The sequence below is a fragment of the Procambarus clarkii genome, chromosome 14 (genome assembly GCF_040958095.1).
Source record: "Procambarus clarkii isolate CNS0578487 chromosome 14, FALCON_Pclarkii_2.0, whole genome shotgun sequence".
Lineage (NCBI taxonomy): Eukaryota > Metazoa > Arthropoda > Malacostraca > Decapoda > Cambaridae > Procambarus > Procambarus clarkii.
The window spans coordinates 4020383-4164561 of record NC_091163.1 but is presented as its reverse complement, the minus strand read 5'-3'; the positions used below and the strand labels follow the sequence as shown (position 1 = coordinate 4164561).

At 41.0% G+C, this 144179-nt stretch overlaps 2 protein-coding genes across 9 annotated transcripts; one reads left to right on the top strand and one right to left on the bottom strand.

Moving 5' to 3' along the window:
• Positions 1-50285: 50285 nt before the first annotated feature.
• On the bottom strand, positions 50286-66891 carry LOC123772558 (kelch domain-containing protein 10). Its single transcript, XM_045765801.2, has 8 exons — positions 66730-66891; positions 61221-61366; positions 60628-60786; positions 59476-59556; positions 58229-58380; positions 57494-57696; positions 54781-54920; positions 50286-51396 (listed from the first exon to the last, which is right to left on the bottom strand). Exons 1-8 carry the CDS (start codon positions 66806-66808, stop codon positions 51166-51168), a joined length of 1191 nt encoding a protein of 396 aa, XP_045621757.2. The 5' UTR covers positions 66809-66891; the 3' UTR covers positions 50286-51165.
• Positions 66892-75141: 8250 nt separating this feature from the next.
• LOC123772569 (centrosomal protein of 192 kDa) lies at positions 75142-138251 on the top strand. 8 transcript variants are annotated; one of them, XM_069324252.1, is made up of 32 exons: positions 75172-75310; positions 75733-75782; positions 76998-77165; positions 77586-77727; positions 80544-80676; positions 80782-80892; positions 81187-81315; positions 84305-84409; positions 86993-87189; positions 90110-90264; positions 91037-91252; positions 92164-92290; positions 95072-95180; positions 95946-97364; positions 97608-97741; positions 99902-100141; positions 102793-102924; positions 106973-107144; positions 108394-108491; positions 110560-110816; positions 111182-111404; positions 111681-111845; positions 113270-113437; positions 115887-116055; positions 117885-118080; positions 118780-118948; positions 122317-122432; positions 124144-124354; positions 131296-131436; positions 132060-132268; positions 135315-135528; positions 136610-138251. In XM_069324252.1, the coding sequence occupies exons 3-32, from the start codon at positions 77017-77019 to the stop codon at positions 136799-136801; spliced, it is 6198 nt and encodes a 2065-aa protein (XP_069180353.1). In that variant the 5' UTR covers positions 75172-75310; positions 75733-75782; positions 76998-77016; the 3' UTR covers positions 136802-138251. The 8 variants fall into 8 exon arrangements, with proteins under 8 accessions (XP_045621787.2, XP_045621779.2, XP_069180356.1 ...); XM_045765823.2 differs by lacking the exon at positions 75733-75782 and having other exon boundaries at positions 75145-75310; positions 84305-84397; XM_069324255.1 differs by lacking the exon at positions 81187-81315 and having other exon boundaries at positions 75145-75310.
• Positions 138252-144179: the final 5928 nt, after the last annotated feature.

The following is a 144179-nucleotide window of genomic DNA, read 5'->3' as shown; positions in this document are numbered from 1 at the left end:
ATCCTTAACTGTACGCCTCTGTTCACCCTGCAGTGATTTTGAACCTGGTTGTTAAACGATTGGCGGGTCGTATTCCAGGGGGGAAACTCGTGGGTAAGGCTTACCATGAGCAAAGGAAAGCTGTCAGCCTGCGCACAGGAGTCAGCAGTCGTCTGCTCCTGTACGCACCTGTGGAAAGGAACCTTTGGACACAGTACCTCACCTGAGACTAGTGTCCAAGACGAAACAGGCAGATGTGATAGAAAGGGTGTCAGTCTCAGATGACAGTGAGTTTCAGAGTATATGGCACCTGAATACCGGGTGGCAGTGATAAGAGCCAGATGCGTCCCCTGATGGCTCCACCACCACTCAGACTCCCAGTCTCCACCACTCAGAATCAAACTCCCCAGCTCCACCACTCAGAATCAAACTCCCCAGCTCCACCACTCAGAATCAAACTCCCCAGCTCCGCCACTCAGAATCAAACTCCCCAGCTCCGCCACTCAGAATCAAACTCCCCAGCTCCGCCACTCAGAATCAAACTCCCCAGCTCCACCACTCAGAATCAAACTCCCCAGCTCCACCACTCAGAATCAAACTCCCCAGCTCCACCACTCAGAATCAAACTCCCCAGCTCCACCACTCAGAATCAAACTCCCCAGCTCCACCACTCAGAATCAAACTCCCCAGCTCCACCACTCAGAATCAAACTCCCCAGCTCCACCACTCAGAATCAAACTCCCCAGCTCCACCACTCAGAATCAAACTCCGTGTCTCAATGACACGCCACTCAGAGCGTGTCACTTCAGGCACCGTTCAGATTCTTCAGGGCCCAAAGTTCTTCCACCATCACGCAGCGCGCTAATTCTTCTCTCCAAATACCCTGTAGGCCCACTGATATTGGTGTCTTTGTGTTGGCTTTAATATGACAAAACACGACAATATTAAAACTGTCATTTGACGCTTAAACCAGCAATAGAGAAAGAACAGGCCGGATCTGCCCTTCTATCCGAGAGGCGAAGACTCTCACCAGAGGGCCTTGCGTGGGCGCGAACCGCGAGAGGGTCAATGAGTCCGTGCTATCCAACTGCGTCAGAATGTATATATATACACCCGGGGAGTAATGTATCCCCGGCTTCTCGGTGTATATACTGAGTATGTGTGGCTGACTATACGTGGTGGTTGGTCAGTAAGCCAAGTGGTGGTGGTTGGTCAGTAAGCCAAGTGGTGGTGGTTGGTCAGTAAGCCAAGTGGTGGTGGTGAGCCCTTCCCGCTGGTGACAGGGGCCTCAACACCAGAACAAACTGGGTCACACCGCCCGGGGAAGCAGCTTCGGGACCTGCTACCTTTAAACGACACACTTTCCCGTTTTCTGCTGCTCTTCTGCCGGCCGGGAGGGTGGGGGTGGGGGTGTGGGGGTTGGGGGGGGGGGGGTAGGGGAACACGACAGGCAGGCAGATGTACTCACCTACATGTCCTCGCCTAGATGTGCTTGTAGGGTCTAGGCCCCCCCCCCCCACCCCCAGCCCAGCCTTCCGCACGTTCTTAAGATACATGGAATGACTCGTTTTATAAGATCTTGTTATATTTACATCTACAATTCTGTATTGAGTTGGCAGCAATGACTTATATGTCGTCAACCTTACTGACGCTGGAAAAAAGGTTCTTCCTGGCATATCTGTGATTCGTTTGTATGTGTGGCTTCCATCTCTGAGTCCCTCGTTCTGCTCTCCCTAGCTGTACACAATGCTGCATTATCTACTTTGTTAATTTCACTTATAATATTTATAAATGACAAATATATCGTTATCATGTCCCCCCTATCACTGCTACCCTACAGTGTGGCGCGGTCCACACCCTCCGTCATTAATATCCTCGATTTTACCTCCCTGAGGTTGGAAAGTAACCTGGCGAGGAGTGTTCTAGGGCAGGGTGGAAAGGAGGAGGAGACGAACAAAGACCCAAGTGGGAGGGTAACAAACACAAGACATGTACCACGTGTACACAAGCACGTGTATACACAACCACGTGTGTACACAAGCACGTGTATACACAAGCACGTGTATACACAAGCACGTGTATACACAACCACGTGTATACACAACCACGTGTATACACAACCACGTGTACAGACACGCGCGCGTCCGCGATTCACACTCCAGGGCCCCCGGGTTCTATCCCAGCCGAGAATGAAACGAGTAGGCAGAGTTTCTTTCATGCCTCTGTTCACCCAGGCAGTATCATAGGTAAGTGGTAGTTATACAGCTGTTTTGAGCTGCCTCTTAGATGTGTGTGTGTGTGTGTGTGTGTGTGTGTGTGTGTGTGTGTGTGTGTGTGTGTGTGTGTGTGTGTGTGTGTGTGTGTTTAAAGAGCTAAATCCTTTATTCGACAGTTGAGAGGCAGGGATCAAAAGAGCCAGAGCTCAACCCCCGCAAGGTGAACACACACACGAGATTATAACTGCCACAAAGAAGAAACAGGTGAAAACGAACCTATTACAGGCAAAGCGTCATTAACTAATAGAAAATAAGCCTAATGCAAAAAATTAAAAAAAAAAGATTACATTACAGGAACCTCGAGTCGCTACACTCATTAACTCCCGGCTAGTCAGGCGGGGCTCAGGAGCTGCACCTTGCACAGTAAAGGACACAAAAAGCGTCTCTCCTCCCCCTACCGCTACAGGAATACCTACAACGTCCTCCCGCCAAACACACACCGAAACTACGACGTTGGTACAACGTTCGAACAAGTTTTAACACTTCCTAACCAGTTATAACAACCAATATATCAAGTTGTAACAACGTTCTAATACGTCATAAACACGTTAAGCCAAGATGTAACAACTTTATTACAAGTTGTAACAAGCGGAAAATAGAGACAGTTTCGGTTTGTGTTTCTAGGGCTCCACTAGGAACAGCAGCAGCAGCGCCTCTGGGCAATACCATACCTGTACTTGCTGCAGGAGAAGCACTTGACGGGTTCGTCGAAGTCGAACTCGAAGTCGAAGAGGAAGGTGTCGGAGATCGCGTACTTGAGAACCTTCCCGGCACCCAACATGGCGGACAAGCGGCCCTCAGCGATGCCAAATGACAACCTGTGGCACTCTGAATGATGGGGGAGGGGGAAGAGGGAGGGGGAAGAGGGAGGGGGAAGAGGGAGGGGGAAGAGGGGGAGAGAAGAGGGGGAGAGAAGAGGGGGGGGGGAAGAGGGGGGAGAAGAGGAGGGGGGCAAAATATACAAGTGATGTCAGTCGTAGACAGCGTTGACAGACGTAACTAATCGCCCTCACACCACCCGTGGGCTCGTACACCACCCGTGGGCTCGTACACCACCCCTGGGCTCGTACACCACCCGTGGGCTCGTACACCACCCCTGGGCTCGTACACCACCCCTGGGCTCGTACACCACCCCTGGGCTCGTACACCACCCCTGGGCTCGTACACCACCCCTGGGCTCGTACACCACCCGTGGGCTCGTACACCACCCGTGGGCTCGTACACCACCCCTGGGCTCGTACACCACCCCTGGGCTCGTACACCACCCCTGGGCTCGTACACCACCCCTGGGCTCGTACACCACCCCTGGGCTCGTACACCACCCCTGGGCTCGTACACCACCCCTGGGCTCGTACACCACCCCTGGGCTCGTACACCACCCGTGGGCTCGTACACCACCCCTGGGCTCGTACACCACCCCTGGGCTCGTACACCACCCCTGGGCTCGTACACCACCCCTGGGCTCGTACACCACCCCTGGGCTCGTACACCACCCCTGGGCTCGTACACCACCCCTGGGCTCGTGCACCACCCCTGGGCTCGTGCACCACCCCTGGGCTCGTGCACCACCCCTGGGCTCGTGCACCACCCCTGGGCTCGTGCACCACCCCTGGGCTCGTGCACCACCCCTGGGCTCGTGCACCACCCCTGGGCTCGTGCACCACCCCTGGGCTCGTGCACCACCCCTGGGCTCGTACACTACGCTCGTACACAACATTGTATCCCTTGGTTAAATGTCTGACACAACAGTACGATTGTTCACAACTCGTCTCTATTGTTTGTTTACGCAACATTTTATCCACTTCAGTGTTTTTTTTTCCTATCGATACCACTTAGTACCAGGAGTAACAGCAGCAATATGTCTCCGTGCTGCTGCTGTTCTTGGCACTGTCTCCGTACTGTTGCTGCTGTTCTGGCTGTTCTTGGTACTGTTTCCGTACTGTTGCTGCTGTTCTTGGTACTGTCTCCGTACTGTTGCTGCTGTTCTGGCTGTTCTTGGTACTGTCTCCGTACTGTTGCTGCTGTTCTTGGTACTGTCTCCGTACTGTTGCTGCTGTTCTGGCTGTTCTTGGTACTGTCTCCGTACTGTTGCTGCTGTTCTTGGTACTGTCTCCGTACTGTTGCTGCTGTTCTGGCTGTTCTTGGTACTGTCTCCGTACTGTTGCTGCTGTTCTTGGTACTGTCTCCGTACTGTTGCTGCTGTTCTTGGTACTGTCTCCGTACTGTTGCTGCTGTTCTTGGTACTGTCTCCGTACTGTTGCTGCTGCACAATTGTATTCCTGCTGTTATACTTTATGAACACCTGAAGGATTCCCCTCAATCCTCCAAGTGGCCATCCTCACCCCCTGAAGGATCCGAAGGTCAGTGCGGCCTAGCGGTTAAAGGATTACTAGGCACGCCAAGGTGCATTGGAGCCCTGGCTGTCTGGGTTCGAATCCTTTAGGGGCGAGGAACTTTCTGTCATATATATATTTCCTGGAGCATCGACCTCTTCCACCCCTAGCATACACACCCCAGAGTGTGTGTGTGTGTGTGTGTGTGTGTGTGTGTGTGTGTGTGTGTGTGTGTGTGTGTGTGTGTGTGTGTGTGTGTTTTCGTTTTGTGCCAAACCTGAAAATCGTGTTTGGCTGCTTCTCCTCCCAACGTTCTTAAGTTCTTGACACAACACCTCGCTATGCCAGACTCTCTTCCAAGGCGACAGTTCCCAAGACCGTTATTCTTTCTCATTCTTTCTCACTCTCACTTTCTTCTTTCTCAGAAAGTCTCACGAAGGAGACCTCTCCTTCCTCAGACCATTATTCTGAATGTAGGTCATGTGGGAAATTCCACCCACTATATCAATATTATCTAACAAATGTATTAGCCACTAAATCATAACATAATCTATATCATACATCTTCTACATCATTTCAGAATCTATCAAATCCTATAGCTATTGTTCTACGAGATCATACATCAACTGTATCATACATCAACTAGATCCATAATGACCACTTGGTTATATACGCCAGTGGGCTCAATGCCTACGTGATTTTGTCCATGAACTCTCAAAGATCTAAACTGTTCGAGAAGAACCTGTTGATTAATATAATGTTGCGATATCAATCGATTTTCGGTGAGGATTAATTCAAATCCTTAGTATGAAGCAATTGTACTATTAAGTACCATCTATAATCATAGAATCATATATCTATTTATCTTATCATCCAACTTTATCACTATAATCTATCTAGACAATAAAAATAATTAGCATTTTAAAAACACTACAATCACCTTCTGTGGTTGATTGTTCAATAAATCCCTGAACTATATGTTTAAAACATCTCTCACCCTGTCCATAGAGGACAGAAAAAATGTATATATATATATATATATATATATATATATATATATATATATATATATATATATATATATATATATATATATATGCTGGTTAACATTGTAAATGTCTGGCCACGTCTGTGGTAGAGAATAATAATAATAATAAAAATCAATAGATTCACTGCCGGCAACCTCACTGTGTAGGAGGGAGCCGCGGCCAGGGACCACAAGCGACCCAGAGCCTCAGATCCTAGTGTTTACAAACAATGTACACGTGTATGGTGCTAGAGACTCTCAAAACGTTGGTTCTCAATTGTTTTTGGGATACGTTAACAGTGTTGTAGAGTGTAAATTGGGTAATTGTATGATTTATAAACATAACCTCAATTAGGTCTATATAAATTGTTATCGTTAAGACACGGGGCAACGCCCTAGTTCTGTACGTTTGATTTAATCTTTCAGTGATGATGGAACCCTTTACTTAACTGAACCTTTTACTTCATGCCTGAATCTTTTCACGCCTGAATCTTTTCACGCCTGAATCCTTTCATGCCTGAATCTCTTTCATATATATGTGAAATATATCTCAATATATAAACATCATGTTTATATAATTCTCCAGTTTAATTCATCAATTAATTGTTATAACAATTAACATTGATTTATCATATTAGTTTATCTTATTGTAAATAATATTTTTTTGCATATTTGCATATATATATCATACAATCTTATTATTGGTTGCTGCAATAATTTTAGAGCTAGAGTAGAATGTGTATATGATTCAGATCTTTGATCTGGAACAGAACCAGTGTTTCAATCATAGAACTGTATTTTATAAATCTAATCCTTGTATAAAATACAAGCTGATGTGTTGAAATGCCTGCAGGTAGATTGTGGGTCTCCAATCAACAAATCTATTCACCCCTTCAGGTATGCTCCCTACAGACCATTTTCCTGCTCCCTGCTCCCTACAGACCATTTTCCTGCTCCCTGCTCCCTACAGACCATTTTCCTGCTCCCTACAGACCATTTTCCTGCTCCCTGCTCCCTACAGACCATTTTCCTGCTCCCTACAGACCATTTTCCTGCTCCCTGCAGACCATTTTCCTTCCTAGGAAAAGGAGGAGTAGGATTTACAACCCTAGCTAAGGACCTTAACTGCTTGATTTCTTGCATTTTTAATGTAGTATATACAGTACTGACTTGCAAGTCTTAGGTAATTAATTCTCAGTCATAATATCATGGTATTTCCCCCTACAGGTTAACAAGTCATGCAATACTGTCTTCCAGAGCCCATCACTGGTATATTTTACAGAGCCCATCACAGGTATATTTTACAGAGCCCATCACAGGTATATTTTACAGAGCCCATCACTGGTATATCTTCCAGAGCTCATCACTGGTATATCATCTTACAGAGCCCATCACTGGTATATTTTACAGACTCCATCACTGGTATATTTTACAGAGCCCATCACTGGTACATTTTACAGAGCCCATCACTGGTATAACATCTTACAGAGTCCATCACTGGTATAACATCTTCCAGAGCCCATCACTGGTATATCATCTTACAGAGCCCATCACTGATATATTTTACAGAGCCCAGCGGTGCTGTGATCACAGGGACCCGTAGCGGCGCTGTGATCACAGGGGGGCCCGTAGCGGCGCTGTGATCACAGGGGGGCCCGTAGCGGCGCTGTGATTGTCAGGGGGGCCCGTAGCGGCGCTGTGATCACAGGGACCCGTAGCGGCGCTGTGATCACAGGGACCCGTAGCGGCGCTGTGATCACAGGGACCCGTAGCGGCGCTGTGATCACAGGGACCCGTAGCGGCGCTGTGATCACAGGGACCCGTAGCGGTGCTGTGATCACAGGGACCCGTAGCGGTGCTGTGATCACAGGGACCCGTAGCGGCGCTGTGATCACAGGGGGGCCCGTAGCGGTGCTGTGATCACAGGGGGACCCGTAGCGGTGCTGTGATCACAGGGGGACCCGTAGCGGCGCTGTGATCACCGGGGGGCCCGTAGAGGCGCTGTGATCACAGGGGGCCCGTAGCGGCGCTGTGATCACAGGGGGCCCGTAGCGGTGCTGTGATCACAGGGGGACCCGTAGCGGTGCTGTGATCACAGGGGGCCCGTAGCGGCGCTGTGATCACAGGGGGCCCGTAGCGGCGCTGTGATCACCGGGGGGCCCGTAGAGGCGCTGTGATCATAGGGGGCCCGTAGCGGCGCTGTGATCACAGGGGGCCCGTAGCGGCGCTGTGATCACAGGGGGCCCGTAGCGGTGCTGTGATCACAGGGGGACCCGTAGCGGTGCTGTGATCACAGGGGGCCCGTAGCGGCGCTGTGATCACAGGGGGCCCGTAGCGGTGCTGTGATCACAGGGGGACCCGTAGCGGTGCTGTGATCACAGGGGGCCCGTAGCGGCGCTGTGATCACAGGGGGCCCGTAGCGGCGCTGTGATCACCGGGGGGCCCGTAGCGGCGCTGTGATCACAGGGGGCCCGTAGCGGCGCTGTGATCACAGGGGGCCCGTAGCGGTGCTGTGATCACAGGGGGACCCGTAGCGGTGCTGTGATCACAGGGGGCCCGTAGCGGCGCTGTGATCACAGGGGGGCCCGAAGCGGCGCTGTGATCACAGCAACTATTAACACCCCGTTCTCTCGACTTCCCACTCCGTAAAAAATACAACTGTTTTGCCCTAACCCACAATACACGACTCCAAGCAACCTAACCTAACCTATCGAGGCCGATATATCGATAACGAAAATATTCCGCCGCGTTAAAAAATGTACAAATACCCTTCGCATTTGGAATGGATTTAGTAGATAACAAATGCGACGTATTAGGCTAGAGGACAGGTTTAACACTTTTGTAAACACAGGCAGCAGTGACCACGAGGCACGGTGGTGAGGGCCACCGGCAGTGCCAACCTGCAGGAGTGCCCCAGTGCCAGGTGAGGGACGGCAGGTGTACACTCAACGCTACTCGCACTAACACACCACCCACACTCACTCACTCACTCAAGCCAACATGCGGAATCCCAACAAGAGGTAACCCCCCTACCACCCCCCCCCCTCACACACCACACAAACACCCCCACACACAGCCTTCCTCCCCCCCCCACCCCACTAGCACGGCTTACAAACACCCCCCCCCCCCTTTCTCTCTCTCCCACTAACGCGTAATGCTAGCCCATCACACTGGTATAGTGAAAGGTGTGTACATCACACTGAATCACATTGTGACCCCATCCCCCCACGCCGCGATGATGTGAGCAACCTCCCCCTCCCCCCCCCCCCTTGCCAAGGGAGGGGGGGCATTGATAAGCCTACACTCCCCCCCCCCCCTCACACACACACATCATCAGTTAACACAGACACATTAGTTAACATGAGCACAGTAACCAAACACACACACACATTTGGTGCAATTAGACACAGCTCTCGACCAACACCCGGCTCCCAAAGGCTTGCACTCTTTATTAAAGGTTTGGAATATTCTGCCGGTACGCCACGCACCTCTTAGTCAAAATGAAAGGGGACAAATCCACAGGGGCCGTGACGAGGATTCGAACCTGCGTCCGGGAGCACCCCAGACACTGCCTTAATCGACTGAGCTACGACTAAAATGAGAGGGGGGGGCCTCTAATACTTCAAAAATATGTGTCTAATTCTAATTTCCAACCAAGTGAGCTTTAACGAAGCTGAGGGATGGGAGCTATCAGGAGAAAGCGCTAAGCCATTACGACTATCGAGCATTTGGAAGGGGTCAGGATAAGGACTTGGGACAGGACGGAGGGAAGGAATGGTGAAAGAAAAAAAACTTTTTTTTTTTTTTTAAATCGACCTGACCCTTGTGAAGATGCCACAGGAAGCTTGTGAGGCAGCTCCGTGGTCCGGGCTCTGACCAAGCCTACTGGTTGGTGGTCTGGTCAACCAGGTTGTTATAGACGCCTCTGCTCTCACACTCACGTCGAAATTGCAGCCCGATATATTTATGAACAAATTCAGGAAATTTTATACAATACCTAATGAGAAATTCTGAAAAAAAAAAAAAAAAAAAAAAAAAAAAAAAAAAAAAAGAGTACGGCAAATTATTCAGTCGATAAGTGCCAAGATCTATTTAGTACGTATGTTATATACAAATGTTTATTTTATTTATTATTTATCTCATACTCATCATATATCATCTCATACATGTGAGCGGTAATGGGTCACACACACACACACACACACACACACACACACACACACACACACACACACACACACACACACACACACACACACACACACACACACACTCAGGAACTGAACCCCAAAATTCATTTAGCTAAGCAAGTGACAATCTTGACAAGCTAATTACGTCGTTTAATGTCACGGTTTAATTGTCAGGGTTTTAGAGCACAATGGGTTCAAGAACTGGAGCCCAACACTTCTTTTACATCATGTACTCTGCTCAAAATATCACAAGTGGACATTGCATAGTTGCTAACGCTAAAAAACACGAATCCAATCCTATGTGAGCCGGAAACTCGGTGCCCCAACGCTGACACATGCTGTCTTCACCAACTTGTGGAGTAAGACCCCAGGTCCCCAACACCATCTATAATATGCCCTGTAGGTATATTATCTATACCTACAAGGCAGAATATCTGACTGTCTACCTGTCTGTCCCAAGTTCGAGCCCAGAGGCTGACGACGTGGTCCATGGACTGAGAAGGGTGGGTTAGGTCAGGATTTAGTATTTATGATTAAAACAACTCCTCAAATTGCAACTTTATGATGCATACAGACCACAGGGTCTGTATGGCCATGCACAGACTTAGACTGTGAGTCTGCATGGTGTTGAAACTGTGAACTATGCAATGAAGAAATATTGTGGAAACGCTCTGCAGAACACCTACAACACTCCGGCACTCAACACCCGCGCACACGTGTACACACACACTCAACACCCGCGCACACGTGTACACACACACTCAACACCCGCGCACACGTGTACACACACACTCAACACCCGCGCACACGTGTACACACACACTCAACACCCGCGCACACGTGTACACACACACTCAACACCCGCGCACACGTGTACACACACACTCAACACCCGCGCACACGTGTACACACACACTCAACACCCGCGCACACGTGTACACACACACTCAACACCCGCGCACACGTGTACACACACACTCAACACCCGCGCACACGTGTACACACACACTCAACACCCGCGCACACGTGTACACAAATATAACAAAAAACAACTGGGATCGAAGCAGCACAGGTTCAAACCCCGCTGATGGGTTGAAGCAAATATATAACCGAAACAAGTGAATCAAATCAAAACACACAGACGTGAAGCATCAGGCAAGCAAAAAAGGGGGAGATGTTGGCATAGCAACGACCTACCACCACCTTACCGGGATCTGTGGAGGGCGCAGGACAGCCACCGGAGGACCAGCTTCCCCTGTGCGGCGCCCATCGGAGCCAGGGCCTTGGCTCATTCCTCCCACCACGCCCACCGCCGACCACGCCCTCACGCCGCCCATGCACGCCCCCTCTCACGCCCACGGAGCAGAGCAGGAGGGAGGTTTGGGAGGGGGGAAAGGCACCGGACGACGAGGAGAGACGCAAGGTTTATCACTGACCAAACGCACTTTCCCCCGTCCTTGGCTGCCTCTGGAGGGAGTGACACAGTTCTGCTGGCATGGTGGTGTGTGTCAGGCCAGAGTCCCCGTGGGTGATCTGCCACCACCTCTCAACTACACTCCTATTACTTCCCACAGTATTATTAGGCTGCACATCTCACATCCGCACCGCTGTTTGTCGGCCATGGTGTGTCCCAGACCACCACACACTACCTCGTGTGGCCCCGTCACCTTCTTTATCTCTCTGACTCACGACGTTTTCAGATCACACGCTCACAGAGGTGACACAGGCGTGACACAGAGGTGTAGTGCCATACACAAGGTCGGAGACACTGCTGGAGAAGGGGACGGTGTGTGGGGGGGGGGGGGGAGTGGAGGGATGGGGCCTGCGGGCCTTGCAACATAAGGTCAATCCGTCATCAAGCGCTCAAAAAGATACGGAAGTTGATCTTCGTCGTCATACCTTATTGTCATTCAGTATTTTACATGCTCAAAAAAGTGGTGATGATCATCAATATATATTAATCAGATTCTGACTTTTAATCAGATTCTGACTTTGCACTTAAGAGACATATACATCACAACAAACCGCTTGTCAATTTGCTAAAACAAAATTAACTTTTTTTAGCATATAGGGGACTTGAGGATTAATATTTCTGGCAGGTTGCACACATCCTCCGCTTTCATGGCACTGAGACCGTCACTCACTGTGGCACTGGCACTGCAACCATTCCCTCCATTCCCGCGTTATCTAAGACTCTTGGCACGCTATGCCACCCATCACCCATTATCATACCCACACCCATGTAAACCTCCCCCCTCCCCTCCCCACCACAACACGCACATATATTGGGGGCCTCGCGGCTGACCTTGGCGGTCGTAGTCCTAAAGGTCCGGGTTCGATTCCCGGCGGAGGCGGAAACAAATGGGCAGAGTTTCTTTCACAGTGATGCCCCCTGTTAACCTAACAGTAAATAGGTACCTGAGAGTTAGACAGCTGTTACGGGCTGCTTCCTGGAGATGTATTTGTGCATGTGTGTGTGTGTGTGTGTGTGTGTGTGTGTGTGTGTGTGTGTGTGTGTGTGTGTGTGTGTGTGTGTGTGTGTGTGTGTGTGTGTTTTAGAGAGAAATATATGAATTATATAAAATAGAGGAAAAATAGATTGGTTAGAAAGGCGGGGTCCAAGAGCTAATAGCTCGATTCTGCAGAAACAAATAGTAAATAAACACACACAAGCACAGGAAACAAACGAAGTTAGATAAGATTGAGAGGTATGCCACCAGGCTAGTCCCCGAACTGAGAGAAATGAGCTATGAGGAAAGATTACTGGAACTGAACCTCACGACTCTTGAAGACAGAAGAGTTAAGGGAGACATGATCACTACCTGCAAAATTTTCAGAGGAAGTGACAGGGTAGATAAGGATAAACTGTTTAAACACGGGTGGTACGCGAACAAGGGAACACAGGTGGAAACTGAGTGCCCAAATGAGCCACAGGGACGTTAGAAATAACTTTTTCAGTGTCAGAGCAGTTAACAGACGGAATGCATTAGGCAGTGATGTGGTGGAGGCTGACTCCATACACAGCTTCAAGTGTAGATATGATAGAGCCCAGTAGGCTCAGGAACCTGTACACCAGTTGACTGACAGTTGAGAGGCGGGACCAAAGAGACAAAGCTCAACCCCCGCAAACACAAATAGGTGAGCGCACACACCCACAGCCGGTTGTCCCCAGAAGGTCAGCTTTATCTCGAGACAATCATCTCTCACTTTTACGGGCTCACCATAGCCCGTGCTACTTAAAACATTTTGTTCCAAGTAGCGAATCTTAAACAACAACAAATCTCTCACTGGGAGATATGTGAGGTGAGACACGGCCCCGCACTTCTCTCAACTTCCATTCATAATTAAAGACTGAAAAAGGCTGAGCTAAACCCAAGACATCTAAGAGAGAGAGAAGAACCATATCTAAAGTATTACTAATAGCTTTAGTAAAGCGAATGCTAATTTTATCCTAAGGTTTAACATTGCTCCTGATTTAAATGAAAACTCACTTGGATTCGGCAATATTTATCAGTTTACGTAAACTATCCGCAAAAGTTTATGGAAAAGAAAGGCAGGGCTAGTTTCTGGCATTAGTAAACTCTCCTTATATTGAGAGCCTGAGGCTACATTTTCCTGAGAGGCTTAAACACGGGGTGCCTTGGGTGGTGGTGGTGGACCTGACTGGTGCTGCTAATGGTGGTGGTGGTGGACCTGGCTGGTGCTGCTAATGGTGGTGGTGGTGGTGGTGGTGGTGGACCTGACTGGTGCTGCTAATGGTGGTGGTGGTGGTGGTGGTGGTGGTGGACCTGACTGGTGCTGCTAATGGTGGTGGTGGTGGTGGACCTGACTGGTGCTGCTAATGGTGGTGGTGGTGGTGGACCTGACTGGTGCTGCTAATGGTGGTGGTGGTGGTGGACCTGACTGGTGCTGCTAATGGTGGTGGTGGTGGTGGACCTGACTGGTGCTGCTAATGGTGGTGGTGGACCTGACTGGTGCTGCTAATGGTGGTGGTGGTGGTGGACCTGACTGGTGCTGCTAATGGTGGTGGTGGTGGTGGACCTGACTGGTGCTGCTAATGGTGGTGGTGGTGGTGGTGGTGGTGGACCTAGCTGGAAATGCTAATGGTGGTGGTGGTGGTGGTGGACCTGACTGGTTCTGCTGATGGTGGTGGTGGACCTGACTGGTGCTGCTAATGGTGGTGGTGGTGGTGGTGGTGGACCTGACTGGTGCTGCTAATGGTGGTGGTGGTGGAGAACCTGGTTCCTGTTTGTGGTGGTGGAGGACCTGACTCACGAGACCTATTAACACCACACAATAAACAGATCAGGTCTTTTGGGAGGTTCCAATTACAAGAGTTGAGCTGAGCTTCCTAGTTTTTGGTCCAAAGGTGAAGATGTGACCTACAGAGGACACTTCAGCTCAACAAGCTCACGATATTTAAATGGCACTCCCCTTAAGGTGACTCCAAATGTCACCTTGATGTCGCTCTCACACTATCATCCTTCAGTCATGTCCTTTGGTGTTTATTTGCGTCTGTTTTGTTTTTTTATTGAACTGGTACAGACGATGAATCTGAAAACTTTGGCTAAGTGCCTCTTGACAGACTTGTACAAGTGCCGTAGTCCTTAATGAGAGATCACATTGGTCCCCGCGGCCCTGTCTTTATCCAGGTCTCCTGAGGGCCAAATTCACGAAAGCACTTACGAAAGCACTTACGAACGTGTCCATCTTTCCTCAATCTTTGACGGCTTTGGTTACATTTATTAAACAGTTTACAAGCATGAAAACTTCCCATTCAACTGTTATTGTTGTTATAAACGGCCTCCTGGTGCTTCGGAGCTTATTAACTGTTTAATAATTGTAAACAAAGCCGCCAAAGATTGAGAAAAGATGTACAGGTTCGTAAGTGTTTGCGTAAGTGCTTTCGTGAATCTGGCCCCCTGGTTGATGGCCTACTCAACCAGGCTGTTAGATGCCGGTGCTCGCAGTCTAACCCTCAACGCATCTCTATTAAAGATAACATAGTTGAACTATTTCCAAACCTCGTAAGGACTAACAGTATCCCTCTGAAGAATTTGTTCTCCCCCCCCCCTTCCCATCGCCCCAAGAGGCAGTCTCGACATTATCAGGGCTCGTGTTGGAGCGGCCAAGTGGTCACTTAAGAGTCCTAACAGGGACGAGGCCCTGGAGAAGATGGGGCCGAGGAGGTCATTGTGAGTATGGTCACGCGTGTGTCAAGGGAGCCTCTGCCAGCATATATATGAGGCGCGAGCTCAGTAACAACTATTACGGGCTCACCATAGCCCGTGCTACATGGACAACAAACAACAACTCGGTAACACATTATCCGGATCCGGTAGAGCGACGGTCTCACTTTATGCAGGTCGGCGTTCAATCCCCGACCGTCCAAATGGTTGGGCACCACTCATTTTACCCCGTCCCATCATAAGTCCTTATCCCTTCCAAGTGGTATATAGTTGGAAAATGGCTTGGTGCTTTCCTCTGATAATTCCCTCCCTCCCTCTCTGATTCAGTCACCTCACGAGTCAAAAACCTTCATTGTCCACGAACCTTCATGGTCTGGAAACTCTCATGGTTTGGCAACAACCATGCTCCATAAACCTCTATGGTCAGAAAACTTCCAGGAAAACTCCATGGACCGGAAATCTCGGTAGACCGAAAACCTCGGTGGACCGAAAACCTCGGTGGACCGAAAACCTCGGTGGACCGAAAACCTCGGTGGACCGAAAGCCTCGGTGGACCGGAAACCTCGGTGGACCGGAAACCTCGGTGGACCGGAAACCTCGGTGGACCGGAAACCTCGGTGGACCGGAAACCCTCACAGCTCTCCCGGGTTTCAACGATGCATTTTAAACGAACCAACAGATACATTAGCAACCTCTCCCACTCTGCTGAGGCTGCGGGCAACATTGAGGAATTCTTTAAATTATATTTAAAAAAAAATCAGACGAGTTACTGTATAATGAAATCTAACAATAAATGTCTATGTTACACGGATATAAAATATGTCTATAATTAATATTGGAATATTATTATGACTTTTAATATATTCAAATTATTTTATTTTTCATTAAAGTAAACGCTTATTCACGAAGCACCACGGAACATGTGAATGAAGCACCACGAACAAAAAACATTATGGAACACTGGAACATACAGTGGAACACACACTAGTGGAACACACTAGTGGATCACCCATGTACATTACCCAACTTCGCCACCTTCCAAAGGTCCCAGCAAAATTACAAGAGTTAATTTATGGGCAATATATTTCACGGCCTTACCCAAAAAAATGTCCGTGACTGATTGTGTTAGCGGGGAGCTTGCAGGTGTTGCATATATGCAGTACTATATTGCATTGCAGGGGCTGCATATACAATAATACATTATGTTGCATATACAATACGACATTGCGTTGCATATTTATTGCAATGCATCTACAGTACTCTATTATTGCAGACACTATTACAGTATGTTACACATAGAATACTACAATTGCAAGTGTTGCATATAAATTACTTCGCTGTGTTGCATGGGGGGATGGCTATATATTCTTAGTGAGATAAGAGTTCAAAGTTGCAATATTTCAATGGCTAAAACAAGAACTTGAATCTTATTGCAGTGTTGAGAGTACGTTAGGGATGTGCAGGCTTGCTGCACGTGTTGAAAGCATGAGGGGGGGGGGCAAGATTGCTGCATATGTTGAAGGCAGCTTCATCCTTTTTTCCCCCATAAACGTTTAATAATTACCAACTTTATTTGCGTCACTGAAAATCAGTTTAGTTTCCCTCATTTTGCTTAAGATCTTAGCGGCGATATGATCGTTCCTTGTTGTTCTGACGTAGAACATAACACTAAAAACTTAAGCAAATTGGGGAAAGACTAAACTGATTTTCAGTGGCCCAAATAAAGTTGGTAATTATTAAACGTTAGCAAACGTTAATAATTAGTAAATTAGTAATTGGCATTAGTAAACGTCTATCAGATAAACAATGCAGCTGAGGATGCCTCAGCTCTATCTATGTGATTCTTTCTGTGATTCTTCGAGTCTATGGGATTCTTTGCAATGATTTGAATAAAGTTTGTTATAGCCATATAAGCAAGGATCTAAGAACCCATACTACCTAATACAAGAGATCTCTTAGATATAGGCAACAAAGCTCAGCATTATATAAACCCTTAAGAGAGACCAATCACAAAATCAGAGACGTCATGGGTTCGAATCCTGGTCGGGTCATTTAGAGTGCTTAGTGATCTATGGCTTGCGTGTTCCTGAATATGTCTGCAGAGTGAGATATATACAGTCTACGCGTAGTAGATGTGTACTCCTTTTTGTAAACTTGAAAATGGTCGGCGTAATATATACTGTCAACGTATGAACAACTTGTGCGACGACTGTTGTAGAAAGCACTACATGAACCCACCGTCAACCAGTCCACCTTCCATACCCAACCACCCTCCAACAATTCCATTCCGGACCACCAAAGAAGTGTTTCCCACTAGCCTGGATGACCTTGCATCCTAACATCAAATGTCCCCACAACACAGTGTACCAACTGTGTAACACAACACCAGTAACACTAATGGTAGTGTTACTAGTAGTTAATAAACAGTTGATTGACAGTTGAGAGGCGGGCCGAAAGAGCAAAGCTCAACCCCCGCAAACACAGCTAGGTGAGTACTAAACGTCTCCCTCCCGTTACCTGATCAACCAGGCTGTGACTCATACGTCAGGCTGCGAGCAGCCTCGTCTAACAGCCTGGTTGATCAGTCCAGCAACCAGGAGGCCTGGTCGACGACCGGGCCGCGGGGACGCCAAGCCCCGGAAGCACCTCAAGGTAACCTCCCCCTCTTCTCTTCTTAATCAACGTCAACTGTCTACTGTATATACTTGTCTGAAGCATCATTCGTTATTAAGTCCACAACCGCCATCCTCTCTCAAACTTCATGGCTGTGTTCTCCATAAACACCCCATTCTTATGTGGCCACCACCCCCATTTTCCAGGATTCACTGAGCCCCTTTCTCCGGCCGTTAGAGCGAGTGGGAGAGAGAAAGAGAGGATAGGGGGGGGGACGAGGATAGGGGGGGGAGAGAGGGAGGGAAGGAGAGAGTAGATTCGTTAAGAGTACGCCGGTCGGTGGTACTAAGTAGGTCAACACGCTCGCGCAGTGTTATGGTGCGGAACAGCTGATTATGGCGGCCATCAGCTGACCGCGGCGCACATGTGCTTCCTTTCTTCCTTCCGTAAACACACACGGGGTATGAGGCATCAACACACGGATAGCGGACATAATGCATTACGTCAATACACATACACCTCTTGCCACGAATGTATCTTGGGGCCGCCTCCACCCGTGCAACACAACACACCACCCACGATACACTAAATCAACACTTCGCGGGTTCTGATTTACCGCCACCACCGTACAAGGTCTCTACTGCCTACATCACTTGAGCAGCACCTCAAGGGTCACTACACGGCACAACCGCTTGAGTGGCGATGACTGTTCCACTCCCCCTCCCCCCCCCCCCTACCACCAGATAGAGCAGTTGTAGTGAGCACGGAGGCAGCAGCACCTGGTAGGGTGGTGGCGATAACGGAGAAGGCAGAGTTTAGGACACGGCTTGGCACTGACTCCAGCCTCGACTGCTGCACCGTCAGCCCCCGCCGCTCAATACCTGCCATTTGGCTCCCACTGTCCGCCCGGCCCTGCCCTCCTCCTACTCATCCTGCCGCAGGGACACCCACACTACCCATACCAGGAACCCCTAACCCCATCCCCCTCCCTCCAGGATCCGCGCCACATCCCACATCCCTGCCACCCCCAACTCCTAGGATCCGCCCCCACACCCCCACTCCCAGCAGACTCCCGCCCACTCCACCTCCTAGCATACCACTCCTAGCATAACCACACCTAGCATCCGTCTATGGTGGAAGCCTACCAACCTCTATGCCACGGATCATCCCTCCGGAATAGAAGAACTCCCAGAACCCTGGTGTGCCCCATCCCTATATTATTTATATATATATATATATATATATATATATATATATATATATATATATATATATATATATATATATATATATATATATAATATATATATATATATATATATATATATATATATATATATATATAATATATATATATATATATATATATATATATATATATATATATATATATATATATATATATTATATATATATATATATATATATATATATATATATATATATATATATATATATATATATATATATATATATATATATAACTGAAAACTCACACCCCAGAAGTGACTCGAACCCATACTCCCAGAAGCAACGCATCTGGTATGTACAAGACGCCTTAATCCACTTGACCATCACGACCGGACAAAATGAGGTGATAGCCGAGGCTATTTGAACCACCCCACCGCCGGCACTCGGATAGTTATCTTGGGCATAGCATTTTACCAAATCACCTCATTCTTTGGGGCAACACGTGAGGAACACAAATGCGAACAAGCCTGAATGGTCCCCAGGACATATGCAACTGAAAACTCACACCCCAGAAGTGACTCGAACCCATACTCCCAGAAGCAACGCATCTGGTATGTACAAGACGCCTTAATCCACTTGACCATCACGACCGGACAAAATGAGGTGATAGCCGAGGCTATTTGAACCACCCCACCGCCGGCACTCGGATAGTTATCTTGGGCATAGCATTTTACCAAATCACCTCATTCTTTGGGGCAACACGTGAGGAACACAAATGCGAACAAGCCTGAATGGTCCCCAGGACATATGCAACTGAAAACTCACACCCCAGAAGTGACTCGAACCCATACTCCCAGAAGCAACGCATCTGGTATGTACAAGACGCCTTAATCCACTTGACCATCACGACCGGACAAAATGAGGTGATAGCCGAGGCTATTTGAACCACCCCACCGCCGGCACTCGGATAATTATCTTGGGCATAGCATTTTACCAAATCACCTCATTCTTTGGGGCAACACGTGAGGAACACAAATGCGAACAAGCCTGAATGGTCCCCAGGACATATGCAACTGAAAACTCACACCCCAGAAGTGACTCGAACCCATACTCCCAGAAGCAACGCATCTGGTATGTACAAGACGCCTTAATCCACTTGACCATCACGACCGGACAAAATGAGGTGATAGCCGAGGCTATTTGAACCACCCCACCGCCGGCACTCGGATAGTTATCTTGGGCATAGCATTTTACCAAATCACCTCATTCTTTGGGGCAACACGTGAGGAACACAAATGCGAACAAGCCTGAATGGTCCCCAGGACATATGCAACTGAAAACTCACACCCCAGAAGTGACTCGAACCCATACTCCCAGAAGCAACGCATCTGGTATGTACAAGACGCCTTAATCCACTTGACCATCACGACCGGACAAAATGAGGTGATAGCCGAGGCTATTTGAACCACCCCACCGCCGGCACTCGGATAGTTATCTTGGGCATAGCATTTTACCAAATCACCTCATTCTTTGGGGCAACACGTGAGGAACACAAATGCGAACAAGCCTGAATGGTCCCCAGGACATATGCAACTGAAAACTCACACCCCAGAAGTGACTCGAACCCATACTCCCAGAAGCAACGCATCTGGTATGTACAAGACGCCTTAATCCACTTGACCATCACGACCGGACAAAATGAGGTGATAGCCGAGGCTATTTGAACCACCCCACCGCCGGCACTCGGATAGTTATCTTGGGCATAGCATTTTACCAAATCACCTCATTCTTTGGGGCAACACGTGAGGAACACAAATGCGAACAAGCCTGAATGGTCCCCAGGACATATGCAACTGAAAACTCACACCCCAGAAGTGACTCGAACCCATACTCCCAGAAGCAACGCATCTGGTATGTACAAGACGCCTTAATCCACTTGACCATCACGACCGGACAAAATGAGGTGATAGCCGAGGCTATTTGAACCACCCCACCGCCGGCACTCGGATAGTTATCTTGGGCATAGCATTTTACCAAATCACCTCATTCTTTGGGGCAACACGTGAGGAACACAAATGCGAACAAGCCTGAATGGTCCCCAGGACATATGCAACTGAAAACTCACACCCCAGAAGTGACTCGAACCCATACTCCCAGAAGCAACGCATCTGGTATGTACAAGACGCCTTAATCCACTTGACCATCACGACCGGACAAAATGAGGTGATAGCCGATCCACTTTGGTCAAGTGGATTAAGGCGTCTTGTACATACCAGATGCGTTGCTTCTGGGAGTATGGGTTCGAGTCACTTCTGGGGTGTGAGTTTTCAGTTGCATATGTCCTGGGGACCATTCAGGCTTGTTCGCATTTGTGTTCCTCACGTGTTGCCCCAAAGAATGAGGTGATTTGGTAAAATGCTATGCCCAAGATAACTATCCGAGTGCCGGCGGTGGGGTGGTTCAAATAGCCTCGGCTATCACCTCATTTTGTCCGGTCGTGATGGTCAAGTGGATTAAGGCGTCTTGTACATACCAGATGCGTTGCTTCTGGGAGTATGGGTTCGAGTCACTTCTGGGGTGTGAGTTTTCAGTTGCATATGTCCTGGGGACCATTCAGGCTTGTTCGCATTTGTGTTCCTCACGTGTTGCCCCAAAGAATGAGGTGATTTGGTAAAATGCTATGCCCAAGATAACTATCCGAGTGCCGGCGGTGGGGTGGTTCAAATAGCCTCGGCTATCACCTCATTTTGTCCGGTCTTGATGGTCAAGTGGATTAAGGCGTCTTGTACATACCAGATGCGTTGCTTCTGGGAGTATGGGTTCGAGTCACTTCTGGGGTGTGAGTTTTCAGTTGCATATGTCCTGGGGACCATTCAGGCTTGTTCGCATATATATATATATATATATATATATATATATATATATATATATATATATATATATATATATATAATGTGTGTGATAAAACCCCTTAGCTACAAGTCTGGTAAAGACGATCTCCAAGGGCCAAGGGGACAAACCCCCCCCTGCCCCCTTGTTTAATGCAACACTGAGGTCAGCCTCAACACTTACCTTTCTATGACAACGGGGAAGTGAGCTCTAGCTCTTGAGGCCCCGCCTACTACCCTTATTGTTGTACCTTTTGGCGTTACCATTCTAACAACTCTGGCGTTCGAATTCGTGTAATCTGGCGTTACATGTTGTAGATGGAGTTCAGATGTGTCGGGGATGTTGGGGGAGGAGGGGGGGGGGGGGAAGTAACGCGAGCACGGGTACTCAGGGAAAGTAACACAAGGTACTCTCGGGTTAACTCTAGGACAGTACCGTTTTCTCAACTCTGTAACACGGGTAGGGTTTCTCTCTACTTCTCTTTCCTTCTTCTCCCCCTCTACCCGTATTCTTACTTTTTAATCTCTACAAGGGACTCCAAAACTTTTACCAAAGCCAACTCCACGCCACGTGGTCCTAAGACGATTGACCGACTTAGGATTCTACACCCAGTATGACGTGACCTAGGCTTTGAGCAAAACCCTAGAGTCGCCTCCGCCGCCACCACCAGACCAGTAACACAGCAATGATTGAGGTCTGGATCGATCATGCGAATTAATCAACCTTGGGGCTTGATCCCCACTATAACCGATGACCTTGAGTGTGGAATAAATTACACGGTAATGATGAATTCCGATTCGATGTTAGAATCGGCGCCCAATTCAACTCTGCCTCGTGTGGACCACGTGACCAGGACAAGTATACACAAACACATGGAAATAATAAAAATGCAAATTATTAACTAATTAATTTATTAAAAGAAAAACTAAAACAAAATCTAAATATGTGCACTCCCTGTCACTTTAACACTCCCTACTTGACCTGAATGGCAAATGAGAAGACTATCTCTATAATTAACAATAGCAACTATACCTCTATGTTTTACCAGCTAAAGATGTTGGGCTGGTCTTGGGGAGAGGTAAGATGGTTGACCTCTCCCAGTTGATCTTCTGTCCACACTGATCTGTCCTCGTCTGGTCTAGCCCAGACTAGAGCATTGTATTGTTCCGCATCGCTTACCCGGTTACTTAGTCAGGTTTAAGTTATAACAATTAACCTCTGTTGTACTTAATTGATCCAGACTGGTTGAATTATTTTACTGAAATTAAATTACACAAGCATCTAACGGCAGAGCTGTTCCCGATCACAAAAATGGTTAATTGAACTTTAAGAAATAGTAGACATGTCAACCCTGATGACCTATGACCGCCGGTCACTCCGCCTTACAACTTAGATCTGATTCGTGACGTCACTGATGGTGACTTAAACTCAATAATTAGAATACTCTTGATATTGTACCCAGTACTATTATACAATACCATTTTAATACAAAATGAATAAAGGCTAATTTCTCTAAATTACTGAATACTATAGGATGGTTCATTATACAAAACTATGAACAAAGATGCCCGCCATTTGTGACTCAGACCTGCTAATCCCCAGGGGAATGTGCGTTGAGAGGTCAGGTCTCTACCCGAAACTTCTGGAACCTTCTGGAATAATTCTTACAACAGCCTAGTTTGTTACAACTCCATAATTCCATAAGGCATTATGCCGCCAACCATTTCATTATCAAACACTATCCCTGTGACAGTCACCTCACCTCGGTGTGAAGTCTGGTAATGGTCAGCATTTTTGTCCTCGCAAACTTGTTTGAAAGGACGCTCTGATTTGACATTGATTTTGATGCTGTTTATTTGATAACCGAATTCAAAATTGCCTACTAATGTAGGCAGGTGAACTAGTGCTGCAATTATTTTGTTTGGGGGGGGGGGGGGGTTTGGTGGTGGGGGGTTTGGTGGTGGGGGGTTTGGTGGTGGGGGGTTTGGGGTGGGGGGTTTGGGGTGGGGGGGGGTGGGGAGAGTAGCGAGAGGAGCCAAAAATCGGTACACCCACAAAGGACAAGAGTTGAAATTGAAATAAGTTTATTGAGGAATAAATACACACAAAAGGATGAGGTAGCTCAAGCTATTCTCACCCCGTTCAGTACATCGTGTTAATACACGGGCCCAAAGAGCCAAAGCTCAACCCCCGCAAGCATAATTAGGCGAGTACACACACACACATTATTTATATATATATATATATTATATATATATATATATATATATATATATATATATATATATATATATATATATATATATATATATATATATATATATATATATATATTAGTTGCCTGCGAAGGCTCCTTTTAAGGTAAGTGAGATTATTGCTCATGCTCTCTGTGTAGCACTCTAGTCCATGGCCTGCCTGGGTCCGCCAATTTGAGAACTGGCTAACTATCATTTTGGGGCCAAATGACCTTCTTTTCTAAATTGTCGCGACAATATTTAGCAAAACTCGTTTCAGCAATTACAAAGTACGTTAGTTGTTCGTTCAGTGAATATTGGAGAAAACGGTCGTACATGCACCCCATAATCTTCAAATTGCCCTCTAAAATCTTCAAATTCCCTCCTAAAATCTTCAAAATGCCTAGGGCCACTTGTGTGCTACCCTTAGGCCTAGGGGGGAGCACACAATTTGAATATTTTAGGCCTAGGGGGGGGGAGGGGGGGACCTCGACAAGCCTACCAGACCTCCTGGCCGGCCTCTGGAAACCGCGAGGTGAGTCACAGTTAACAATAAGGAGGCCGTCTCCCTCCGCGGGGAAATTCCCCGAAGCCGGTTCAACAGCCTGGGAAACTGAACCAGGTAATCCAACCCGTTCTGTCAATTTGCCACTCCATCAAAAAAAAAGGGGGGGAAACTGTTTTGCCTTATAAGACGCGTACGACCCAAAGCAATCCACCTAACTTATTAAGCCCTATGCATAGAAAACGTCAAATATTATGATACTTTAACAAATGGACGTCTTAGTAAAACAAATAAAGGATTGTTGTATTCCATAAAACAAAAGGAGGGAGGGAAAGACGTATTAGATAACGAAAGGGTTGTATAATGCAGACGAGGAGTCACAATAACGTTGCTGAAATATGTTGACCAGACCACACACTAGAAAGAGAAGGGACGACGACCTTTCGGTCCGTCCTGGACCATTCTCAAGTCGATTGTGAATGACTTGAGAGACACAATTGACTTTAAGAATGGTCCAGGACGGACCGAAACGTCGTCGTCCCTTCAGTTTCTAGTGTGTGTGGTCTGGTCAACGGGTTGCATAATGTTTCCAGACTCGAAACTGACACAAACAAATTTGACTGTCCGGGGGTTCGTGTAATTCGGCAGCAATTCAAGAAAATATCCGTAATATCTCTCTACAACTTCTTTTAATAAAAGTACTTCATATATTTCATTTGTATCAGATTTTGGCCAACAACTACGTCAATAACCTTTCAGTTGTAACAACCATTACCTCTCAGTAATTATACTCGATACCTGCTTCATGGGGTTCTAGGAGTTGTTCTACTCGCCATGCCCGGCCCGAGACCAGGCTTGACTTGTGAGAGCCACTGTACCGTACAGAGATGTGAGCCACTGTACCGTACAGAGATGTGAGCCACTGTACCGTACAGCGAATGTGAGCCACTGTACCGTACAGAGATGTGAGCCACTGTACCGTACAGAGATGTGAGCCACTGTACCCTACAGAGATGTGAGCCACTGTACCCTACAGAGATGTGAGCCACTGTACCCTACAGAGATGTGAGCCACTGTACCCTACAGAGATGTGAGCCACTGTACCGTACAGAGATGTGAGCCACTGTACCGTACAGAGATGTGAGCCACTGTACCCTACAGAGATGTGAGCCACTGTACCCTACAGAGATGTGAGCCACTGTACCGTACAGAGATGTGAGCCACTGTACCGTACAGAGATGTGAGCCTCTGTACCCTACAGAGATGTGAGCCACTGTACCCTACAGAGATGTGAGCCACTGTACCGTACAGAGATGTGAGCCACTGTACCCTACAGAGATGTGAGCCACTGTACCCTACAGAGATGTGAGCCACTGTACCGTACAGAGATGTGAGCCACTGTACCCTACAGAGATGTGAGCCACTGTACCCTACAGAGATGTGAGCCACTGTACCCTACAGAGATGTGAGCCACTGTACCGTACAGAGATGTGAGCCACTGTACCCTACAGAGATGTGAGCCACTGTACCCTACAGAGATGTGAGAAATACTGTACAATTATACAAACATAACAAAGTTAAGGAAGTAGAGTGCTTACCTTCTACTACATTCCCGCCTCTCTCAAACACCCTTATTAAAGCTGACGCTTTCTAAATATTTGTACACACTTTGTTTACGAAAAGATGAGAATGTTGAGAGAGAGAGAGAGTGAGAGTGAGAGAGCCGCTCGAGCGACAAGACGCTCACAAACACAATAAATCACTGAAGGTTATATCTCCCCCTGCACGGTTATCCTTCCCTGCACGGTTATCCTTCCCTGCACGGTTATCCTTCCCTGCACGGTTATCCTTCCCTGCACGTATCACAGCTATTGCTCAGTTATCGCCGGGATTGTTTGTGTTCCAGCCCGGCATACTCTGCTGGTGAGTTGGAGCGTGGGGGGCGTGTTGGCGGGTTCCGTGGCGGGGGGCGTGCTGGCGGGTTCCGTCGTAGGGGGCGTGCTGGCCGGTTCCGTCGCGGGGGGCGTGTTGGCGGGTTCCGTGGCGGGGGGCGTGCTGGTGGGTTCCGTCGCGGGGGGCGTGCTGGTGGGTTCCGTCGCGGGGGGCGTGCTGGTGGGTTCCGTCGCGGGGGGCGTGCTGGTGGGTTCCGTCGCGGGGGGCGTGCTGGTGGGTTCCGTCGCGGGGGGCGTGCTGGCGGGTTCCGTCGCGGGGGGGGGGTGTTGGCGGGTTCCGTCGCGGGGGGGGGGGGGGCGTGTTGGCGGGTTTCGTCGCGGGGGGGGGGGCGTGTTGGCGGGTTCCGTCGCGGGGGGCGTGCTGGTGGGTTCCGTCGCGGGGGGGGGGGGCGTGTTGGCGGGTTCCGTCGCGGGGGGGGGGCGTGTTGGCGGGTTCCGTCGTAGGGGGCGTACTGGCCGGGTTCCGTCGCAGGGGGCGTGCTGGCGGGTTCCGTCGCGGGGGGCGTGCTGGCGGGTTCCGTCGCGGGGGGCGTGCTGGCGGGTTCCGTCGCGGGGGGCGACCTGGTGGGTTCCGTCGCAGGGGGCGTGCTGGCGGGTTCCGTCGCAGGGGGCGTGCTGGCGGGTTCCGTCGCGGGGGGCGTGCTGGCGGGTTCCGTCGCGGGGGGCGTGCTGGCGGGTTCCGTCGCGGGGGGCGTGCTGGCGGGTTCCGTCGCGGGGGGCGTGCTGGCGGGTTCCGTCGCGGGGGGCGTGCTGGCCGGTTCCGTCGCGGGGGGCGACCTGGTGGGTTCCGTCGCAGGGGGCGTGCTGGCGGGTTCCGTCGCGGGGGGCGTGCTGGCGGGTTCCGTCGCGGGGGGCGTGCTGGCGGGTTCCGTCGCGGGGGGCGTGCTGGCCGGTTCCGTCGCGGGGGGCGACCTGGTGGGTTCCGTCGCAGGGGGCGTGCTGGTGGGTTCCGTCGCGGGGGGCGACCTGGTGGGTTCCGTCGCAGGGGGCGTGCTGGCGGACAAGCAGCACCAACGTTGTCTGTGACTTTGTGATGGAGATCTATGTTGTTTCCCTTTATCTAGAGGTCTAGTCTATCCATCAGTTGTGGTTCCTGGGAGTGAAGGCTAAGGGGAGCCAACACGCTTCTTTACTAGAGGGGATAGGGGAAATATGAGTTCAGAGTGACCCGACTGAATCCAGTGACTAGCCTGGTTAGACTCTGGTCAAACAGGCACGTGGAGGGGGTCAATATTTCTATAGGTCCCTGGCTAGCTAGCCATTTAGACTCTCCATATTTGACCTCTGTTACCCATAGGGGTCACTTGGGTGCTTATTCGTCCCCCCTTGTTAGTACACGAGTGCCAGGTCCGCGAGTGCCAGGTCCACGAGTGCCAGGTCCACGAGTGCCAGGTCCGCGAGTAACAGGTCCACGAGTGCCAGGTCCACGAGTGCCAGGTCCACGAGTGCCAGGTCCACGAGTACCAGGTCCACGAGTACCAGGTCCACGAGTACCAGGTCCACGAGTACCAGGTCCACGAGTGCCAGGTCCACGAGTACCAGGTCCACGAGTGCCAGGTCCACGAGTACCAGGTCCACGAGTACCAGGTCCACGAGTACCAGGTCCACGAGTACCAGGTCCACGAGTGCCAGGTTCCACGAGTGCCAGGTCCGCGAGTAGGGCCTCTCTGGAGGATGTTTTACCCTTACCCGGGATAGAGGAAGGGTGGGGATGGGGGGGGGGAAGGAGGGGACTCCTCCTGCTGGCTCCATAGTTCTTGTGTGTTGGGGTCTGACTCAGCCCCTGCCCCCCAAACCACCCACCTCATCCTCCCCCCCCCCCTTTCACAATCCAAGGGGGGGGGGCGGGGTGGTGCTCCCACCCCCACTCATGGCTTGCTGGCTCCTATAATCACTAATATTTGGAATCAATTATACATTTGTTATCTTGATTATAAATGAAGAAGATGCAGGTTGCTGTCAACCCCTAGGTGTATAACCTGTCCTCTCATAACGCATCATATTTTGACGTAAAAAGCCTCAACGTTAAAGATGTATTCAAACTCGTATCGGCTCGTAAAACTTGACGCATTGTGCCGTTTTCTATTCATGGGATCTAGGTTAGGTTAGGTTTAGGGCAACTGCTTACATCATGTTAGTGACGTGAACGCTCCAGAGGACGGGCTGGTATATTCACCTATATATTCATTCATGTGTTCTGCTGCTTGAGATTACGGGCTCACCATAGCCCGTGCTACTTGGAACTTGTTCCGAGTAGCGGAATCTATAACATCTGCTGGTTGGCAGATCTCCACTCTCCTTCCACCTCCTTGGCCAGTGGTGGTGGTGTCTCCGTGTCCTCGGCACTGCCAGCTCCCTGGCCAGTGGTGGTGGTGTTTCCGTGTCCTCGGCACTGCCAGCTCCCTGGCCAGTGGTGGTGGTGTTTCCGTGTCCTCGGCACTGCCAGCTCCCTGGCCAGTGGTGGTGGTGTCTCCGTGTCCTCGGCACTGCCAGCTCCCTGGCCAGTGGTGGTGGTGTCTCCGTGTCCTCACCACTGCCAGCTCCCTGGCCAGTGGTGGTGGTGTCTCCGTGTCCTCACCACTGCCAGCTCCCTGGCCAGTGGTGGTGGTGTCTCCGTGTCCTCACCACTGCCAGCTCCCTGGCCAGTGGTGGTGGTGTCTCCGTGTCCTCGGCACTGCCAGCTCCCTGGCCAGTGGTGGTGGTGTCTCCGTGTCCTCGGCACTGCCAGCTCCACTGACGCATCTGGTTTTCCTACCTCTCTCCCCATCCTGATGATGGGGGGGGGTGTCTTGGGGGGGGGGTGTCTTGGAGGGGGTCTTGGAGGGGGTGTTGGAGGGGGTCTTGGAGGGGGTCTTGGGGTGACTTGGGGGGGGGGGTGTCTTAAGGGGTGACTTGGGGGGGGAGTGTCTTGAGGGGTGATTTGGGGAGGGTCTTGGGGGGTGACTTGAGGGGGGGTGTCATGGGGGGTCTTTGGGGGTGACTTGGGGGGGGTATCCCCACTTCATTACCCTCCCCAGCTGCCATGCCTTAACCGCTCACCAAATCACGGTCCTAGCGTCCCCGGGTCTGTCTTTCGCCACTGTCAGTGCCAATGCAGGTTCTTCCAGGTGCCATCGCCACTCTCGCCCTCCCCTCTGTCTCTCTACCTTCCTACTGCCCTCACGGCACACACAGACTTGGAAGGATGAGGGAGGAACCTGGGAACACGGCCAACACCCACTTCTAAATTTCCATTGTTTATGTTCAATCTCTGTATTGAGAGATTCATTGGCTATCCTTTGCCAAGTCTGTACAATTTACAATTGCTTGTTAGCCTGTTATAATTGTGGATGGACCCTCTTGTGATCCCAGAGAACAAATCCAGGACACAGCCGTAGATAGTTCCCAACGTCCATTACCCTCACTACCTCGTGGTCACTGTAGTCCCTCCCCACCCCCTCCCCCGTCCCCTGCCATACCAACATTCGTTTCTGGCAGACAATGTTGCTGACACCACACACTACACCACTCCACCCCACACTACACCACTCCACCCCACACTACACCACTCCACCACACACTACACCACTCCACCACACACTACACCACTCCACCACACACTACTGCGTCCACCGCCTGGCTCCATGTTCTCCCCCATTAAGGAACTCTGAACAGTGAGAACTTGGCCTACCCCATTGCCCTGACGCGCTGCACCTACAAGCTTTAGACCTGTGAACATATGAATGAACATATAACGCGCACCTCTTTTAGAACATAATCGTTCTCTTTTCCCTCACCATTTGGCTTTCGCGACGCAGAACATCTGACTGATTTCTGGTAGATTTAAAGACTTACGGTGGTAATTCATTTTCTATCGATAACACAGTTGTAGACATCCTTTTTTTACCTGAAGATCCAATACATTAGCTGTTGTTGTTTCAGATTTAGCTACTCAGGACGAAGTGTCCATGTAGCACGGGCTATGGTGAGCCCGTAAATGGTTTGACAATACATTAGCCCAAGTATATTATTTTATCCTCCGAAGCAATTTCCCGCGCTTCCATCGAAGCGTCCTCTTCGGGCCGCACGTTGAAGGTCTGCCTTGGGCCTGTGGTCTCTGTCCACTCCCCACCAACATAAAGACGTTCACCGGGGCTGTGTCTAGTGCACAGCTCTTCCTTGCTTGCCCTTAATGGTCGTCCCTTCTCTCTCTCTCTCTGTCCACGAGGGTTTATTCTCTGCCAGATTCTATGCTGACAACCTCATTATTTCCTCTTGTGGTAACGATTTTTCCCGCTCTTCAGCATCGGTTTCAGCTCGAGATCGCTAGTGTGTCATCCCGGGTTACCCGACACGGCTTTAAGTTTTCTAATACAGAGCAAGACCTTGGGGAAGGGGGGGGGGTTGATATTACCCCAAACCTGTCATCAGAATCCCACCTCAAAAGAATATCAGCTGCATATTGAAGGCTGGACATATTAGAACTGCCTTCAGAGATTTGAACAGAGTTGAGTCGAGAACTGAACAGAACCGAGTTGTTCGGAATCCTGTACACATACGTTGCTCTGCAGGAGTATTCCTGCGTGAGCCCTAAGTCTCTCGCCCACTAAGTCTTACTCATTTCTGTCTTAGGCAGTGGATGAGAAACGATTACATGAATCGTATGTAATCACACATGTACAACCAATTCTGGAATGTGCGGCACCAGCATGAAGTACTTATCTCGTTAAACACAAAACTATGCTGGAAACAGTTCAGAGGTATGCCCCAGACTAGTCTCAGAACTGAGAGGTATGAGCTACGAGGAAAGACTACCGGTGTTAAACCTAAAGTCGCTGGAAGAGAGAGAAAAAACACGGGAGACTGGATTACAACATACAAAATACCGAGGGGAAAGGGACCGGATAGACAAGAACAGACTATTTAGCAGGGGTAGTACAAAGTACCCAAATGAGCCACATAGACAACAGAAAGTATAGTGAACCACTGGAATGCGTTAAGTGGTGGAGGCAGACTCTACGCACAGCTTTAAATATGACAAAAGCCGAACACACTCTTAGAACACACACCAGTCGATCGCGCATTAAGAGGCGGGACCCAAGAGCCAAATAGGCGAGTTCTTATACTTGGCTTCAAGAGTACAGTAACTCTGTGGCACTCTTTCACCAACCGTCCTAAACCCTCTATGAAAGTCACCTTGTACCCAGTGGGCACAATAATGTTGACCAGACCACACACTAGAAGGTGAAGGGACGACGACGTTTCGGTCCGTCCTGGACCATTCTCAAGTCGATTGAGAATGGTCCAGGACGGACCGAAACGTCGTCGTCCCTTCACCTAGTGTGTGGTCTGGTCAACATTCTTCAGCCACGTTATTGTGACTCACCGCCTGAAGTGGGCACAATACCCAAGAGCAAGGTGGAGCTAATCTTCCCCCCCCCCCCCCCCCTGCGGTGAAATTTAAATAAGTTTATTGAGGTAAAATACACACAAAGGGATGAGGTAGCTCAAGCTATTCTCACCCCGTTCAGCACATCGTGTCCCTTCAGCACTAGGTGAAGGGACATACATATACACACATCACAAGCAATAAACATATTACCAAACATTCTGAGAGATAAACATCTACATTTCCTACCCCCTGGGGTGTCCTGGCTCAAGATTAATCAAACATTTACGCCACTGCTTACGAAACCTGTATATCTGTCCTCTTATCATGGCGGCTACATTAACATTTATTCAACAGTTTGAGAGCTCCAAAGCACTACGAGGCTGTTTATAAGCATAATAACCTTGTATCGTGAAGTTTCCCCATCTCGTAAACTAATAAAATGTAAACAAAGCCGCCATGATTGCTTGAAAGAAGTGCAGTTTGTTGTTCAAGATTCGCTACTCGGAACAAAAAGTTCCAAGTAGCACGGGCTATGGTGAGCCCGTACTGAGTAAATGCCTGACGAGGAATCCTGGCGCTGTTTAAACTTGTTGAAGCCCTAGCCTGTACAGTGAAGCCTGACGACTCCACACCCCTTCAAACCCCTTTTTTTTCCTTTAACAAGTTCACAGCCATCCACGACCCACTAATGCTTCTAATCTATGGACGGGTCTTAGTCTGCCAGCTGACTGCGTTGCCTTCACCGTTATTAGTCCTAGGGTCAGATTCACTGAAGCAGTTACGCAAGTACTTACGAACGTGTACATCTTTCCTCAATCTTTGACGGCTTTGGTTACATTTATTAAACAGTTTACAAGCGTGAAAACTTGCCAATCAACTGTTGTTATTGTTATAAACAGCCTCCTGGTGCTTCGGAGCTCATTAACTGTTTAATAATTGTAAACAAAGCCGCCAAAAATTGAGAAAAAGATGTACAGGTTCGCAAGTGCTTGCGTAAGTGGTTTCATGAATGCGACCCCTGGTCATACTTTCATGCGCCGATCAACGGTGAGGGCAACGCTGTCAGCAGACTTCTGGAATGTGTTTTCCTCGCGTGCCGCCTTCCCCCAAGAGACGAGTATTTTATATTTTATTCAATAGCCCCCCTTGAACTGTCCAGCTACTGGACACTACCACATCCAGGTGCAGCTCACTTAATAATAGTTAACACATCAAATTTGAAAAATGCCATGTTGGCGATTGGAGCACAGGAAGAACCCAGTTCGATTATTGGAGCATGGGAAGAACCCAGTTCGATGATTGGAGCACAAGAAGAACCCAGTTCGATGATTGGAGCATGGGAAGAACCCAGTTCGATGATTGGAGCACAAGAAGAACCCAGTTCGATGATTGGAGCACAAGAAGAACCCAGTTCGATGATTGGAGCACAAGAAGAACCCAGTTCGATGATTGGAGCACAAGAAGAACCCAGTTCGATGCTTGGAGCACGGGAGGAAACGTCTATGGCACTTGGAGGAAATCGCTTATTACTCAAGACAAGTTATTTGTTCACGTCTCGGCGTTGGTTTGTTCTTATGGTGGCTGAAACTCGCAGTGCTCACTTGGCCTCCATAAACCTTATGCCCCTCATATCCCATGGTGATCGAAATCCACTACTGGTTGTTGCACAGCTTCAGTAGATACAAGAGCTGATGTTTGCTGGGTTCCCGGCTACATTCATCCCGCCCTCTCTAATACAACATCGCATTTTGACTGTCAAAAGTCCCCAGTGGACAAAATGTGACGCTATAATTCATAGCGGCTCACAAATATTTGTGTTTTCTATGCGTGTCCCTCGGTTAGGTTAGTGCACCATTTTCTGTCCGTTGTGGCAACTCAAGAGGCCAGGCTATATTGGAGTTCCTCCAACGATCTTCTTCCTTCTCCTGCTGCTGCTGCTGCTGCTGCTGCTGCTGCTGTTGCTCCTCCTGCTGCTGCTGCCGCCTCCCCAAACTCCCACAAACGATTTATTTTGTTAAGTACCGAAGCGATAACAGGCTCTCACGCTAGCCGCTAGACCTGCCACACCTACAGTCACTATTAGGTTTGTACTCTTGGGTAACGACTGAAGTGATAACAGGCTCAAGATTAACACCGCCGCTGGAACCATAACAGACTCGCGCACACAATAACAAAAGCGCTTCAATCATAAGAACATGAATTTTTCTGATGAAAACATCAGTTGTGTTGGTTTTAGCGCCAAACACTTATATTTACATTCAAACTTAAGTTAGAAACTTAAGTTAAATACATTTCACTTTTGTCTATGAAACTGGGAATTACAAAATTACAAGTGGATAGGCTAATATTTCTTGACTTGCACTAATTATTATTTGAACCGAATGAGTAAGTAAATACTGTGATATTTAAATAAAGTACATATTACAACTATTCCTGACTACCTATACATAGCCTACCATGCACAACTACCTAATTCAACACTTGATTAATCAGCCCGGCCTCTCGAGCGCTCACAACCCCACTAAACTGGTGACCTAAACTGCTCGAACCTAACCTAACCTAACCTAACCGAGGACCCACAAATAGAAAACAGGACATCACGTCCATGTTGCGAGCCACTCTGATTTTCAGTACAATCAGTGTTTGGCCTTAGAGGATTTATGCATTAAAATGCGATGTACTATTCAAGAGGCCAAGTTAAAACCTGCTTGATGGAGTTCTGGGAGTTCTTCCCCAAGCCCGGCCCGAGGCCAGACTTGACTTGTGAGAGTTTGGTCCACCAGGCTGTTGCTTGGAGCGGCCCGTAGGCCCACATATCCACCACAGCCCGGTTGGTCCGGCACTCCTTGAAGAAAACTATCTAATTTTCTCTTGAAGATTCCACGGTTGTTCCGGCAATATTTCTTATGCTCGCTGGGAGGGTGTTGAACAACCGCGGACCTCTGATGTTCATACAGTGTTCTCTGATTGTGCCTATGGCACCTCTGCTCTTCACTGGTTCTATTCTGCATTTTCTTCCATATCGTTCACTCCAGTACGTTGTTAATTTACTGTAGTTGGATTAATGACAATGAGCGCAGGAGTTATGACTACCTTGGTGTAGCTTCTGTGGATCAATGGCCCTGTGGCCCGGTCTCCAATCAAGCCTCCTGGTTGCTGGACTGGTCAACCAGGCTGTTGAACGCAGCTGCTCACAGCCTGATCTATGAATCACAGTCTGGTTGGTCAGGTATTCTTCAGAGGTGTTTGTCGAGTTGTTTCTTGAACGCTGCAAGAGGCAGGCCAGTTATGCCCCCCCCCCCCCCCTATGACTAGGTGGCTGCTGTTATTTTTTTATGTTTCAGTCAAGCAGCTCTCAATATAGTTGAGCTTCCTAGTAATGACATTATTCAGTATATAATATAAATAGCTGTGTTTGTGACAATAATTTGCTTTCCTGTTGCCAAGTAGCTTACTATATACTTTACCGGTAACGGAAACTTTGTTACATATACAGTAAATTATTCGATGTAAATTAATTTTACGTTTTGTTACATTTAACGAGAAGCAATCATGGGCAAAACGACTCTGATAGTGCCAACAGCCTTGCTACTGGTGACTGTCAACCCGTGTTAACCATCCCTCTGTTGTTTGGTATCAAATGCTTTGCCTTGATACCAAACATCATCAAGTATCAAGTGAAGCACACCAAGTGCTTCGCCTTAAAACCTCACAGTATTTTCTTACCCGACACGTCTTAATTTTTTTTTCTAAAGTAAGGTATCCCTGGGATATACATGAAAATTGTCTTCATGGTCTTTCGTCTCCTAGACATCACTTGTATCATCACAAAATATGTAATCTCTGTCTTTGTGATTATGTGCTTCTGTAACCCTTTCCATCACCGCCCATGGGATGGGTATGGGGTGCACAATAAAGAAAGAAATTGATTTGCTATCATCCGATTGGGAGCCGGTCGGCCGAGCGGACATCACACTGGACTTGTGATCCTGTGGTCCTGGGTTCGATCCCAGGTGCCGGCGAGAAACAATGGGCAAAGTTTCTTTCACCCTATGCCCCTGTTACCTAGCAGTAAAATAGGTACCTGGATGTTAGTCAGCTGTCACGGGCTGCTTCTTGGGGGTGGAGGCCTGGTCGAGGACCGGGCCGCGGGGACACTAAAGCCCCGAAATCATCTCAAGATAACCTCTGCCGTACCCAAAATGTGGTGCACAACTACTGTACTGGTTTTATTTAATAAACAACTCCATACTTTACCTACACTGTAACCCCCTTAATTTGCCCAATATATTGTATAAATAAACTGTTACTAGTGATATAGTTATAGCAAAGGACCTCTCATGTTCTGTACCTCATGATGAATGTTTATCATATCGATAAACTTCTTGATGATACGTTGATGCAGTTTGATGAATTTTACTTGTGGCAACATACCAAGTCTTAACCAAGTCCAATCATCTCCCTTGCAAATTTGATTATTACTGTACCGTACTGCTTTATATTTGCACTGAGATAAGATAAGCCATTTTAAAAACTTAAATGATGGAAATATTTCAGCTAGACCCACATAAAAAATAAAACTTAATATCTATATCTATAAAATAGAATGTCTGTGTCTGCCCAAAGTAGGAGACCAGATGATTGAGATGACATACTAAAAACAGCAGAGATAGCACCACTTCATAAAGGAGAAAATAAGGCAGAGGCAAAAAATTACACAGACCGACAGCACTAACATCACACATCATAAAAATATTTGAAAGAATGCTAAGATGATCACAAAATACATGGAATCACAGCATCTCCATAACCTTGGACAACATGGTTTCAGAACAGAGCGCTCTTGCCTGTCACAGTAACTGGACCACTATGACATGGCATTAGATGCTATGGAAGACAAACAAAATGCTGATGTAATTTCCACAGATTTCGCAAAAGCCTTCGACAAATGTGATCATGGTGTTATTGCACACAAAATGCATTCAAAAGGAATTACCGGAAAAATAGGCAGATGGATCTACAATTTCCTGACAAACAGAACCCAAGGTGTAATAGTCAACAAAATAAAATCCGATCCATTAACTGTGATGAGCTCAGTCCCTCGGGGTACTGTGCTTGCTCCAGTAATTTTTCTCATCCTCATATCGGACATAGACAAGGACACAATCTATATATGTACTGTATGTTCCTTTGCAGATAACACTAGGACTTTTATGAGAGTAGACAACATAGAGGACACGGCAAACCTCCAATCAGATGTAAATCAGGTCTTTCTATGGGCTACAGAAAATAATATGGTGTTTAATGAAGATAAGTTCCACCTCATATGCTACGGAAAAAAATAAAATTTAAAAAGAGAAAGCACATACAAAATGCAGTCAAATCATAACATACAATGAAAAGGCAATGTAAAGGATTTGGATGTACTCATGTCAGAAGACCTTACCTTTAAAGAACACAATAAAGTAGACATCACAACTGCAAGAAAAATGACAGGTTGGATAAAAAGAACCTTTCACACTAGAGATGCTATACTGATGATAATACTTTTCAAGACTCTAGTGCTTCTCTAGAGTGGAATACCTGTATTGTTGCACAATGACAGCCCCATTCAAAGCTGGAGAAATTGCTGACCTGGAGAGCATGCAGAGATCTTTTACTACTAGAATCTACTCAGTAAAACATCTAAACTATTGGGACCGACTAAAATGCCTAAATCTGTATTCTCTTGAGTGCAGGTGGGAGAGATGCATAATAATTTACACATTGAAAATAGTAGAGGGGCTGGTCCCAAACCTGCACACAGAAACAACACCACATGAGTCCAGAAGGCATGGCAAAATGTGCAGAATACCCCTGTTGAAAAGCAGAGGTGCAATAGGTACTCTGAGAGAGGACTCTATCAACATCAGAGGCCCGAGACTGTTCAACATGTTTCAACGACACATAAGGGGCATAACTGGCCAACCCCTCACAGTGTTCAAGAGAGAACTTGATAAGCACCTCCAAAGGATACCTGATCAACCAGGCTGTGACTAATACGTCAGGCTGCGAGTAGCTGTGTCCAACAGCCTGGTTGACCAGTCCAGCGACGAGAGGTTTGGTCGAGACCTTGAGATGGTCGAAACCATCTCAAGGTAAGGTAAGCTTCCAAATGAGAACTGGATAGAGCTCCCTGCTGAGTACAGTCTCTAGCTCCCATCGAGTAGAAATGCATCAGCAACACCAGTGAATGGTTGCTTGTTTTTAGGAACCATTAAGTGGTTAGATTTAATATTAATGTCCATGTTAGTGTGGTGTGTCAGTAAGTGTTGCTGCTGTTTTCCCGGTTATTAAGAGATGCCTGGTTTTGATGCCACATACTCTTATGTGGCACCAGTTCTCAGATAAATCTTATTTTCTCCCAAAAAAAGCAAAATTTTACAGCCAACAGATCCAAGATTTAGTGTAAAAGCCAATACAGTGGTATATATAAGCCCCATTTGGTTTTATATGATACTGTAATTAAAATATTTTTCTTATATGTTATTAAATATATTATAAGAAAAAATATTATATATTTCTTAAACATCCATATAAACATCAAAATATAATTATTACATTTCCTTACAAATCTATAATTCAACATATAACAATTACAATGTATATATGAAGAGCTCCTTACATTATTTTCATTTTATTTAACACTATAGATTTCAGGCTGAATTTACCCTAACCTTATCATTCAGTATTGCAAATGTTGTATATAACCTTAATAATAAAGAGTACTCTTAATTTATCACTTAGCCTTTAACTAATTTTTATAGTAGATACAGGTAACTTCGTACCAAAGACTGTTCGCCAGTGGATCCTAAAACCTAATCTAACCCAACCCAAATTAATCCAAACCAACCAAACCTAATCTAACCAAACATAACCTGACTCAGCCTAACCTAATAATATACAGTATACAATTTTAACACTTAGAAAACGAGATTTATCAAAACACGTGTATAATTTAACCTTACCTTACTACTGTGCTGAAGATACTGTATATGGTAAACCATTCACACATCATCTATACTATCAATGCATTTCAATGCTTAATGTAACAATGCTTGTAAATACTGTATAAAAAAAATCATTGTCATCCATCTATTAATTAATAGTTATTTTGTATTACATAAATTATTGGCTTATATTACAAGGCCTTTAAAGTTGAGAATAGCGGTTACTTTCACGAATTCTTCTCTCAGTGTACAATATTCCATATGTTGACTACTCATACAGAGTATGAGTATTTTCTTATTTTTTTTTTTACTTGTACATTTCCAGTGTTTTCACACCCTTCTTCATGGTTTTATATCTTTCAGTAAAATGAGATCATGATCATATTCCCTCTATTTCTTCTCTCCTCTAAGGTTGTGAGATTTCATTCTTTTAACCACTCCTCCTAGTTTAACTGTTTTAGTTCTGGCAATAATCTTGCTGCAAAGCTTTGTTTACCTTTTTTATATCGGCAAATTTATTGCACTGTTTTCCAAGTCTGGTTAAGAACTATATATCATATCCAGATCAACTCAAACTGGGCATCAGAGCCCATATGGTAAGCGTAGAGCATGCATCTGGGAATACCCAGCGCCTAGGTTCGAATCCTCATCACGGCTCCTGAGGATTTACTCATCGATATATCACGATAATGGGATTTCTCTGTGTAATCATCCACTTTTTATACAAATGATGTAAATATAGCAATTTTATATTATATGGATGTAACCCAGACCTATGAACAAATTCTGCTAGCATTTTTAGTTGCTCATTACAGTATCTGAGGTTATCTTGTAAAACAAACAATGAGATTACTGTATCATCAAATCCCAATTTGGTGTTTACCACAGGTGTTTGACTATTTCTGGGTGACATTACCAGAACAGAGTGGCAGAGAAGTTGGTTGCAACACCCTTTGAGCTGAGCCAGGAACAGATTTAGGTGCAATGTAAGTGTACATATTATATTGCAGGCCTATATACATTACTCATTATTTTTGTCAATATTGTAATGCTGAATAAAGCAATATACTGTATTCCATACATTGTGTAAATTAAAGTAAAATGGCAAATTATAATTATTAATTAAATTATTAAACACACAGAAATCACATTAATGTGATATACCTGTATATATCAATGAGAAAATCCACTAGGACTATAGGTGGGCACGAACCTACAACCCCTAATATTAGAGTACTCGACTGGTAATGACAGGGTCGTAGGTTCGCACCCACCTATAGTCCTAGTGGATTTTCTTATTATATTATTACACAGAGAATCACATTAACGTGGTATATCAAAGAACAAATCCACAGGAGCCTAGAGCGCATTTGGGAACACTCACCACATAGGTTCAAACTCTCACCAAGGCTCCTGTGGATTTGTTAATTAAATTATTATTATATGAACCCTTGAACATGATCATCACAGTTCGTTCTTTCACACCATTCCTCCCCCCCCCCCCTGTCTTACCCCAAATCCTTATCCTGACCCTTTCCAAGTGCTATATAGTTGAAGTGGCTTGGTGCTTTCCCCTGATAGTTGCCTCCCTTCCCTCCTTCACTTGGGTTGCCAGCAATACTGGGTTGCCACAGTTCATGAACATGGCAATCTCTAAAAATGCACACAACATAAATAGACTTGGATATTTGAATATTTGTGTATTTTCCTTATTTTTGTATGCAAATGTATCATTTGATAAGAAATTCTATTTTTTATCTTTTTTCACACACACAGGCAATAGTGGTTTTTTTTTTGTTTTTTTGTAACTATTTGATCATAGTTGCACTTCAGGGATTATATACATACTGTACCTATAAAAAATATATATATATATACACACAGTATATATATATATTGCCATTATCTATAACTATCTTATACAGTAGTCTTTACACTGGCCTCTTAAAATAAGAACAAAATTTTTTTATATTCTCTATTATTAGATTTACATTAATCACAAGTAACTGTGTGTACAAATGTCTGGGTGAACTCTGGTGTCAGTTTAAGACTTTGAGTCGAGGTCTGTATAATTTGGTCCTTAGTTAATAATCATGTTACAAAATATTTCCGACTCAATTAGTAAGATTTATAATTCACTGTGCCAGGGGACAGGAAACCAGAGCGTATTCAAATGAAATGTTTATTCAGGAAAAAGTACATACATACATACAAGGTGAGTTACAACCATAATGCATTTCTAGATAGAGCGAGTGCATACAATGCCTAAAGCCACTAATACGCACAGCGATTCGGGCAACGCTGAATTTATACACGTTAGACTTTTATCGAGTAAAATTATAAATGCCACACATAAGCACCTCCAAAGGATACCTGCTCAACCAGGCTGCGAATCATACGTCAGGCTGCGAATCATACGTCAGGCTGCGAGCAGCCTCGTCTAACAGCCTGGTTGATCAGTCCAGCAACCAGGAGGCCTGGTCGACGACCGGGCCGCGGGGACGCTAAGCCCCGGAATCACCTCAAGGTAACCTATGACCGTTGTGTTACCGAGTGAGGTTTGCATACAACAATGTCCGCATGGCGGTGTTCGGGTATGGAAGGGTATACACCACGAATAAAAATTAATTCTGTTTACTACTAAAAGTCTGCCGAACTGCGAATTAAATGTTAAAAAAATATATATTAGTGGTCGCCTTAGTACTAAGACGTCTAATTCACCCAAGATAGAGAGGGGGGAAAAAATCACTTTTACATAAACTAACACTAAAATCCCCGCCATTACCTCAATATGTGTATACATTACATTTACAATGGTAAGAAAGAAAAACCACCTCAAATCTAATAGCAAAATTACTAGTAAAATAAGAGTGGAGCAGAAAATATCTCCATCACTAGACTTGAGGGACGCAACTTACCCCATAAACCAGTCGACGGTGTCCCGTAGGTATTCCGGTAACTTATCCAGCTTGGTGGTGTGTTAAATAAATTCCACAAGCAGAAAACTGATATATAACAATCACTGAGAGGAACAACACAAGCCACTGTCACTGCTGTCACACACATACGACACTCCCTCCCTCTCAGCCTCGACATTTGTTATGCTGGTATTTGCCTCATCAAGTCCCCCTCCACTGCTAATTAAAACTTATAGTATACTTTAGCAGACTAATTTTATCATTTTAAATTTAAAACATCAACATAATTCTCTCAGTATTATTAGTTTTATGTTTCACATGACGTTGCTCATATTTCTGTTAAATGTTAACAGCAAAATTAACAATAAAACTATGCTTCATGTATCTTGGTGTATTAAGTATAAATTATATCAGTTACTTCTCAAAATGAATAAATTAATTTGATGAAATTAAAACACTTGAGGTAATGCAACATATAATTCCTAAATTCTGGCCACGAGGTCGGGAGTATGAGTGTCAAAATCTTGACCCAAGTTCTCCTTCTCACCTCTAGTATTTTCTACCCCGTACACCACATTACAGCAGTATAGAAAAATATTACATACTCTATATTAACGCGATGATCTCTCGGGATCCATATAATGAGCCTTAAGCTCGTGTTGACTCTGGAGATATTCAAATGATGAACAAGTGTCTTTTTCGAAGGAGCTGCATGATCAAAACAATTCTCGAGAGTTCGCGCCAGTCGATTCCAAGATTTTTGACCACGAACAGCTGGCTGTCGTGGGATCAGCTGATGGACCGCGAGTTATTGCGGTGAGGTTCCCACGCAGTCGCCGGGAGGGTAAACCCCCGTCGTGCAAACAGCATCTACCATCAAGAAGAAGAGGTTCCCAGCTGAGTAATGCTTTGGCCTTGGGTGATGTGAGGTTCCCAGCTGAGTAATGCTTTGGCCTTGGGTGATGTGAGGTTCCCAGCTGAGTAATGCTTGGCTCTGGGTGATGTGAGGTTCCCAGCTGAGTAATGCTTTGGCCCTGGGTGATGTGAGGTTCCCAGCTGAGTAATGCTCAGCCCTGGGTGATGTGAGGTTCCCAGCTGAGTAATGCTTGGCTTTGGGTGATGTGAGGTTCCCAGCTGAGTAATGCTTGGCCCTGGGTGATGTGAGGTTCCCAGCTGAGTAATGCTCGGCCCTGGGTGATGTGAGGTTCCCAGCTGAGTAATGCTCGGCCCTGGGTGATGTGAGGTTCCCAGCTGAGTAATGCTCGGCCCTGGGTGATGTGAGGTTCCCAGCTGAGTAATGCTCGGCCCTGGGTGATGTGAGGTTCCCAGTTGAGTAATGCTTGGCCCTGGGTGATGTGAGGTTCCCAGCTGAGTAATGCTTGGCCCTGGGTAATGTGAGGTTCCCAGCTGAGTAATGCTCGGCCCTGGGTGATGTGAGGTTCCCAGCTGAGTAATGCTCAGCCCTGGGTGATGTGAGGTTCCCAGCTGAGGAGTGCTTGGCTCTGGATGATGTGAAGTTCCCAGATGAGGTGTGCTTGACTCTGGGTGATGTGAGGTTCCCAGCTGAGGTGTGCTTAGCTCTGGGTGATGTGAGGTTCCCAGCTGAGGTGTGCTTGGCTCTGGGTGATGTGAGGTTCCCAGCTGAGGTGTGCTTGGCCCTGGGTGAAAGGAGGTTCCAAGACTTTGGCTCACATTAGGCAGAGGAAAGCAGGGGATCAAAGATAAATTATAAAGCTGGGTAAATCTCCACCAGAAAGCATAGACATGACAAAACTAGTGACTGCTTGAAGGATATGTGTGACTCTTAAAGAAGACTTTGGCATCATAACACAGGAAGACCCCAGCAGGTCTCATGTTTGCAGCTGGAGAAGATGCAGGCCACAAGGGGGTATCTATTTCTCTCTGAGGAGGAAAACATGGATTTGCAACCTATACTAATTAGGAACCAAAGGCAAAGATGACACAGCCCTGCAAGGCCAGAATAAATGAGACAGAGAACCCCATAACTCAACTGGCACCGTTGCAGACAGATTACTGAGACTGCATAAACTATACAGCCAAAGGTGCTGGCTGGGCTTCTGGATACCTGGCTGATGAATCTGGAGTACTCAAAACTGAAGAGCCTGTAGATGAACTATATACAGTACCCCCTTCTTGTCCATACATATGAAATGCCCTGGAATTATGAAGACATAGTCTGTTATTCCACATTGAAGGTGCTGTATTCTCTCCACCTACCTGGAACAGTTAATGGGTGGAGATGATAAGAAAGGTGCTAATGTGAACATTAGTAAATTTGGTGTGAGAAGAATGCAAGATCCTATGACAGCAGATACTGCTATGGAAGAGGGAAGTACATCAGAAAAGACATTAAAATGTGGTGCTGTATACAGGTATGCAGAAATGATTAAATATATAAGAGAAAAAGAAATGGAGTGGGTGTTAATTTATCAGAAGGCATTGCATAATGGTAATGTAACAGGGAATTGGAACAGAACAGTAATTGTATCACTGTATAAAAATTAATTACGTGTTGTGATAAAAACTAAAGATGCACAGTATTAATTAAAGTGGAGTGGTGGAAAGTATATGGCACTATAGTGATTAGACTACTGTAGTACATCAGATTACTGTACTTAGAAATTGATTGGTGATGAATAAGGTGGTTTTTGCAGTGGAATTGTTTGTGTAGATTGTAAGATGTACATGACATTGACAGACTTTGTACAAGAATAAGATAAGGAGATGAACTTCAGAGTGATGAACATGTATAAAGTTCAGTGATGAACATGTATAAAGTTCAGAGTGATGAACATGTATAGTATTGTTAAATGTTGAAAAAAGTTATTAGGTAGGTAACAATGCGAGTTTATAAGTAACTTGATTAATATTATTGTGGATGTGCATCAGGGTTGGTTTTTCAATAAGGTAGAGTCATGGTGAGAATATGAAGGTATAAACATAGTGTACAGTATAGACCTAATGTGAGTAGTTTGAACACATTAAATTTTATGTTTGTAGATGATAGTCTATAGCAGTGAAAGAGCTATGTAGCACAGTTATAAAGGATTTGAAGCATTTGAGAATAGACTTTAATGTAAATTTGAACGAGTAAATCAAAATGGTGGAGAGAGAAGGGTATTGTATGATATAAAAGTGAATAGTAAAGTGCTGGTAGTGGTAAATTACTGTACCCAGGCTATGTGGTTGCTAAACAAAAATTATGTTAAATTGAAGTTGAGAGGTAAATCAGGAAAGAAAAGTGGATGGTGCAATGGAAGCGCTGGGTAGGAAAAACAAAAATAGCATTTTCATGGTTACCATTACTGTAATGTATATGCAAACAGTTTTACATGAAGGAATGACGGTGCCGACTTGTACATATATTTGCATGATGGTGGTGTCTTAAGAACAAAAAAATGAAGGCTGGGTCAAAATGGTTGATAAGAAGGAAGTAAATGTATTTTTATGTACAGTAATATATGAAGCAATTCATATGAATGCTGACAAATGGTAGTGCTGGTTTATCCATAATACTGTATATATATACTATACTGTATATTATTGTACATAAATGAGATAATGAATAAATGAGTGACATTTTTAATGTTATATTATTTAATATCTATAATCTTCTTTTAATTAATATAGCAGCATTTTTTCCTCCCTTCCCTCACCCTATAAAGGTAGGGAATGGGCAAATTTCTTTCAACTTCTTAATTATATACCATATTGTCTCTGGATTAATAAGCCACTATTTTAAAAACACGAGAAACAAAGACGGAATATTTTGGTCCCAAACTGATACCTCCTCCTTTACTGTTGAAGTTCAAGTAGAGTTAACACAAATATGGCTATGTACCCAGCAGCATTCAACTGCCTTAAATCTACTGGGGATAAAAAAAACAGCCAATGTTAAGATTTCATCCACCAAAGGATGAGAAGGGTTAAAAGATATCATCATGAGGGCCAATGTTAGATTTCATCCACCAAAGGATGAGAAGGGTTAAAAGATATCAACCATGAGGGCACTACAAAAGTCTGCAACAATAACAAATGAATATTGGCAAGAAGTGGCCTTGACAAATGGTATTACAAAGGAAAAGGATACTACAGTCTCTTGTATTAAGGATAAATTCCACTAGTCAACCAGACTTTATTTTGGATCACATTTTTAATTCAGCTGAAACTTATAAATAATGAGTACAATTTAATTGTTATTACAACAAATTTGTTTAGCATATACAGTAACTGTTTACTATTCAATTAATCATAAAACTGATATACTTCCCAAATGTAGTGTTACAGAATATTTGCTCAAAACTATCCAAATATATAGTAATTATTACATTGTCAGTAAGGCAGAGATGAAACAAACAGGTTGTTACAAAGCTGATAATATATGGAGACCAAGCTGTACAGTATATATTAAAAAAAAAACTTGTTGCCAAGTAAAGCAATTTAAAAAGATGTACTATTTTTAAATTGCTTAGTGATGTAACTGCAGAGCTTCAAAAATCATAACACTCCAATACATACAAAAGAAACACCAAATACAAAAACTCCAATTACTCTAATAGATACAACAGCAGCTATGTCGTGTCTACCTTCTTGCACAATATTTGACATTTTGTGTTCTTTATCTCTGCTTTGCAACATCCAGAGAAGTCATTCTTTACACACAGTTTTATGCCTCGATGCCAGCAAGGGCAACTTGCTTCATTTACCAGAGTTTACCCGTGAGCCACTAACACTAGTGGTCTCAAAGAGGACAGGAAGCCGGCAGCTTGTCGAAGGCCCCCCCATTTGCCTTGATCTTTTCCATCTGTACATTAAAAATTTCTCTAATAACCAACCATTAAAATATGCTGACATATTACAAGTGCTCCTTCAAGTATAATTTCTATATGGGGAAGCTTCTACACATGACTACCCAGTCAAGGATTTTAAGTTCCCAGAGGGCCTATATGCCCTTGAGAAACTGTATTTAGAATGTAGCATTCTATAAAATACTCTGTATTTATTTCATCCACCTTTCAGGAGGATATTTTAAAGGAGCTTTTAAAGCATTTTATCTTAGAATAGTATTTATGCAATGCCATATGTGAAGCATTTAGCTCATGCTTGTACTTCAACAGAAGACAATGTGGCTAGGTTGAAGCTTACCACAGAAAACAAAAAATAGACAAATGAGTAACGAAAGTAGTTAAAAAGAAAAAACAAATAAGAGATATTAGACTAAATAATAATGTAGATCGTGAAAATGATGAGAATGCGGTCACAAATCTACACAAAAAAAAATAATAATAAAAATAAAGACTATTAGTCACATATTGAATATAACACTTCCTGCATTCTGTTGCTCCAGCAAACCTTCAGATATGCATTCAATGTCAGCTAATATACTCTTGTTTCTAGTACCAACCAAAAGCTATAAGCACACTGATGTTGCTTTATCATGTGTCACACTTAATGGGTTACCCTGCAGTGCCCAGGTCAACCCTGTACCCAGGGCTCCTTTCCCCCCCCCCACACCCTCCCCATCTCCCCCTGCAAACACACTCCCCTCCCTGTCAACCCCCCACCACCCACATTCCTTTCCAATCTTGCCAAATCACTGTAACCATTTTTACTACACACATTCTTCATCAAAGTTAAAATCTACACAAACACACTTGTCCCCACTTCCTATCTTCCTCAACTCTTTCCCCCCCCCCGCCTTTCCCCTCATCTTTTCGAACCACATACACACACACATACACTATTTTTCTATACTTTTACTATACACACACACAAAAAAAATTCTAACTGACAGACAGATGAGGGCAGTAATCAGAGACAATATATAGTACTGTATCTAACTGGAGGAGTGTTACTAGCGGAGTACCACAGGATTCAGTTCTTGTACCAGTAATGTTCTTTGTCTACATAAACGGTCTACCAGAAGGAATACACACTTATATGAACATGTTTGCAGGTGATGCTAAAATACTGGGGAAGATAAGAGACCCAGATGATTGTAATGTCCTTCAAATTGATCTAAATAAAATAAGTGCTTGGAGCATCAAGTGGCAAATGGAATTCAATGTGAATAAATGCCATGTTATGGAATGTGGAATCAGAGAAAATAGACTACACACCACTTACAAATTACGTGGAAAGGAATTACAGAACTCTAATAAAGAACGAGACCTATGGGTGGTTTTGGATAGTAAGCTGTCTCCAGAGGAATACAAAGAACATTGTGAGACGAGCGTATGTTTCGCTTTCCAACGTCGGACTTGCTTTTTATTATATGGATGGTGAAATACTAAAGAAACTGTTCATGACTTTTGCGAGACCAAAATTGGAATATGCAGCAGTTGTATGGTGCCCAAATCTCAAAAAGCACATAAAGAAACTGGAAAAGGTGCAACAGCATGCTACAAAATGGCTTCCAGAACTGAAAAACTAAGAGTTATGAGGAGAGACTAGAAGCATTAAACATGCCAAAATTAGAAGATAGAAGAAAAGAGGTGATATGATCACTTACAAAATACTAACAAGAATCAACCAAATTGACGAAGAGGAATTCCTGAAACCAGCAACTTCACAAACACGAGGCCACAGATTCAAGCTAAGGAAACAAAGGTGCAAAAAAGATATTGGAAAGTTTTCTTTTGCAAACAGAGTGGTAAACGGTTGGAACAAACTAAGTGAGAAGTTGGAGGAGACCAAAATTGTCAGCAGTTTCAAAGCATTAAACAACAGAGTACTGGGAAGACAGGACACCATGAGCGTTGCTCTCATCCTGTAACTACACTTAGGTAATTACCCTCCCCCCCCACACACACACACACACCTACCTACCCTTCCCATCTTGGCACATCACTAACCATTTTCAAAATGCACCATCTTCATCACTTTAAACATCTTTACTCCCTCCCCATCTTCACCCACACCTACACTTCCAATATCCCCCATCAGTGTAACCATTTTCATTACACACTATATATGTATATTACAGTATATATCACTATAAGCAAAATATATAGTGATATATATCTCAAAAACAAATGCAAATCTCATATGAACATTCATTTTGCATATCAGTATCTGAATACAGTACACTTAATATTAAAAAAAAAAACTAAATGCCGTGGCTCATTTCATATCCACCGACTTCGTGAAGGGGGTTAAAGGGGTCGACCTCCTTTCAAGGGTAGGCAATGCGGGCCACCCTGACTGCATCCCCCCCACCATAACACTCCCTATACATTCATAAATCATCAGAATGTCCCATAATATGTTGTTTGTGATGGTGTGTGTGTCTCATATAAAATATAAATAAATATATATATATATATATATATATATATATATATATATATATATATATATATATATATATATATTATATATATTATATAAAAAACATGTACTGAACAGGGTGAGAATAGGTAGAGCTATCTCATCCCTTGTGTGTATTTATACCTTAATAAACTTATCTGAATTTGAATCACAAGTCACTATGTAAAGTTGTATGAGGCTAACGGCAAGCATCAGCCCTCCAGCCTTGGATAAAGACATTCTGTTTTATATAGATTTCATTGGAAAGAAAAAGAATGATATGAATAAGAAGAATTAAAAAAGAATACAATGAATATCATGAAAGTGATTATTTAAATGGTTTTGTGTAGATCAAGGGAATGGAGCAGACTATCAAGTGTAAATATAGTACACTAAGTAGACACGTAATTAAAAACAAAGCCACACGTAATTAAAAACAAAGCCAAGTGCCAGGCAAGCCAACTGTCTACCTCTTGGTGTATTCAAAGAATCAAAAGACATGTAGTTAGATAAATGTATCTAGATAATGGTCTTTCTTCCATTAGTCACTGCTGTAGCATCAACGAATGACTTCGACAGACTTTCAGTTATGGGAGCAAGAACAATTACTTTTCTGTACTTCCATATACACATTCCAACCCGTCCTCCTGTTTAGATAGCACCTATTGTGACGGTCGTCAATAATCACGAATTCGTATGTACTTAGCACTTAGATAGTAGTATACCGACTAGTAAGGATTTCTTTTAAAATAAATGAAGCTAAAAAACAAACTTAAATATTCCTAGACTTAATATAGCACACACATGTACTATATTAGGTCTAGGAAAGTTAAGTTAGATTAGTTTAGTTTGTTAAAGCAACACAAGTAAAAAAAAATTTTCTTGTCTGTCTAACTCATAGTTCAGATTTCTACTTTCTAATTTCATTGTACGTCGGTATATATACTATGGTCCTCATCGTTAATATAAGTACAGTACTACCAAAACAGGAGGATAGCTGCACAGTCCCTCTTTCTCCTTACAGTCAGCTGTTGTATCTTTTCTGAGTTACTGGTGTGATTTACATTCTTTTCAAGAGTTTATAACTTTTTTCACTTGTGGAAACTAAAGAAAAGCAGTTTATCCATTAAATAAAGATAAAAGTTATTTATCAAGTGTTACTAATCCTGCTGTTAATTTTGATCAGCATGATCTGTCGGGACATTATACAAGGTTCTAAAGTTAGATCCCGCAGTTATCAGTTAAGGAAACCCTCTTTCTACCCTGAAATATATACAACCATACAAGGTATAGCTATAAGCTTCATATGAAGAATAGGCTGGATCTTGCTATTTATTGTATCTAAGCCTTATACAATGATACAGAAATATGACACACAGGAAAGAAATACTACCATATATGCAGACGAGGAGTCACAATAACGTGGCTGAAATATGTTGACCAAACCACACACTAGAAAGTGAAGGTACGACGACGTTTCGGTCCGTCCTGGACCATTCTCAAGTCGATTGTGAAGGGACGTCGTCATCCCTTCACTTTCTAGTGTGTAGTTTGATCAACTACCGTATATAAAAGGAAATTTTAAAATCTGCTAAATTTTCAGACAATTCAGATAAATTTTCAAATATTACAAATTCTCAAGCATTTTCAAAATAAACAAGTCACAATTTTTATCAATTCAAAAGAAATTTGTTCACTTCTGCCTAGTCCTAGACTGAGGATATGAGTAAAGAATTTCTCAAATGCTGTGATGAGGTTAAGGATAGGAATCGGTATAAAATAAAACGGGAGGCTCGAGTCTTACACAGACCATGGGGCCAATTTGAGACAAGCAAGATAATTTGGTTGAAAAAGCAGCTGATGAGGTTAAAATCATAATATTGCAAATATAAACGCAATGAGAGAATGCCTAAATAAGAGAATACTGTACTTATTTATCATATATACACAGTACTGTATACACATTATGTATTAATGTGCATAGGATGCTTGATGACAACGAAAAAGCTTTAGGATTTGATAAATTAAATATATACACAATATAGATACAATTACATGGTGGTTGGGAAGAAGATCATGCTGACAATAACTGATTACACTTCATAAAATGTTTGCAGTCTCACTTTCTCTTTACCATCAGTGCAACCAATTTTCTTAGCCGATATGTTTTCACAAGCACCCTATCCGTATGCAGGGGTCTGGTGCTGCAAACATTCCACAATATACTGAGGAATACCCATTTGAAGAAGAGATGATGGCGGTAAACATGGCAGGTTGGGAGTGTAGTGACAGAGCGCCTCCCAGCAGATATCACGAAGTTTTCCTACATTTAGCCACACTTTGGTCACTCTCGCTGTGCGCTTGTTCTCCTCGAGATTTTTCACTCCTCCAAACATGTACATGCATCCATCCTGAGGTAAAGCAAATATATCATCACTTATTTTGTTTAACAATGTCTTAGTTTTGTCTCATTATTTTATATATGAATCATGGCTACCAGTTTATATAAATATATATGAAACATTATTAGATTTATTATTGACAACCTTACTATGAAGCCATAGTGCTTAAATGAAGGTGAATGAAAGACCCAATTTATGTTTAAATGTATAACAGATTATTATTATTATTAATAACAACTAGTAATGCATGTACTACTGTATACTGTTTTTGTAATATCTGATATCATTTACCTGTAATTTTGTATAATTTTGTGTGTGTTTATTAGACAAAAACCCTCCTTGAACATGGAGGTTTAAGGTAAGGTAACATTATTTTAATCCAAGTATGAGAGAACAGAAAATTTTCACCAAAGTTTATAGTTTTAGGCACAAAGTCTCTTGACCTCTTTTCGAAGACTGTGTGGCTGGGTTTTCATTTTAAGGAAAGGAAATTTGCTAAGTCAGTCAAGATAGCCAATCCTATCTCCTTAAATAGTGGTTTAATCCATTTTAAAAATCCCAGGAAAAACTTTACTGAAAGAAACAATCAAAGGACTCTGTCAGAAACAGAGCACTGAATGGACTGAAACTTTCCTCTTGAAGTGACATCTCGGTTGCCTCCTTGTCTTACAATTTGATTCCTGTTTTGCCAAGTTCACTTGGGTGAATCAGGCCAAAAGTTGGGGGCTTGCCACCTTAGCTGACCCAGCTACACTAACTAGTTCCATCACATTGTGGTAGTCTGTGTTCTGGGTAGGTGCTAGTTACATAGATTGAAAATGATAACTGGCTACCCTGGAAACACAAATCGTAGCTGTCCCTATTTTCTGCTTGTTACAACTTGCTAATAAAGTTGTTACATCTTGGCTTAACGTGTTTATGACGGATTAGAACGTTGTTACAACTTGCTATATTGGTTGTTATAACTGGTTAGGTGTTAAAACTTGTTCGAACGTTGTAGCAACGTCGTAGTCTCATTGTGTGTTTGGCGGGTATCTAGTGGCCCAAGTGACTGTTTGAAAGAGAGGGAAGGGGTCTTTATAAGTTTAATTTTCCTTCATGTCATGAGCAGCTTCTCTTGGTGGTGGTGGTCAAAGATTGTACTGGCCTGGAGTGCTAGCATGGGTGGACCCATGGATATGGCTAGGGAGAGGTTACCTTGTGGTTACCTTGCAATGATTTCGAGGCTCAATGTCCGCGCGGCCCAGTCCTCGACCAGAGCATAGGTGGTGCTGCATAAACAGGAGCATTTCATTTCACACAACACTACTTTTACATAAAAGATACACTGGCACATTCACATATTATAATCAGCAGGTGAAGTGCAACTTTCTTATGCTTTCTGGTAAATTCTCTACAAACATTTCACTCCCATTTCTCAACTACATTTAATAATTCCTGCATATATATATTTGTAGCTTTCCCACATTTCAGATTCAACACTGGTGAGTGTCTTTCTGCTATCATGTATTCTTCTCACACCAGCAAAATTAATTATATTCTCACTTCCTTTATTAATTCTATTAATCATCCTTCCAAATTCCTTCCATCACCATTGTCCCATTGTTATACTTTCATTAGATGGGAGATATCAGCTAGATAAAAACAAAAGGCATCTATTAACTATATTACATACATTGTATAACCTTATGGACTCCCAAGCACCACAACACTCCAGCAAATAATCCATGGCAGCTCCCCATCACCTTTTAAAGACTGTTTTCATCCATTACAAACCACTTCCACCCAAACTTAATTTCTACCATATACCATGCACTATTTACACTATCTCTGCTTCCTCGTATACTTACCACATCTGTCTACCTTGTACCTTCTTTTGTTTTTCCTACCCTCAAATTTACAAATAAACTACCAATCTACCATCACCCATTCGTTTAACATGTTTAAATCATTTGGGTACACAACACTGTCATGGCATTTTCATTTCTTCCCTATTTATTCTCCTAACAATATACTATTTCCTTCTAAGCTTGTCCCTTTGTAAAATTGTAAGTGTTGATTCTTCATGATCATATTGCACCACAGTCTTGCAAACTTGCATGCATTAATGTAAGCAGCAATGCATTTCCTGCAACTTTCCAGCTGCATCCCTTGCCTTGTGTGTGTCATACCAGGTTCTTCATTGCACCAGACACTTTCCTTCCCCACTTCATTCTACTCTCAACTTTACTTGTACAAATTCCTCTTTGGATATTTACACATCCCAAGTATTTAAACCAATCGGACACTCCTAACACTTCTCCATTCCATAAGTTTCTTTCTGTCTCCTCTACCACAAGGTTTACCTGTGTCAGCATTCTCTTTTAACTGACTTCACTCACAAATTTATAAACCTTTCAACTAAAACATAAATCTTTGTCCACACTGGTAAAAAAAAATCTGCATATATTAAATGGAGTCCTGTCAGTCACTAGAGTGGCACCACAGGCAACCCTGCCAGTCACTAGAGTGGCACCACAGCCAACCCTTTAAAGTTGACATAGGTACTCCAGTTACTAATATCAAACACATACCTCTATCTACTGTACTTCTAATGTCTTTGTCAGTTGCCATTTCCCTGTGTTTATATTTAATAATCATGCTGGTTTTTCATTGTAGTGTGTGTTGCAAACTCTTCCTTTTTTTTCAAAAATAGCTTTCAGTTTTCTGACAAATTTAAGAATTTCTCTTCCTAGTTCTTCAATTGCTGTTCATTCTGAATACCAAATTTTTTTCCATATCTATTATTATAAAAAACTCTTGTTTCTTTCCCCTTTCAGTTTGCATCAACAAAATCCATTTTTTTCTGTCATCAAGTAATCTTGACTCTTCCTTGTCCCACCAAACACACTTCCATTCCTTTACCTGTATGTGTGATGCCACACACACAGGCTTAGTCCTAACTAAACAGTTAGGCTCCAGGATAATCATCAATTCTCCATTTGTACCCATCATCTAATTTTCTCTCTCTCTCAACTTCTAAACTTAATGCTTTGGCCTCATTCATCTAGGTGGTACAGCAACATCCATACAACATTCAATCTCATCATGTATAACACTTATGTAATCAGAAAATCCACCAGAATATTGCTCATGCTGCTCTTATATCACATACCATTCCACAAACATAGTTAATTGTGTGCCATTCTTCCTTTAACAAAATGTAAAGTGGGGAAAAATGTAGAGCACGACCACCACTCAGCACCATTATACTTCCGTAAAATATGAACAACAGTACCCCCACTTGTGGTATGTACTGTGCTTTCCGTGATTTATCATCTATAAAATGTGTTAAGCATTCACTCACTCTTAAGCCAGTTCCACATTACTCCAACTTTAGACAAAAAATCCTACCTCTGTTACAGCTGCTGAATGAAAGTAGAGTGGTACTGGTGATTTACATGGTAGTTTCTGCCACTCAAACGTTGTCAAATTTAGTCTCCAAAGATCTGCAAATGCTTCTACACCATTATAACCGCCATGGATGTAAACATCTGAAATTAAACAATCATGCATTTCATTAAGTGGCTCAAAATCCATTGCTCCATACAGACGTATTATGGCATATAAATTTGTCCATGCTCCTTCATTTATAAATTAAATTAAATAAGAATGCATGTCTGCATTTTATTTTCCTTTTTGAAACATACCAGAAGAGCTCATTAGTTGCAGCTTTACGTAAACAGAACTTACAGTACAGTGCTTGCAATTCTGCTACATGCAGAAAATCCTTTCAACATTACTACTTATTTTTCCCTGGTAATATTGTATCCCATGCTTTGTTCACTTGGGCAGCTTTGTGTGAATGTCTCATTTTTATGTTGACTGTCTCAACATACCCAGTACTAAGATTTTTCATACTAGGATTGCATTATCTGCTCAAGTGAGTATTGTCAAGAATTTTTACTACTCAATTTCTACACTTCCAGCCTTTCCACTTTATTACTGCTTATTCATTTATTATTTTAATGATGCAACTCAGAGAGTAGCTTTACAGAATTATTAAAACAACTTTTTTTTTTACATTTGACTGCTACCCAAGTAAGGATTTTTGAGCATAAGAAAAACAAGCAAAATAGAAGAAAAACTCACCCTGGCTGCAGAATTATACCAGAAACAGGCTAGTGACATTGACCAGCTGGAGGTACTGAAAGGTGGAAGTGTTGTTTGACACAGACACAGCCATCAGCACCAAAAAAGCTCGGTGCGAGCAGTGTACTGCCTTAAGTCTTAGTGTGTGATGTGAATGGACTTTACTCAGCCCAGCTCAAATCTCTCTTATTAGACATTGCAGAGAAGAATGCTACCAATTCAGCATATCTGTAGAGATCATGTGGCCAGGGATTTGCCCAAAGTTGGTTTAATCTGACTAACCACTGCACCAGCTGGGAGATGCAAGCCTTGGTGAAGGTAAGAGTTATTCTTTGATTGAGAAATGGACTAGTACATGACAAGGTTCAGTAAATAACACACAAAAAAAGCATCAAGCAGAGTGTATGATGCATTCAAGGGTGCAAGAGCCAAGCCTGAACAAAAAAGATGATACATTTTTTGGCAAGAAAGCCAGGGTTGGGATGGAGGTGAAAAATGTATCCTTCCAACTAAAGACATCTACAAAAATGTAGATGTCCAATACATCCTGATCCAATACATCAGTCAGGATGGGCATCCATCATACAGAAGGGTCAGCACGTCACCTCTATGGCTATTTCAAAGTTGATGAATGCCAAGGCCGAAAACCTGTAACAGGGGCTGACAACCTTCGGGAACGCCTTTCCTGCACTGTCCACGACAGCTGGGCCCTTACTGCGGGTCAATTGAAGGCTTCACACAGTCATTATGTGAAAACTGTGCACTATGAACGTACTCTCAATATGTCACGTTCATGTAGATTGCTCTATTTGAGGACACCACAATAAGTGTGTCATACTCTCATCTGCAAACCATCTACATACACAATTCTAGCGTGTATATCCTTCCATCTAAAACCCCTGACTCTGAAACAAGCCATAAAGCCTGCTAACCTAATGGAAAGACCCAAAATTAAAGCAATAGTGAGAAACCAGGCAGGCTCTGGCAAAGGAGAAAAGTGTTTAAAAAAGGCTCTACTCAAACTGAATAAAGAGAAGGAATGAATGGTCAAGGTCAAACACCAAACTTCAGGTGTTCTATCAGAAACAAACAATATGAGACAAACATATTCAGATAGCACAAGGCCTCTCCCATTGAATAGCAAAGTATAGAATGACATAATGTTCACAACTGAGAGAAGATAACTAATGACAAGCCTGATAACTTGTACTGGATTTCAGAGGAGATTCAGAAACCCTAACTTTGGACTACTGCCGCCTGTCCCTATTACAGGCACCAATAGGGAAGCTCATAAAACTTAATATGCAAAGATCAGCATATACCCTGCAGCACACGGATGATTATCCAGATATATAGTCTAAGTTCCTAAAGAATCCCCTTTAGATCGTACCATGCTTGAAAAACATAAGAGTTAAGATTGATGTTGACTTCAGGAAGGGTGGGAAATCATGCACTGCAGAGGAAAAGATGAACCAAACTCTAGGCAGAACAGGGCCTGTAACCCAGAGAATAGACATGTTGGGAAAGTGATATTTAATTTGTGCAAGATGAAAAGAAAATATTTTTTTTTATAAAATATTAAATATCTTTAAGAATATAAAGTTGTGTATGACAATTTGTATTACTCTACCTGTAGTAAGATCTGTGCATGATATTTCTGATCAGTAAATGTTATTTTGGGGCATTTGATATACTAAATCAAATTTATTTAAATTTCCCACCATTAGTCAATTGCAACATACCCACACTTATAAAAATATATAATAATAATAAGTGACATTTGTGCACTCTCTCTGCATAATATTTTGGTGTGCTCCTCCAATTCTTGTATGTGATAAGGGCTGTGACAGACCAAAATGTCATCACTTTAATTTCATGTGTAGATTGAGGTTATTTTTAAGCCACATTATTGTGACTTACTCTCTGCTAATTAAATATTAAAGCAATGCAGCCACAGCAAGAAAAACGTACTTACAATTATTTAATCTACTGGCTATGTGGCATCTTCTAGCCTGAGGGTACGTGCCACTACGAACATCAGGTCGCGTCCGAGTGTTCATCCACACCCGCTCTGATAGCATGAAAGTTGGCAGGCAAGTCAGGTCACACGCAGCATCTGACCTTCCACCACCAAACACATATAGTGCTCCTGCATGCTCTACAATTTCATGACGATACCTGCATAAAAGATAAAATAGCCAACCCTAATGCAAAGGTACAAGTACAGTCCTGCCCACGAAGACATTTTCATTCAAAGTAAAAAGCAGTATTTCAAGAGCAATAAAATTATAACCACCTTAAAGTGATAAATGACCAAACAAGTTGATTTTTTTACTTTATGAAGTGCAGCACTTTGATGATAAAGTGACTGTTACACTTGAACCTCAAGCTGATGAATTTAATGCTGGTAGTAAGAGGATGAAGCTAAGATGGAGAGAGAACAATACAGGAAGAAGGGTATGCTGGTAGAGTACTGAAAGAATAATATACTGGTAGAGCACTGAAAGAAGAAGAATATAATCATGTCTTACCTTACATTTTTAACTTTTGTAACTTTTACAATCTATAGAACACTTACTCATTTAACCCAAGAGTTTTCCCAAGCAAAGAATCTGTTTTGATCAACAAAATAAAATAGCAGCCTAACATTGAAAAATTTGTGCCAAATGATTGAAATAAAACTACACCTTATAGTTTGTTAACACCTCACCTCTCCTCTGGACTGGCATTAGGGCTTGCTGCATGTGGAGAGAGGTGCTCCCACATTCTTTGGTTAAGGTCTAAGCAGTGAACATCAATGCTGTACTGAAAGCCAGTGGTCCCACCCACTACATATAACTTATCGTCACTAAGACACACAGCCTGAAAAAGAATAAAAATAAATAATCATGATATGAAAAACTCCTTTCTAAGCATATTATTGATATTTCCTTAGATAAGATCAACAGTCTGCAAGACAGAATCATGCAGTCAGGCAGGATGACATTCTGGCAATGGCACCACTGAAAACTTTTCAAATGGGCCTGCAGAAACACATTGATGTTAGGGAGTACCAGTATCCACCCAATTTAAGGATCTGTGATTTAATATCCCACTGGACTTGAGTCAGTATTGAGACCAGTCTTTGGATCCTCATTTACAGACTCAACATCCAGGTAGCCAGTCATTACTGGATTTATTGTGATATAACTTTGTTCTTGCTAGGCCATTATTTTGTGGAGTGAGTATTGGAATGTACCAATCTTTCTCTGCCATTGTGTGCATAATTACCTGTGTAGTTACAGTAACTCCCCCTAGTAACAACGGATGTACAACACTGCAGGCCTCCTCCTCCACACCATCCAGCACTTGCATAGGGAAGAGAACTAAATTCTCAAATATTTTCTAGCCTTTACTTTTCCAGAAGGTTAAAGATGTTGCCATTATCAATATAACAGAAGGTCAGCCCTATTGCATTAGGGTTAAAATAAAAAATTGAATCAATTATACTTTTTGTTTTAGCATATGATTAGAAGCATCTCTTTTCTTTTAAAAATGTAAACAATTCAACTACTGTATTATGTTAATATTCATAATTTGTTTGCCTATGAATTATATATATAAAGAATAGAATTCCCTTCAAGTGACAAAAATAAATCATCCTAGCACTGGCTGATATCTTGAGGTTATCTTGAGATGATTTCGGGGCTTTAGTGTCCCCACGACCCGGTCCTCGACCAGGCCTCCACCCCCAGGAAGCAGCCCGTGACAGCTGACTAACACCCAGGTACCTATTTTACTGCTAGGTAACAGGGGGCATAGGGTGAAAGAAACTCTGCCCATTGTTTCTCGCCGGCGCCCGGGATCGAACCCGGGACCACAGGATCACAAGTCCAGCGTGCTGTCTGCTTAGCCGACCGGCTCCCTATGTTACACATGGTGCAAAACAATCAACACTGTAGCATGCAGAAAACCTACCTGCCCATACATAGGCTCAGGCTTTTTCCCGTGTGTGACCACTTTCTGCCATTTACCAGTAGGTAGGTGACACATGTACAACTGAAAAGAAATGATAGCTGGTATACTTTATGATTAATCCACACTGAAGAAGTTTAACACAAGTAGGGACATTTTTAATGCAGAATATCCTTATATTTTAAATTATATGTAAAGAAAAATATATTTGCATATACAATAATGCACTGCATGATAATTTACAAGGAGCACAAGGAGTATATCTAAAGCAATAGACTGATGCTGTAAATGACTGCCAGTGTAGTAGTTCTTGCTTATCCTGGATGCTTTATATAGTATTGTGAATGGTATAATAAATTGACTAGTGATGTATTAATGATTTATTATTTAATATCTATACTGAACTGTAAACTTCTTTTTCCCAATTATGACTTTTTTTTTTTACCTGACTGATGCCTCCCCACCCCATGAAAGCTGGGAACAATAATGATAATGTATGTACAGTGTACTGTAAAAGATTACACTAAGGCATAGTGTTGGTGACCCTGACCTACAGTACCCAAAACATTAACATGAAATGCGACAGACAATTTTCGATGTGAAATATTGGTAACCAAATTATTTGATTTAAGAACTGCATGTATTAAATGTAAATAGGCAAGAATAAATAATATGAGATTTACATGGAAGGTATGAGATTGTAAAGGGAAAAATAAAATGTATGAGGTAGTGAAGCAAATTTGGAGAAATGCCTTATGATTTGTACATACAAAGAGAATGGCTGATGGAAAAATTTAAATTCAAGGAGAATATGGTAAGCTTAAACACAGGATTACAATAACTCCTAGGTAAACATCATTCTGGAAAGAATATGCGAGGAATAAATCATTCTTTAACCCTCAAGAGAGACATTCTCATGAGGTTTAAAGGGGTACAGAAAAAATGGAAACGTATCCTTAGATAGGGCTACCTGGAATTATATATGGATTTTATCTGGAGATTTTCCAATTATAGCCACCTTCTCTGAGGGAAGCTGGTGGGAAAATTAAGGTGAAGGGTGAGAGAGAGAATAGAGAAAAGCATTAACCAAGATAGAGAGAAGTATTAGAAAATTATGAAATTTCTTGAAATGCAAATCACAAGTATTCTCCATACCGAATCTGAAGAAGAATCCCCAAATGGCATAGCTGTTCCTCCAAACACGAGCATGTTAGGCCCAAGCTGGACAGCTGAATGAGATGCTAATTCTTCAGGCATTCTGCCTGTACCCTCAATTCTTGTCCATGTGCTACTCACAGTATTGAATTGCCAAAGCTGTAAAAATTAAAAAACATATCAAAATAATTCATACAGCATAGAATACAGTGCAATCACAAAAATTTTGGCTAAATTATTCCCAACTGGTTTTTAGCGCAATTCCCATTAAAAATATCTTTGCACACAATACATTATACACCTGTATTTTAATAGGTAACAATATTTAAAATAAAATAAACATACATTGCTGTACTCTCATTTTGATGCACAGTACCCATACATTTTGAAGCACAGTACCCATACATTTTGAAGCACAGTACCCATACATTTTGAAGCACAGTATCCATACATTTTGAAGCACAGTACCCATACATTTTGAAGCACAGTACCCATACATTTTGAAGTACAGCACCTATACTATAATGAATATATTGAATTCAATCGATACAATACTGTACTAAAAATTACGAATTAATTAAGCCTGTGCTAACCTCTTGGAATAATGGATGAGTTCTTTGCCAGGTGTCATCTAAGTACTCGTTTGTGGATATCTTGGGATTGTAGCCACCAAATGAATAGAAAGACAGCCCATGGCAAACAATGCGGTGGCCACTTCTTGGCATTGGTAATGGCGTCCCTGTCAGGTAGACACAGTGTTAGGCAAATCAAGTCATCATGGTTATCTTCTATACCCTTCCCAAATAATTTTAAAGTTATTAATTAGAAATTCTAAAATAATGTTACGAAGCCTTTGTGCAACTTCCTCACATAAGAGTAGTGATCATATTAACATGTACATACTTATACTGTAACATGCACTGAATTTATACTGTACTATTAATAGTAAATACAGTAGGGAACTATTCCTCATTCAAAGCAGAACATGTAACTGAATTTAAAAAACCAGCATTGAATGTAATGAAATACCATTTTCTGGAGGAGCCTCGTTAGCTTCCTGAAGTTATCTTCCCAAGATTGCTTCACGCTAAAAGGTCACATCACCTGTGGATAGTTCCTTTTGGCCTAATGGGGATAAGAACCAGACCCTAGCCCCCCTCCTCACAGAGGCACAAAGAACTAAACCACCTGTAATAGCAGGTGAACCTGGCTGGAGATTGGATGTCCCTATTCATCCAGGGTTCAGGGGATAGTTTGGTTTTGTCATGGAGCATAGTGTTTACTGCTTCAGGGTTCTTCCTTTTGGTTTGGACCTGACCCCTTGCATGTTTACCAACCTAGTACAGGTCAGTGTGGCCCGGCTGCATTTGTTAGTTCTTGTATTGTCCAACCTTGACGACTGGCTGATGTGGCTTTCCCCAGTCAGTCCGTGTGTCAGATGGACAGGGATCTTGTTCTTTCCCAGCTTGCCAGGTTCATCGCCAACTTCCCCTTCAGGTTTTTCAGGGTTTCTTTCTGTGGCGCCACACTTCTCCGTTATTAGATGTGTTTACGAGTTCCTTGTCTCTGGGGTGGGCCTTTGTGACCAACGTCTGGCTGCCTAGGGTCGGTGGCGGGGTTTATTCCTTCAGGAACACAGCACTGTGCTTGAGTTTGTGGCCAAGTGGCATGCCTTGAGATGGATTCGGTGTCCTCTGGGCTCCACACTCCAGTTTCACTGATTGCTCCTTGGTGGTTCACTACCTGAAGAGTGAGGGGGGTCACTTTGGTCACCCTGTGGATCTGACCACTGTGTGTGGCTTGCTTTCTGGATTCTCGGGGTTTGGTTCTTTACATGTTTCACATATGGAGTGTGTCAAATGTCCTTAAGGATTGGTTGTCTTGCTTTCAGACCGTCTACATGGAGTGGACTGTTGACAATGCATCCTTCCATTGGCCTTGCAGGACTTTTAGACTCCTCTAGGTGGACTTCTTTGCATAGGTGTGGAATTGAACCTTCCTTCCTCCATGCCTCTGTTCCCAGTCGCAAGTCTCTCACTGTGAATGGTTTTTGACTGGTGGTCATGGTGGAGGTGCGTTTTCCTTTTTCTCTCGGTTCAGTGTTGCTTCCTGGTGTTGGCTAGTCTGGAGTCATTCTTAGGGAGGGTGATCTTTCTTGTTCTATGGTGGCTGGCCCAGCCTTGGTTTCTGAGCCTTTTAGCCCAGTGTTTGAACCTGGGCACCTCCACCTCTTTCAGCAGATTGGCCCAGCAGTGTACTTCACTGGTTTGACCTTATCCTTTGCTCTAACCACCTGGAGTTTCTGATGCATCTCTATTGCCATTTGTATGGTGTGCAGGTGGCAGTTTTGTTGGTCTTTCGCCAGAGTTCTTCTTCATGTTGACAGTACGAGCTCTATTCTTTCTTTTTTGTCTTGGTCATTTCTTGATCGAGCTCTTATACCGAATACTGTCTTCTCTTGTCATTTGACTTTGGTGGAGCCACTGTTGCTCGGGTTTACTGTCAACACCTCTGCAGTGCCATTCCCCAAGTTGTCTTGTGCATTCTTCCACCTCTGGCCTGCTAATGCTCCTCCTGAGTCATCCTGGTCCCCTTGACCATGTGTGGGAGTATGTGGTAAAGTAAATTATTTATTTATTTATTTACCGTTTGATAGCGGACTGTGTATTGAATGTTAGTTAATGGACTGTATATTATAGGTGTAATTCCACATAAAACCACAGTTGGGGATTGTAGTGTTAGTATTAATTGGGATAGAACAGAATTGAATATTTATTAAATGTAAATTTATTATCAGTATTTATTTTTCTTAAATTAACTTAATTATTTTCTGCTCTATCCATTGGTTAATTTAAACTACTGTACATCAACAGCTTAATTGTTTAGTAGAACAATGGTCCCGTGTCTAAAGTGGCGTCGTCATCATCTAGCTGGAGTTGCCTTGTGTCTACTGGCTACGCCTAGCCTTGTGACGCCAATTTACTCTCATGACGGCTGGCTACTCCTTGTTGTGATCAGTTAAACCTGCTGGCAAGATGTATCTTAGGAAGAGTAATAAGAGTATGTAATATGTATTCAAAATAAATTATTTAGGTTAAACTGTTCACTTGTTTACTTATTTTTTGTGATGGGTAAGCAGTATAACTGGGATCACATTGTAACTTATAAAATTGGCCAAAATAAGACACTGCCTTAGTCGACTTTTCGAACCCTCATCACGGCCCTTATGGAGTTGTTCATTTGATGCATCACACTATTGTGATTTGTGTGTGTATTGTGTAACTTATGAAAGTTAATTTTTTATAAGATGTACCCAACTTATGAAACCTAACAAAACTGCAAACTCCTCAGGGGTTGATGGGACAAATTCTGGTAACAGAAGATGTAAACCACGTTGTTCATGATCGAAATAGTGAAACAATACGCGGCAGCTACCATCCATGTCTGATGTGCTCTCCTGTCCTCACCAAGTATTATGGCATATCCTTCCCCATTAGCATTCATGCAAGTGTGGATATTTGGTTTAATTTGGGAAAGAGGTGATTTTAAGTTAAATCCACTCAGGATTGTATTATTTAGTTTTTACAAACTACAGTAATGGGGACTAACTAAATATACTAACGGGTATTTTAAACAGTATTTAGCAACAAAACTATAAACTGTACTATAGTTATTTAATTGAGAGCTAAATTTATTAGTTTAGTTGTTAACTTTCATTGATGATGTGGAATGTACCAATGTCCCAAAGATTTCATCAGCTCATTAATTTATCAGAATAAGGTATCAACAGAGGAAATTCTCATAATTATTTGATTATATGTATTAATAAATTACAATTAAGATCTGAACTTAACAGCTCAAGACGAATCTTAATAGCTATAAAGTATTTTTAAACTAATGTACAATAATTTATGTATGTAGGTGGGAAAATTTCCCATACACCATGTTTTGGGGTTTCATTCCTCACCTTGGTTCACAGTTTTCCCTTCTGTCAGCCCAGTTATTGTTCCTAGGGTCAGTCGGTCGTGTGTGGCTGTGGGCCATATCACCTAACCTGGTTTTTCTTCTTCGTCTAAAGTGCCTGCTGTCTTTCCTCCTTCCTGCTCTAAATCCCTTCTTGTTCTCTGTGTTTAGATTAACTTCAGGGAGCTACAAGGAACTCCCACTAGACTCCCAGCATAAAATGAAATTAAATTTCTGGAGGAGCCCCAGTGGCTTCCTGCCTCCCTCCCACCCAACAGGTTCGCCAGTTCCTCGTGGGTTTGTTCATCAGGTCCAGAAGTGACAGAGATGGCCGGGAGTCAGGGCCAGACTACCTGGTGGTGCTAATCGGTCTTTTAATTGGTGTTTTAACTCAAAACAAGTTTTGAGCCTGTTTGAGTGAATCCCTTGTTTCCTATGACTTGTTTGTGGTGGTAGTTTGTTCATTTTTCAAGGTTTCATTTTCTGTAAACCTTCCAGTTGTCTGTAAAGCTGCACTGCCTTTCTGAAGGCTTTTTTCTTCAGGTGATGGACTGTCACCTGTGGTGGATTCCACATGGGCCAAGGTGGCCATGTGGAAGATCGAGCAGGAGATGAAACCATTTAGCCCCCAAAAGATCGAGGATGTACAGTAGGTCTGCCGAATCTAACACTGGGACCAGGAACAGCTGGAACACCCACAGAAGGGACTAAGTCAGCTCAATCATGCCCAATGCTAGCCAATCCACAATCACCAGACACAATGCTGGGGAGAAATTCTGACCCAACAAACCCAACCCAAAATATAAGGCAGGGACCAACCAGCTCCACTGAAGACCTGTGGAAACTACCCATAATGCCCACAAATCCTGGAACCAGGAGCTTGCAAAATGAGTCAGACAACCCCTCCATGATGGCAGCAAAGGAGTAAACAGCAAAAGGGCTGATTCAAGCCATGAGTGAAACCAGACCTCTGTCAGGCATAATTGCAACATTTAACAAAATATGAGGTCTCCTTAGGTAGTGCAACAGCCTGGAAACCTGACCCACCCAAGGACCTACCTCGACCAACAATAGGTGAGGTCCCCACCTGACCACTGTCTCCAAAAGGGGACAGAACCCTTAGCAAACAACACCTAATCAAACAGATGGCACAAGAAATTCACCACTGAAACAACCTAAGCAACCACATCGTTGGGAAAGAGGAGAGGTGAAGAACACTGAGTGAAAAAGCATCTCCTGTTTTGTGTCCTACATTGTGGTTTGTTGAGCTTGGAGCCATTGCCTTTTATATGTTACACATGACCTTTATTATTTGGATTAATATCAAAATTATTCAATACTTTAAAAGATCGCAATGAGATCAGGCCTGTTATGGCTGGTTTGTAATGTTTTAAGCCTTGAGGCCCTCATCTGTTCCTGGTATGAGTGTTGACTTTGTTATGGGATGATTTTTGTCAGTGTTTAACTTCTCCTATGCAAATATGTCCTTCAGAAGGCAAAATCTCCATGCTTTGATACAGTAGTTCAGATTGGGGCACACCAGAGACTAGCACACTCTTTGAATGCAATATAAAGTAGTATTAATAAATCAGCATTGCACAAGCAGAGCAAGTTTCCAGATTATCCTGCATCCCAGAACTCCAGCAGAGCAGTTACAGCCTGTGTCAGGCAAGTCCACTACGGGCTCGCCATAACCCGTGCTACTTGGAACTTTTTGTTCAGAGTAGCTGAATCTAAAAAAAAACTAAACTCCAGCACTTAATTGACATATACAATAGTTTCACAATCCTTAGCTTATATAAAGGTGTATTATTAGGAAGATTCTAAACTATTAAAAAAGCACACCGAACTCTTGGATATGGAACTCTCCAAAGAAGTATGGCACAATACACATTCAGTTGCACTCTTGATGGCTTACATCTTTAATTGGTAAACCTTTATTACTCATTATTAAATTTGAAAACACTGTTCTTTGATAAATTTATTATCTAGTGCCACAATTAACCATATGTATCAGGTGCCGGCCTAAGGCCAGATAGCAGCAAATCAATCCACACCCAGCATGTGGTTTCTAAACTTTCTCCGAGGTTATGTAAAACGTTGCGAGTAGCTTGTGACATCTACTCGTGGCTCACTTACCATCCTTGAGGTTTCCCCGAGGCCTCACTGGATGGAAAACCAGCGGCTTAAACTTGTACGTTCCTTTATTGGTTGACATGGGTGCGAGAATGTCATGAGTACCAGAGACGGGGTCCACCAATCACAAGTGCCGCAACCCTCAACAACCACCCAGCCACCTCGAGTATAAATGTTTACACGTCGCTGGCCAGCCATCCCCAGTATAAAACCCATCACCCACCACACATTCTCTCATTCTTTCAGTGTAAAATAATTGCGATAACATTTTGTTTCTGTATTCTCAGTTAATAGAGACATGAGAGTAAAAAAAGACGGAAGATTCCCAGGTATTTGTATTAATTGTGTAATGGTAAGACACTCGCCTGGCGTTTCGCGAACGCTTTGTCCTGGGTTCGTATCGAGGATTTACTGGGTGTCAGTCCTTATATCTGTAGCTAATCCTAACTCACTCAATCATAACTATAACTATAGCCTCTTTTTACCCAAAGAGGCTGTTTAGCCTCTTGTTTTACCCAACAGTGAAATGGGTACGCGAAGTCGTATTCCGGAGAACATAGGATTAAGGACTTGCCCGAAATGCGAAACGTGTGCTAGTGGCTGTACAAGAATGTAAGAACCCTTGTATATATAAATAAATAAAAACCTAAAAGGGGTACCACCTCTGGTGCAAATGTAGGGACCCATAGCCACGGAGAAGAAAATAAAGAGTACTGAGAGAAGACCTTGTGGATCCTCACTGAACACTTTAATCTTGTCTTCTCGTAGCGGCTTGATGGGGAATCGTGAGTGTTTATGCTCGATGGGGAGCGAGAGCGTTGTAGCTCAATGGGATCGTAGTCTGCTGTCTGCTGTGTCGAAGCTGTAGTGTCTTAGGGTCGATTAGAACTGCATATGCCGAGTGCTACATTCTTAACTGTGGAAATTGTACTGTTGGCTATTCACTTCAAGCTTGCTTATATTTGGTGACTACACCTCAGCTCCCTCCAACAGAATGAAAAGAGTATTACCTGTAATTTGGGGAACAGTCCTCTCAAGGACCTTGCACATGCAAGTTAAAAATAACGGCCTAACTTTTTTTTAATTTGGCTAAGGTACAGGGATAATGAGGCTTTGTGTCCAACGATTTGGTAGAACACCTTGGTGTAGACTTTGTCTGTACGGTTCTAGCAGCGAACTATTAGATATATTGGCAAGAAGCCTCAGGGCACTGTATTATATGCGATTGTCTCCGGGAGAAGTTGCTCTGCCCTCCTCAAATGTAGTTTTAAGCTCAAATAGAGAAATGTCATAAACATCATCTGGACCCATTTCACTACAGGCAATTTCAATATTAAAGTCCATATTAACATTAGTACTAGCAAGATGTTGTTGTATATTTTGGGGCAGATTCGGTATGCTAGGAATGCTTGCATACTGTTCTAGCAGCATGTCTGCATAAGCTGTTGGGGAGTGATGAGCAAGTTGAGGGGTGTTAGGTTTGGAGATCTTTTTAATTTTGGCTCACATTTGAGCTGAAGATGTTGCATGATTGATGCCCTGTAAGAATTATTCCCAGTGTTGACTACGTACGTGCTCTTTCAGTTCCACGAAAGCGCCGCTAGCTTGAAGAAATGCATGGAGCGACTCAGTTGTTTCGTGAGCTCTATAATAATCAGCAACATGTAATAAACAATCATGCATAGACTTAGGCACAGAACCACCCCTGTTCTATACAATACAATACAATACAATACAATACAATACAATACAATACAATACAATACTTAAATCTATACAATACAATACAATACAATACAATACAATACTTAAATCTATTAATAAAAAACATGACCTTGAGAAGAAGTATAGGTTAGGAATTGTCTCCAAAGAATTCTCAAAGAATTACTCATTATTGCTGTCTAAGATAATTAGACGAGCCAAAACTAAGTACTACGAAGATAAATTTACCCAAATAAAGAGCAACATTAAACAAACTTGGAGAACAATTTCACAAATATTGGGATCAAAGAAGTCTTTAAATAACAAACCGACTCTCCTGTCTAATAACGATGGTCAGCTTTCAGCCTCTGACTCTGCTACTGAGTTCAATAGGTTCTTCTCTTCCATTGGTTCATCCCTTGCAAATGATATTCCATCTTCCAGTACAGACATTAATGACTATCTTTCAGGTAACTATCCACAGTCTCTGTACCTAAAGCCTATTAATTCCACTGACGTCAATGAGATAATCCTTTCCCTTAAAACCAAGTCTGGTGCCCTTGAGGAGATACCTACTTTAATTTACAAAAAAGCCCCCAGATCTTTAGCCCCTGCTATTGCTTTGCTCTTCAACAAGTCACTTGAACTCCAAACCTTCCCAGATATTCTAAAAAAAGCGAGAGTAACGCCTGTCCACGAATGTGGTAATCTCACAGATGTTAACAACTACAGACCTATATCTATCCTGCCAAACTTGTCAAAAATTTTTGAAAAACTAATCTATAAGCAGCTTTACTCATATCTAGCCAAACTCAATATACTTAGCCCTTGCCAATATGGCTTCAGACCCAAAAAAAGCACTAACGATGCACTTATTAGTATGCTTAACTCGATTCATACAGCTCTTGATAAAAATGAGTTCTCTGTTGGGTTGTTTGTGGACCTGCGTAAAGCTTTTGACACTGTCAACCACCAAAACCTTCTTCTTAAATTACATCATTATGGAGTCAGAGGACACTCCCTACAATACCTCAAATCCTACCTTACTGACAGGCTCCAATATGTTTCTGTGAATAATACAATTTCTCCCACCCTACCCATCAACATTGGTGTTCCCCAGGGCAGCATACTTGGCCCTCTCCTCTTTCTCATCTACATTAATGACCTTCCAAATGCCTCCCAACACCTCAAACCAATTCTATTTGCTGACGACACAACCTTCATTTACTCCAGTCCTGATCCCCTTGCTCTAAATGCCACAGTAAATACTGAGCTAAATAAAGTCCATCTGTGGCTAACTGCCAACAAACTCACCCTTAACATTGACAAAACCTTTTATATTCTGTTTGGCAATAAATCCTCTAATCAAATAAATCTCAAAATAAACAATACCCAAATTTGTAACAAATTAGATGGCAAATTCCTTGGCATTCTCATTGACCACAAGCTTAATTTCCAGGGACACATTCTAAACATATCAAAAAAAGTTTCAAAAACTGTGGGCATTCTTTCTAAGATCAGATATTATGTACCACGCCCTGCCCTGGTGACTCTCTATTACTCCCTTATCTATCCATATCTCAACTATGGTATTTGTGCTTGGGGCTCTACTACCCAAAATCACTTACGTCCTCTAATTACTCAACACAAAGCTGCTATTAGGACAATATCCAATTCTGGCCCCAGACATCACTCGGTACCCCTACTTAAATCTCTGAATATGTTAGACATTAAGTCACTGCACATTCTCTCATGTGTATTATACATATATAAAACGCTAAACTATAATGCCAATCCTGATCTCAAAAGCTTCATAGAAGGTTGTATCAGAACCCATGAGCATCACACCAGAAATAAATACAGTTTTGATATTCCTAGAGTACGACTTAATCAAACTAGAAATGCTCTACAAATCAAGGGGCCCAGAATGTGGAATGACCTTCCCAACCATGTTAAAGACTGTACCTCTCTCAACCAGTTTAAGTTAAAAGCGAAGCTATACCTAATAAATTCCCTGTAACCTACCTTACCCTTCTATTGTCAACCAATGTCTGTTTTTTTCTTTAAAGAGCGCTGTTTGTCGACATAATTGTATTTGTGCTGCTTTTTCATCTATGTTTTCATTTCTTGTTTTCATTCTACTCATTATGCTCAATTAGTATTAAGCTTGTCATTTAAGTTTATCATGCCCGAAACGCTTTGCGTAATAGTGGCTTTAGGCATTGTATGTACTAGCTATACCTATAAGTCAAACATTCCTTGTAAATATTTATTGTATGTATGTACCTTACCTAAATAAAATTGTATTGTATTGTATTGTATTGTATTGAAATTGTACTGTTGGCTATTCACTTCAAGCTTGCTTATATTTGGTGACTACACCTCAGCTCCCTCCAACAGAATGAAAAGAGTATTACCTGTAATTTGGGGAACAGTCCTCTCAAGGACCTTGCACATGCAAGTTAAAAATAACGGCCTAACTTTTTTTTAATTTGGCTAAGGTACAGGGATAATGAGGCTTTGTGTCCAACGATTTGGTAGAACACCTTGGTGTAGACTTTGTCTGTACGGTTCTAGCAGCGAACTATTAGATATATTGGCAAGAAGCCTCAGGGCACTGTATTATATGCGATTGTCTCCGGGAGAAGTTGCTCTGCCCTCCTCAAATGTAGTTTTAAGCTCAAATAGAGAAATGTCATAAACATCATCTGGACCCATTTCACTACAGGCAATTTCAATATTAAAGTCCATATTAACATTAGTACTAGCAAGATGTTGTTGTATATTTTGGGGCAGATTCGGTATGCTAGGAATGCTTGCATACTGTTCTAGCAGCATGTCTGCATAAGCTGTTGGGGAGTGATGAGCAAGTTGAGGGGTGTTAGGTTTGGAGATCTTTTTAATTTTGGCTCACATTTGAGCTGAAGATGTTGCATGATTGATGCCCTGTAAGAATTATTCCCAGTGTTGACTACGTACGTGCTCTTTCAGTTCCACGAAAGCGCCGCTAGCTTGAAGAAATGCATGGAGCGACTCAGTTGTTTCGTGAGCTCTATAATAATCAGCAACATGTAATAAACAATCATGCATAGACTTAGGCACAGAACCACCCCTGTTCTCTATTCTTAGTTCTTGGCAACTTAGGTTTCACCCATTTGACATAATTGGGAGATATGTATATGGCAGTCATAAATGCATATGATACTGATACCACTCGTATATTTTGTGCTTGAAGTGCATGTGTAGATTGTTGAGGATAGATTAAGTCTTGCACTAATGATCCGTGGACACCATTGTTGTCTAAGAGACCATGACTTATTGCATAATGCAAGATTATGCAAGATGGTACAGTCGACTTATATTGAATTTTGTAACTAGCTCATCAAGATTGTAACTTGCTTAGCTAAATGAATTGTGGGGTTCAGTCCCTGAGCCTATTATGTGCCTCTGTAACCCTTTCCACTACCGCCCACAAGATGGGTATGGGGTGCATAATAAATGAACTAAACTAACTAACTGGTACAGTCGGGTTCGTTCTCGACGTACAACTGAGAATTCCGGGTTCGAATCCCGGGCGGGACAGAAATGGTTAGCACGTTTCCTTTCGTCTAATAGAAATGTAGCAGTAAATATGTACTCAGGCACGGGAGACATCTCCCGTCACGCAGGATGCAGTTGCACCTCCACAGATCTCCAGTATCAGCTCTTGATACTGGTAATGGCTCAAAAGGGCCACCACTTACGGGCTATTCATGCCCGTGCCACCTTTTGGGTGGCTTAATCTTCATTAATTAATTAATTGTACTCAGGATTTAGTCAGTTTGTTGTGGGGTTGCGTCCTGGGTGGGTCAGTAATTCGGCCTTGGGGTTTAAGAGGTGGGGGGGAGGGGGGCTTGATAAAAGCCTAACGTGTGAACACACGCGGGCATCCTGTCCCTTAACACAATGATTTATAATCAAGCCCTTCACTTGAGAGATGGGTGACATTAGATGGGTTTAGATAAAAAAAAATAGTCATATTGTTTTTCCTGAAGTATTTTACAAACACCGAACCATTTCTGTATGTTTTATCATCCCCAGAACTTATTGTGTCTGATCAGTCAGCAGACTGAGGATATTTGGCTAAAATTTCTGGTAGCAGATCATTTTTAATGAAATATTTACAGATCATGTACGGAAGCATGTTGAATGCATCTGGAAAACCGGATTCAAGTATATCATTTATCATAACTTACAGGTAACTATCCACAGTCTCTGTACCTAAAGCTTATTAACTCCACTGACGTCAATGAGATAATCCTTTCCCTTAAAACCAAGTCTGGTGCCCTTGAGGAGATACCAACTTTAATTTACAAAAAAGCCTCCAGATCTTTAGCCCCTGCTATTGCTTTGCTCTTCAACAAGTCACTTGAACTCCAAACCTTTCCAGATATTCTAAAAAAAGCGAGAGTAACGCCTGTCCACAAATGTGGTGACCCCACAGATGTTAACAACTACAGACCTATATCAATCCTGCCAAACTTGTCAAAAATTTTTGAAAAACTTATATACAAGCAGCTTTACTCATATCTAGCCAAACTCAATATACTTAGCCCTTGCCAATATGGCTTCAGACCCAAAAAAAGCACTAACGATGCACTTATTAGTATGCTTAACTCGATTCATACAGCTCTTGATAAAAAGGAGCTCCCTGTTGGGTTGTTTGTGGACCTGCGTAAAGCTTTTGATACTGTCAACCACCATAACCTTCTTCTTAAATTACATCATTATGGAGTCAGAGGACACTCCCTACAATACCTCGAGTCCTACCTTACTGACAGGCTCCAATATGTTTCTGTGAATAATACAATTTCTCCCACCCTACCCATCAACATTGGTGTTCCTCAGGGCAGCATACTTGGCCCTCTCCTCTTTCTCATCTACATTAATGACCTTCCAAATGCCTCCCAACACCTCAAACCAATTCTATTTGCTGACGACACAACCTTCATTTACTCCAGTCCTGACCCTCTTGCTCTAAATGCCACAGTAAATACTGAGCTAAATAAAGTCCATCTTTGGCTAACTGCCAACAAACTCACCCTTAACATTGACAAAACCTTCTATATTCTGTTTGGCAATAAATCCTCTAGTCTTATAAATCTCAAAATAAACAATACCCAAATTTGTAACAAATTAGATGGCAAATTCCTTGGCATTCTCATTGACCACAAGCTGAATTTCCAGGGACACATTCTAAATATATCAAAAAAAGTTTCAAAAACTGTGGGCATTCTTTCTAAGATCAGATATTATGTACCACGCCCTGCTCTGGTGACTCTCTATTACTCCCTTATCTATCCTTATCTCAACTATGGTATTTGTGCTTGGGGTTCTACTACCCAAAATCACTTACGTCCTCTAATTACCCAACACAAAGCCGCTATTAGAACAATATCCAACTCTGGCCCCAGACATCACTCGGTACCCCTACTCAAATCTCTTAATATGTTAGATATTAAGTCACTGCACATTCTCTCATGTGTATTATACATATATAAAACGCTAAACTATAATGCCAATCCTGATCTTAAAAGCTTCATAGAAGGTTGTAACAGAACCCATGAGCACCTCACCAGAAATAAATACAGTTTTGATATTCCTAGAGTACGACTTAATCAAACTAGAAATGCTCTGCAAATCAAGGGGCCCAGAATGTGGAATGACCTTCCCAACCATGTTAAAGACTGTACCTCTCTCAACCAGTTTAAGATAAAAACTAAACACTACCTAATAAATTCCCTGTAATCTACCTCACTCCTCTATTGTCAACCCATGTCTGTTATTTTCTTTTCATTTTCTTTTTTTTTTCTTTTTTTTAATCAACACTGTTTGTCAACCTATTGTATTTGTGCTGCTTTTTCAGTCATGTTCCCCCTTTTTTTTTTATCTTTATTTGTATTTGTTCTCAACATCTTTTATTCTTTATGCTCAATTAGTATTAAGTTCTAGTTATTAATGTTTTTCTTGCCCGAAACGCATTGCGTAATAGTGGCTTTAGGCATTGTATGTACTAGCTCTATCTATATATCAATCCATTAATGTAACATCACTTGTATGTATATACCTTACCTGAATAAACATCTGAATCTGAATCTGAATAACAATTAAGTTAATTAAGCTAGCGAAACGAGTACGAGGGAATGACACGAGACAATATCAATCAAACTAAACTTTGCCCCGTATGTACCAGTGTGATACAACATTGATTTACAGCAGTTAGTTTAGTCCATTTATTATGCACCCCATACCCATCTTGTGGGCGGTAGTGGAAAGGGTTATAGAGGCACATAAGTAACCCTTTCCACTACCGCCCACAAGATGGGTATGGGGTGCATAATAAATGGACTAAACTAACAGCATTTACAGCAGATTTACAGTCATATTTTATTTTCCTCCCAATTTCCTGGAGAATTTAAATGGTCGCCCGCCAGCTGATCACTATTTTGTAAACAAACGGACTCTGAGCCTGACCGCCCTCGGGGTTGACAAATACCGCCAACACCCAACATTATTCTCCCCCAAAACTATTCCAATTCCGAATATAAAAACTGAAATATTAACCGGGAAAGACAAGTTTACGAGTTTATTACATGAGAGAAGGGTTAATAAGGTATAAGAGGGTGTTTGAGGCAGGTGTTGTGGGTGCGCCTGGCGACCCTCACCTGCTGGCCCGCCACCCAACTTCAACTGCCAACTGCTTCACAGGTGTCTGCCTCTCCGCTCATTACGGCTCACACCTTGGCTTTTACTGCTCTTCCGGCGAGACAAATTGCTACCGAGGGCTACTGCCGTGCCAGAGTACTGTGGGGGTGGGAGTTGCGAAGTGTTGGTCACCCAAGAGGTGAGAAATGTGTACTGTTTACAGCAGCCTGTCAGTCTGTTTTCTTCACATGTTGTCTCATTGTAATTCGTATGTTATTATATTTGGTTATCTTTTAATGTTATGTGGTTTTCATAACCTTTCTATGGCTTAAATTCAAAGGTGACGAGAGGGTTGGACTTGCTATGTAATGTAATGTTAAGTTCATAACTTCGTTTGCTTGATTGGTTTTGTAAAGTAATTTTGGGGCATAATGCGCATTGTTTTATCCATAAATTAATATTTTTAAGACAAATAAGTAATACCTGTACAGTTATACAGTATACTTTTGCATATCCATAACATAATTTCTATAACATGTAAGTTATGTGTTGAAAATTTGTATGTAAACTGTTTGCTTTACCAAGCAAACTGTATCTGAATTATTTAACCGTGTTTCCCAGATTCCTGACATACGTAGTGACTTTGGAGGGGAAAGGAAGTGTGCAGCTTGGTAAACTTCAGTGTTACGTATTTTGCGAAGATAATTTTGTACAGTAATCCTTCTTGAAACTTTTGTTTTACCTAATTTATCATTTATACTGTTTAGCAATCAATCTTTTTTTTTATTAGTTTTCCTACATGTTTTAAACTTCTGATGCATCAATATTAGGGTATAATGTGGAGTAGTACATGATGGGCTCATCACCTGCATAGGTGGTTAAATTGTTGGCTCTTGCCAGTAACTGATTGGGTGACTACAGGCAGCCTTGTCCTTTAACAAGGGGATGGGGGGGAGGGAGATCCTCGAAAAGCCTAATGGGTCATATTCCCAATAATGGGAAATAAATGATATTCAAATGCAGTGTGACATCTTTATATGATGGCTTTAATTTTGTCTGAATGTTTTGCATGCTAATGACTAAACAATTATGATTAGCTGTCTCTGTATTTTATATGTTTATGTAACTTTCTCGTGCTTAGTTAATTAAGAGAGTGAACAATACTTAAAAGAGCAACATTTTCCTAGGCGTGGTTTGAAAATTATCAAATGAAACTAGCCAACATTAGATTTGTGAATACTGTACATTAGATAGATACTTAACACAGTTGTATGGATATAAGGATAATGTATCTTGTACTGTATTATGAGTAGCATATTTGTTGTAACTTATTTATATAATGAAATAGCTCATGGACCTGTTACATCTAAAATTCTTATGATAGGCAAGTGTTCATTTTCAAATGAATTTCCTATTACTCCTGAGAGCCCTGATTGCAGTGGTCAGCAGTCGGTGGTCGCAACTGAAAGTCCCGGATTTGTTTCCTGCAGTAGGACAGTGATTTCAGCTGGGCTCTAGTTGTGGAGAGGGAGGGGTACCCAGGGAGAGACTAGTAGGGTAAGGCTTAAGATGAGCTATAGGAAGGGGGAAAGCTCTTAAGTCTGCTGTTAGATGTCTGTTGCTGTAGCTTCCTGGGGGTGTGAAAGAGGGTCTTTTGGGTTTTCATCACAAGTTTGGACTTTGTTTTTTTTTTCTCTTCTTCCTTCCTTCTGAAGTTGTTACTTGGGAAACTGTCTCAACATCGTGGATCTCAGAATGTTGAATTCTTTTCTTTCCATCCTATTTCAATTAGTGTATACTGTACTGTATATAATTTGTCATTCCTTTCTTTTAGATAAGCCGTACAGTGTATTTTCAAGTTTTGCTTAGAAATTTTATCTTTACAGGTGATGATTTTTTATTAAAATGTATGCTGATAGTCTCATTGAAAACAATGATTGTGACCAGTCAATAATTACTGGGCTGGGCTGTAACCCTAATTTAATCGATAATGATGGGATCCTTGACATTACTGCGCCTCAGGCCACATCTACGGTGGGGAACAAGAAGACAAGGTTAGTATTAAGAGTTTACCATTCTTTTTCACAAAACAATCCCTAACCTAAATTTTCATGATTTATATCAGTTGACTAGTTCAGCTTTACTGACATATTATTTGTCCTTGTATAGAGTAGGTTTAACAAAATACTTTATAGTTATCCATCTGTCAGTTTGCTTGACCTCTTACTTAAGCACGCCTCATTGTCATCTTTCTTTGTATCCAAGCTTTATTACTTAAGTGATTAATCTCTTGGCTGATTCATTTTTAGGAGATTACAGAATGTATATTGTAATATATGGCAATTATTAATTTAAATTATAATTTTATATTTTTAGGATATATTTTGTTATGAGCCATTAGATCAATTCCAAGTTTTGTGTTATGGCCGTTTGATTTTTGGTTAATCAATGTTCGATTTTCCAAAATACACTAGGAAAGATTTGGCAAGACAGTATCTTAATACACTGGAAGAGGCAAGTGAGAGGGAATCAGATGGATTACAGCAGATTAAGATAGCTGGTACTGTTGGTACGACGATGATGACTTCCGATCTGTTGAATGTGCATCCTCAGAAGGTAAGCCAATTTACTGGTATGTATAGAACAGTGGTCGCCAACCTTTCGGAGCTCACGGATGGTTATCTTGAGATGATTTTTGGGCTTTAGTGTCCCCGCGGCCCGGTCCTCGACCAGGCCTCCACTTCCAGGAAGCAGCCTGTGACAGCTGACTAACAACCAGGTACCTATTTTACTGCTAAGTAACAGGGGCATAGGGTGAAAGAAACTCTGCCCATTGTTTCTCGCCGGCGCCTGGGATCGAACCCGGGACCACAGGATCACAAGTCCAGCGTGCTGTCCGCTTGGCCGACCGGCTCCGACCGGATCACCAAGTTCATAATTTTAAATCCTACAGACCACTAATGTGAATTCTGCAATCCACCAATCAAGAAATGATAGTTGTTAAGTCAAACTATTTAATGCTTTTAAATATAACAGTTAAGGAAAATACTTGGTTACATAGAATTCACAAATAAAATTGTCTCATGGACCACTGGTTGGTGCCTACTGGTATAGAAGACCAAAATCAAGGCATTTTTATTAATTTTGTGAGGATATTGCATATGTATTGAAAGTATATGTATTGTGTTCATAGTGTAAGAAATACAAGTTTTGAGTGTTAATTTGATAATGGAAAAGTTGGTCAAGTAACTTAATATTAAGTCATTAGTGTTCTCAGGATATAAAACATCATAAATTAGACCAGTGAATATCACAGGGTCTACAGCAGATTAAGGGAGTGGTACTGTTGGCACGACGACAACAACATCCGATCTGCTGAATGTGTATTCTCAGCACATTGCTACTCGAGTACAACTCGAGGAGCAACTCCTCGAGTTGTATGGTATTGCATGTTTTGTGGGAAAGAGGTTCTTTCCATATACCATGCTCATAAGCTAAATTATATACACTGAGAATACTTATGCATATATTGTACTTGCATAATATATGTAATTCGTGATATATGTAATTCGTAATTCGTCATTATAAGAAAAAATCTTGAAATATTTAAAAATTAATTGAACAATTGGTTGAAATTAATTTGTATTACTGTACAGTAATGTTTTTTATTTATAGTTGTGTTTTATATATTTACAGGACTCGGTCATCTTTATGCTTTCCTCTGTATCTGCAACTTTTCTTTTTCTTGTGCTAAGCAATCCTAAAGATTCTTAGGGTTTCTCTTGTACCTGATTATTTAATTGGACTAACATCGAGTAGAAAAGATGTTTAGCAGCAGCATTAGTCAGGCTGATAAAGGTAGTATAAACAAATCTTACTTTTGCATGTCAGGAGGGATTTGGTGATTAAATTTGAGGGACTTTATTTTAGCCAGCTTGAATAAAAGGGTATTGGTACTGCTTCTGATGAAATATTTTATGGGCATATAAAAGTAAAAGTGACGTACATTGTGTGTGCAGATTTCCTTTCGACTCCTATGGTTTATATTTATTAGCTTAGGCTAATCATTTGCTTTCATTACTACTGTGCATGATAAATTTTTCTTATTATAGTACTTCTTTATACTTATTGTAGTACTTCTTTGCTTCTCTTATTTATTCCTCTATTGTAGTTTCTGCTTCTGTTTTATTCTCTCAAGCTCTTCCTTTTTTGCCTCCAGGCATTCCCTTTATAACCTTTGATATTCTTTATTTTAGGTCTTGTAGTAATACAAATTTGCTCTTATCCACTGCTTATCCAGTTTTCTAATTCTCTGTAATTATTTATCCAATTTTCTTCCATTTTTCTTTGCTGCCTCCTTATCCTCCCTGGACATATATTTTTTTGTCTGGTTAATTCCATCCATTCTGAAACTTCTCTTATCCTCCATTTTTGTTCATTTTCCCTAGTTGCCTTGAACTAGGGAAAAAAATGCAAACTAATTTGCACTTGCGCAAATTTTGGTGAGAATATCTGTACTCTTTCCTGTCTCTATCTCTTCACTTGCTCCTTTTTCTCCCTCTGGCTTTACAGATTGTAACGTTACCACAAATTGCTCACCTTACAACTCTTGCCTTGTGCATTTCATGACCTACTAGGTTCTCAGTCTCTCACTGCTGATTTTATGATCTACATATCTCTAAAATTTGTATTTAGATTGTGCTGTACAGGATATATCTGGTATTGTTTCATCGGTCGTCACATTTTCTACCCGTTTTATTCTTTCCTCTATTGCCTTTGTTACCTCTAATTATCATCCCTTCTTCCTCTGTATTTAGTCTGACCTGTATCCCATGGGTAATTTTCCTATCATTTAAGGTTTTTCCTCTTCCACTACTCAAGATTGCTAAGCAGAGCTCAACACTGGTGGTTGTAGCTCTTAGATTTCATTCAATCTTTAGTTGCTATGGCTTCTTTTTTTCTTCCCTTTCTTGTATTACTAATTTTTTTTGTAAAGCTACCTCTGTTTGCAGCCCTCCTGTATCCTCCTCTCTTGTATTGGCTTATAGACTTTCTGTAGATTCCTTTTTTATACTTGCTATACATCACCAGGTCATTCTGTTGCTTTGGTGCATCACTGAGGATTCCTCTCAATGCCCCTAACTTAGCGTATTGGTAAGCCTAGGGCAGTGTGGTGTTCCTTCATACTATCTCTTATTGCACTGTTATGTTATTCTGCATTTCAGCCTAGATAAGTCATTGGCTGGAATGATTTTTTTCAATGACCCACAAGCCCCTTAAATTGTTATACAGAAACACTGGTTCCTGTGGCATTGGTGGTTAAGAATGTCTTGTCAGTCAAGTGATCTTATGACTGCACAGTTGGGTAACGTACTTCTGGGAGTGGCAGAATAATTTTCTTAAGCTCAAAGTAAGTTTGTTTGTTTTTGTAGGCTGTTGATGGCAAATTGACAGCTACAGAAAGACAGTCTTCGAGCTCACATGAAGAACTGTCTAAAACGAGAGAATCTTCTGACCTTTGGCGTATGATGGATGTGCCCTTAATCAGAGTTGAAAGATTGAGTGGTAAGTTTACAAAACAGAATGGATTTCTTGTTATGAGGATAAGCTGAGAATTTATAACATTTAGACCTTGCTTTTCCTTGGCACTTTTAATTTTCTTTAAAACAGATTTGTCATCAAGCAGATTTTTAGTTGACCATACTAACCTCTCGACTGGGGAACTGACAAGAGCACCATCTGAATGGGGCCATCTGAGTCCACATGAGGCTAGAGAACCAGGTACTTACACTATTTACTTTCTGCCACTGTTTTTATTTTTACCTACAATTTTATTTGAGGAAAATTGTCACTGGTGTCAATTTTTTATTTTTTACTTGTCAGGTTCTCAAAAGTGTAACCTATTTCTTATTTATTACTTATTTTCAGTCTAGTGAACATAACCTTTAATGTATCATATTAATTTTCCCTGTTTGTCCCTTGAAAAGGGACAAAGAGAGTAGAGAGAGGCGATGGTGGTGATTTAATGTCATGATGTAAACATGGAGGATAATATTCATGTAATCATTATTTCAGTTACTACAGGCATGCTGAATGTGAAAGGTACTTCACCTGCCGTTATTCAAACAGATTTTATAACAGATTTCTTAGACCGCGATGACTCAGATCTTAGTGAAGGAGAAATTGAAGACTTTATTCCAGCTGGTAAGATGATGACAACATTAGGAAGTTTCACTATAGAATAAGTTAAAAGGTCATGTGATGAGGAGCTACCTGGAGATTTTTGGCATGGCAGTTTCCTTGGACTAGTCTCATTGGGAGCAAATCATCAGAGATAGATTCGCTAAGTACACATTAGATTTATCTGGTTTTTTAAATTTTCCCAAAGGTACAAAATAAAATGGGCTGTACACCACTCGGCGAAGGTGTCATTCTAAAAAGTCTTAGTACAAATTATAGGATATTTACTCGTATATACATCATAGGATACGTGTAAGAGGGTCCCTGAAGTACAGTCGGGTTCGTTCTCGACTCTCAATCGAGACTTCTGGGTTCGAATCCTGGGCGGCACAAAAATGGTTGGGCGCGTTTCCTTTCACCTCGTGCTCCAGTCCACCTAGCAGTAAATGGGTACCCAGGAGTTAGCTTGTGGGGTTGCATCTTGGTTGGGGTCAGTAATTTGACCAAGGGTGGGGGGGGTAACCTCGGTATAACCCTAACATTACTGTGTGTATAACCTGGCTTCCTGTCCCCGATACAATGAATTAAATTATATATCTTGTATGATTGCCTTCATTATATATACCTACTTCATCTTGCATCCCTGTATTCAAATACAGGGATGATTTAATAGCATTTTCTTAAATAATTTTTATTAGTGGTGTGGTTTTCTTATAATAATACCATACACCAGCTGTCCTATGGAATTTTAACTGGACTGCATGTACCTAGTTTAATTATTGTGTGTGTGGCTTAGCTGTGATCATTATACATTCATTAATACCTTTTTCTCAAAATTCATGGAGTGGGAAGCAGTTGAAGGGAAAAGAGTTATAGGTAATTAAATTTATAATTATTTGCCTTTATTATATCATGTAGAGCACATAGTATGATGAATTAACAAGCACCCCCACATGCCAGTAAGTTATCCACAAGCACCCCCACATGCCAGTAAGTTATCCACAAGCACCCCCACATGCCAGTAAGTTATCCACAAGCACCCCCACATGCCAGTAAGTTATCCACAAGCACCCCCACATGCCAGTAAGTTATCCACAAGCACCCCCACATGCCAGTAAGTTATCCACAAGCACCCCCACATGCCAGTAAGTTATCCACAAGCACCCCCCACATGCCAGTAAGTTATCCACAAGCACCCCCACATGCCAGTAAGTTATCCACAAGCACCCCCACATGCCAGTAAGTTATCCACAAGCACCCCCACATGCTAGTAAGTTATCCACAAGCACCCCCACATGCCAGTAAGTTATCCACAAGCACCCCCACATGCCAGTAAGTTATCCACAAGCACCCCCACATGCCAGTAAGTTATCCACAAGCACCCCCACATGCCAGTAAGTTATCCACAAGCACCCCCCACATGCCAGTAAGTTATCCACAAGCACCCCCCACATGCCAGTAAGTTATCCACAAGCACCCCCACATGCCAGTAAGTTATCCACAAGCACCCCCCACATGCCAGTAAGTTATCCACAAGCACCCCCCACATGCCAGTAAGTTATCCACAAGCACCCCATCAGTTTATGAGACCAGGTGTAATGTCCAAACACTACATGAACAAATCCACAAGGGCCGTGACGAGGATTCGAACCTGCGTCCAAGACCAAGTGTAATGCCCAAACATTACATGCTCTCAACTGCTGTCACCCAGCACTGTGTCCTATCATATCCCATGAGCTGTTCTCACTTATTACACCCTCCCTCACCTTCACCATATCCATTCATTTTTCTGGCCATCCTCTCTACTCTTGGCTTCACATTTATATGAAGGTACCTTAACCACTTAATCGTCATCCATTTGGTCAACGTTATCTTGGTTATCTTGAGATGATTTCGGGGCTTTTTAGTGTTCCCGCGGCCCGGTCCTCGACCAGGCCTACACCCCCAGGAAGCAGCCCGTGACAGCTGACTAACACCCAGGTACCTATTTTACTGCTAGGTAACAGGGGCATAGGGTGAAAGAAACTCTGCCCATTGTTTCTCGCCGGCGCCTGGGATTGAACACGGGATCACAAGTCCAGCGTGTTGTCCGCTCGGCCGACCGGCTCCCCTAACGTGCCCAAGCCATTTTGGCATGCTCTCAGTTCTTTGCTTTATTGATTTTTGGCAATTGTGGGTTTGGTCCTGCTGACAAGATGGAAATGTTTGGGTATTTTTTCTTTCACCTTTTTCCTCTGTTCATTTAGCAGTAAATTTAGACAACTAGTGAATGGAAAGGTGGGGGTCCAAGAGCTAAAGGCTTGATTGTGCAGGCACAAATAAGTGAATTCAAACGCACAATCTTAAATTGTTAATTTCTATTACTCTAATTCTTGAACTTTCGACCACACCATCGCTCTCTACCCATACGTAGAGGTTGACACTATTTCGTGCAACTCTGACTGTCCTGATTTTCTCTAACCAAGGCTATTATTGACCCAGCCGCTTTCTTTTCCTTACCCTCACTTTTCTTTGTACTAATTCCTCATTTAGCAATCGCTTCCCAGGTATTTAAACTGAACAACCTCTAGCACTCCCATTCACACAGTTTTCACACAGATCATTTACACTGGTAATATGTTTATTACTGCTTTTGAACTATTCAGTTGTAACTGCTTGCGTTGGTTAGTATTTCAATAAACTTGGTCATTGACAAGACCATCAGATATGGTTGGCATTACTTTTACTGCCCTTTCTAATATTGCTAATTTACACTTGTTGTTTGTGATGTATACGACTGGTATGGGAAGAATGCATAGGAATAATGTCAATAATATTCAGGTCCCATTGTGATTCTGGCATAATGATGAATTGCATAATGGCTGCAAATTTACATTATATTATGTACATTGAAAAATACGTCTGGGAATATGCTAAATAATAAAATTCTGCATGTAATTCTGACATTATGGAGAATCCCATAACAGGCTGCAAATTTGTTTTCTATATTATTCATTTCTTAACTATTTTTCAGGATTGGATGGGAAATATCTTGAGCAAAGTGTAGAGGTTGTGAGGAGTCATGATGAAGAGCCGTCTTATGCACACTCAACACTCTTACAAGCTAGTAGGTTAATTGGTAAAAAACTTCCTTCATGTTCTTATTTCTGTATTGTGAGTGATTTATGTATACATGGTGCAGCAGCTGATGTAGAGTTTTCTCAATTATTTTGCTCCTAGTAGCTCCAAAAAATTGTATTCATCATCTACAGGCCCCAGTCATAAGGATTCAAACTGGTTAAATTGTAGGAATTTTGTTTGTGTCCCTAGTTGTGAGGCTTTACAGATTAGTTTTTTCTGAGGATTCCATATAATATCTTGAATATCTTATTGTACATGAATTGAATTTTACAATGCTTGCTTATTTTCATGGAAGTAGGCTTATTAAAATTTGGCAGTGTAGGACAATGGTGACTTGTCTGCCTGTCCTCCTTGGCCCACCTGTCCACCTTGGCCCATCTTGGCCCACCTGTCCACCTTGGCCACCCCCTGTCTGTCTTTGCACCCCCACTGTCTATATTCCTCCCCCCTTTTCTATCTTTCTTGGGCCCTCCCACTCTGTCCTAAGTCAAGGTTAGAGATAGGCTGCTTCAGAATGCTGCCATTTTCTCACTCTTCGGCCCTTGTCTACAGTGGGTTGAAATTATACATATGATGAGCCAGAAGGAACAATTAACAATGTTTCCATCTGTCACCCCCCCTGACCTACCCTTATAACCTGCTTCCATCTGTCACCCCCTGACCTACCCTTATAACCTGCTTCCATCTGTCACCCCCTGACCTACCCTTATAACCTGCTTCCATCTGTCATCCCCCCTGATCTACCCTTATAACCTGCTTCCATCTGTCCCCCCCCCTGACCTGCCCTTATAACCTGCTTCCATCTGTCACCCCCTGACCTACCCTTATAACCTGCTTCCATCTGTCACCCCCTGACCTACCCCTATAACCTGCTTCCATCTGTCACCCCCTGACCTACCCTTATAACCTGCTTCCATCTGTCACCCCCCTGACCTACCCTTATAACCTGCTTCCATCTGTCACCCCCTGACCTACCCTTATAACCTGCTTCCATCTGTGACCCCCTGACCTACCCTTATAACCTGCTTCCATCTGTCACCCCCCTGACCTACCCTTATAACCTGCTTCCATCTGTCACCCCCTGACCTACCCTTATAACCTGCTTCCATCTGTCACCCCCTGACCTACCCTTATAACCTGCTTCCATCTGTCACCCCCCTGACCTACCCTTATAACCTGCTTCCATCTGTCACCCCCTGACCTACCCTTATAACCTGCTTCCATCTGTCACCCCCTGACCTACCCTTATAACCTGCTTCCATCTGTGACCCCCTGACCTACCCTTATAACCTGCTTCCATCTGTCACCCCCTGACCTACCCTTATAACCTGCTTCCATCTGTGACCCCCTGACCTACCCTTATAACCTGCTTCCATCTGTCACCCCCCTGACCTACCCTTATAACCTGCTTCCATCTGTCACCCCCTGACCTACCCTTATAACCTGCTTCCATCTGTCACCCCCTGACCTACCCTTATAACCTGCTTCCATCTGTCACCCCCTGACCTACCCTTATAACCTGCTCCATCTGTCACCCCCTGACCTACCCTTATTACATGTTTCCATATACCTCCCTCCCCATCCTCCCACCACCACTATAAAAATATGATCTTCGGCCTTTATGAAACAATATTCAGAAAATAAAGACTCTGAGTGAGAACAAATGGCTCTGTGGAGATGAGTTTTACTCTGAAGAAAAGGATAATTGTTTTGTTCAAGTGGAAATAGAGATGGTGTGGAATTTTCTTATGAATTGGTACTGTAGGGGAGTTTTTTTTTTTTTTTTTTTTTTTTTTTTTTTTATATATATATATATATATATATATATATATATATATATATATGTCGTACCTAATAGCCAGAACGCACTTCTCAGCCTACTATTCAAGGCCCGATTTGCCTAATAAGCCAAGTTTTCATGAATTAATGTTTTTTCGTCTACCTAACCTACCTAACCTAACCTAACCTAGCTTTTTTTGGCTACCTAACCTAACCTTACCTATAAATATAGGTTAGGTTAGGTTAGGTAGGGTTGGTTAGGTTCGGTCATATATCTACGTTAATTTTAACTCTAATAAAAAAAAATTGACCTCATACATAGAGAAAAGGGTTGCTTTATCATTTCATAAGAAAAAAATTATAGTAAATATATTAATTCAGGAAAACTTGGCTTATTAGGCAAATCGGGCCTTGAATAGTAGGCTGAGAAGTGAGTTCTGGCTACTAGGTACGACATATATATATATATATATATATATATATATATATATATATATATATATATATATATATATATATATATATATATATATATATATACCCTTTCCACTACTGCCCACAAGATGGGTATGGGGTCCATAATAAATGAACTAAACTAAAAAACTTGTATATAATGGAAAGTTGTGATAATAAATTATGTTTAATAATAAGGCTTTATGGACCTTTTTAATGTTCTCATTTATATAAGGGGACAGCTGAGGCAAAAGGGAGTTTCCAGTTTGAAACACATTTGATGGGAACATTTTGTTGAAAATCGCAAGTTGATGTGTGAAAATATTACGAGACTAAACTATTCTTTCAGAAGGCTGGCAGACTAGTGCAACAGCAAGTGAGGTTGAGGGACGGGTAGGTGGCCTGCCTTCGGCTCTTCTCCAACCTCAGCATTCACTGCTAGAAACGCAACACGCCAGAAGAGGGTCATCCTTCAATTGGGATAATAGTAATTTGCAGTCTGTGACATATGGAGGCTTTAATGAAGAGAGTTTTGTTAATAGTAAGGTAAGAATTACTGGTGTATTATGCATCTATTGTTAATCTTTATATTGTAGTATAAATTAGTGAACACTTTAAAAGCTTTATTGGCAGTATGAGAAAGCAGAAGATATGAAAGCATAATAAATAAAATTAAGATTAGAGGTGCCAGATTATTATGTTAAATTTGTAATTTTTTTCAAGTATTATACTAATAAAGCTTTCAAGAGGAATTTTTATGTGTACACGTGAAAGATAAATGCTTGTTTGAAAGGGTTAACAGTAACTTGTGACTGCAAATGCTACCTGCAGTGCCAAGAGAGAGGACGACTGATTTTTGGGGGTACGATAGTTCTTAGTTAGAGATTGGCAAGGTACAGCACCACGAAGCTAAAGAATAATATTGGATGATTTGAAGTTGGGGAAGTAGGAATAGACCCTGAGAATGTGATGACGATATAAGGTTCCCAAGAATAAATATTATTTGTTAGACTTAACTATAATTCATTGCAAACATCTTTTAAGTCTTAGAGTAGTATTGTATTTGGTGGAGTATGGGTTGCCGCCATTTGTAAACTGCAGGGGCCAGATTCACGAAGGAGTTACGCAAGTACTTACGAACGTGTACATCTTTCCTCAATCTTTGATGGCTTTGGTTACATTTATTAAACAGTTTACAAGCATGAAAACTTGCCAATCAACTAATGTTATTGTTATAAACAGCCTCCTGGTACTTCAGAGCTCATTAACTGTTTAATAATTGTAAACAGAGCAGCCAAAGATTGAGAAAAGATGTACAGGTTTGAAAGTGTTTGCGTAACTTCTTCGTGAATTTAACCCCAGGTCAGGGTTTGAACGTGCAAAAATACTTGGATCCTGATTGTAAGCTGCTCCCTAAAGTTAAGCGATTAGTTTGGTATTCAGATGAAATATTATAATTAACTACTGTACTAGATAGTATATTGATCTCATTCTCTAAGCTCCCCCATATTCTCTTATTCATTCACATTTGTCATCAAAGTCTATATTAAATAATAATTTGCCACGTTTGCTTGTACAAACTTAAATTTCACACACGTAGACATCCGCCAGCTCCGCTATCATGAAAAGCTCAGTCCCCCCCCATGATTCTGAGCTTACTTCAGTACTTATCATCCTCGTATCAGATATTGACAAGGACACAAATATAGTCCTGTATCATCATTAGAGGGTACAGCAAACCTCCAAACTGATGTAAATTAGGTCTTTGAATGTTCTCCAGAAAGTATGGCATTTAATGAAGATCTGTTCTATCTCTTGTATTTTGAAAAATTAAAATGTGAAAATGGAAACCTCTCATGAAATGCTGTCAGCTCACGTGTTAGGATGAGAATGCAATATAAAAGACGATGGGAGTATTGTCTTTTGACATAATTGGAATTAATAATGTTAAAAGACCTTACTTTTAAAGAACATGACAAAGTAGCTGTAACAATTGTAAAAAAAATAATAATAAATCAGTTGGATAACAAGAACCTTTCAGATGAGATACAAGACAAATGATGTGCTTTAATTAAGACAACTTTCTAGGGATGGAATATTGTTGCACAATAATAGCCCCATTCATAGCGGGAGAAATTGTTGACCTTGAGTACGTGCAAAAAATATTTTACTGCCAGAACCCACTCAATAAAATATCTAAATTATTGGGTTACATAAAATGTTTAAGTTTATTTTCTACCGAACAGGCTACCTTACCTTGCAAGTGAGGTACATAATTTGCACTTAGAAAATATTAGTGGAACTGGCTATAAATCTACACAGAAATAACTCTACATGACCAGGATGCAAGGCAGGAAGTGCAAAATAGCCCTGTTGAAAAACAGAGGCACAATAGATAGATTTCTGTTTCATCAAGGGGGGGGGGGGCCAGTACTTTTCGACACTTTCCAACACTTTCCCTATAATCATAAGGTTCATAACTAGTCAAGCTTTTATGGTGTTAAAAAGTACTTGATAAACACCTCAAAAAGGATACCTGATCCCAAACTGTGATTCATACATGTGAGCTGTTGTGTCCAACAGCCCGGTTGGCCAGGCCACCAACCTGGAGGCCTGGTCAGAGACAGGGTCTTAGGGATGTTCATTTTAAGGCAAAGGTAAACACTTGTTGAATAAAAAATAAATGAACTGAGAAAATCAGTAGGAGCCACGAGGGGGATTAGAACCCACACACTTCGTACTCCCAAGCCCTCATCCCAGATCACTACCACCACGACATAGTAAAAGCAATGTAACCTGGGATTCAGCCAAATCTTCTAGGGGGTCCTGAGGCTTCCATTGAAGCCTAATCAGGGATTTCATGCATTGCCCCTATGCACTCTGGCTGTGGTTCAGTTCTCCCTTCAATGCTTCTCTTCCTCCTAATGGCTTCTACCGATTTTCTCATTGATACATCAGGGTAATGTGATTTCAATGTGCATTTCACTGTGCATTTTTCATTGTGGAATGGAGTGTAGCTTGTGAAGTCTCTTTCTGGCCAAAGTAATGTAGAAGATTGTGTTATATCCATAGCCTATCTCCTTAATTTGTTTGTAGAGCTGAGTTGAGATTGTTAACCTATCTCAAAGGCTGGTTAAGTACCTTTTGACACCAGAGGAATGACTTCTTATTAAATGAATAATTCAGGTACTTAATACCATAGTGGGAAACTAGCACCATCATATGCAAAAAATATCCACAACATATTGCAGCTACTTCATAGACTGTGTCAAGTACTCTGCAATAGAGTACATGTGCCATAGATAGCACAAATGGAAATTAAAAAGATTAACAATTAAATGATCTTTTATTGATTATGACTAGTTTACATCATAAACTCTAAGTTGATCAGTTAATCACGGCTAGATGATAATGATCGTATGTGATTACAAATAAATTTTAATCTGCAAATTTTTTCCATCAACAGGTTCAATTTGATGTACGTCAAATTTCGGCCAATTCAACAGCTTTACGTAGTGGTTTGGAAGAATCTAAACTCTTGTCTACGTCATGTAATTCGCTGGGGTCTATTGGTACAGATGTGAAGGATGCCAATGAGAATGATGTACATAATGAGTCAAGGTAAATAAATGAGACACGAACCCATGACATGAACAAACCACCAGGATTGTTTACCTTGCTAATTAATTGTTTTGGCTCCCCACCTTTCTGGTGCCCCTTTTCTTGGTTTTGGTGATCTATGATCGTCTGCTTCTTGTACCCCTGAAGAGGGGGCCCAGGTTTTGGCCACAGGTCCATTACAGTGGGCTTACAATGACTTGCAAGGGCTTGGTGTGTATTGAATTGGGTGTAGCTATCCAAGTAGAAGTCAAGTAACCACCAAGGACCCATCAGAAAGTGGCATTTCATTGCATTCAATGCTATTTTTGTTTTAGTAATGGCACTGTCCTTTTCCCTGCAAACACTCCCTCGTTCCCATACACCCTCTTTTCCCTAGACACTCCCCGATCACACCTCACATACTCCCTGACACACACTTCCTCCACTTCACCCCTGCACCGTCTAACTTACCCCCCCACCCTCTAACATACCCCCCCACCCTCTAACATACCCCACCCTCTAACATAATCCCCCACCCTCTAACATAATCCCCCACCCTCTAACCCCCTTATTCTCGTACACACCTCACCCTCTAATCCCCCCCCCCCCCCCACACTACCTTCCCATCCTGTGTAATATACAAGTAAACATTGAGCACTGGAGATGAACATGAATTTAATTGATTGGCTGTTTTATAGTCCAGCTCTGGTTTGTCATGGAAAGGTTATTGCTCATTAAACTAAATGAAATGTATATTATATGTACAAACTACTAATATTCCTGTTTGTTGCAGTGAAGAGGCACATTATGAGTGGTTTCAAGATCACCAGAATGACCTGGCTAGCATACTTGATGGAGAGTCATTCCATGACCCTAATCTAGATTTCTTTGAGGAAGAAGAAAAGGAAACTCATAAAGAATACAAGTTTCTTGAAGCAGAAAACTACAATGATAAACTTGACTATTCATGCTTCTCTGGCATTTATGGACAAGCAGAAATTACAGTAAGGTAGGTAGCTATTTACAGTTTGTATATTGATGTGCAATTTTTTATGAATTGATCTTTGTTAAAAGCATAATTTCTTATGTTCTTGACCAAACCTTTGTTTGAGCCATCCCACTCAATTGTTCTGTCAGGCAGGTGAACATTACACCAAGCAGTAGGGAAAATTTCACAGTCTTTTGCTGGGTCATATTGATAATAAAGTCAAGGCTAGAAATGCCACCTTAGCATGCAGTCAGATAGCACATTCATATAAAGTCTTTTAAACAACTACTGGACATTACAAGGACTGTAAAGCAGTGCCCTTTGCTGACTGAGCCGCCAAGTCATCATTGACTACTACCAGCCTGGATTCCACCTAGCAGTACAACTTACTGTACTGCCAGTACAACTTAGAACCAGGTAAAACCTGAGGGGTTTGGGTTGAGCCTAGTGGACCTAACTCTCACAAGTCAAGCCTGGCCTCAGGCTGGGCTTGGGGAGTAGAAGAACTCTCAGAACCCCATCAAGCAGGTACTCTGTTGTAGTGGTGTTTCTGCCTCTTGTGATTGGGGATGGTGATTTAGATCTTTCTGTAATTAGCAAAGGTATTGCTCGAGTCCTTGTGATGACCAAGCGCTTGGAAGTTTAATATATAGTAAATGCACCTCCAGGCTGTATTGTGGGAAAGATTAAGTCTTCTGCATTATCTTCCACGTACTAGTACGACCCAAAAGGGACTGTTTGAAACGTTTCCTTGGCATAATGCCGATCTGCCCTGACTGTGCGAGATCCTAACATGGGAGTAATAGGATTGTTTCATAGGATGGAACCTGATGTACTGCTCAAAAAATTGCTATTCATTGATTTCTAAGCCTCATTTGTTATAAAGATTTACACTGAACTAACTTTTTAATGCTGTTTTATTTTATTTAAAGGCCTTCTTGGATTTCAAGTACAGAACAAAACTTGGTTGGTCCAGGGAACAAGATGCGGATAGATGATTATTTAAAGTCACGGAGTGAAGCTTTAGGGTCCCTGGAAAACACAAAGAATGGAGAACGGGTGAGATACTTTATTTCCTCTTGTGTAAGCTTACAAAATGTGCTTGTTTCCAACAGTGATTTTGTGATAGCATATTGGGCTTGTGCTATGCAAGAAACAGTTAGCATTATACATTAATCCCTCAACTGCGCCGGCCAACAAATGTCGTTTTGAGAATTGTCCGTTTTTGTTTTTAATTAGGCTATATTTTAATGTTTTTTAATGTTTTCATCGCTGTGTTTTGAAATGAAAATAGTTTGGAAACATTTGGCATTAACTTTACCTGAACATTTATAAAAACAACAAAAATATGTCCTTAACAATTGCACTTTTGAAGTTTTAGCCAATAACAGGTGTGCAGTGCAGGGGATAAAAAATGAACAATCTATTTTTTTTATAATCTGGCATTGCAGTATCGCAACCAGTCCTCACGTTTAGAAAGTTCTCTGTGTAACTATGTGGACCATTATGCATATATTGGCATACTAGACATTTAGCATAATTTAGTACTATTCACTTACAGAGTTTGGAAAAAATAAAGCTAGAAATTAAACCTAAATATTCCTAGGTCTATATTAGGCCTCATAGTGTATATTATGCCTATGATAGATAGGTTAGGTTTTATTAGCAGCATAGATACAAAACCTTTTCTGGTTTGTCCAAATTCAATAGTACCAAATTCTACTTTCTAGTTGTTAGGTCAATACGGTACATGTACGACGGTCCACATCGTTACTATAAGAACTATCTAAACAGGAGAATAGGCTGAATATCGAGATCATTACCATGTCACGAAAACAGTGTTTGTGTGTAAGAGAATTGCATGTGGAATTTAAAATTGCAAATATTTTATTTTTTTTTGTCAGTGGTTAACTCATTGGATGGTGGTGTTTAAGGTTAGTTGCATGCCTCATCTTCACTGCTTCATTTTTTGAATGTAATAAATATGGAAGTTTATTTGATTTACAGAATATCCAACCCATCCTCCAATTTAGATAGTACTTTTTGTAACTACAGTATGTGGACCATTATACATGTGTTGACATACATGACAATTAGTAGAATTTGGCACTATTCATTTCATAACCAGGACAAAATAAAGCTAAAACCCAAACTTAAATACTCCTAGGCCTAGTATAGTGTGCACACACATCAGGCCTCAGATAGCATTTATTAAGCCTATCATGTTGAGGTTAAGTTTTATGAGCAACATAAATACAAAACCTTTTCTGGTTTGTTCAAATTTAATTGTACCAAATTCTACTTTGTTTATTACATCAATATATGTTTGATGATCCACATTGCTGCTATAAGTACTATCTAAACAGCAAGATGGGCTGGAATATCACATGTGAGATCATGAGACACTCCCCCCCCCCCCCACCCCCGGAAAAAAAAACAGTACTGTATGCTGGCTATCTTGGGGTTATCTTGAGATGATTTTGGGGCTTAGTGTCCTCGCGGCCCGGTCCTCGACCAGGCCTCCTTTTTGTTACACACCCCCAGGAAGCAGCCCATAGCAGCTGTCTAACTCCCAGTACCTATTTACTGCTAGGTAAATAGGTACCTGGGAGGTATAAATAGGTACCCTTTACCCAACAGCAAAGCCTAAAGTCAGCAAAAGTTACCCGTGAGTGCACAAAATCAGTAAAAATGTGTATACTCGTTTCAGTTTTCTCACCTTAATCCTTGTGCTACGTCGTTCGTTTTGGTATCATTGTGTTCCCAATTAAATTCCCTACAGGTGTCTATGCATATAATGTACAAAAGCCCAGCGTGACTCCCCACAGGAAAGCCTAAAGTTACCCGTAAACGAGCACCAATTGGCACACCGCAACCTAATGTGTATACTTGTTCAGTTTGATGACATCAATTTTCATGTTACGTCTTTCATTTTAGTATCAAATTGTTCACAATAAAAAGGCGCGTATTTTAAAACTAGTCCCATAATAATAGAGCAATAACTGGACTTTTAACAAATATTTTAATTCTGGAAGCTCATCCTCACAAAATTATTTATCTTTCCAGTATTCTGACATAAATGTTTGTGTTACACCTTTCATTTTGATATCAAATTGTTCGCAATGTAAAGGCGCGCATTTTAAAACTAGTCCCAACATAATAGCAAAATAAATAGAATTTTAACAAATATTTTAAAATTTTGACCAAAAATGTATTTATAATCTTTCAAGTGTTCTGACATCAAGTTTCATGTTACATCTTTCATTTTGGTATCAAATTGTGCGCACTCTAAAGGCGCTTATTTTGAAACTATCCCGAGGTCAATCAGATAAAAAATGAATTTAATAAAAATATTTTTGGAGGACGCGAGTCCTGTCCTTGGCTAGGACTCTAGAGAAAAAAAGTGGACGTGATCGGTGTCCAAAGCGAGCGATAGTGTTACTCCGATATATATTCAATATTTATTTTCCTTCAGTCAAAGCATATTCATCTTGATACTTGTATTTTTACCTCCTTCCAGTTATTTTTTATATCTTTCATATCTGCAAATGATGCCAGTAACATTTTGCATGCAAGAGATTTAGTTTTGATTAAACCCTTAATGGCAAAATTTCATCTTTATTGAAGTGTACTCTTAAGTATTTTTCTACATTGTTGTCAGCACTGTGTGTTCTTTTTCAACAATTCTCCATGTCTGTGTCGCACACTTGTTCTTTCTAATTAGATATTGCAGTATTTTTCAACCTTGCTTCATATATTTGAAATTTAATTGTAAAATCTGTAGGTAGATTAATATACTGAATGTTAATAGGATGTAATTATTTTTCATGAACTGTGAAGCCATGTTTTGGAACAGCTGTTCATTCTCCCCCAATGGCAGGGAACCCTGTACAACTCGTAGATGTGTCGGCTGAGGACAGTAGTGTGTCACAGTTTTGTCCTCAACCAGGTAAGACAAGTTCTGTAACAAATCCTTATTAAATATCCTTAGTAGGGAATTCCTTATTTTTATCATGTGCAATTTTTTCTGCAAAAATATTTGAAGTTTTAACCGATAAGTATGGCTGCTATTGACCGATGCACTGCACAAAGTGCCTTTAGGCACTCTGAGAGTTGATATTTTTTTTTAATTAGGCTATATTTTAATGTTTTCATTACTCTTTGTATTTTGAAATGGAAATAATTGAGCTTGGAAACATTTTGACATAAACTTTACCTGAATATTTATAAAAACAACAAAAATATCTCCTTGACAATTGCACTAAGAAGTTTTTGAAGAAACCAGGTGTGCAGTGGTTAATATTAGGTAATGCAGTCAAATAACAACTACTGTATTGTTGTTATAAATAAGCAGTCCAACGCACAAATACAATATGAAATAAGTGACACTGTTTTGGTCTGTCCTGGGCCCTTATCAGGTTGTGTTAATTTCTAAGTTTGTATTAATTTCTGTGTATGTGTGTAAAGTGGATATTATGTAAAGAAATATATAATTTCTTATGTAATAATATATTACTTGTGAATAATTTTTAATACAAACATTTACAGTAAATGTAATATTGTGCTTAGTAGTTGGTCTTGGTGTATTTTGGGTTAAGTACAGTATACTTTTAAATTTAAATAGCATAATCTTTCATGTTTGAGTTCATACAGAAGACTGTAATTCACACAAAAATGGTACATGTGTTACTTATAGTTAAATTTTTACCTTCAGATGCAGATGAGGAGCAAAAAACAATGACAGTTGACTCTAACGATACCCAACGATTATCTGAAAGTTCCGATTCAGACAGTTGTTGTGCCCCCGAGCTTGATGATGGTTCACCAGAGGAAGCACTTCCACCAAACTCGCAGAAAAAAAATAATTTGAGTGCTCCTAGTTCCGTTAAATTAGGCCACCCTAAAGATATTAGCAAAGTTGCTAATATTAAGCCTTCTAAGGATCTGATGGGATCATACCTCAGTGAGCCTCTGTTTAAAGTACCAGAGAAACCTGCCCAAGAGAAGGATAATGTTGGGAAATTACCACTTTCGGAGAAATCTCAAAATTTTGAAGAAACCTTGAATAACATTAATGATTTTCCAAGTGCAGAGATGATCAGTTCCTTAATGTCAGATGCACTTGCGAGTCAAAATCCTCAAGAATTAATTGACAGAATTATAATGATGACACAGCAGAAGTCAGCCATGCATAAAACTTTAGATGAAACTGACCTTGATATGAGTAAAGATGTCCTTGAGTTAAGGAGGCAGAGAGAGGCAATGCAATCAAAGCCACAAGCAAAAACTGTCCAAAAAGCTGACGGAGCTTCACTTGGCAAAGAGAACATTGGGAAGGAGATAACCCAAAAACTTGGAAAGAATTTGGACAAAAAAGCATCACAGCTGCCACCGAGTGGTAGCACACTAAAACCAAGTGTTGGTGTATCACACAAACACATGGAGAGACTGAAAGTAAGCAAGGGTAACTCAGCCCCTGGAGAAGCAACACAATCTCTTAAAACAAATTTTAATAGCAATTACGCTAGTGAAAACACTACCATTGATGAGTCTATTCAAATGGCTCGGTATAAATCCACAATTCTAGAGGAAACGCACAAATTGCACCTGCCTAGTTTTCACGATGATAATAGCAATGGAATTGATTCATCAACACCATGTGTTGCCTGGACTAAATCAAGATCTAAAATATCTCCAAGTAGCTCACTTCGTTCCAGATCTGAGGGCGAGACAGTCGTTGAGAACTATAGATTAGGAACCGATTTAATAAATCCAAGAACATCATCTGAAAGCTCTGCCAAGGGCCCAGTGGCCTTAAGCCAGAATAAAGATGCACCACAATTTAGTCTTGGGCCATTAAGGACCACAGTTAAGAAAAGTTCATTAGGAATTCAAGAACCGTCGAGTAGTCACACTTCTGAAAGTGTTGCGATTTCAGTACCTTCGGCGACAAGTAGAAGGGATTTGCCGCCTAATACAGTTGCTGCGACTGCAGTACGATCTACAAGTTTTCCTGCAGGGCTGCAGTCGATAGGTATGGCAGGTGGTACTCCAGTGACATTAACTCAGGCTACTAATTACAATCAAGAAACAAGGAAGTACCACTCTCAAGAGAATGTAACTCAACAAACAGGTAAGAGTTCTTGTTTGTAAGAAAATGTAATTAAAAAGTTGATTTTGGTAATTAGTTTTAATAATAGTAATGTAGGCCTACTGTAATTAAACTGTTGAAGACATTTTAATAATATATGTACAACTTATTTAATGATGGTTGAGGCTTTGAAGATTGAAATACTGCTGTATCATTAACAGAATGAATTTGATATTGCTTTAGTTATGAATTTTTAGTCTAATATAAATAATCTGATAACTACAGCTGCAGGTGAATTGAATCTTCCCCAGCGAGTAGTCTTCCCCAATGTTTGTGTGATTGGAATTGCTTCAGATGTGCGTATCAGTTTCCACAATCCATCGCCACGCTGGGTCCAGGTGTCCCTCAAACTGGTGCAGGTAAGTCGTTTCAAGGCTGGCCCTCGGTAGCTCTCGGGAGCATTGGTTATGATATCGCAGAGGCATCCATGAAACTACCAGGCCTCTAAACCTGCATAGGCCTGCCAAACACCAGGAGCAGACTTTAGTGTGCTCATAGAGATGGGAGTATCAAGAGGTCAATTCAAACTGATTAAAAGTGCCAAGAAACTACTGTATTTGCTGCCAGATAGGATGCATGGTTATGGGTTATGGTTCACCACCAACTGTGTATATTTACATGCAAAATACTGAATGCTTTTCCTACACAGCCATTTGAAAATAAAATTCAGTAAATGCATGGGCCAAACATGGAAATTGTGTTAAAAAAAAAAGTCCTTGTAAATAGAGGCATCTTATATGCCAGAAAATACAATAATGTTTGAATGTGCTTATGAGGGCTGTTCAGAGGAAGGGTTAGTATTAGTGTATACCAGTACTTGCCTGATAGCAGCTATAGAGGAAGAGAGGTCCTCTATAGCTGCTCTTTGTGGAGCACCTTTGTGGAGATGGTGCTCTTTGTGCCCTACCTACCCTTTTGGTGCCCTTGGTATTTTATTTTAGCTTGCCCAACATAAAAGTTGTCACTGTGGTTATTCAATATACTGTATAGACAAGATAATGAGCACAAGAGAGGGCTGTAAATATAGTGTATTGGCCTATTATGAGTATTTGGAGATCTGTTTCCAGGAATTCTTTAAGCAGAGTATGGGAGAAAGCTATTTAGACAAGTGGAAAATTGTATTGATGTGCGAGGGACTATTATTAAGCAAATGGGGAGAAAATTAAAGTTAAATGGGTGGAGAGAAAAGGAAATTGTGTGAAATAATTGTGAATGGTTGAAGTGCTGGAGGTGGTTGATCAGTGATGGATCCTAGGGATACCTGGGATGAGAGTGCTAAAAGAGGTATTTGTACAATTGAAGCAGTGTATGAGGTGAGCCAGGAAAACCAAAGATAAAAAATACATGCAGCCAAAGGTCTGCACGAAGCATTAGTGGCACCAACTTTAGTCATGAGACGTGTGGCATGAATGTGAATACAGTAATCAAAATGAGAAATTGACACTCCGAGCAGCATGTTGGGTATTAGATTAACACAGTAGATAAAGGAAAGAAGGGAAAATGCCACGGAGTGATGTGGGGTGTAAAAGTCAATAAACTGCAAGATTAAGAAGAGTATACTCTACTGAGATGGTTTGGGCATGTTAAACAAATGGATGATGATTGACTGGTGAAGTGTGAATTAGAGCGAATTTGAGAATAAAAGAGGAAGGGCAGGAAGGAGGTGGGGTGAACATGGCAGGTCGGCCGAGCGGACAGCACACTGAACTTGTGATCCTGTGGTCCTGGGTTCAATCCCAGGCGCCGGCGAGAAACAATGGGCAGAGTTTCTTTCACCCTATGCCCCTGTTACCTAGCAGTAAAATAGGTACCTGGGAGTTAGTCAGCTGTCACGGGCTGCTTCCTAGGGGTGGAGGCCTGGTTGAGGACTGGGCCGCGGAGACACTAAAAAAAGCCCCGAAATCATCTCAAGATATGTGTCAGGAAGTGGGGAGGGAGTGAACAACATACAGGATGGTAGTGGAAATAGTTTGTAGGTAAGAAGTAAATGTATTTGCATGTAATGTATGAAACAATTCACAAGAAGCACTGCACACTTGGTCTTAATAAGTGGTGGGGATGCTGCTGTAGAGCTTGAGCTTGTTTATTCATTTATACTGTATTGTATTTGTTGTATGACATGATAAACAACACACTTTAAGGTTTTATTTAGTATCTGTAACCTATATTACTTGTCATTTTCTTTTGGTTGATGCCCTGCCAGCTCCATGAATGTCTGGAACAGGATAGTGATTTAATTAATGCATGATTGTGATGATTCTGTGATGCTAGATAGCATGGAAGAAATGGGGAATGAACAAGTCTCTGTTCGAGAATCATGAATCCTCTTTCCATTCGTTTATCTTGTATACTGTATCTTCTAAGTTATTGCTTCTCCACCTGTGGAACATGTAATGATATAATTGGTGGTTTTGATACCCAATAGTTTCAGGTCTTAAATTTCATTCAGTTCAGAAGAAATAAAAATATTAGTATTATAATAATTCTCAGCCTGCAAAATTAATATTTTTTTCTTTCAGGAAACTATTGATAGCTGCCCTACTACTGTTTCAGCATTGTTATTTAAGCCATCTTATTTTGTGGAACCACGAAATAGATGTGAAATCAAGCTGGGTGTTTGCTCCCAGTTTAAAGGGCTCTTGGAGGCTATCTTTGAAGTTAGAGTGTCAGATCTTGCCAAGGGTTCTGGCACATATGCAGCTGCTTCACAAATCTCTCTTCACACAATTATTGTCTCTGCTAATATTAATGAGCCAAATGTAAGTACCTGTATCAAGTGATGTTTACAAGTATAATGCAGTCCATAATAGCGTGGGTATTAACATTTCTTTCACTTGGATCAGTGGAGTTGTGAACTCTGCCCGCACAATGTGTGACCATTGTCCACCCAACCAGATGCTCAAAATAAAGAAGGATCTCAGAAGTACCTAACTGATACCCAGTGGAGACTAAACCTTGGATCACCACTAGGGTATTTGATGGTAATGTATATGGCATGAATGAAGGGTTGGATTTTCTCTAGATACTTTAGTGAGGCTCCAGGGAAGGGTTAAAATGTCAGTTGGCCTGCGCACACACTGCAGCCTGCACACATTGTGTAGGCAGAGTTCAGATCTCTGATGATCCAAGTGAATGAAATGGTTATAGTTATTGTGATAACATTTGATCAGAGAATAATTTTATTTGAAGGGGGGTGTCAATAAAATTGGGGGTGTTATTTGAACAGCTCTTAGTTTGATAGCTTTTCTTAGCTATACAATATTTCTTGCATTATTAAGCACAGGTACAACATGTGAATGTCTTGTGTATTCACCTTTTTATATATTAATCATCTTAATAGATTGTTCCATGTGATCGAGTAAACTACAACACATCCTTCTTGCATTCAATTCTTTATAAACATCTTTAGACTAAAATACAGTAAAACCCAGTACATACTGGAACCTAGACACCAGTTAAGTTAAGACTGACTAATTTCAAATGAAAATTTTGAGTTAACAGGATCAGACTAGGATTAATGCCAGTTGATGTTTAGGCATATTAAAAGTCAAGAATATTTAGGTTTGTCTTTACAGTATATTCATGAAATGAGTAAAAACTGGCATATATAAAATTAAGATTATCTAATAGGAAGATAAAACTTGTATATAAATTTTAAAGAATCGATTCCTTTTGCATAAACACATCCAAGAACATATGATTGAAAAACTAGAGTCTAATGGCACATTTTTGTATTTTTCATGATTTACTTTATTTATACAATATTGTACTTTCTCTCGTAATACAAAATTTCATGATAACTATTGATGTAAATTTCAGGTCTTGACATTAATATAAAAAACTTTTAAATTCAATTCTGTATGTCCAAGGTAGTGCATACAGCCTTTTTATTTTGTTATTTTTTATAAATTATGCATGTGAGAGTACTGTATAGTTGTTGTTATACTGCTGCACTAGAATAGTCTTAAGAGTTAGGGATTGAGGAATGGGACCTAAAAACTGTAGCTCGTCCTCTACAATTATAACGAAGAATACGGAGATACAGTTAAACAAATGTATAGATAAACACACAAGATGCAGCTACACAAGTAGAAATACAGATATGCATAAATATTTACAAATGTAGACGATGAGTCACAATAACGTGGCTTAAGGTATGAAGACTATTTACAGATCTACAGATAGGTAAAATATATATGCATACATATAAACGCTGTATACAGAAAGGAACGTGTATTTTACTCAGGCAGATATATTAAGTAATTTGCAGTTTTGTTGGACATGTAGTACATACAGTACAGTACTTTATATAGATTTTCCAAAATTCTGTTCCAAAAATTACCATGTTTTTAAAACTTGGTCTTCAAGAGGTTAGAAATAATTTTGCAAACATACTTTACTGTGAAGGAAATGTCTCTCTTGAACTAATGGCCTGCCATTATCAAATATTGTATAGAGTGTTATAGTATTCAGAATATTTCCTCAAGGATCCTACATAAAGTCTGCACACTGATGATTTTCAGCAAGCTTTGTGCCCTCTTCATGCAGAAATTTGAGCGTACTTTTTTCACAGACAGCAAGAAACATACTATTTGTCAGGACAATGATGGGGTGGATTATCATACACTAACGCCTCACCTGCGGTGGTACTGTTTGAATGCAATTTACACTCTAGTGGGATTATGTTGTTGTTGTACCATTTTTAATGTAGGTGAAAGGGGGGTATGAGATTTTCAGTCAAATAGCTTGGCTGAAAAATGAAGAATCTATTAGAATAAAATATGTATGGTACCAAGTACTATATAATTTAAGTACTGTATTTAGACTGCCTTCAAATATTTGAAGCACTCATTAAAATGATGATGAGATCTCTTGAAATTACAATAGTTAATAAAAAATAAATTAATACAAAAATTAAGTGCAAGTTAGAATAAACCTAGTAAGAAGCTAGCAGTAATAACCATAATTAAAGAAGTCTATACTAGATTTTGTAAGGCCTGTTCATGCATTTGCTTTGTTAGCTTGTATTTGTGTGTTTGACTACAATTGTGTGTGGGGCGCTCTACTTTTGTCAATGGTTATTGGAAATTTTAATAAGTTATGGTTTTCATAAATTTCCATCTACATATTGGACGAGTTGATGGTGTGTAACATTTTTAAAGTGAACAGTGAAGTCGCAAGAACGTGATATGCTGTAACAGGGAAAGTATTGTAGCCATACGATGGGATAAAAACCCGTATCCCTGAATTTGTCAGGCATGCGCACTACCAACTGGTCAGTAGTAGTCCAGTTGGTAGTGCTTGTGCCTAAGGTGTTCTGTAGTGCAGGTTCAATACCACAGTACGGCTTTAATATTTTCTGAATCTTTAAGTAACTTGTTTTAAGCTTTCACTGGCATTTTTCACTTAGGTTGAGCTGACGTGTGACGGAGAAGATGAGCTGGACTTTGGGGTGGTACCAGAAGGCTGCAATGTGTCAAAGAAAGTAACTCTCATTAACCATTCTCCCCAGCCTCTTCCAGTAATATTGCATCTGCAACAGGTTGGTTCTGCACAATTGTAGACAATGTTTAGTTTTCTTTGTGTGTGTGTACTCACCTAGTTGTGCTTGCGGGGGTTGAGCTCTGGCTCTTTGGTCCCGCCTCTCAACCGTCAATCAACAGGTGTACAGATCCTGAGCCTATTGGGCTCCATCATATCTACACTTGAAACTGTATATGGAGTCAGCCTCCACCACATCACTTCCTAATGCATTCCATTTGTCAACCACTCTGACACTAAAAAAGTTCTTTCTAATATCTCTGTGGCTCATTTGGGCGCTCGGTTTCCACCTGTGTCCCCTTGTGCGTGTGCCCCTTGTGTTAAATAGCCTGTCTTTATCTACCCCTATCAATTCCCTTGAGAATCTTGAATGTGGTGATCATGTCCCCCCTAACCCTTCTGTCTTCCAGCGAAGTGAGGTTTAATTCCCGTAGTCTCTCCTCGTAGCTCATACCTCTCAGCTCAGGTACTAGTCTGGTGGCAAATCTTTGAACCTTTTCCAGTTTAGTCTTATCCTTGACTAGATATGGACTCCATGTTGGGGTTGCATACTCCAGGATTGGCCTGACATATGTGGTATACAAAGTTCTGAATGATTCTTTACACAAATTTCTGAATGCTGTTCGTATGTTAGCCAGCCTGGCATATGCCGCTGATGTTATCCTCTTGATATGTGCTGCAGAAGACAGGTCTGGCGTGATATCAACTCCCAAGTCTTTTTCTTTCTCCGACTCCTGAAGAATTTCCTCTCCCAGGTAATACCTTGTATTTGGCCTCCTGCTCCCTGCACCTATCTTCATTATATTACATTTGGTTGGGTTAAACACTAACAACCACTTGTTCGACCATTCCTGCAGTTTGTCTAGATCTTCTTGAAGCCTCAAACAGTCCTCTTCTCTCTTAATCCTTCTCATAATTTTGGCATCGTCCGCAAACATTGAGAGAAATGAATCTTTACCCTCCGGGAGATCATTTACATATATCAGAAACAAGATAGAAGATATATATATGTATGTATGTATGTATGTATGTTGGGATGTTGGCCGCTAGTGTGTTGCAGGAAAATGTACACAGTCTCGGGGTATTTATTTTTTAACATTGTCTTATGCATTTGTTATTGGTTAAATAAAGGCTGTGTTAAATCTTGTGTTCTTAGTAAGAGTGGTAAATTATAGTTTTAATATTTGTATTGTTCTGTACTAAATTATTTTTAAAAATTTAATCCTTTGGTTTTTTTATACAAGACAGGTCATTCTGATATTGTGGGAATTTTTTTTTGCCATTTGTGATAGATCAGTAGACTGTATAGAGAATATTTGATTAGGCTCCTACACACAATTTTGGGTTAGTTTAATTTCATTTATTAATTAAGATTTAGACTTTCCAGCGTATTGTTGAACTTGGGTTCAGATTTGATTTCAAATCAAACTTATTTAATTGATCAATGATTACTGGAACACCTAAATCATAGTTAATAATTTATAAGTTAAAGGCTTAGCTGGCAGGTAGAGTAGGCAGGCCTCACCCTGTGGTGAACAACATGGCTGCCCCATCGTGCTCCCAGTAGGTGAACTCGTAGAATCAACTTCCTCCTGCTGACAAAGTCATCATTAGATTGGAGTTCAGTTTATATTTGATTTATCCAAATTATTCTTCGTTAATATTTATGAGTATATTAAGTTGAGCTCTTGCGTAAGATGTTTGGGTTGTGTTGCCTCATAACCACGTTCATCCACCCTCTGTGCTCCACCTATACATGCATACTATGGCCGCACTCTCTATGCAACAGGATAAGACTGGGGTGTCACTTGGCTACAGCTATAGTGTGAGGAGGGCACGACCAGATTTCGTAAGAGTGGAGATCAAAACAGCAGCTGAAGTAGAGTCATTCCCCCTTTTTGGCTGCATAATGACAGCTCGTCCCGACCAAGTCTCGTGTCATTCACCAACGGCCACCTCAGCCTTCCTTCTCCCCCCCCCCACCTCCAATGTGATGGAGAATCTTTAATTATTATTTATTTATCTATCTAGTCTTAAGCTCTATCTGTTTTTGAATTTTAATTACCAATATTAATTCAGTTAGTTCTCTAAGATCTGATTAATTTCTTTGAATCGCATACTTTATAAGAAGTGATCAGAGAAGACTTCAGTCTCCTGATTGTTTATTATGGTGTGTGACATAGGAGCCAAAGCAGCATTGCCCAGCCATTGTGGGGTATAGGTGTCACCCTGTATAACTATGCACTTATAAATTGTGTATTAATTTGTTAATGGAACAGGAACAGAGTTCTCCTCTCATAAAGATTTATGTTAATATTATATAATTTGAAGTTATTATAATAAATATTTCCTATGGATATACCTGTTCAACCTTTTCATGTAATTGGAAGATATTAATTTCAAGAGTTTTCTATTTATAAATTTAAATATGAGTAGATAAAGGGGAATAGATAAAGTGGATAAAGGAAGCCTATTTATATTAAAAAAGTAGGATAAGTGGGACATAGTTGGATGCTGGACATGCATTTGAGTCAGAGCTGTATGGAAGTTGTTGCTCCTTGCATGGCTAGTTGGCAAGTGGAATACATTGAAAGAAGAGGTTGTTGAAGCCAATTCTATCCACAACTTTCAGAAAAAATGTGGTGAAACAAATCCACAAGGGCCGTGACGAGGATTCGAACCTGCGTCTGGGAGCATCCCAGACACTGCCTTAATCGACTGAGCTACGACAGGGTTAAAAGGGTTGAAACCGAAGTTCTACTGAACTTACTGGATCCCCCCTTGTGGATTTGTTCATTTGATGCATCACGTTATTGTGATCTCTGTGTGTAATGTGGTGAAAGTTTTAAAGTTGAGAGAGAGAGCATGCGAGAGAGTGAGCGTGAGAGAGAGAGAGAGCGAGAGAGCATCAGGTGTAAACAGCTAGTTGGCAGGGCATAAAGTGCTACATCTCACTCGCCCCCACAACTAGTGATAGGAAAGCATGTAAGTGCTTGATGAATCCTGCTCCTGTTAGGGTTGTAAAGTTCACTGCTAGGAGAGTTGTGCTCTGGTAGCAACGAATGCAGGAAAAAATGCACAGTGACTCGGGTTTTGATAAGTTGGATCAGGCACATTATGGGAATAAATAGGTTCTGCGAATGACAAATATAAATTACAAAAGAATATTGCTAGTGTAATGCAAAGTATTTGAAAGTTCAGAACACTTTTAAAAGCCTGGATGGGTCCTGAATGATGATATACAGATTTTGTTGGGTGCACTGTACACCAGGTATTATGAAGCAGTTTGGTGCTCAAAACGTTATGGATATTGGTGGCTTTAGGTATTGTATGTACTCTGTCTATAAATCCAACATTGTGTTTGTAAACTCATCATCTATGTACTTTTACCTGAATAAACATTTGAATTTGTCATCAGTACTGAAGTGTGGTGGGGATTATTTAGCCGTAATGCTATATAATATTGGTAATATGATGAATAGATGAGTGTGATATAGAGAATAGGATGAATGGACAAGAGCTGTATAAATTAGTAATGTGATGAATGGACAAGTTCTATATAATATAGGTAATGTGATGAATGGATGAGTATTATATAATGTCGATAATATAATGAATGGACAAGGTAAGGTAAATATAAGGAGAAAGCTCTATGCCAGTATGACTACAATATAGCATTTGGAAGGAAATGGGAGGACAAGGATCTGGGATAGGGCAAAGGGAAGGAATGGTGCCCAACCACTTGGAGCATCGGGGATTGAACACAGACCCACAAGAAGCGAGACGTGTGCTGTGTTGTCTAGTCCAAGTGTGATTGAATGAATAGATGAGTGATATATAATGTTTATAATACGGTGAGTAGACCAGTGCTATGTTGAGTAGACAAGTGCTATGTTTTATATTGATAACCTTCCATCTCTATTCCCCTTTTCTCTTCAGCCCAAGGCCTCCATACCCCATGAAAGGTGCACATTATCATTACTGTGTTTCCTTGTATTTATAATAAATATAATCATTTGGTGAAACTACTGTTGATAATTATTTTACAGGTAGCAGTAACTTCCCCAATATTTTTCTGGGATGCCAGAAAAATTGATTTTGCAAAAGTTATTTCGTCTACTCGTTTGTCACTGGAACTTCCAGCCGCCGGGGCAGAGTCTGGTCCAGTTCCACAGACAATGGATGTTTCCCTTAAAGCTCCACATCTTGATAATGTTAAAGGTAATTTAATTTTAAGAGATTTTATTACTGTATAGTGTGTGAGTATCACTAACATACTATTCTAGAGCAGTGACATTGTATACTATTACTGTACTTAACTAATTTCCATAGGTTGATCAAATAGCCGATTCTCTCTATTTGTTACTCTGTACAAAAAATTCAACTGTTTTATCTAACCAGAAATATATGAGCCCAAGCAATACACTAAACCTATTGAAGCCGATGCACAGAAAAACACCAGTATTACAACACTTTATTTTTTACTAAAAATGTAAGGTTTTAAAGAATTGGTCATTCTTATAAAAAATGTCTTAGGTTGAAAGGTTTTGATAAACCTGTGCTATATGTCTCCTTTTTTGTGGTAAGGCCTATATTAATTGTACTTACCTTGCAGTGGTTGAGCTTTAGCTGTTTGATTCTGCCTTTTAACCTTCAGTCATCTGGTTTATAGGTTTTAGAGCTTATTGTGATATGCCAAATTCACATTTGAAACTGTGGTAGTCTTCCTCTATCACTTCTTTGTGCATACCATGTGTTTGCTGCTTGTAAACTAAATTCTTTTAATGTCTGTAGCTCATTTGGGGTTCTCTCCATCCTTCTTCCCTCGTTCATTACCACCCATCCCAATCAATGTTCTTGTCTGTTCTATCAATTTACCCAACCATTTGAACTGGTTGGTAGAGTTGAGGCCTCACTTCTTGCAAGATGATGATCACTCCCTGATGGTCCAAGTGGTGGGCACCATTCCTTCTCTCTGCCATGTTCCAGATCCTTATCCTCATACTCGTTTCCAAGTGCTATATAGTTATATGAGCTTAGCGCTTTTTCTCCATAATTACCTTACCTTATCTTACCTTACCTGTCTTAACAATTTTTCTGAGAATATTTGAAGCAGTAATCATGACTTCCTTTTGAACTATCTTTCAGTAATATGATGTTCAATATCATCAGTCTTTCTTCATAACTCATACCCCTGTGTTCAGGGACTAGTCTGTTTGCATAACTGAACTTTCCTCGGCTTCATTTCGTACTTGACAAGATAAGGACTGTGCAGGCACTGCATATTTCAGGATGTTTCTGGCATGTTTGCAATGTAGGGTCCTGAATGAATCCTTATTTAGATTTCTGAAAGCAGTTTTTATATTGACCAACTTACCATACACCGCTACATACTGTTAGTGGGTAGATTGTGTGTTATAAGGTTTTGTAGGATTGTAATTAATCTAATGTGCTATTTTTTGCCCTGGAGTTGGTGAGGCTGGTGTGGTGGGAGTGAGAAGTCAGATACAGGTGGAGCTGGACACTCCCAACCATTCAACTATAATTATTGCAAGTTTTCCAGTAAAGGCAAGTGTTATTGTGTGTGTATTTACTTTTTTTTTTAATTTAGCAGTGCTTTATGAAAATGGAGATCTTTAAAATTGTTCTTGCTCCCCCATTAGTCAGACCTTTATTATGTGCATAATCCTAGTTGTTACATTTAGAAATACGAAATTCAGAGGGGCTATGTTTTAGGCTTGTGTTTTAGGCTCTATTTTTTTGTATACTCTTTGTATACAGTATAGATCTATCTGTTTCATTAGAAAAAAATTGTAAAATTAGAAATTTTGCATGCAATCAGCTCTTAGACCCCACTTTTCTAACCATTCTATTTTTCCTCTTATTATATCAACTATATATATTTCTCTTTTAACACATGCGCACACATACACCCCTAGGAAGCAGCCTGTAGCAGCTGTCTAACTTCCAGGTTCATATTTACTGCTAGGTGAACAGGGTGAAAGAAACTGCCCATTTGTTTCCCCCTATGCAGGAAATCGAACCTGGGCCATTAGGACCTAGGTTCGAGTGAGTGAGTGAGAGTAAAGAGAGAGAGAATGAGGACAGACAGGCAGGCAGGCAGGCCTGCAGAGACACAGGTCAACCAGGTCAAAGATATAGACAGGAAGACAAACAGATAACAATAACAGTCAGAGATAGAGAAGTGGGAAGAGGTGGGATTGTTTGAAGAGAGGGGGAGGTACATTGAAAAGGGGAAAGGAGACAGGTGGTGAGGGGGGAAGAGGTGAGAGGGGAGCAATGGAGAGATGGGAACACAGGGGGGATTAGGAAATAGAGAGATGAGAGAGAAGAGGGAGGTGGGGAAGAGGTTAGAGAGGGTAGAGAAAAATTTGAGCACATTTGGGTATCCCCTTCCCCAAGGAAATACATATAAATGGAAATATCTGACTGTTCTTACTGGGGAAGAGTCGGGGAGAGAGGGTAAGGGAATTGGGGAGAGGAGGAGAAAATGGGGGAAGATGAGAGAAGAGGGAAAAAGGGAGGGAAGAGGTGGTCTGTGAGAAGGGTGGAATGGGGAATGGAGAGGGGGGACAGATTATCTCGGGTACCCCTTCTAGTAAAACAAACAAAAGCAGGCGACATTATTCTGGATTATCAACAAGAATTATTCTGTAAATAAATATTACAAAATGCTTAAAGATATCCTACTTTGTGGATGCCCATTGAAATTGAAAGACGTTTATTGAGGTATAAATACACACAAAGGGATGAGGTAGCTCAAGCTATTCTCACCCTGTTCAGTACAACGTGTTCATAAATAAATACACGCATCACAATCAATCAACACATTACCGATCATTCTGAGTAATAAACATATACTGTACATTTCTTCCTTTGCACATGCAGTTTGTTACCAGGTGTACACATAAATACTTTTATTAATTTGTAAGGTGACACTTTACTTTTGCACACAATAACATCGATGACTCCTTGGTACAATGTAAATATAATATGTATTCAGTGCTGTAATATAAATACAATATAAAATACAACAATTTTATGAAAAAAATCTAATTTTGTATTGTATTTCTAATTCAGGAATACTGTACAGGTACTGTACTTGAAAGTTTACAACAGATCTAGACCCAATTAATACAGATTTGTTAAGGTTTCACTATTCATTGTTTTGATAATCCAGATAAAAATCCATTACATTGACCATCTGACATCCTATCAGTTTATTTGGGGGCCTGACAGCTGAGTGGACAGCACTTCAGATTCATAGTCCTGAGATTCTGGGTTCGATCCTCGGTGGAGGCGGAAACAAATGGGCAGAGTTTCTTTCACGCTGATGTTCCTGTTCACCTAGCAGTAAATAGGTACCTGGTAGTTAGACAGCTGCTATGGGCTGCTTCCTGGGGGTGTGTAACAAAAAGGAGGCGTGGTTGAGGACCAGGCCGTTGTTTCTTGGACTGGGATCTGTTGAAACAAGCTGCTAATGGGTAATATCTTGCCTTCTCTGTTTAATTTTCTTCCACCAGTGAAATTGGAGATTGGTGTACAGTAATGATGATGTACGACCTCTTGAATTTTCAAGGGTGCATAAATAAACTGCAATTCCCTTTTTCTTCAGGCTCACATTGGTGCAGTTCGTCTTCAGTCTTTACGCACTGCAGAGTCTTTCACTTTGGAGACAATGTCCAATGAAACTTGTACAACTACTCTTGCTCTTAAAAACTCGTCTACATTTGCCCTTCGAATCTCTCTCAAGTCAAAGGAGTATGAAGATATATTTAAGGTTCATCCTAATAACATAGTGATTCAGGCGCATTCACAAGCCGCTCCAGAGCTTGTGTTTGCACCAAGAGGACAAGCTGGCAAAATGAAAAGGTAATCCATTTGTTATTGTTATGGAGTAGATGTGCAGAACTTTTTTTTTGTTATTAGGTCTACATTCTTGGGTCTTTTAAAGGTGTGTTACATTTGATATAAATTGTACATAATTGTATTGATATGCTGCATATACACTGCATTTATTTATTTTGTTAGATGACCAAACCACACATCAGAAAATGGAAAAAATGTCATTATTTCTCCAATTTCTGACGAGTGGTTTGGTAATCATATCTTCAGCCACATTGTGACTCATCGTCTGAATATTTTGTGAGAGATGAGTGAAACACAATGGTTTGTTGTTTGTATGTTTTATCTTATTTTATATATTTTGTCGAGTCGACAATTTCTTTGTGTTTCAGTGTTGTGTTGATGCGCGTTGAACCAGAAGGAATGGAATTTGAATTGCCAATAGTGGGCATATCTAATGCGCTTCCGTCTCCAGCAGTCGTTCCTGAAAAACTTTCCGTGGCAGGTGTTCGTGAAAATCTACCAAAATCAAACCACTCCTCAGTAGCTGTAGCAAAGTCAAGTGGTGCCACAATGGTGGTAACAAAATCAAACAGTGTCCCATTGTCACAAGTGGTTAGTATTATTGTATAGTACAGTACTGTATTGTGCTGATTATTGGTCAAATGTCAATTTACCAATACTGTACCTGTATTAATATAACTTATAATGTAACCTGTACATTCTTGGTAGAATTTAGCACTTGAACTCGATATCCCAAGTTTGATTTGAAAGATACTGTGCATAGATAGATTGAATATAATTGCTGTGAATAGTTTTATGGTCATGTGTGTTCTGAATTAAATAATTACCATGTGCATGCCATTCTAATAAGCACTTTATTTTTATCAGGCTGAAAAGGACTTGGCCACGGCCCTTGAAAGTACCAAATCACGCCTTGTATTTGGCACTGTGAGCATTGGAGAAACAAGCTCGCGAAAGTTAGTGATGCGGAACAACTGCACTACCCAAGCACTCACGCTAACGTTTGGGTTCATTGGTAACCGATCCTATAAGGTACATTATTTGGTACACCTAGACTAAATACTGTGCAGTATAGTGCTGCAACATTACAATTATTACTATAAAAACATGTAGCTTCCTACATTATGTATTTATCTGCCTTTATAAGGTGTATCCCTTATAAGGTTCATCACTTATCTCATAGTTTTCATTGAATTAATATTTTATCCAAAAATATTTCCATCTCATACGATATTTAGAGAACTTGCGTGTTTATTTTTAAATTCTTGAGATTTAAGTTTTGTAATTCAATGAAGTTCCTTGATGGTTAATATATGAACAGTTTAAGCAATCTGGAGCAAGGTGAACTTGAGCAAAATTTCCAAGTAAACAGAGAGCTCTGTGGTGTATTGGCTAGAGCCATCACTCGCTATATATATACATTATATATTTGGCAATGTGGCTAAATGGCAACCTTTGGTTTTATTTATTTTATTGGTGAGGAGAGGGGGAGAAAAATACTGGAGGGGATGGAAAGGAAAGGAAATAGGAGGGAGAAGAACGGATTTTAAAGGTTCATGGAAGAATCCATAGTGATTCATCATAGTAAAAAAAATTAAACACTCGCCATAAAATTCATTACATTGTTTTATATGCTATGATGGGCTGATCTTTGGCAATGTTAATATGGCTGTATTCCACAAAGTGCTGTATTCTTTGGCAATATTGCATGTTGCTGTATTCTCTCTTGTATTAATTTTCTCCATTACTACTTACAACTCAAACTTCTAAAAGACTGATACAAATTGTTGCCAGGTATCAGTTTACTACATTTGACAAACACATAATTTTCAGAAGTTTTTTGCCTTTTAGTTTCGTCAGCATCTCATTTCTAATTTTACTTTTATCCTTAACCTATTTACATCTAACCATTTTGTTTCATTTTCCATCTATTCTTAATCTCCTATTTTGTCATTGCTATTAGTAATTATATCAAAATATGATGCATAAAACACCATCTGTGGACTATATGGGTGAATTTATTCTCATTTTTTTTTATTTAAACTTCAATCATATTTGTACACTTGTCCGAATCCCCATTTGTCCTTCCTTATTCCAGATTTTCTTAATGCTCCATCTATTTTTAACATCAGCTCCTACATCTAGATACCCTGTTTAATAATGCTTTATTCTTCCTCAATTGAATGGAACTCGTCACTTACCCTATCCAGAATCTTGCTTCACTTCTGCCATATAATCTATTGTGGGAGTATGGCTCATTGCAATCCTTCCTCTGATAGCAATTATTTAACTCTCATGTCTTTCACTTGCAACTAGTGACATTTTCAATTATTATTCTTTGCACTCCACTTGCACTTCTTTATCCCATAGCTGCACTATCATTTACATTAGTATATTTTTTGTTTACTATTCCTTATCTTTCCAATATTACAAGTTTCTTGTTTTCTCACAATCAGGTTGGTGAATTTGGCAGCAAAGAAGGCCGTAGTAGGATGGAAGTAATTCTCAATCCATGCCAAGAACTGGCCCTCTCTGTTTTCATGTGCCCCACAGAAGTTGCTCCATTAAGTGCAACACTTTTGTGCAAATATTATGGCGGTACGGGCAACATCTTAAAGTGCAAGGTAAAGTACTTGATTCATTTGGTAATGTCGTGTATTTGACTCTATTTAGACTGTAGTGCCGTCCAGCGTTAGTCCCATTTTCTATACCTCTGATTTGCTCTTGTAGTAAATGTCGTTAATTTCTATCTGGTATCTGGGAGGGCCCAGCTCAGTAGTCCCTGAATGGGTAATGAGCGGTCCTTCATTAACAGATGCAACATGATGGAAACTGCAAAACATGCAATCTTGTAGTGAGTGAGTATTGAGTTGCACTATTGTGGTTGCCACGTCTCTTCTATCTGATTCTAACTCATTCTATACAATCTGTTTCCTATTTGTCATGCTCTTGAAGCCAGTTCAGTATCTTCTTATTTTCCCCAAGATTGATTTCCAACTTTGTATCAGACCATTTAGAAAGGGAGTGTTCTAGAATCTACAGATTCACCATCACAAATAAGTAGAAGGACATAAACTACAAAAGACTTATCTAGAGCATGTCCTTCTATCTCAAACACACTACAGAAACAAATGCTTTGCGCTTGCATTCACAGACACGTGCCTCTCACACAATATAGCCAGAACACATCTGCCAAAACTCTTACAGATACTCTGACATACGGAGATAATCACTCTCAAACATGTATGAACATAGTAGTAGTAGGCATCCATCAGTCTCGGGAGACTATGGAGTTGCACTCCGGTTGTTGTTCTGGAGAGGCCTCTCCAGGGTGCAAAGCCAGGGTAGGTTGATACAGGGGAGAAGCAAGCAGCAGGTCCCCCCTCTCCATGGTGCCGAAAGTTTCCAATGGAAAGGTAAACGCCAAAACAATTGGTTCCAGTGCCATTGCAGGAACTGTCATAACAAAGTTGAAGGCAACAGCGAACTGCCCTAGAGGCTCCAACTCCAGAGATTACCTTGAGGTTGGTGACAGAAGGCACAGGGACTCCAAACCCAGAGACCACCGTGGTCAGGCAAGAACGACTCCAGCCTCCTGAAACCGCTTGGGCTGCTCGAGCCATCTGGAGGTGGATGACCGAGTCCCACACCTACGGGTTTCAGACAGAGATCATCACAGTCCCCTGTCACCCGAGGCTGGCTTCTTTCATGACCTAGCAGAAGGAAGAGCAATAATTATTAATTACAACAACAATTATTATTATAATAATATAAATTATAATATAATAATTCCTTCCAGCAGAAGGAAGAGTAATAATAATTATTAATTATTTATACTGTATTATAATAATAATTGTTGTAATTTATAATATTACTAATATTACTCTTTCTTCTGCTGGGTCATGAAGGAAGCCGGCCTCGGGTGAAAAGTGGCTGTGACAGTCTGCCTGGATCCCGTAGGTATTTCATTCTGTGTGGACACACAGATCTCTGTCTGGAACATGAATATGTAATTACTATTACATTCTGGAAAATATCTTGGTAAAAAGGAATTTTGTAATAACAAAATAATACAGGATGTAACATGATGCAGAAATGGGCACAGTGAACGCGCACCAACACTCTTATTCTCACACGAAGTGGACAAGTCCACTGGACACGCCCACATGTCCTCTCTCGTACAGTTGAATACACTATGATACAATATATACTACGTATGTCAGCATGATGCAAATATAAAATAAAATATGTATGCAACAAAAATAATATGCTAATTTCACCCTATAATTAAACTGAGGTGTGATTAATATATAATTTATGTGTATATTAATTTCATTAAGAATCTGGTAATTACCTGGTTCGTAACACCAGTAGCTTTAAATTTGCTGTTGACACATGTTAGTAACCTTAGTCATAGTTAGTGTCTGCTATGTCTTAAAAGCATCCAAGGCAAAGTTTTCTGTTATCTGACTGCTTTGCTTATATAGTACTGCATATCTAATTCTTTTAGGTGCTTCTGTAGTTATTTTTCAGTAACTACCATATCTCATAATAGTTTCCACTCTAATGCCATCTTTTACCATCCGTCTAACTCTCTTTAAGAACTGGAATCTTCTGCAAACTTTTTGCAGACCTCACTGTCATTTTCTGTAAGGACATTTCCATCATTTCTTACTCTAATAATACTTGCTCCCTTACTGCTTATTATTTTTGTTGGTTTGTGCATTAACTTTAGCTGTCCTATGGCTCAGTCCCTATGTCATTTTCACACTGCTGCTCCATCTCTCTCCTAACCCTTTGTGATAATTTCTGACCCCTTTTTTGTGCCTCCCTGTTTTCCTCAGTATACTGTTGTCTGTACAGTACTTCTTCTATGACTTTTGTTTTTGTCCCCCCCTTGCATTGTATTAGTGTATTCCAAGTACTACTTTCCTCTGAATGAATAAAGCACATGCAATATTGATAGAAAGGCTTAATTAGTGAAATCTTTACCTAGCTGACGGAAAACAGTTGCATGTACTTGCGACAGTTAAATAATGGAATAGTTCCTATTATATTTAACATTTCTTGCAGATACCATTGCAAGGGTATGGAGGAACTAGCGAGTTGGAAATACCTGATGCCTGTGATGGGAAACCTCTCATTCTTCAAGACTTGGCACCAGGCGTACCATCTCTACTCAAGACTGCATTTATTAATAAAGGAGACAGAAACATGTTTATAAAGCTTCAAGTGTTTACAGGTAATTATTTATGTAGCTTGGATTTGTAGATGGCATTACAATTTATATTTTAAAGTATCATTCAAAGCTATACATTTTGTTAGTTTGTGAAAATATGCATCTGTCAATTAAAAATTAGACATTTAAAATCATGAGTTCTTGCCTATTAATGATTATAGAGGAGTGAGGTTTATCTTTGTACCCTGCCTTGTGATCCTGGGTTCGATCCCCGGCGCCGGTGAGAAACAATGGGCAGTGTTTCCTATGCCCTATGCACCTGTTACCTAGCAGTAAAATAGGTACTGTACCTGGGTGTTAGTCAGCTGTCACGGGCTGCTTCCTGGGGGTGGAGGCCTCGTCGAGGACCGGGCTGCGGGGACACTAAAGCCCCGAAATCATCTCAAGATAGCCTCAAGATAACCTGCCATGTAAGGTTAATGCACTTTTCTGAAGGGGCCTCATGGTGGCTTCCTCAAGCTTTTTGCCGAGATGGCATCCCAGTACCGAGTCACATCTGGGGGAAAATTTTGTTTGTTGATTCTAGTGGCCTGTATTTAATCATGAGTTTATTTGGGTTCTCACACATCTTCCTTAGTTTAATTATTCAGATTGTAACTTAGTTAAATTGTTAGGCTTGTACCATTTAGGGGAAAATATATATTTACATTTGATATTGACTTAAAATTCTTACATGTTCTATTCATTACTTAGCATTACAAAATAGAATAAGATTGTTATGGAAAGTCAATATATGTAATTAAATATTATTAATAATCATTAATTTATAATGGTAAATTTTGTAGCTGGCAGGCCAGAACATGTGGATGGCAGTATGGCTGCTCTACAGCCAACTTGGGGCTGGGCTCGCTGGCTGGATACACACTTCCTGCTGGCAAATGCACTATTAGAATTATCATAATTTATAAGTTTAATAAGAGGCATAACCTCAATTATTGTTCAACTTCAAATTTGAGCTAGAAAGGCTTAGGAGCTTTCTCATCAAATTTGTGTTATCGTGAAGCGTAATCATGCTCAACTACCCCAACACTATTTTGGGACATTAACTTGGCCAAGTTAAACAGTACAGAACTAAACAGTTAGGTGTCACTTAATGAAAGTGTGAGGCGGAGATATTCTACGGGGGCTGCCCAGAATGGAGATTTATCGTCTCTTTGGTGATGTAGGCAGGAAATTTTGGTGTCTGAGCCAATAACCCTCTCAGTGTGTTCGGGAGCTAAGAAAAGTATGGCATCAGGGCACCACCTCACTCCTACTTAAGAATCAAAGAGAACTTTAGTATATTATTTAATTATTGAGAGTTCTAGGCTCTATCTGTAAATTTGAATTAAGTGTTAATTCATTTAGTTCTTTTAAGTATACGTTAGTTTCTTATAATTATATAATTTATAAAATGGGATAGGAAAAAACTTTAGTTTCCCAATTGCTTACTGCAGTGTGTAACATAGAAGTCAAGCTTCTATGTATTGAGCAGCTCGATACTCAATCCTATCCCCCTTCTATGCAATGGCAATAGATCCAACATCACCCTCACTACTTAGAGAAGCCTCAGGACCCCAAGAGGATTGAGTGGAATCGCAGGTAGCAATGCTTTTGACCATGTCACTGTATAGTGGTCTAAGACGGGTGCTTGGGAGTACCCAGAGTACAAGTTTGAGTCCTCTTCATGGTTCCTGATTTTCTCACTGATACAACACGTTAATGTGATTTCTCTGTGCATGTGCTGTTGACATTAACATACTGTGTAAGCTGTAGAATTTTGGTAATTAGTGGAACTTAATTTTAATTTTATTCTGAACTGCTTGTTAATATATATTTCAATTTTATAACAGATGATCAGTGTTCAGAGTTGATGGCTTCACGTGAGATCTCGATACAACCCCCAGAATTTATTTTGGCACCCAAAGAAAGTCGGGGAGTATTTATTTATGCCAATGGCACTGCAAATATCTTGGCCAAAACACCAGGCTGTTTGGGAGTGTTGGAGGTCATTTCAGGGGATGAAATCTTGCGACGACGTTTCAGAAGGTGAGCAGCAGTAAATTTTATTTTTGGATTTAATTGTGATGGGGACTTTTAGTTTGGGGTCGGTTAACCCTAGTGTAGTTTGCATCAGTTTACATAGAAGGGTTCACCCATTAGTACTGTACAGCTTTATTGCAATTGATGTTTTGCCATCTTTGCAAAATAATCTTTCATCATAATCATTATTATTTTTTATTATTTTTATTTGTGTACTGTTATACCTTTTCATGGTTGAGTCGTCATTTGTCCAGAAAGATGAGAAAACTGCTAATGTGTCTTCTTCTCCATTCTCACTGTGCTATTTTAATTCCAAAAGTTTCTCTAACAATTAGCTATTTTCGACTGATCTGCACTTTTCCAATTTACATACAAATGTAAAGAAGTGTACTGTATGTTAAAATGTCGAGAGGCTAACACTGGATTCCATTAAACAGTTGGCAGTGATGCAGTGACATGGTCAAAAGCATGGTCACCAGCAATCAACAGCCAATTAATGCACAACTATATTCTACCCACTTCAATGCATCGTATGGGCCAATAGGCCCTCTGCAGTTACTTCCATTCTCATATATCTATCTATCTATCTATATATATATAATATAAATAAAATTATGCACTATGTATATATTTTTTATTACTGCTACTGTTTGCTTAATAGTTCCCTTAAGAGTTAAATCTAAATGTGTTCAATTTCTTTGCCAGACTTAAAAACAAGGAAGTGAAAATTCGCCGTGTCAATGATCCTACGCTACTGAAGATCCACTGGGATACAGATTACACTGGGAAAAAGGAGTTAAACGATGAAGATGACTGTCTCCCTCCTCAACCTGAAGATTCTACCATCTTCTTCAATTCATGTTCTAAGACCCAGGTGCTCTAAAATTCTTCAGCTATAATTATGACCTATCCGCTCTACTTAAGCTTTAGAGTCTCAAATCAAGATTTAGCTGCTCTTATTTATATTGAGGTAATCTGATTATTCAACTGTTATTCCTTTTTTTTTTTTTCAGCCTTGTAACCTCACACTCATATCTGGGGAGAAAATGTCACTCCCTCTTCTTCCCGATCTTCATCTCCTCATCCTCTTGTGAAAATGACCTGATTACACACATTTCACCAGTTTACAATCTACCATTCATATTACAGGCTTGAACCATCTTTGTATATCTCCTCAGTCATGGCATTCATCAACTTTTGCACTCAGCAGCTCATGACATTATCATTCCTTATCCTACCAGAGCCACAGATGTTGACACCAAGTAAAACGCAAAGCAATTTCACTAATACGACGGCATTAGTTGTATTTACCAACATTCAGGGTGTTAAAACATGCAAAACAAAGTCCAATTTGTAAGTGGTCTCCTAGTGAGGTAAATAGTGTTTGCAGCCCAAACCAAAACACAAAAAAATGACTGCTGCATTAGTGAAATGTGGATACTGGAATACAGTGTTTTCAGATGTGGGGGAGGGGGAAGCACAGGGTTATCTTGAGATGATTTCGGGGCTTTTTTTTAGTGTCCCGCGGCCCGGTCCTCGACCAGGCCTCCACCCCCAGGAAGCAGCCCGTGACAGCTGACTAACACCCAGGTACCTATTTTACTGCTAGGTAACAGGGGCATAGGGTGAAAGAAACTCTGCCCATTGTTTCTCGCCGGCGCCTGGGATCGAACCCAGGACCACAGGATCACAAGTCCAGTGTGCTGTCCGCTCGGCCGACCGGCTCCCTCCCTGACCGGTGGGGTCAGCTTGTACATCAAACACACACACATCTGCATTGAGCTGCTAAACACCACAAACAATATGGTGGAAATGCTCATAATCAAAATAGAAGTTCTAAATGTGGTTATTGTCCTTGTATATAAATCACTAGAAGGAAATACTCGGCAGCTTAAATACCAACTAACAAAAAAAAAAAAAAATAAAAGGTACTGCTTGGAAAATCTCGCAAACCCAGCCTTAGTCGTCATTCTGCTTGGCGACTTGAACGTGTGGCACCTAAAATGACAAAATACGTCAAATACAGTTCAGTTAAATCAGGGAGAATCCCAAGAAGCCATCAAAATGAAGTGATACACAAATAATCTCTTACAAATGCAAGACAGATTTGCCGTAAAGAAGCAAATGGTAGAACTAAATACAAAAGAAAATGCTCTAGACCTTACTTACAGTGGTAAACTGTTTAGGAACATAATGATTACAAATACATTTTTACATGTCAAATACATGACCTAATCGAAGTTTAGACAAGAACTAGCAGTAGACCTGTGCAGCCTGTCTCAGAGAATTCAGCAAATTCAATTGTAACAATAAACTGATTAACTGGGAACTAATAGACCAAGACCTCACAGAAATACACTGGGAAGAACTACTAGATGATACAAACCTAAATCAGTGCTTTGAGAGAATAGAAACTAACATTAGAGATATGCTCAAGTCATATACCAATAAGACAATAGAGAAAAATATGGAAATTTAAATTCCCTCTAGAAGCAAAATAAACAAATTGCATAAATCTAATGTTCCACCCTATCCCAAGATTGACATGGAAGGCTATGCAGAAGGGAAGGGAAGGGAACTATGAGGAGGAAGCGCCAAGCCATTGCGACTATATAGCCCAGGGAAGGGGTCAGGATAAGGATTTGGGATGGGACGGGGGAAAGGAAGGATACCAAACCACTTGGACGGTCGGTGATTGAACACCGACCTGCATGAAGCGAGACCGTCGCTCTACCGTTCAGCCCAAGTGGTTGGGCTGGACCACTTGGGCTGCATTTCTTAGTATGCAGAGAAATAGAAATACTGTACTTGAGCTAAAGCTAAAAGAATCATATAAAATCCAGGAGAGGCAAAGAAAGTAAAAGGCCTTCAGTGAAATAATGGAACCCCAAACACTTTTTCGCCTATGCAAAATTTAGAACAGAAACTTCATCTATTATTGGACCTCGTGTAGAAGAAGGGAGGTTATAGAACTTTCACAGATGATGACAAAGAAGTGATTGAAATACTGAAGGTACAGTGTAAATCTGTTTTCAGTTAACCCCTAATCATACTGAAGATTGATAATCAAACAAATTCATGAATGTGATACCAACATTATATCACATCAGATATTACCCTGACCACCAGGCTCAGATTTCTGGAATTCTATATTCATCAAGAATTGCTAAAAATGTCACAGGCCCTGAACATTATTTGGATGTGGAGACTCAATACAGGTGATATTCCTGACATACTTAAAGCAGTGGAGATCATACCAAGCCACAAAGTAGATAATAAAGCAGATGCAAAACTCTTATAGACTGATAGCACTAACATCACATCTCATAAAAAAATTTGAAAGAGTAATAGGAAGTAATTAGGAAGTACAATAACAAAACATGGAATTATAGCATGTACGTTAGCCTAGACAACATGGGGTCAGAACATGGCGCTCCTGCCTCTCTCGGCATTTAGGAGAACTTGAACATCATACATGCCCATCACACTCCAAAGTCTTCTATTAAGTTTGTTAAATGGTTTTCCTGGCCCATAACAGCCATTTCTGCTTTATAATATTTCTCTCATGTCTTCTCTACATGGTATCTCACCAAAAATATGTGATTGGCACTACCTTGTCCATTGCTGACCAGTTTCCTGGTAATTTCTTAGACTTTTCCAATTACTATCTTGCCATACACATTGCTCACTACACTCACTAGTACTCACTATAGTACTACAAATACTGGGAAGACGAGACACCATGAGCGTAGCTCTCATCCTGTAACTACACTTGGGTAATTACTTAGTAAATGAACGCCTTTGTAATTCTCACTACCATCTTCGTTCTTTATATTCTGGTAACAGTCATAGCTCTCTCCCAGTCCTCTTGCTTTAATGTTTACTTGTATTGTTTACTTGCATTTCTGAATAGCATAGGTTTGCATTACTGAAGTATGGAAGAGTGCTACATTTTTTTTTCTGCTTTTACAAAGCTTGTACATTTATGTTAAAATTGAAGTAAACAAATGCTCATCAGTAAAGTTCATGACGAAATGTAAATTTGAATTTATATATTGGTACAGTACTTGATAATTCATTGTGTGTATTATTTATATGACTTGTCGTTTATGTAGTTTCATGTTAAAAAGCCAATGAGGTTGCTGGTTCACTAGAACTTCATTAGCCAAGATATTAGATAATATGGTGATAAAATAAAATATTGTCATAGAATCATCACACTAGAAAATGTTTGTCTTTCAGATTCAGTTGTATGGAGAAAGTCGAGAACGTGAAGAGGCATCAAGCACTGTATTTGCATGTTTAGATGCTGATGACACCTTAAGCTCCGTGGCAGATATGACTGTTACTCATAGCAGGTAAATTTGAATTGATAAAAGGAACTGTTCTTGCAGTATGAGGACATTGGTAGTAATGATTATTACAGAATAATGGGGCAGTAAAATATTTGTAAAATAAGTGAAAGAAGTTGTGTTGGGGGAATTAATGATAAGGAGAAAAATGGGACATGTTTGAATTTGTGAGTAGATGATATAGAGATCATAATCGTTATTAAATTTAAACATTTCAAAGCACAAATCTTGTGTTCTGTAAGCAAAATTAAATTAAGACTTTTAGATTTTTTTATAAGTGTTAGTACTCTATTAAAAGAACATAACAATATTTTTCCTTGCTGATTATTTCTCAGCTCCTTCTCCTGAAGGATTGGACTGTCACTTCCTTGTTTGACCTGTAAACACACTTTTTGAGCGCTGGCTGACTTTGGCCTTTAGGTTGCGATTATAAGGTCCCTGTTCCAACCTACCTAGTGGACAACCTTTTCCTTCTCTTAGGGTTTTGGCTTGGCTTTTGCTGTACAGGGTATCAAAACATTAGGTGGGCTCTATCTTTGTTTTTCTTGGGCTGTGCTTCGTTGGCACCACAGGTGCATTATTTGTTCTAGCCCTTTCCCAAGTTGTGGGCACGTGACGGCTCCTTGTGCAGTTACAGTAGCAACTTTTTGGTTTTGGGCCTCAACTGCAGTATTTCATGGGTCTTGTGTTCACTTGGTTGTTCAAAGCTGCCAAAGAATGAGAAAAGATGTACTGTACAATTTCATAAGTAGATGTGTTAATGCTTGTTGACTTGCATTATTCTCGGTCCTTTTGCAAGACTCGTCTGCTCTGTGATATGTTCTCGCTGTCTCACGTTTGGTAATTTTTCTTCTGATTTACCTTATCCATGCCTGCTCTAGCTCAGGTCTACCTGTAGCTATCGTTTTTTTCGTGGATGGTGTCCCTGGACTTCCATGACTCATTCTGGCACGTCTTGTTTCTTCTGAGGTTCAGGAACGGGTTAGGGTGTGTTGTAGGGCTTCTGGCTTCCTGCCTTCAGGTTCTCCTTTTATGGTTCCTCAGTTTACCCAGGTTGGCCTGTTTCATTTTTTGCTCTTTATCCAGTGACTTCTTTTGTTTTGACCTTCCTTGATGACTGGCTTGTTTTGTCAGTCTATTCCATTTGTCTGGAATGTCCAGACAAATGGAATCGGCCAGTCCATTTGGCTGATCAGCCAGTCCATTTGTCTGCAAAGAAGGGTTTGTTCCATTACCAGCTTGGTTTGGGTTCCTGGTGTTCTGGAGATGGTCCCAGCTGGTTCTATCCTAGATTGACACATCTGAATCTAGGTCTGGTCTGGGCTTCTTGGTCAGCTTCCCTTTCCTTACTGGTGGCGGCTCTGCTATTCCTACAGGCTTGTCTCCATCTGGACTTGGAATATCCCCAGATTACTTGACGATTGATTGAGGGGTTGTGCAAGAACTTGAACTTGGTGCGCTGTTCCCCATGGACAGAGTTTGGCTCCAGGCATTGCTGAAGTTCCAAAATCGTTTTCCTTATCCCTTCCAAGTGCTATATAGTTGCAATGGCTTGCCACTTTCTCCTGATAATTACCTTGCCTTACTGTAGTCCATAGAACAATAGTTAATTGAAATGATGTATTTCAGATCGTAACAGTAACAGTTATAATGAAATGACTTTCTCACTATACAGTGTTTCTCATTTTCCTTATTTGCAATTTTTTATTTTTTTCAGACTAATGGAAGTTGATGGGCAAACAGTTCGTGGATGTACTATCCCTCCTGCTCCCAAGTCCAGTACTGTTTTGCAAGCAACTGCCAATACAGAGGCGGGGAAAAACTTTTCTTGGGATGTTTTCCCCCAAACATTATCCGTTGTAGCATCTGATGTATCTACGAATGTATTTTTTGTTGTCAATCTGAGCAATGTGCAACAGATGTTTGAGGTAAATGAAAACAGAATATCTGAGTTAGGGTGCATACGAGAAGTACTTTTACGAACAGTACGCTCGGTTGTACCCTAAGGGCATCTTTCCATAATTCCTAACTGAAAGTTTCCTGGTTTGATCCCCCAGGCAAGTCAACATGTTTGGGTGTGTTTCCTTGCAACCAGGTACTGAGTTTGCCAGCTATTAGGTATTGCATCCTAGGAGAGGTCAGTTACTGACTTAGTATGTCCTCAAAAAAACCAATCCTATTTCTTATTTACGACAATGGGGAACCAAACATGTAACTACAGTATTTTTTTTTTTTTTTTTGATCATACTGGTAGTAGGAAGATACAAAAACATTTGATTAATTCAAGGGTATAGATGTAAAAGTGGTTTAAACTGAACTTGAAAGTTTTCTCCTGAGTAACTTAACACAACAGCCCAGTCTTTACATATTCCACCTGAATCCTAAATTAAGAGCCCAACTCCAAAGCACCAGTGTGACATGGAAAGAAAGGTGGAAATGAAAATAGCTGAATGTATTGCTAAGAAAAGAGTTTTCCACATCCCCTCAAAGCTATGGTAGGTTAAATTTTAAGATAGCCCACTTGATTCTTCCTCAGGGCAGGTATCGATAGAAGCCAAATCTAACTTCAGTAGTTCTGGTTGGTTTCATCCCAGCTTCAGACTTGGCTGGGCCTCATTTGGGACTCTGTTGACTTTGCCCCGCCTGTAGTTTTATCAGCCTCAGGTGACTTCCCAATTTGGTAGAGCGGTTGTGCAGGATCCTAAACTTTGCCAGTGTGGGTTTCCTGCTGGGCAGGATTTGGCTCTTGAAATGGAAATGAGAATGCTCATTCCTAAGTGGAATGAGCATTCATTTAGGCCCCTTAACTCGACGTTTGGTTCATCCACAGCGCCAGTTCTCCTTACCAAAAATGGCCCACTAGATACTCGGATTAGTATTGGTTTCTCTGGTTCTGCCTCCTTTGCCACTCCTAGACTAGCAGGTTCAGGCCTTGCCCACCCTTTGTTAGCTCTTATGTCGCTGGCTTCCCTATTGTTTGATGTGCTCACAGACGTCTCGGCTCTGAGATGGGGCTTTATGACTAACACTCGCCAGGCTGCCTAAGGGCAGTGATTGGGTGTGTTCCTTCGGGTGCAAAGTATGGTGTGCATGTTTGCAGATGTGTAATATGCCCTACAAGGTACAGTGGTACCTCGGAATGCGATTGTCCCTGTATGCGAGGTTTTCGGAAGGCGAGGTGTATTTACTCCAAAAATTTGTCTCGGAAGGCGATGGTTACTTCGGGAGGCGAGTTTGGACGCGAGTTTGTTGATACGCGTACAGCCGACCTAGCGCGTGGTGGTTCGGCAATCGTCGCCCCTCTGCCCCGCTGCCCCTCAGTTTACCATTGTCTCGCGCTCAGTGACTACCCCCACATCAATTCTTGTCGCGGATTTTCAGTGTTTTGTTGGATTTTTGGTGATTTGTCTATACAATTTGTTATTATATATCTCACCATGAGTCCCAAGAAAGCCAGTGGTAAGGATAAAGGCCAGAAAGCTCATGTGAGGATGACAATAGAGGAGAAACAAGAGATCATTCGGAAGCATGAGAACGGTACACGTGTTGTTGAACTTTGTAGGCAGTACAAGAAAGCCACATCAACAATATGCACTATACTTAAGAAGAAAAATAAGATTATGAGTGCTAATGTGGCAAAAGGAGTAAGAACATTAACGGCACAAAGACCACAAATACTTGAAGAAGTGGAAAAGTTGTTATTAATTTGGATACACGACAAGGAGTTGAGGGGTGATAGTGTTTCGGAGGCCATGATTTGTGAGAAAGCCAGGGTGTTGCACGAAGACCTTCTAAAGAAGACCCCTGCAACGAGTGATGCAGATAAGAAAGAGTTTAAGGCAAGCAGGGGCTGGTTTGAAAAATTTAGAAAGAGAAGTGGTATCCATAGTGTTACAAGGCATGGGGAGGCAGCCAGCTCAGACAAACCAGCCGCTGGACGATTTATTGACGAATTTAAAGAGTTTGCAGAGGATGAGGGATACCTACCGCAACAAGTGTTTAATTGTGACGAAACAGGACTGTTTTGGAAAAGAATGCCTAAGAGGACATACATTACCAAGGAGGAAAAATCCTTGCCTGGACACAAGCCTATGAAAGATAGGTTTACGCTTGTGCTGTGTTCAAATGCGAGTGGCGATTTGAAAATTAAACCCTTGCTAATGTATCATTCTGAAAATCCAAGGGTTTTCAAACAGTATAATGTGCAGAAAACCCGTTTGTGTGTGATGTGGAAGTCTAATAAAAAAGCATGGGTCACTAGGCTTATTTTTTCGGAGTGGGTGAATGAAGTGCTGTGCCCTGCCATAGAAAAATATCTGCAGGAGAAACAATTGCCACTCAAAGCCGTGCTTCTCCTTGACAATGCTCCTGCTCATCCTCCAGGCTTGGAAGATGATTTGATGCCTCAATACAATAAATTCCTCAGTTAAATTCCTTCCTCCTAACACCACTCCTCTAATTCAGCCTATGGACCAGAAAATCATAGCGAATTTTAAGAAACTGTATGAAAGGGCACTTTTCCGGAAATGTTTTGAAGTGACTGAAGCCACAAACCTCACCCTCAAAGAGTTCTGGAGAGAGCATTTTAACATTTGTAGTGTTTTAAAACTCGTTGACAAAGCCTGGCAAGAAGTGACTCAAAGAACCCTGATCTCTGGCTGGAGAAAATTGTGGCCTGAAGGTGTGAGAGAACTAGACTTTGAGGGGTTTGAGCCTATAAATGATGCGCCTATTGTTGAGGAAATTGTTAGTCTAGGCCAGCAAATGGGCTTGGAATTGGATGGTGATGATGTGGAGGAGTTGGTGGAAGAACACAACGAAGAACTGACCACCGAAGAACTCCTAGCCCTTCAACAGGAACAGCAAGCCAACACAGCAGCGAATGATTCTGCAGTGGAGGAGGAGGTGGCAGCAGCACCAACAGCACCAGCGAGTGTCCCTTCTGCAGTAATTAAGAAGGTGTGTCAGATGTGGGAAGAGATTCAAACAACTATTGAACATACTCACCCAGACAAAGCTGTAGTAGGCCGTTGTCTTAATCTTTTCAATGACAATGTGATGCCTTACTACAGAGAGAGCTTGCGAAGAAGGGAAAAGCAAGCTTCCATGGACAAATTTGTGGTGAGGAAATCGAGCAGTGAGCCTCAACCAGGACCTAGTGGCACTCAGGTTAAACGTCCCAGGGAGAGCACACCAGAAAGGTCCTCACTGCCTGATGTGATTATGGAAGGGGACTCCCCTTCCAAACAGTAACTCCTCTCCTCCTCCCCCCTCCTCACCATCTTCCATACGCCTACAGCACTCGACAGCAAGGTAAGTAATAACTGGAACATAGTTTTGTAGGTTTATTTAGATGAATTAGGTAAATTAGGTATAAAAATTTAGTTTGATGTGGGGTTTTTGGGGTAGTCAGGAACGGATTAATTCATTTCCCTTTATTTCTTATGGGGAAATTAACTTCGGAATGCGAGTTTTCGGAAGGCTAGGCGTCTCCAGGAACGGATTAAACTCGCATTCTGAGGTATGCCTGTATTCGGCTTTCTTAAGGCTCTATGCTCCAGCTGCACTCTGACTTCTCTGGAGGTGGATGTTTTGTTTATTTACAGCCTTTTGCTTCTTTTTTTTGGTGAAGAATATGTTGGCTGGCTTCCAGAGGGGTCCTTTGGTGAATGATGTTTTGTTGGTTCAGCTGGGGGTGCATCAGTTGTGTCCAGTGGTGGCTCTTCACTTGTTACCTGTGGTCTACTGGTTCTGCCTCAGTTGTGACAGATTGTTGGTTGACCCTGTTTCTTAGGTTCCCTTTTCGAAGGTTTGCATTTCTCAGGTCCTCAGTGTTATTTAGTCTAGCCAGTCTACCCTTCGCATCATTATGTTCACAAATATGCTGCTTTGGCAGCAGTGTTCTTGAACATGTCCTGGACATATGTTAGCTAGGGGGTTTTGGCATTTGTAACAATGTTATAAAGTTAATATATCGTTATTCTTGGTCCCAGTCGGTCATGTTACTTTGAGCTGTCTCCCCCAGCCTGGGTTTTCTTCTTCGTCCTAGTGCCTGTCACCCGCTCCTCCCTGGTAAGTTCACTTTTTTGTTTTCTGTGGTAAGTTTCAGGGAACCACACCACCAGGTGGCTTCTCCAGAAATCCAGTGTTGAATGTAATGAAATGCCACTTGTCTGGTAGAGCCCTGGTGGCTTCCTCATTTCCCGCCCTTCCCTATAGGTTTGTCAGAGGTTGAGCATCGCCTCCGGGACTGACCAAGGGAGCCACCTGGGGATTGGGGGGGGGGGGCACTGGCTGCCTAGCAATGGAAATGAGTACTAACCAGTTTTGATCTAGTTTGAGTGAATTTTGTCCCATGTGAATGAATCCAAGTGCAACTCCATGTGGAGTTGTTTGCCGGTTTCGAGGGTTCCTTTTCTGTGAAACTCCAGCTTTGTGACTTTTTGGATGCTTTCCCAGTGGGATGGCAAATTGTTATTAACACTCTCTGCCTCTGTGAGGGGAGCAGGTTCTAGCTCTAATCCCCAGTAAACAAAGCAGAACCCCTCTGTCTGATGTGACCCATTTGAATGGAATAATCTTTGAGAGAGCTTCAAGGAGCCACTGGGGCTCGCCCAGAAAGAGGTGTTTCATTACATTCAACCTTGGGTGTTTTGTTTAGGTCTGAGTGAGTTAATTCAAGTAAAAAAAAATTATATTTATATATGCAAAACATGTTTAATGTATTAAAATATATTTAATTTAAAAGTATGAAATTTAAAAAAAAAATACAATTTGATTTAAAACTGATGTGTAAGGTACATTTTAATTGCGTTTTGTTGATCTAGCGAGAGAAGCTGAAAGTTGTTGTTTATTGTGTATGTTAATGTTTTCATTGTTTCTCTATATTTTATGCTGTATATTTTATGTAGACAAATTTTTATCATGGTGCTGTTCAGTTATGATTGATTCTTTGCTGTAATGGTGCTGTTTACAACCTTAAGGTAGCATCCCTGCATATGCTTCTGATGCTTATCAACAGTGTACATGGAGATGAGATGGACACTACCTCCTAGCTATTTGTCGGATGAATTTAAATCATTTGATGATCTAGTTCAATTTTGTATTAGCAGTTTAAGTCATGGGTGGGAGGTGGTGTCCATGATTACTTCCAGTACTGTACATTATATTTTGAGCCCCCATGCATTGTGAGAGTACACACCTTTGTTTCTTTGACAGTCATTATGTTTCCAACATCCACAAATGATATTTTACTTTATTTTTTTTCAGTTGAAGGAAGCTGCTCATGTCCATCTTATCTATTCCACTCATTATTCTGTACACCATGATCATGTTCCCTCTGGCCTTTCTTCTCAAGTTGCTTGCTTCAGTTACTTAATGTATTGTAATTTAGATCCTCACTTTTCCTCACATTTTGATAATCCTGTCGTAGATCTCTTCAGTTAGCCAGGAATGACTATAACATTAACAACAGTACATGCACAAATCACAATAATGTTATACATCAAATGAACAAATCCACAGGGGCTTTGATAAGGGTTCGAACCTAGGCGCGGGATGTTCCCAGATGCGCACTAGTCATTCTTCATAGGTTCGAACCCCTCATCAAGGCCCTTGTGGACATGTTAAATTAACAACAGTATTTTACCCCTCTCTCTCTCCTCTCCCAGGTGCTCCACCATTCTCGTCATGATTTTTTTCCTTTACTTTGGATGAAATTCATGTTTGTGATTGGCTTGTAGTTTTGTGCTCATCAACTACTTAAAATATTGGAACTGTATTTGCTTTTTTTTTTATTGCTGAGATTTTCAGTTTATAGTCTTTTGTTGAAAACTATTTAGGAGATATGAGTACAACCAAGGTAGCTTGATTCAGCTGTCTTGGCTAATTCCTTGTCTGGTCCTACTGTAGTTCATCTAATTCCACTAGGAGTCTTATTTTTATTCAGTGATTATAGTGCATCTATATCATTTGGGTACAGGCCCACTGGGGACATTCGGCCATTTGGGTACAGGCCCACTGGGGGGCACTCGGCCATTTGGGTACAGGCCCATTGGGTGCTCAACCATTTAGGTGTAGGCCCACTGGGGACTTTCAGTCATTGGGTAAAGGCCTACTGGGGGGTCACTTAGCCATATGGGTGCAGGCCCACTGGGGATCACTGTGCTGTTTGGGTGCAGGCCCACTGGGGATCACTGTGCTGTTTGGGTGCAGGCCCACTGGGGATCGCTGTGCCGTTTGGGTGCAGGCCCACTGAGGGTCGCTGTGCCGTTTGGGTGCAGGCCCACTGGGGGTTGCTGTGCCATTTAGGTGCAAGCCCATGGTGCATGGCTACACTGAAGTGATGTCACTTGCCGAGTTTCAAGTGCATGCTTTAGTTGCTGTAATAATTAATAGTTACCAATATAATTAACCCTTGCACTGCTCACCTATTTTCGGCAAAAATGTCTTGGTGCAATTGTCAAGGACATATTTTTGTTATTTTTACAAATGTTCAGGTAAATTTAATGTCAAAATGTTTCCAAAGTCAACTATTTCCATTTCAAAACACAAATAGTAATGAAAACATTAAAAAACATTAAAATATAGCCAAATTAAAAAACAAAGAGCACAACTCTCTGAGCGCCTAAAGGCGCTTTGCGCAGTGCAGTGGTTAACAAACCTTCTCTATTCTATCATTATATAATATACCCTTATCTATTTCTTTGCATTTTCCTGGAAGAAATTAAAAGAAAGTTGATTGTGGATGTTGTATTTTCTCATGATTACCAGGTGGTGAACACACACATACTATTTGATTATATAGTAATGAGGTTGAATGCTTCCTTGCTTACTGTGCTGTGGAATAATTGTGCAATTTTGTTATTAGGCCACGTCAAACTGTAGGTGGCTGGACATTGACCCTCGGGAAGCCATACTGCCGTGTCAGAGCTCGGTCAAAGTACTTGTTAAAATTATACCATCTCTTATGCCTCAACCACTCACTAAACCTGTGACGCAAACACTCAAGGTATGTTGAAGTTTAAGTGTGTATATATTTCTATTTGTCTTGACATTTGATGGTGGTGATTCTAAGATGACAGTAATAGAGCCCTTTTTAAATATTGCCACACCAGCCACTGCTGATAGTATGACAGTGAAAGAGTAATTATAATGTGACAAGTTAAAAATAACTGTGTGTGGTACAGTATACAGTACTTGTATATGGATATTTATTTTCAACCCATCCTTCTGAAGTGATAGTACTGTACTTATTTGGTCAAAAGTAACGATACATAATGATAGGCTACCAAAAAGTTCACTTTTTGTACTTTATTTTCTCTAGACTCTCAAAAATTAAAAGCTAAAAAATCAAAGTGAAACATTCTTGGGTCTAGTATAGCACACAAATGTACTACATTAGGCCTAACATTGCTAGGAGAGGTTAGGTTGTACTGCAGTTTCAAAAGTTCCCTGTTTGGCCTAATTCAATAATGCAAAACATCAGCTTTTTAGTGGTCTATCACTACATATTTATACTTTCCACCAAATACGTACTATAAGTATTATCATTTCAGGAGGATGGGTTAATATATAGTGTGTGTGTGTGTGTGTGTTAAAATATATAAATTAGAAGATTGTAATGGTCCACAGATCATGTGTGAAAATGAGAGTCGGTGTGCAAGCATTACCGTCCTGCCTGCTGAAGATGACGGCAGCAGTGATACACAGCCTGTGACCGTGGCAGCACAACATGGCTCAGCACTGCGCACACTGCCATCTAGGGTGCCATTCCCAGATAAAATGAAGTATATTGATCTTCAAGCTACTGAGCTTAGAATGCCCGCCATAAAATATCCCAGGTACTGGAGATTTGATTTTTAGTAATTACCAGCGTTGCATGCATCCATATCATATACTGTATAGTATAAATTTGCAATATTTTCAACTTTATCTGATTTAAAATGCTTTTGCTTTAATATTTATAACTTAAAAATACTATTATAAAAGTTACTTGGTATGCTATATCAGTTAAGTGTACAAAGAAATTTTTTTAATTTCAAATAGTATTTTATGGCTTTTTGAATCCTGATATGACTATGAAGTATGACAGCCTAACCCTGCATCACTTGTCTAATAGCAATAACTCTGTCAGTCAGGCCACCTACTATTTTTTATGTGTATTTTTAGACAGCCTGTTGGCTTCTCTCGGTGAAATTTGTCTGAAGGTAATGTTTTGTACAAGATATGTACATATCGACATTAATTATGGAATGTTCAAAAACATTTTAGGGGCAAAATTCTTGATTTAGGGGCAAATCAAGTAGGCAGAAAAATAACTTCATTGCCTACTTGACACATTTTCCAACACACTTAATGGCACCGATCATCACATCACATTTATTCACCAAATGCAAATTAATATTTGTAGCCCAGTCCTGCATTTGGTCTTATGATGCACTTTGCCACTGTTTACCACTTTACCAGTGAGGATGGTTGTATGCGTGCAGACCTCACACTTACCTTTCCACTTCATTGCAACATGTCTGTTTTGTGAACTTGTCATTCACCCGGTGATATTATTAGCTCAGTCAGTGGCATGTGTTTCCTTTTAGCCCTCATTAAAGCTGTCTGTGTAGAGTATGTGCCTCTTGTTCAGTAGAGGAGCCAAATGTTTTTTGCATCACTGCTTGTGAACCCCATGGAGATTGTTCTTGGAAATTTCAGTGTCCCTTGCAGGATATAGGATCATGTCAAAGCACATATCCTGTCTCACAATTGTACAGAACAAATAACTTAAGACTGAATCGGTGGCATTTAAATGGTATTTACTTCCTGAAAGTCACACACCCTGGCACAGAACCATATAATGAATTATCATAATGAAAGTGTAGGCACCTGGGGAGGAGGAACAGGTCCTGAGATATGTACAGTTCCTTTTTATTATAGGTGTGGATATAGCAGAGTCATTGTTTTAGTAATTCATGATGTGCTGCTTTTCATGTTTCATCAGAATGCATAAAGGCAGGAAAGTGTAAGTTTTCCCTCGCAGTTTCCTTCCAGTGATGCATATGGGAATTGGCTGGTAAATTCCCAATTGCAATTGTGTTGCTCACCTTGTTCGTTTCCCACCCAGTGTGTTACACTGGCGCCACATCAAAAAATGCTTGAAGTAATCCAGTTTGCAAGTTTCATCCTGAACAATATATTGTGGGGATATAACAATATGTATTTGAATAAGTTATGGCAGGAGTATTAGTTTCAAAATCACGACCAATATTCCACATAATGGTGGAGGGTGGTTGAAGAACTACCTGTACTGCATCTGAACCAGATGATTCAGTTGCAGTTCTACTAGGACCATGTAAGGAAGACAATGAAGCACTTTCCCTTCCTCTATCACCATGATGGCCACATACATTTAAACATGTAGATATTATACGGGGTTCATTAACAGGTGACTACTCGACATTGCTTGGGTGTACCAGCTGAGTGGTTGGACTCCACATGGCCAGTAGTGGTAGCCAGCCTCACTCCCCTCAGTACCTTAACCTGGCACATCATCATCACAAACACTAATATGATTGTGTTGGTGATGTGCATCATTATCTGGTACTAAATCCAGATAATGATGTACTATCATCTCTCTCTGCATGGCCTCATGACCAGCAGAATTATATGCAGGGCTACAATCACAGCCAACATTGGTGGACCTGCAGGCGTGTGTGTGTGTGTGTGTGTCGGGTAGCCTTGTCATCATGGGCTTGGCAACAGGATTGTGTGGTTCCTCACACTCACTTTGGGACTGTCAAAATCTGTCATTATCATTCATTTGTTCATCTGTATCACTATACACCACTTCAGAATCAATAACTTTATCACTCAGCTTGTGATGCTAGAACATTATTTTTCTTTGCTAGCGAGAATTGGTCGGCAGATGGGTGTGCAACAGCTATGGTAGCCATGGTGTTTATCTCGTAACTGATGGCCTGTGGCCCTCACAAATGCACCTTTATTTTTCAAGATGGTAGTCTGAATGGGTGCTTGACATACTGTAGACACAGCATGCATTTTTAATTTAATATGGCACTTGATGTCCTTACCTTGAGGTGCTTCCGGGGCTTAGCGTCCCCGCGGCCCGGTCGTCGACCAGGCCTCCTGGTTGCCGGACTGATCAACCAGGCTGTTGGACGCGGCTGCTCGCAGCCTGACGTATGAGTCACAGCCTGGTTGATCAGGTATCCTTTGGAGGTGCTTATGCAGTTCTCTCGTGAATACTGTGAGGGGTCGGCCAGTTATGCCCCTTATGTGTAGTGGAAGCGTGAACAGTCTCGGACCTCTGATGTTGATAGAGTTCTCTCTCAGAGTACCTGTTGTCACCCACAGATGACAGGAACATTGTCTGTCTATTGTTTGAGGATGACAGGAGCCATTTGAGGGGCTAAAGGTCATTGAACTTGGTTGAGAAATACTTGATTTGGGAACATATTGTTGGCAAATGGATTAAAGTCCATTGCATTCTAGGAATTTTATTTTACATAAATAGCTTTTGCTTATTGCAGTTAAAAAGTAAAATAAGCACACTCAGTATTTATAAGAGAAAATCATAAAATTCACTTGTCTTTGCTCTATTTCATTCAAAGCCAACACTTCATTTTCAATTTGTTACTATTACAGTATTTTTTAACTTGTGTATTGTAATACATACATTTTTCCAGACAAGTTCAGAAATGGAAAATCTGTTTGGTGACATTTACCCAGTCCTTGTCTGTCTCATTTGAGGAAGTCTGACTGACTAAAATGTCAAAATGAAACCTGAAATTTGGCAAATTGCCTACATGTGTGTATTGTACTTAGTAACATTATTATTATTAAATAATGTTTAGTCTGTCATTTGTATTGTTTCAGCACATCAGCAACAAACAGTGAGAGAACAAGAGCGAGCAGTAACGTCACCAGCACGGTTGGGAGCCAGGGTAGTGAGCGTGACCTGCGGCACATGGATAACACTGAGAGTCTAGTCCAGGTGGTGTCGGATACTATTACTTTCCCAGATACACCAGTAATGAGAGAAAATCATATGAAAGTGAAGCTGAGGAATTTGGACGGTGTTCTTCATGTTGTACGTATCTGTTGTTTCTTCACTCTTAACCTTACAGTAATAGTTATACATATTATTATTTGATTTGAGTTATTTGATTCAACATTCGACTAGATTTACTAGCTTTATACAACTGTTTAAATGCAGTGAGTTACATCTTGTAAAGTTTGAGCTTTGTGCCTCTAGCATGTCTGTGTAGTAACTGACTGGGAGCACTTTATTAATGGTTCAGATTATGCCACATCATTATACAGTAGTTGGTTGCTGGCAAACAGTGGATGAAAGTAATTATGTTTGCAACCATTCCTCACAATGATGACATTAGTACTTTCTTTAATGGTTTCTCTAATTCTTAAACTTAACCTAACCTAACCTAACCTAATTCTTAGTTAAAAGTATAATTTTCAGTCATTTGTCATGTACACTTTGGAGCTCAGTCTTTGTAAATCTGATATAGTTAATGGTGAAAAGGAGCTTGAAAGTAACGAGCCAGTACAAGTCAAGTTTTGTGCTTGAAAGTCAACTCTGAATTAATATTTGTCTGAATGCTGGATGCCTACTTCTAGGTTAATAAATTAATTAGAAAAGTATAGAAACATAAATAGGAAAGTGGGGAAGGAAAGATAGCCACATTATGAATGATTCGGTCTCCTGTTATAAATGAATTCCCTCGTTCAAAATGACCATATAAGCTCGGCAAGCTCTCCTCAAGCATATGTCATATACGTTTGCTTTGTATCCTTCCATAATGTTATATTATTCCTAATTCCATGTTGACTTCCATTTTTAACTGATTGCTGAGGAAGCCTATGCATTTTATAATGTTTTCATTGGTAGGTGCTGGCAACTACTGTACAGTACAGTACTGTATTTTCAGATAGCTTGATTTACATTTAGTGGCCCTTTTGTTATCGGTACAGTACTCCTGGCATAGTTATTAGGTACAATATTCGGCACTTTGAAGACAAAATATTTATAATGTGTTGTTTTGCATTTGAAACCTAAAATTTGACTTGTGAAAGAGGCATTCTAAGTGCTGTTAATACAAATAGAATTTTATTTTGTTTATTACCATTAATACAAATTTTTGTACAAATTTCAGGTCACGGCAGGTGTTATTAAAGGGCCCTTTGCAGTCCGTCACACTCAGTTCAACATCAAGCCTGATCATTATGTTAGTGTCCCTGTTTATTTTAGACCTCAAAAAATGGGGATGTTTTCAGGCCAACTTAAATTGGTTGTGCTGGAGGAGCAGAAAGCAATCTCGGTTCAGTTGTATGGGAGAGCAGTGTGATGAAATGTCATTGTATATTTAACCAAGGGAATTAATTATAATTTCTCCGGTTTCCATATAATACAGTATTTTGACTGTTGATGAACTCGAAATATACCTGCCCTAATTACTAGGGAAACGGTAACCCAATCTGTTGACTTGTAATCGGAGGAAGTTTTTCTGCTAGTGTGTTTTCTTCAATTTCTAAATTAATGGTTTACAAATATTGGTGCAAGCTTTGGCAGATGTCTTTGTTATGCAGTGTGCAAACTTTCATTACTGTGAACTGAACAGTGGTAGTTTTATGAATTAATGGTATTTTATACTTTTAGAGTATATTTTTTCTTTGAATCCATTTATGGTATTGATTTGGTACTGTAAAATATAGCTTGTACATTTTCAGCTACAGTTCATGAAAGTTTATGTAACTAATTAAATTTTGGGACTAGTATCCCAGTAATGCTCTTAACTAAATCACTTAAAATGTTTATACACCTCAAAGTAATGTGTAAATTTACATCAGGTCATTTTTGAGTAATTTTATGAATTATTGATTTTGTTTTATAAGAGGGCAAATTATCTTAAAAATCCACTTAAATATGAAATGAAACATTATATTGAAATTGTGCAGTTTATGTGGGTTTCTAGCCTTTTAAAGTACAGCAGGTGTATAGTATACAGTATAAGGAAACTATTAAGACTGGGCAATTTGACACCATGGTGACTGTAATAACTTATAATGCTTTCATATGTGCCTGATTGTAGGTCTTGCTTTCTGTGTGTCCCTTCGAGCAACTTGCCTCTAAATAAGATTGTTTGGCATTGTTTGTCTTTTTGCCCCTAGTATTGGCATCCTGAGTGATATTTAGGACTTTTGAATGTCCCGTGACACAGAGGCTATTGTCTTCCAGGGTTCGTGCCTTCATTTGATAAATATTTACTTGAATGTTCCTAAATCCAGTGCCTAGCCTGAGGCTGAGCTACTGCCATAATAATAATGATGATGATAATAAATACCCTTGAAAGGAAGCTTGGTATGCAAGTGTAGCACTGACAAATAGTGGTGGAACTTTGAACAGTTGTTGTTACAAAAATGAACTTGCACATTATGTACTTAAACACACTTATGTTGCGTACATGGCAAGGGTCGTTAAGTGCTGGGTGAAGGATGGGGAGGGTGGTGTATTTATAAGGCTATTTCATAATGTTTGTATAGTGAGACATGATGACATGAAAGACCTTTGTCACCCCCACCCCCATCCTGTTTATTCTCTCATGGTATATCTGTAAATAAATAATTTCCTAACTAGCTGTGATAATTTTAATGCTTATGTGGAAAATAAGTAAGTGTAACTGGACACTTCACATATTAACTGTATTTAATATTTATTAAATGTTAATAATTAAGAATGTGAGAAACTGAAAAAGATTAATGTCTTTAAGCCTGATGGTCGTGTTTTCTAATTTGTGGAATGTTAGCAATACTGTAATAGTTTTCCCTGGCTTGGTGCCTTCCTTTGATAATGTCATACATGCTTGCCCTCCAAAATAGCAGAAGAGACATTACAGTGTTTTGTGGAAGAGGCTGTATAGATCACTTTCACAACAAAAAAAGATTTGTTTAAAAATAAGTTTTAGATGTTTTTAAAGTACAGTATTGTATTTTTCAGATGAGAAATTCATGAAAGTGTGCTGGTTATGTTTGCTGGAGAGCAAAGGTAATACAGGGTTATTGTTGAAACTAACTTAGAGTAGATAGGCAAGACTGTACCACTATGTCATATTATATTTTAGTAATGAACAATGCCATTTACATACTGAGGATGTGTATTATTCCACATTTTTTTGTGTATCTTACAGTAGCTTATGTATATTCATCATGTATCCCTGACTAAATTGTGAGGTAATATTGTTAAAGATCATCTTGTCATGGTTGCCTGGAAGCCAGTACTACATAATAATAGTATCAAGCTTACATGGTGTGGCATTAATAACTTATTAATTCCATAGTGTTGTATTATATCATTAGCCCCTTAAACTGCTAAGAGATGTGCAAGACCTGCATCCAGGTGTGCATGGAAAAAAAGGTATGAAAAACCCACAAGAATCACATATAATGATATGAACACGAGAGGAAGTCACAAATAGCAATTGGAGCAGCGCAAGGGTTAATGCATGTTGTCAGTTGCTGGTATCGCTAATAGTTTTTTCCCGTTCCAGATTAATTACTTCATCGTTAATATTCATTAAGATAATATATTAATTTTTCATGGCCAAAACCAACCAGTAGAATTATTTGTTAAAGTTTTCAACATTATTTTTATTTTTTGACACTTGAATAATGTGGCAAATTTAAAGTGTTTGAAGCGGATTCTGAATGCCGATGTGATTTGAGGTCTTTGATATTGGGGTAGTGTTTAAATAGTGTCTCAAAGAATAAAACTTTTGCTATTTTAAATCTTGCTTGAATTTATAATTAGCTTGCAGGTGGTTTGAGAATTGTTAAGAAAGGCATAACCCTCAAGGCTTCAGTACTATTATTAGTTCACTAACTTTGTTATGGATTTAATAGTCTTTAATGCTCGCCTGCCTTTAAGAATCATGTACTTTATATTTTAAAATTGGATAAAAATGGATAATTAGTATTATAATTTATTCAACCTTTGTTATGTGTGTATAATTTTGAGTAACACCAGAAATGCAATATAAAAACCTTCATTTGTATTTTAAAATTTAATGGAAAATTTTCCAGTAGAAGGATAATGGAATTTTCTAATGATTGTGGTAAAAAAAAAATCACCATGGGAAATCTTGTCAGTAGCAGATAAATTCAATACTGTAATTGCATGGAGTGCTGAGTGATTGCACGACCCATTGTGGGTTTACAGTTAAAAGATGATAATTGTATGGACATCAAGGATTATAAAAATATACTTGCAACCAACATTTCCTGTACACATATGATGAACATAAACTTCCACCCAACCACTTGGGCTGGACGGTGGTGCAACGGTCTTACTTCATGCATGTCGGCGTTCAATCCCCGACCGTCCAAGTGGTTAGGCACCATTCCTCTACCCCCCATCCCATCCCCAAATCCTTATCCTGATCTTCTTGCAAGTGCTATATAATCATAATGGCATGATGCTTTCCCCTGATAATTCCCTTTCCTTAAATACAGTGGGAAGAGCCAAGGAATTATTGCCAACAGGAAGTCCTTAACCCCTTCTTACCTTGCGGTTACCTTGCGCTGATTTTGGGGCTCGACGTCCCCACGGCCCGGTCCTCGACCAGACCTTCTGGTTGCTGGACTGGTTAACCAGGCTGTTGGATGTGGCTGCTGGCAGCCTTACTTATAAATCACCACCTGGTTGATCAGGTATCCTTTGGAGGTGTTTATCAAGTTTTCTCTTGAACACTGAGGGGTCGGCCAGTTATGCCCCTTATGTGTAGTGGAAGCGCGTTGAGCAGTCTCGGGCCTCTGATGTTGGAGTTCTCTCTCAGGGTACCTGTTGCACCTCTGCTTTTCAATGGGGTATTCTGCACATCCTGCCATGCCTTCTGGTCTCATGTGGTGTTATTTCTGTGTGCAGGTTTGGGCCCAGCCCCTCTAATATTTTCCATATGTAAATTATTATGTATCTCTTCCACCTGCGCTCAAGAGAATATAGATTTAGGCATCTTAGTCGGTCCCAATAGTTTGGCCGTTTTACTGGGTGGATTCTAGCAGTAAAGTGTGGATAGTAAAGTAAAGGATCTCTGCATGCTCTCGAGGTCAGCAATTTCTCCAGCTTTGAAAGATGCTGTCATTGTGCAACAGTAATCCACTCTAGAGAGCACTAGCATCTTGAACAGTATCATCATTGGTATAGCATCTCTAGTTTGAAAGGTATCCAACCTGTCATTTTTCTTGCAGTTGTAATGGCTACTTTGTGTTCTTTAAAGAGTTCTTGCAACGTTCTGGGTGGAAAAATTCAGCTTTTGTTACATTTACCTGTACTAACGTTTCTGCACTTTCTAGAGTGATCGTATTTACATATTCTATTTGTTCTTCCCGATATCCCATGTTTATAGATACCCCATTTATAATATTGACAGGTTTTGGTTCCTTGTTTTGTTTCTTTTTGCCTTATCCTGGCACCTAGATCGCGCCCGACCCTGGTGCCAAGACCGCGCCCGATCCTGGTGCCGAGACCGCGACCGATCCCGGCATCAAGACAGTGTGCAACCCTGGTGCTGAGACCACACTCGGCTCTGGCATCGAGTCAGGTTCTACCTGGGTGTCATGGACAGTTTGTTTGAAAACATTTGAAATTTCTATGCAGGCATTTAGAAGTGATTCACTGTTCTCCGCAGTAGTTTTTTCCAGAATTGCGATCATCTTCAAAAAAGTAATACTATCCTTTTTGCAGAACCAGTGCAGATTTCATTAAAGTTGCCACCACTGATCTAGCAAATTAATCATTACAGTTTTTCTTATGAAAGGACAGACCTGTTTTCAAAAGTATTGAAAATCCTTTGTTTATTTATTTATTTATTTATTTATTTATTTACAGTATTTATTTATCCTGGGTAGTAGTGAGCATGCTGTGTGGTGGCATTCATTAGCAATACATTGTGGTAGGAGCCAGGACCAAACGACAAATATTTATTTTTGCATGAAACACTTTTTGGAAGTAAGGAGTCGACATGCATAAATAAGGGAACACAAAAAATATGTACAGTAAAGATCTTCATTTTGGTTCAAGTAAGTGTGTGTATATTAGCATGCTAGGATCAACAGAAGTGCTTAAACATTCAAAGAAAAAAAGACCTAGTGAGAATGTCCACTGCATTATGAATGAGTCTGTCAGGTGTGGAAGTAGTTGGTAGTGTTAAAAATTTGTTATAAATTATATGGAATATTCAGGATTTAATTCATCCTGTATATACAAAATTTGTTTTTGGAGAATAATGATGGGTGGCAAATGTCTGAAATACACTTTATTGGGAAATTGTCAACATAAAATGAATGGCATTTCATTATACACTGAACAGTATAAGTAAGGGGGGTGTTAAAATCCAGATACAGTACTTGCTGCTTTTAGAAGTTTCTGATTAAGTGTATTTTGTATGAAAATGGGCATTAAAATTTTGCTCGGTACACATACATGTCGAGTTATCACTACAGATTCCAGGTCATGACTTGCAGCATGGGCATCAAGGACCTATTGTAGCTTTAACATTGAAAACATTTGAGGTCATCTAAACCTGACTTTAATGATGAGCATCTATTCCATAATTGTTACCATATTTTCTCAATAGAAGTGTAAATTAGTTAATCCTCTTTCACTAACTGATAGAACCACTGACTTTCCTTTACCTGCCATAGGCCTTAGGCTTTGGGACTCCCAAATGTAATTTCTCCCTGCTGGTGTTAAAAATTCATATAAAAATGAAGGAAACAAATCAATAGTTAAAAAATTTATATTTCTGCGGTATTTGCCTAGCAAGTTTAGTGGTAGCATTATTTACGCATTATTGCACAAAAATTAGTATTTATATGCCTACCAAATGTGAATCTAATATGCAATTGATAATGCTAGAATAATAAATGACTAACATGGGCTGAATTACTCAAAGCTGTATTGGTGAAAATCACATCAAAATTAGCAAAACCTTGAATACTGTACTAGCATTAATACAGTTCAAGTCTTGTATAACACCTTTAATCTGAGATAGTCATAGCAAATTACAAAGAGACATTAAAAGAGGGTGTAACAATGCAAGGGTACATTATTGAGAATATGGAAATGGATCATTTATTTATTTCGTTTATCTCATCATTTCGGATCAAATCATTTATTTATTTATTTATATACAAGAAGGTACATTGGGTTTGAGAGAATACATAGCATAGTATTTACAATCTTGTAAAGCCACTAGTACGCGCAGCGTTTCGGGCAGGTCCTTAATCTAACAGATAATTTTAAGTAGGTAAATTCTAGCAGAATTTTAAGTAGGTAACTTTTATGCAGAAACTAAATTACCCTCTGCTATGTGTGCAGACACCTTTCGGATTTGACAACTGCCGATGGTGAACAAAAGTTAGAAATCAAATTGGATAGAAGACCATTGACTTAATCGAAAACAGTATCTGAAATGCTGAAAGTATGGTTACCCTTCAAAGTATCACTGGATTTCATGTCCAATGTGCACTACATGGTACAATCCACCTTGCATCCTGTGAGTTATAGGGATGGGAGGGATTAAGTCGTTGACCCCATCTTTCCAAAATTTCTTGACATTAAAGGTCAAAGGGGCCCAAGATATGAGGTCCTTCCTATGCCACAAAAATGGAAGGTTATGTTGCCGTTTGGAATATGAGGTGAATAAATCTGGATCAGAAGACAGGGACTGAAAAAGTTTTTAAAGATGTTTCATTATTCAGCATTCCTTGAGAGTCAATCGCCACAATTAGCATGAAAGACTGCCATGGAATATTTTATTCATGTCAGGATGTATAAACATACGTAATGAGGTAGAGGTCTGACGTCATATCCATCAACAATGGTTTAAGGGTCATTTGTGACCTAGTGTAGCCAATGGTCTCTGATGTTAAGTGACATATTATTGCTTGGTTGATGTCACAGTGAGGTGCTCAGAGAATTTTGAGCCTTTCCTACTCGAAGCCTTGTAAATTTTGAGCAGAAGTGATCTCTTTGTGAGCCATGAGTTATCTGGTCGATGACACCATTTCCTGCGAGGTGCCCATGTCAGTGTTATCATTTCTCAAGTATACTTTCACATACAGATATTCTGTTGTACATATACCAAACCTAGAGTATTATAAATAACACTATAGATAAGGTCTTCACCCCTTGCAATCAGACAACTTTTGTTTTCATACTTTAGAATGTACAGAAGCAGAAGTTTGGAGGAGCTCTCACTTCCCCAGCTCTGTGCTTACAGACTCACTTCCCCAGCTCTGTGCTTACAGACTCACTTCCCCAGCTCTGTGCTTACAGACTCACTTACCCAGCTCTGTGCTTACAGACTCACTTCCCCAGCTCTGTGCTTACAGACTCACTTCCCCAGCTCTGTGCTTACAGACTCACTTCCCCAGCTCTGTGCTTACAGACTCACTTCCCCAGCTCTGTGCTTACAGACTCACTTCCCCAGCTCTGTGCTTACAGACTGAGAGCTCTCACTTCCACATCTGTGTTTTCAGGTTGAGATCTCACTCCTACAGCTGTCTTTGCAAGCTAAGGGCTCTCACTCTCAGCTGTGTTTGCAGACTATGAGCTCTCTCACTCCCATATAATACAATCCACTAATTGTTTTACATTCAGGTCCCGTTACCACGAAGTACAGCAGCGAAGAGTGAAGGAATAGTGCCCCTAGAGCGTCTCTAGAGCAC

Excerpts from the sequence above, each read along its gene's own strand:
- LOC123772569 (XM_069324252.1), top strand. The coding sequence starts at position 77,017 with ATGTATGCTGATAGTCTCATTGAAAACAATGATTGTGACCAGTCAATA. Across the intron at positions 92,291-95,071 it reads ACACAAAGAATGGAGAACGG|CCATGTTTTGGAACAGCTGT; the intron begins GTGAGATACTTT and ends TGAACTGTGAAG. Across the intron at positions 107,145-108,393 it reads ACATCTTGATAATGTTAAAG|TTGGTGAGGCTGGTGTGGTG; the intron begins GTAATTTAATTT and ends TTTGCCCTGGAG.
- LOC123772558 (XM_045765801.2), bottom strand. The coding sequence starts at position 66,808 with ATGTCAACCAATAAAGGAACGTACAAGTTTAAGCCGCTGGTTTTCCAT. Across the intron at positions 58,381-59,475 it reads CTGAGCCTATGTATGGGCAG|GCTGTGTGTCTTAGTGACGA; the intron begins GTAGGTTTTCTG and ends ATTCTTTTTCAG. Across the intron at positions 54,921-57,493 it reads AGCCAGTAGATTAAATAATT|ATGTTTACATCCATGGCGGT; the intron begins GTAAGTACGTTT and ends GTTTAATTTCAG.